General features: G+C 42.2%; 3 protein-coding genes and 1 pseudogene across 10 annotated transcripts; 3 read left to right on the plus strand and 1 right to left on the minus strand.

The window, feature by feature from the left end:
- Positions 1-18,078: 18,078 nt before the first annotated feature.
- On the plus strand, positions 18,079-19,011 carry LOC118640706 (annotated as a pseudogene).
- Positions 19,012-24,850: 5,839 nt separating this feature from the next.
- Positions 24,851-79,409, plus strand: LIN9 (lin-9 DREAM MuvB core complex component). 8 transcript variants are annotated; one of them, XM_036277396.1, is made up of 16 exons: positions 27,273-27,399; positions 31,894-31,926; positions 35,481-35,575; positions 37,497-37,601; positions 39,514-39,561; positions 40,554-40,687; positions 41,899-42,024; positions 54,483-54,640; positions 57,205-57,338; positions 60,073-60,192; positions 60,471-60,572; positions 65,279-65,359; positions 71,335-71,460; positions 76,770-76,949; positions 77,369-77,466; positions 77,954-79,405. In XM_036277396.1, exons 1-16 carry the CDS (start codon positions 27,366-27,368, stop codon positions 78,057-78,059), a joined length of 1,680 nt encoding a protein of 559 aa, XP_036133289.1. In that variant the 5' UTR covers positions 27,273-27,365; the 3' UTR covers positions 78,060-79,405. The 8 variants fall into 8 exon arrangements, with proteins under 8 accessions (XP_036133291.1, XP_036133289.1, XP_036133290.1 ...); XM_036277399.1 differs by lacking the exons at positions 27,273-27,399; positions 31,894-31,926 and adding exons at positions 35,802-35,916; positions 36,782-36,832; XM_036277397.1 differs by lacking the exon at positions 39,514-39,561 and having other exon boundaries at positions 77,954-79,409.
- Positions 79,410-83,977: 4,568 nt separating this feature from the next.
- Positions 83,978-85,738, minus strand: MIXL1 (Mix paired-like homeobox). The gene is made up of 2 exons (XM_036277764.1): positions 85,331-85,738; positions 83,978-84,280 (listed from the first exon to the last, which is right to left on the minus strand). The coding sequence occupies exons 1-2, from the start codon at positions 85,736-85,738 to the stop codon at positions 83,978-83,980; spliced, it is 711 nt and encodes a 236-aa protein (XP_036133657.1).
- Positions 85,739-122,214: 36,476 nt separating this feature from the next.
- Positions 122,215-122,658, plus strand: LOC118640653 (60S ribosomal protein L23-like). Its single transcript, XM_036277632.1, has one exon. It carries the CDS (start codon positions 122,215-122,217, stop codon positions 122,635-122,637), a length of 423 nt encoding a protein of 140 aa, XP_036133525.1. The 3' UTR covers positions 122,638-122,658.
- The last annotated feature ends 4,343 nt before the right edge of the window (positions 122,659-127,001 follow it).

Below are 127,001 nucleotides of genomic sequence, written 5' to 3' on the forward strand. Positions count from 1 at the left end.
CAGAAGGTGCCAGGTGGCAGGCAGGGCATTGCCCCGTCTGAATGACAGAAAACCAAGCACCAAACCCCAGAAAGCATTCTGCTTTAGCTAACCAGACTCATGGTGGTTAAACTCATGTAAGCATGCTGTTCTGTGCAGCAGTATTTTACATACACATACAGCGTTGCCTCATACTGCTGCTGTGTATTTGACAATGACGCTTAAATGTTTACACTTAAATTTCTTGAAAGCCGGGGTGGTACCTAATGGCACTTTTGACCTTTTACAGAAAGAGACTAGGAAGTGTGGGCCTGAAGGTAGTTACGGGCAAAGAGAAGGCAGCAAAGTGAGCCTTTGTGTCAAACCCAAAAGCTGCACTGGGTTGTTTCATTCGAGACAGGAACGAAGAAAAGCACTTACATGTTCTCTGAATTGAGCTACATATAAGTGATTATAATAACAACAGGTGCCATTTCTGAACTTTGGCTCTGTCCTATAGAAGCTGTATTTGTGACTACATGCAGTTAATATGAGGGCCATACAAACCCAAGTGTTAGGTCTCAGGTACAGAAACACAGCAAATCAACTTGATAACAATGGAGTTCTTATCTTTTTTCAGTGTCCTTCATTTTTATGAAAATGTTGAGCACCTGTGACCTGAGAGCTCCTCTCCTGATTAGCCAGCCATTCAGTAAGGCTGCGGCTCCCCAGGTCTCGAATATTCTGTATTCTTTGCCTTTTTTATCAGCAGAGAGGCAGTTACCCTCAAAGTACATGATTAAACTAAGTATTTTTAGGCTGGAGTTATTGCTTAAAGGGTTCCCTGTGATCAAAACTGATTTCTTTTTTAAAGAGAGATTCTCGTTTCTTCATACTTCTAAAAGGGTGAGCCTACCATAATTTGTTTCGGTATTCACGTTTTGGTTTTCTTCACTAAAAAATTTCGACTTTTGTCCCAGGGTGCAGCTGGAATGTGTGCAGTTAATTTTTAAATTAAAGAAACAACGCTGCACAGCAATGGTGTGCTGGATGAGAGACGAGGTACTGCGCTCTGCTTCCTGGCGCTGCCTCCTCATCTGTGCCTAGAAGTGCCCGCAGCTGGCAGGAGCCGCCCCAGGCAGTACGGGGCTCACATTTCACACCATATTTACTGTTCCGCCCAGTGGCCATTCGCTTGGGTTTTTTTGTTCTTTTTAATACTTTTCCATTTATCTTCAGGGAGGGAGGAGGAGGAGAGAGTGAGAAACATCAATCTGAGAGACACACCAGGTGGTTGCCTCCTGCACGACCCTGACCAGGGCTGGGGACTGAACCACAACTGAGATACTTGCCCTTGACCAGAGTTGAACCCATGACTGGTCCTCAGGCCTACGCTCTAACTGCTGAGCTAAACCGGCCAGGGCCATTCGCATGGTTTTAAACACCCTTAAGCATGGTGTTAACATCGGCAGTTCTCTTGCTGCGAGTCTGCTCTGGCCCTTGTGGAGGTAGAAAGCAGCTCCTTCAGCATCCCAGAGCACATCTGTGAAGCCGCGATAGAGAGATGTGTCTGAAACCACCTTGGTTGAACCTCATCACTCACGGGTCTGCCTAGGGCCAGCTGGTAATGTGTGGGTTCTTGGCTTCATGTAGGAAAAATTTCAAAACACAAATCCAGGTGAATTTAAGAGAACTTCTGTTAAAGCTGAGGGCAGTGGACAAGAAAGGGCTGGGGAAATGAGCCGAGGCTGGCTGCTTTGGCTCCCTGAGAAGTCAAAGGAAAGGGGGCCTGCGGACAGGCTCATGAAGCTTGTCTGGGAGGAACTGCTGCCGCCCATTGCTGCCCTGAGCGTAAGCCGCCTTAAGAGTTCAGGAGATGCTTGCCTGTTGGGGAAGAAGCTGTCGGGGAGGCATGGGCGTGCTCCTGGAAAGGAGAGCACGCTGGGTTCCTTGTTTTGAGGCTTTTTACTTCTCTTGCAGGAGGGAATCTTAGGGGAGGGTTTCAGCAGAACATTCACCAATTTTCTAGGTGTGCTCCTTTCTGGGTCATGGTCTCCATTGACTGGTAGTGTCAAGGCAGGGGGTCATCAGCCATTGCAGCTGGTCCTGGTGTTGCCCCTCTGGCTCTGATGCTTTTCTGGGTCTGGAGCTAAAATACAACTGAGGCTTAGGTATTATTTCTAGGGAGGTGACCTTTTGTATGTGCTGTAAATTGCTCTGTCTGTTTAGCTCTCTCTCTCAGTTTCTCTATTTCTCTTGTCCTGGCTTTCTGGCCTGTCTCACTTTTAGGCAGTCTCCTGAATGAAGTCCAATGGCATGTGTAGTATATACATACTCTGTTAAGTATTCACACCGAAAGCCTATGGGTGCCTTGGTCTTTGTTTGGGAGGGGGGGTAATTGATTTCAGAAGGAGAGGAAGGGGCAGGGAGAGAGAAACATCGATCAGTTGCCTCCCATACACACCCCGACCAGGAATTGGACCTGCAGCCTAGCTATGTGCCCTGACTGAAAATCACACCTACAACCTTTTGGCATACAGGACAACACTGCAACCAACTGAACACCTGGCCAGGGTGTGCATTGGGCTGTACATCTTCTCACTGTGGAGATCTGGATATCAGAAATGGTTCTTTTCGACCTGTTAGGCTGGTTTTATTTCACTCTGATGTCACCAGGTACCTTAAGGATTTCCTATTTCCCAAAGTGGTGTCTCTTTCTCTTAAATCCTATGTTTCAACTCCTAAAAGTTTGGGATTTATTACTTTATTTTAAGGAAGGGTGTTTTCACCACTACTTCAGGTAGGGTTTTCACGTTGTGCCTCATTTGGGGCGAATGGCTCGCTCAAGTCTGGTGCCGTGAGCACCCCACGGCCGCCTCCCTGCGGCCATTCAATCTGTCGGAAGACTAGGCAGCAGCCTGTGCCCCTTGTTCTGGCTTAAGAGAGCAGTGCCAGTTTTCTCACTTTTACTAGTCTCTCAAGTAAGTAATCTAGATTGTAAGAAGAGGTTACCCCCTGGGGGATACTGCTGCGTGCCCCCACTCCCCACCCCTCCAGAACCAGTTATGGGCTCAGCTTGGGGGAAGAGAGAACCCTTGTATTCCTGAGGTCATCTGAGCCAGGGTTCCCACTGTCACATTCTTTAGACCAAGCTTCTCTGACTGCAGAAAGATGAATCAAGCCATTCTGAATCCCTGAAATCTTTTGGTACCTTCCTCTGAGTTGTTTTGAGAATGAACAATTATCCCTATAAAGTATTTAACTTGACTCCTGACCTTGATAAGCCCTCAATAATTCTCAGACATTTTTACTAAAACCTAGGGAATGGTTTTGCTAGTGTATGAGTCTCCAGATAAAAATGGAGGGCCCTGGCCAGTTTGCTCAGTGGTTAGAGTGTCCCGGGTCCGGTTCCCGCTAAGGGCACGTACCTCGGTTGCAGTTTGTCCCTGGCCCCGGTTGGAGTCGTGTGGGTGGCAACCACTTGATGTTTCTCTCTCTCCCTCTCTCCCTCCCCCTCTATCTGAAGACAAATGCAAAAATGTCCTCGAGTGAGAATAAAAAAAAAAAAAAGGAGAAACCAGGGACCAGGACAAAGAAACAGAATTTCATGATTAGTACGGATTTGTTGGGCAGTCTTAGGAGGAAGAGCTTATGTTTGGCTATACAGGAGATCTTATGCCCACCTTTTCAACCTGTGAAACCTCACAATGACCCTGGTCTTCCCTCAGTGTGGCTCCATCCTCCTGATCCTCCCTGTCATCCACCTTAACTGAAAGGACCAAACTTTCCAACACTGTCCCATAGGCCCAGTCCCACTTTCCAGGCAGGCCTGCTGGGGCTCAGAATAGCCCAGCTGCTGTCTCAGCAGATGGCCAGGCTAATTTTAGCCATGTGGTACTCATCCAAGGACCGGGCTGGGCTTTTTAGATCTGAATAAGCCAGTGTACAACTTTGATTAGGAGCCAGTAACCAGGCTAAGTTGTTGTGATCTATGTGTCTGCCTAGGACTTTACAGGCATTCCAGAAATACAATTTTTAACAAATTTTGTTTCTCTGAACCAACAAGAGCCCAAACTATAGAGCCAGCAGGCATTCAAGCCTGTGGGGTGCTGATGGAGGGCCATGAGAAGCAGCTGGTGACACCAGCTCCTGCTTTGCTCTCGCTGATAACAGGCAGGTGGCAGGTTTTCGTACCCTGGACACGCTGACCTCTCATTGCTCTCTTTGTCAACATGAAAGAAGAAAGCCAGCCACTTAGCTTCCTGGTCCAGCCTCCGAACCACTTCAGGAGGATGGGCTGCATTTTGATGCTGTGGAAGAACTGTGATCAGGAAGAAATTAATCACAGCTGTCAATAAGAACCTGATGATAATCTTGTATGAAGTAGGCAGATGTGGAAACTGAGGCTCAGAGAAGGAGACTGTCCAAGGTCCCAACACGTGTTGGAATAGAGAGGTTGAGAACCTGTATTTCCTAGAACGATGTTTATTCCTCATCACCCGCCATGTATGAAATTCTCCCAGAAAGTTGGGAGACAGCCCACTGGGGCTTAGAGATCTTTGTTCCGGCTGCCTTTGCCTGTCTCTACACTGATGACCAGTCACTGAAGGAAGTTGAGGACCAGAGAAGACATCAGTGGAATGAGGAGACCAGACTTCAGTTCATAGCTTTCTAAGCTGGGTCATTGAACTCCTAGAAGGTGCTTGATGGTCATCAGGGAATCTCAGCTGCAAGAAAAGGCAAGTCTAACTAACAACAACTCCAACAATAAGGACACTTGATCTCTTGTCAAGAAGTAGACAGTGGCAGAATTGGCTGATCAGCTTGATATTTCTCTCGGTTTTCCCTTCATGGTTGCAAGATGGCAGCTGGGATGCTAGCATCAACTTCCAAAGGCAGGAAAGGAAGATTGAGTTACCCCTTCATCCTTCGATTTGTACCAGAAAGAAAAACTATCTCCATTGCTACCACCGAGTAGACCAGTCTCGGTGGTGAGGGTTGGGACACATGCCAGTGACCCATCTACAAGGGAGCTTGGACATGGAATACCTGGTACTTTCAGCCTCTTTGGGGGAGGTGGGCTCTACCATTAAGGACCAAGAGGGCCAAGAAATGCTAAGTGTATGTCAGTCCCTGGGAAGTTTATATAGTTTAGACACAGGCACACTTCTGGGCAGGGGGTTCATAGAAGCCATCAGGCTCTCAGTGGCCCATGAGTGCAGGGACTTTCAGAAACACAGCTGTAGAGAATCATTAAGGCTCCCTCAGCTGCTCTAACATTCTGTGATTTTTGTGAAGAAAGATCTAAATCATCCCAGAAATAGAAACAGTTGCCCAGAACAGTTTTAATGGTGGTGCTTAGTGCTAATCTCAAAGACAGGCTTCAGTGAGGCTGCTGAGGCCATTGTCAGGCACCCCTGGGACAGCCAAGCTCAGCTGTCTCCTTAGCTTGGTTTTTTACTGTGAACCCCAGTGTCCTTGCCCAGAGGACGATCCTGCCCAGCTTGTCTGGAGTCGAAATCCCTTGCCTGATTCCAATTGTACTGGTGGCGATTCCGTTCCCGCTTGGGGTTGTGCCCAGAACACCGGGAAACAGCTCCAACTAACTGGCTGTGACAATCTCAGATCTCTCAGGGCTGTAGCCAGATCTCAGGCACCTCCCACATTCTCCCCAGTGCAGGGCCCATCTCCAGGCAGGCCCTGTCTTGTGGCAGCAACTGAGGAAACACATCTAATGCCCCTAGCAAACTAATGGACACTTGACAAAACATGTCTTACCTACATTATGTTGAACAAGTACAACTTGGAATCAAAACCGTGGATTTTTCTCCCGCTGCCCTTTTAAGATTGTTCAGTAAGGGAATCTTGCTCCTGTCACTGAAAGAAAATTCTGCAGGCAGGCCCTGTGACTCTTCTCTGTAAAAGACGTGAAGTCTTCTATACCTTTGGTGACTCTAAGATTCAAAGTTTCAACTCAGCCATTGGAATGCCCAGTGCAAGATTACAATCAAGTCTCTGAACATGCTTTAGCATTAGCATGACTCCCTCCTCCCTTGGCTCAGTTGGTCCTGCTTCAGGCTGGAGACCTGCTGTGGGAAAGGGAGGCAGTTACTCTATGTCTCAGCCTCTCACTTTCCTGTCCCAAGTCTCTAGTCAGTTTCAGGGCCCCAGGGAGGTGAAGGGGGCAAAGGCTGGGGGATAGCAAGGGTCTCATCTGCACTGGTGCCTGGCTAGCCTGGCTCTGGCACGTAGGTGATACTGGCTCTTAGGCTGCTCTCATCAGCTTTTCAGGGGCTCCCTAGTGGGCCTCTTGAACATGGCAGGTGCATGTCTATTGTGGTCACTGTGCAGGTATTAACACCCAAGTATTCACCTCAGCTTCCTGCTTCAGGCTCCCCCTCGTCACCCACACCTGATCTGCAAGAGTCACCCCCACACCCTGTGCCCTGACCGTCTCTAGGAGCGTGGCCAATCCCCAGTGCAGTGGCGCGCTCAACCTCAACCTCTCCTGCCAAGCAGTCAGTCCTGTCTTTTCCAGGAGGGAAACCCCCAGTCCCCTATCTGAGGGGTTACAGATAAACCCTCCAAGGAGACAAGCCACCCACTGCCCCTTTGTAGGGGAAGGGGATGACCTCGTGGCACAACCTTTTTTTTTTCTTTATTGATTTTAGAGAGGAAGGGAGAGGGAGAGAGAGATAGAAACATCGATGAGAGAGAACATCAATTGGCCACCTCCTGCATGCCCCTCACTGTGGATCGGGCCCACAACCTGGGCATGTGCCCTGACCGGGAGGGAATCAAACTGGCAACCTCTTGGTGCATGGGTCAATGCTCAACCACTGAGCCTCACCAGCCGGGTGTGGCACAGCTTTCTTCTAGGATAGCCTTCTCACAAAATGCTACCTCCACACACTGACCCCTTTATCCCAACCTGGCTGAGGGTTCTGAGTCCTAGAACTTTCCTCAGACTCTTTCCTTTTCCCTCCTATTATACTGTGAAGTCTCCATCAACTTTCCCCTTGGCAGACCCTGGGTACCCTCACCCCAAGACAGAAGGCACTGTGGCCAGGGCACACGGGCACCTGTGGGCGGCTTTGTGCGGTGCCTCACCAAGGCAGTTCATCCAGCAGCTCCTTAGCCACTCAGCACAGGCAGGGCTGGTCAGCTCCAAGCGGCTGCTGGCCTTTACTCCCAGAATGGGTGCCTGAGCCCGACTGTTCTCTCCACAGCCCTGCTTATTCCCAAGGTGATCAAAGCGACGACAAGAAGTAAAATCAGAATTTCCAGGTCAGGAAAAGCACCGGGACTCTATTAGAAACCCTTCGTTCCATTGGTGTTTTGCCCCAAGTGCTCAGCTGAGACATTTAGAGAGCAGCAAACCAAATACATTATAGAGTTTTCCTCCTTGGATCCATCAAAGCAGAAATGAGAAAGCCGTTTTATCTCCAGAAGACTTTAAATACCTCCCTCTCCAGTTTGAAAATAAAATCATTACCAAGAAAGGACTTTGTAGAAAGTCTTAAGAACCATCCAAGTAAAAAAATTAAATCTGTTCTTTCTTATTCAAAGGAACCCTCTTGGAATTACCATCATGGACATTATTTATATTTAATAGAAAACATTTGTTTTCTATTAAATATGGAAAATAAATTAATGGACAAATTAATTAAGGTGTCAAGGGCCCCAATCCCTGGTGCAGGACATGCAGGAGGTGGCCAATCGATGTTCTTTCTTTTTTTTTTTGAATCCTCACCTGAGGATATTTTTACATTTATCTTCAGACAGAGTGGGAGGGAGAGAGAGAAAAAAAAAATCGATGTGAGAGAGACACATCGATCTGTTGTCACCCTCACAATCCTAACCAGGGCCAGGGACAAACCGCAACCAAGGTATGTGCCCTTGGCCGGAATCGAACCTGGGACTCTTTGGTCTGTAGGCCGACACTCTAACCGCTGAGCCAAACTGGCCAGGGCTTGATGTTCTCTCTCATCAAAGTTTCTATCTCTCTCCCCTCTCCCTTCTTTTCCCTCTAAAATCAATAAAGAAAATAATAATAATAATAATAAGGTGTCAGGGAATCTGAATGAATCTGAGCGCCAGTCCTTCATTTCTCTGACTAGACAGTAAGAACTACCTTTACTGCAACATCAACAGTCCTACTTGTATTGTGTCTCACAGTGAGAGGCCTTGAAACCTCAGCCAATCTTTCTCTTGAAATGGTGTCTCAACTCCCCAGTCTGTAGTGAGTGGTTCAGTACCTCTGTTCTCCTTTAGAATGAAATACTAAGTAACTAAGTGACAAGGTAAGTTGCAGGGACCTCGCATTGAAAACCCAGAAGGAGGAAAGGAAAGGTATAATGTGAATCAAGGACTGGAACTGTAGCAGGCGTAGAATCTGCAGGTTGTTTGGCTAGTTTTTCCCTGTCCTTGCATTTTTCCTAATCATAGGTTATTAGATTATATCTGTTGGAGCTGGAAGGAACCTTAGCAGTATCTAACTTAGGGATCCACAAAGGGGCTCTGGAATCTATGAAACCTCAACTTGGATGTGTAAAATTTTGTTGTATGTGGGTGTGGTGGTTTTAAAATATGTCCACAGCCCTGGCCGGTTTGGCTCAGCGGTTGGAGCGTCGGCCTGAGGACCAGAGAGTCCTAGGTTCGGTTCCCGCTAGGGGCACGTACCAAAAAAATAAAATATGCCCACAATTCTTTGATAATTCTCCCTCAGACAGGAAGCCAATTCACCTCCCCTCAGTGTAGGCTATATTCAGTGGTTTGCTTCTAGCAAATGGGTCGTGAAAAGCATGTGGCTTCCTCCTCGCCCACTCTCAGACCGGGCGCTCTGGGGGAAACCTGCCACCTGTTGCGAGGATGCCCTCTGCCCTCACTAGACAGTGAGTGAGCCATGTTGGGAGAGACCGTCCAAACCCACGCCAGACATTGGATCAGGGTTTCTCAGCCTTGGCACCATTAACATTTGGGGCTGGATAGTTTTTATTTGGGGGGATTCTCCTGTGCACTGTAGAAGGTTTAACAGCATCTCTGGCCTCCAATCACTAGATGCCAGTAGCAGATATACACACACCCTTAGTGACCAACAAAAATGTCTCCAAACATTGCCAAATGACCCCTGGAGGACAGAGTCACCCCAAGTTGAGAGCCACTGTATCAGATGACTGAAGCCTTGGTCAACATCTTGACTTGAACTTCATGAGCCAGAATCACTCAGCTAAACTGCTTCTGAATTTCTGACCCACAGAAACTGTGAGCTAATAAGCCACTAAGTTCTTGGGAATGATTTATTATATAGCAATAGATAATCAATTCAAAGGGCATGTGACTTTTTTAGAAGAAAAGAAGGGTCTTTACCTTTCTTCAGGTTCGCAGGACACCTGACCCTAAAAGGTTTAAGAACCCTGAAACTGGTCCAGCTTCCTAGCAAATGTAAAAATCCTTCACATAGCATCCTTGAGTGTTGGTCAGTTACTAGGAAAATTCAAACAGTGTGGGTTTGACCATTTCCAGCAATCCTACTTCCGGATGTCATTGTTAAACAGAAAAATGTGACATGTATTGAGCCAAAATCTGTTCCCTGAGCTCCACCTGTGTGGCTGGTGACCTGTGTTTATTCAGATTTCCTTCCTAATTCTTCAATCCCTAACCTACTAGAGATCAGAGGCCTGACTTGGCATCTCAGGCCAGCACTTATGAGCCATGCCATTTTATGCCTCTTTTCCTGGGCCTGGAGTGACCTTCCACCTGCGTTGACTAGCTAAATCGACCTTTAAGACTCAACTCAAGCATCATCCCTTCCAGAAGGGATCCCATCCTTTCCTGACCCCGGATACACCCTCCCCCCTGCATTACATCCTACTTGTATCACATTCTGCCTGTTTGCTTATGTCTCCCTGACCAGGTTGAAAAGCTCTAGCAGGCAGGGATGTTTCCATCCTCGGTGCCTTGTACTTAGGAGATGCTCAAAAATGTTCCATGAGTGAAAATGGATGTGATCTTGGGCAAGTTACTAAACCTTTCTGAGCCTCAGTTCCTTCATCTATGAAATGGTGATAATAATGAGGTGATGAATGTAAGTGTGATTAACGTAAAATACAAAATTAGCTCGCGAAATATGAGGACATAGTCCCAGCATCACCTGGATCCAAAATGACTGTCTTCCCCTCAGCAGTGTTTATTGAGGGGGCAGGAGTGTCAGGAAGTTACCTGAAACATGAGACCATAGAGGAGTCTTGTATGTTGAATAATACAATCAGCCACCATTTATACTAGGTATAAGCCCAGGACTACGTGAGATGCCTTCTACTTTTATTAGTCTAATAACGTGGGTTAAAATAGTTAGGATTTAGCATGGGGAAACTGAGGCACATAGAAGTAAAGTCACTTGTCCAAGGTAACTATGGCAGTATGTAACATTGATGGTGTCCAATGAACCCTGCCTCCCAGTTCATATACTCACTTCATCTTGCATCTAAACTGACCCATAGCTCACTTGAATCAGTTAAATGTGGCACAAGTGAACACTGGACCATTTCCAGGCCTGAGCCTCCAGAGACCACATAGCTTCTGTATTTGAGCTCTTGGAAGCCCTGAGGCACCTCATAAGAACTCTGGTTACTCTGCTGGAGAAGCAGAGACCCTAAGCCTACCTGTGGAAAGAGAAAAGTTCTCATAATTTGATAATCAAATGTATTACAATACTGTATAATTTTATTTATTTCTACGAGAAACATCCACTTAAAAGCTTCGACTCTGCCCTGGCCGGTTTTGCTCAGTGGTTAGAGCGTCGGCCCGCAGACCGGAGAGTCCCAGGTTTGGTTCCCGCTAAGGGCACATACTTCGGTTGCAGTTTGTCCCCAGCCCCGGTTTGGGTCGTGTGGGTGGCAACCACTCAATATGTTTCTCTCACATCGATGTTTTTCTCTCTCTCTCTTTCTTCCGTTCTCCCTCCTACTCTGTCTAAAGATAAATGCAAAAATGTCTTCGGGTGAGGATAAAAAAAAAAGCTTTGACTCTGTGTTACAGAGAAGCATAGATAGAAGATCATTATTTTACTGTAAAATAAATATATATATGACTAAGCTTATCTGCTCATTCAAAAGCAGGTGTATCTGTTTACTTTGGCTACAGTGAATAATCGATATGGTCAGTTATTTATTCAAGGATGAATATGATTACCCAAAAGTAAAATAGACACATTTTGGAAAAGGTAATCTCACAGAAAACAAAGTCATGTCTACTTGAGTTGTCTTTTTTGTTTTATTCACTAATCAAGTATTTTAAAAAGATAAGTACTAAAAAGCCAAAGGAAGGAAGGCCAACATCAACAGGGCATGTTAGTACATGAAATGTTCAAATTTTTATTAAGGAGGACTTCTTTTTCCATTCGTGACAGAGTGACAGGTACCATGCATGTTCTCCAGGTGTAAGGAAACTAAGCAAAACATAAGCAACAAATGCTCTTATACATTGTACAATAGGAAACACAAGAACTGTGATCGTTGCCCGGCTGGTGAGGCTCAGTGGTTGAGCATCAACCCATGTACCAAGAAGTCACCAGTTCGATTCCTGGTCAGGGCACATGCCCAGGTTGTGGGCCTGATCCCCAGTGGGGGGCATGCAGGAGGCGGCCAATCAATGTTCTCTCTCATCGAGGTTTCTATCTCTCTCTCTCCTTTTCCCTTCTTCTCTCTCTAAATAAAAAAGAATTTAAAAAATTTTTATTTTAATTAAAAAAAAAAAACCATGATCCTTGAGAAGGGAAATGATTTAAATGAGCCCAAGGATCACCCTAGCTCTCTGCCCGAGGACCAAAGGGTCTCGGGTTTGATTCCCCATCAAGGGCACATTTGGGCTGCAGGTTCAATCCTCGGCACCACTCAGGGTCATTTGGAAGGCAACCAATCAATGTGTCTCTCTCACACTGATGTTTCTCTCTCTCCCTCCCTCCCTTCCACTCTCTCTTAAAAAAAAAATGATCCCTGGCCGGTTTGGCTCAGCGGTTGGAGCATCGGCCTGCGGACCAGAGAATCGCGGGTTTGGTTTCTGCTAGGGGCACGTACCGAGAGAGAGAGAGAGAGAGAGAGAGAGAGAGAGAAAATGAGCCCAAGGGGCACCTAGGCTTTCTACCTGGAGATACTTCCCAGACTACTGTGGTGCAGGAAGCGAGAACCTAAGCAGTTTCACCGGGTTGAAGGACAGAAATTAGTCTCAGGAGGCTAAGGTAGCTGGAATTTGCAAAGCAGAGTGACAGAGAGAAAGCAGCCCAGAGAAAGAACCCAGGAACTCTGTATAGGGATCCCTCTGAGTCATGTGCTGAAGACTAAGCTATGTATATCTAACATGAAACTCTACAAAGACAGGCAAAAAATAACTACGGGAGATGTAAGTTGGACAATTCCCAGAGCTCACACTATGCAGAGAGATGTTTGAGTTCTATCTTAATACATCTGTGTTACTATAACAAAGTATCATAGACTGGGTGGCTTACAGACAACAGAAGTTTAGTTTTCACAGTTCTGGAAGCTGGGAAGTCCAATATCAAGGTGCCAGCAGATTTGGTGTCTGGTGAGGGCCTGCTTTCTGGTTCATAAATTTGTCTTCTCTTGCCCTGGCCATTGTTCTCAGTAGTTAGAGTATTTACCCTCACACCAAAGGGTCACAAGTTTGATTCTCAGTCAAGGGCACGTACCTGGGTAGGGCACGTACCTGGGTTGCAGGTTTGGTCTCTAGCCCCAGTCAGGGCGTATGTGGGAAGGCAACTAGTCAATGTTTCTTTCTTTCTCTCCCTCTTTCCCCCCCTCCCTTCCACTCTCTCTTAAAATCAATGAAAAGAAATAGCCTCAGGTGAGGATTAAGATATAAATATAATATATCTGTCTGTTCTCTGTGTCCTCACGTGGCAGAAGGGGCAAAGGCACTCTCCAGGATTTCCTTACTAGAGCACCAATCCCATTCATGACGGCTCCACCTCGAAATACCACCACACAGTCTGAGGAATGGGGTAGTCCCAGAGACGTGGAAGTGGGGTACAGACTGACAATCCCCAGAAGAGGGGGTGGGGGGGAAGATAAACCACAGAACTTATTTGCATGTGTGCGTGAACAGTGGACACGGACAACAAAGCTGGGAACAGGGCGGGGAGGGAAAGGGAGGGGGGAATCAGTGGGGGAAAAGAAACAACTGTAACAAAAATAAATTAATTAATTTAAAAAGATAAATAAAATTATTAACATAATATATATACATTTTAAAAAGATATCCACAGGTTTGGTTTCCACAGTTTCAGTTACCAGTGGTCAACTGCAGTCTGAACTATTAAATGAAAAATTCCGGAAATAGTTAAAAAGTTTTAAATTGGCCCGGCCAGTATGGCTCAGTAGTTGAGCATTGACCCATGCATCAAAAGGTCGCCAGTTCGATTCCTGGTCAGAGCACATGCCCAGGTTATGGGCCCAATCCCCAGTTGGGGGGTGTGCAGGAGGCAGCTGATCGATGTTCTCTCTCATCGATGTATGTGTGTCTCTCTCTCCCTCTCCCTTCTTCTCTCTCTAAAATCAATAAAGAAAAAATTTTTTTTTTAAGTTTTAAATTGCCCGCCATTCTGAGTAGCATGATGAAATCTCGAACCATCCAGCTCTGACTTGCCTGGGATGTGAATCATCCCTTTGTCTAGCATGTCCTGCTCGTTAGTCAGTAAGCAGCCATCTCAGTTATCAGATCAACTGTTGAGGTATTACAGTGCTGGTTTCAAATAACCCTTATTTTACTTAATAATGGTCCTAAAGCACAAAAGTAGTGATGATGGCAATTTGATATGCCGAGGAGAAGCCAAAAAGTGCTTCCTTTAAGTGAAAATGTATGTATGTAGAGAAAAAACATTTTATATCTAGGATTTGGTACTATCCACACTATCAAGCATCCGTTGGGGGGGAGGGGTCTTGAAATGTATCCCCCATTGATAAGGGGACACTACTGTACTATGCAAACATTAATCATAAGCAGTCTAAATTACTACCAGATAAGATAAACTTCAGAATAAGGAATACTACCAGAGATTTAAACAATTTTTTTTCTTTATTGATTTTAGAGAGAGAGGAAGAAAGAGGGAGAGGGAGATAGAAATACCTATGAGAGAGAACATCGATTAGCCGCCTCCTGCATGCCCACCACTGGGGATTTGGTCCACAACCTGGGCATGTGCCCCGACCAGGAATCGAACCAGCAACCTCTTGGTGTGTGGGTCAATGCTCAACCACTGAACCACAATGGTTGGGCTACCAGAGATTTTTTAAAAATAATGTTATACCCTGGCTGGTTTGGCTCAGTCGTTAGAGCGTCGGCCTGTGGTCCAGTTCCCACTGGACCTGGGTTCGGTTCCCACTAAGGGCACGTACCTTGGTTGTGGTTTGTCCCCGGCCCTGGTTGGGTCGTGCGGGAGACAGCCACTCGATATGTCCCTTTCACATTGATGTTTCTCTCTCTCTCTCTTCCTCTCTCTCCCTCCCACTCTATCTGAACAAAAAATGGAAAAATGTTCTCGGGTGAGGATAAAAAATAAAATAAAAAAATAATTTTATAATGACAAAAGGGGCATTTCATCAAGAAGATAAGAGTCCTAAGTATGTGTTTTCTAATAACAGAAGTTCAAATTACAGGAAGCAAAAATTCACAGGACTGAAGGGAAAAATAGACAAGTTCACCGTTACCAATGCAGATATCAACAATCATCTCTCAGTAATTGATAGAACAAGTAGAGAGAAAATCAATAGGCCACAATTTGAACATTGTCAATCAACTTGACCTAATTGATATAGAGAGATCACTCTACCTAACAACTGCAAAATACACTAATTTCAAGTGCAAATGTAACATTCACCAAGATAGTTCATATCCTGGGCATAAAATAAGTCTCATTGTTAAAAGTATGGAAATATCCCTGGCTGGTTTGGCTCAGTGGTAGAGCATCAGCCCGCGGACCAAAGAGTTGTGGGTTTGATTCTGGTCAAGGGCACGTACCTCGGTTGTGGTTCAGTCCCCGGCCCTGGTAGGGATCATGTGGAAGGCAACCAATCTCTCTCTCTCTCTCTCTCTCTCTCTCTCTCTCTCTTTCCCACTCTATCTGAAGATAAAAATGGAAAAAAGTATTCTCGGGTGAGGATTAAAAAATAATAATAAAATAAAAGTATGGAAACTATAGAGTATGTTCTTTGACTACAAAAGAATCTAGAAATCAATATTACTACACATCTATCAGAATGGCAAAAAAAAAAATTATTTTAATTGTGCCAAAAAACTGATAATACTGCTTGCTGACAAAGACACAGAGCAACTGGAATTCTCAGACATTGTTGATAGGAATGTTAAATGGCACAATCACTTTGGAAAACTAGTAGGTTCTTAGAAAGTTAAACATACAGCTCTGGCTAGTTTGGCTCACTGGTTTAGAGCGTCAGTCTGCGGTTGACCAAAGAGTCGTGGGTTTGATTCCAGTTAAGGGTACGTGTCTCGGTTGTGGTTCAATCCCCAGCCCTGATTGGGGTCATGCAGGAAGCACCTAATCGATGTGTTTTTCTCCCTCCCTCCTCCCACTCTATCTGAAAATCAGTGGAAAAGTATTCTCAAGTGAGGATTAAAAAAATAAATAAAGTTAAACATATACACCCAGACATTTCACTCCTAGGTTTTTTTGTTTTTTTTTAATCCTCATCCGAGGGCATTTTTCCATTTTTTGTACAGACAGAGTGGGAGGGAGAGAGAGGAAGAGAGAGAGAGAGAAACATCGATGTGAAAGGGACACATCGAGTGGTCGCCACCCACACGACCAACCAGGGCCGGGGACAAACTGCAACCGAGGTACATGCCCTTAGCGGGAACCGAACCCAGGTCTCTCTGGACCGCAGGTGGATGCTCTAACCGCTGAGCCAAACCGGCCAGGGCCACTCCTAGGTTTTTACCCAAGAGAAATAAAACACATAACTACAGCCCAGCCATTGTGGCTCAGTGGATTGAGCATCATCCCATGGACTGAGAGGTCCCGATTCCATTCCCAATCAGGGCACATGCCCAGGTTGCAGGCTCCATCCCCAGTAGGGGGCATGCAGGAGGCAGCTGATTGATGTTTCTCTCTCATATCGATGTTTCTATCTCTCTCTCTCCCTTCCTCTCTTTAAAAAAAAAAAATCAATAAAAACATATTTAAAAAAGAAAACACATAACTACAAAAAGACTTGTACACAGATATTATTCATGGCAGCTTTATTCATAACACCCCAAAACTGGAAACAATCCAAATGTGCATCTACAGGCAAATAGATAAGCAAACTGTAGTATGTCCATACGGTGGAATATTACTCCGCAATAAAAAAGAGCAAACTACTAATATATGTGACTGCATGGATAAATTTTTAAAATATTATTGCTGAGCTAAAGAATCTATATCCCAAAAAGTGACAGAAATCAGATTAGTGGTTGCCTAGCACTGGGAAGGGTGAATGGCTGGAGAGGAGAATGAGTGAAACTTTTGGTGATGAAAATATGTGTATCTTATGGTGATGTATGCACAGGTGTCAAAATTCACCAAGCTACACTTAAAAGGGGTGCATTTTATTATGTATAACTTTTACCTCAATAAAGTTGATTTTTTTTAACTGTCAAGATGTTATATATTTAAGACTTGTGTCAGCCTGTATGGCTCAGCAGTTGAGCATCAACCCTGCATCAGGAGGTCTCTGGTTCGATTCCCGGTCAGGGCACAGGCCCAGGTTGTGGACCCAACCCCCAAAGGGGAGCATGCAGGAGGTGGCTAATTGATGTTCTCTCTTATTGATGTTTCTATCTCTCTCTCCCTCTCCCTTCCTCTCTCTAAAACTCAATAAAGAGCCCTGGCCGGTTTTTCTCAGTGGTTAGAGCGTCGGTCCGTGGACCAGAGAGACCCGGGTTTGGTTCCCGCTAAGGGCACATAACTCGGTTGCAGTTTTTCCCCGGCCCTATTGGGGTTGTGTGGGTGGCAGCCAGTTGATGTGTTTCTCTCATGTCAATGTTCGTCTCTCTGTCTCTTCCTTCCTCTCTCCCTCCTGTTCTATCTGAAGATAAAATGCAAAAATGTCCTCAGGTGAGGATAAAACAAAAAAAATCAATAAAGAAAAAAAATTATTTTTTAGTTTAAATTGCAAAAAGAAAAAGATGTGTGCACTGTACTAAATATATGTTATGCTTCAATTTTAAAAATCTTAAAATTGTGGTGCTATTGTAGAAATAAAAAATAAGAGCAACATTCACCCACAAGCCCACCCCCTCAATAAACTAAGCTGTTCTCACTTTTCTTCCTTGCCCTCTACCCTCGGAGCCTATGCAGTTTAGTTTAACTCCAGCACAGAAGTATAGGTAAGGCCTCAGGTTACAATAACGCCAGGGCAGAGGGCAGCCAGGCCTCGGAAGAAATGGGAGCAGGACTGGGAATTCTGCTGGGGTCTCTCCTCCTCTCTCAGCGCCCCTTGTGCGTCTGCCACTTTCTTTTCTCCGGGGACTGGCTTTTTTCCAGCCACAGGGAGGAAAACACAGGCAAAGGAAAGGACAGTTTTCTGCCCTATAGTGTAGCCACTTGGAAAGCGACTAAATTCACTTTTCTGGATCCTAGTCAACAGTCCCCGCAGGAGACACTCACTGATTTAGCTTCCTATCCTTGAACCAGTCAACTGTAGCAAAGTATGAGAAAGCAAACCCTGGGCAGGCCCCAGAAGAGACACATTTCAAGCCCCGCAGTGTTTGCTTGATTCTTGAGGTCTGATGTGACCATGGACCCTCCTCTGCAGACAGATTAAAGACATTGAGGCCCTGGCCGGTTTGGCTCAGCGGTTAGAGCGTCGGCCTGCGGTCCAGAGCGACCCGGGTTTGGTTCCTGCTAAGGGCGCGAACCTCTGTTGCAGTTTGTCCCCAGCCCTGGTTGGTCCTGTGGGTGGCAGCCACTCGATGTGACCCTTTCATGTCGATGTTTCTCTCTCTCTCCCTCCCTCCCACTCTATCTGAACAAAAAATGGATAAATGTCCTCAGGTGAGGATAAAAAAAAAAAAAAGGCATTTAGGACAGAATAGACTCATGTTAACATGCCTGAAATAAATACTGACAACTTTGATGTGCAACAGGTTCCTTTTCTGGCAGCAATGTGTATCCTTATTGATGAAAGTAACAAAATTGGACCTAGAACAAAAACAAATCATCACTTGAATGAAAACATTGAGAAAAGACGATTGTATCAAACTTTAAGCATCATCTTATTCATCACAGAAAGTAAGCTACTACTACATCAGAGGTGAGATGCTAAAATTTTCTTTTCAGGTTTTTTTTGTTTTGTTTTGTTTTTTGTTTTTTTTATCCTCACCCGAGGATATTTTTCCATTTTTTTGTACAGAGTGGGAGGGAGAGAGAGGAAGGGAGAGAGAGACAGAAACATCGATGTAAAGGGACACATCGAGTGGCTGCCACCTGCACGACCAACCAGGGCCGGGGACAAACTGCAACCGAAATACATGCCCTTAGCGGGAACTGAACCCGGGTCTCTCCGGACCGCAGGCCGACGCTCTAACCGCTGAGCCAAACCGGCCAGGGCTCTTTTCAGGTTGTTTTACCAATACTTGTAATTATTCATTAAGTTTTCCAGGAGAATTTGAAGAAAATGCATTTGGACAACTGGAGTAAGAGGGCAGCACAGAGCCCTTTAAAAGCTGAATTAAAAATTCCCAAGGAACAGGTTTCCCCTGAAGTCGTTAATTATTTAACACAGTTTCATTACAAGGCTCATTCTGATGATATTTGGGGTGAGCATGAAATTGACTACCTTATGTTTGGGAGGAAGACTACCTCAGACCCAGGTCCCTGTGAAATTAAGAGCTACTGTTACCTGTCAAAGGAAGAACTAGAACTTCTGAGAAAAGCAACCAGTGGTTAAATGAAGATAATGTCATAGTTTTAAAATGACTGCACAGACTTTTCTCTTTACAGAGACACTTTATTTGAATCAATTCGTTGAACACGAATAAGCATGAAATGTGAAGGCATGGCTGAATGATTTTACAAGTACTGTAAAACTTGTTCACGTTAAACTTAAAAACCAGATATGAGATGTGGCATCCTTCAATGGTGGCACTGATCTCCACCATCCCCACCCCGGGATTTGACTTCGTTTTTTATTTAATATTTTGTGGGGAAAGGCAGAAGGGAGATTCAGAGGCTTCCACCTACACTCTTAACCTTCCCCATTACAATAGCTCTTACCCCAGAGGCCAAGGACTCAATGTATTACCTCCTGCCTCCACCCCATTTTTATTTTTACTTTTTTTTATCCTCACTCGAGGACATTTTTCCATTTTTTTGTTCAGATAGAGTGGGAGGGAGAGAGAGAGAGAAACACTGATGTGAAAGGGACACATTGAGTGGCTGCCACCGTACGACCCAACCAGGGCCGGGGACAAACTACAACCGAGGTACATGCCCTTAGCAGGAACCAAACCCGGATCTCTTGGAACTGCAGGCCGATGCTCTAACCGCTGAGCCAAACCTGCCAGAGCTCCACCCCATCTTTAAATGGGCAGTTTTGATTACTTCAAGCCGATGATCATCGATGTCAATTCAGACTCTGTGTTCAGTAGTCCTTAAAATGTCTGGGCATTACCCTTTCCTTAATGTGCAGTCACCTGAATAGATAGGTCTCTTTGAGGAATGACTGGGACCATTACAGTGTATTTGCCACCATGTTGCAGGGTTCTTCCTCCTAGGAACCTGGCCAGCTCTTTAATCAATGAATACCAAAGTGGTACATTTGTTACAATTGATAAACCTATATTGACTCATTGTTATCACCCAAAGCCCATAGTTTACATTAGGGTCCACTCTCAGCATAGAACAGTTTTTATTAATTAATTAATTTTTTTTTTTTTTATCCTCACCAGAGGATATTTTTCCTTTTTTTTTTTTTGTACAGATAGAGTGGGAGGGAGAGAGGAAGAGAGAGAGAGTGAGAGAAACATCGACGTGAAGGGACATATCAAGTGGCTGCCACCCGCACGACCAACCAGGGCCGGGGACAAACTGCAACCGAAGTACATGCCCTAAGCGGGAACCGAACCCGGGTCTCTCAGGACCGCAGGCCGATGCTCCAACCGCTGAGCCAAACCGGCCAGGGCTATTAATTAATTTATTTATTTAGAGAAGAGAGAGGCAGGGCAAGAGAGAGACATCGACTTATTGTTCCACTTATTTATGCATTCACTGATTGCTTCTTGTATGTGCCCTGACCAGGGATCGAACCCACAACCTTGGTGTATCGGGACAATGCTCTAACCAACTGAGCTACCTAACCAGGGCCAGAACAGTTTTTTTACAGGCAAAGGATACAGTATTGTAATAGCAGGAGAAGTTATGCAATAACAATATCTCCCATGTATGCTCATACTCAGAAGTGAAATTTCTAGATCATATGGTAATTCTATGTTTAATTTTTTTAGGAACTACCATAGTGACTGCACCATTTTACATTCCCTTCAGCTGTGGACAAGAGTTTCAATTTCTCCACAACTTTGCCAACACTGGTTACTATCTGTCTTTCTGATTATAGCCACTCCAGTGGGTGTGAAGTGGTATCTCATTGTGGTTTTTGACTTCCCTAATGACTAATGGTGTTGAGCATCTTTTCATGTGCTTATTGGTTTATTGTATCTTTTTTTTAAAATCCTCATCAGAGGATATTTTTTCATTGATTTTTATTTTATTTTATTTATTTATTTTTTTTACAGGCACTTCTGGAGTACTGGTGGTCAGGGACTGGTTTATGTTGGGGCATAAAAGGCCCAGAAATCGGGCCTAATGAGACAGCTCTGATGAGCTGTTTTAGCCACAGAGGTCCCCCTAGGGTCAGCGGAGGCTGGTACTAGGTGTGCATTGCAGTGTAGCTTCTCCCTCTGTCCTCCGGTATTTCTTTTTTCGTCCTTCAGTGGATGTTGATTCCAAGAACACTCCTTAATAAACACCCTTTCACCACTGCTGTGGGAAATCAAGTTGTGAAGGGAGCACCATCATTCTTGAAAAGCTCTGTGAGGCCTCTTCTCTGTAGGTCAGACCTCAAAATGGGAACTACAGTCAAAATCTCCCCCATCCCAACGATATCACTGAAGACCAATCGAGGTCACCCTTGCTGGCCGGGTTCTGGGTGGAATGTTGGGGTGTCACTAGTCTGGTGTGGGCGGAGGCTCCATGGTGACAGCCTAGTCCCTGTGTGGATGGCCCATAGAGGGGATGCAGTCCTCTGTGGAGCTGGGTTTTGGGCCCATCCTTGGGAAGTTGGGCGAGGTGCTGCCTAATGGCCTTAGTCCATGCCTCATGGTCCATGTGCTCTTGGGCTCCGGTAGAGGGAGGGTGGACTGGACTGGAACTGTGTGGGGACACTCGGGATTTGAGGGCGCTCAGAACTTTTGCTGAGTTGCTGCAGGGCAGGACGGTGGCCATCTTACCCCTTCCCAGGGCTCTGGGGAGAGGCGGCGGCCCCTCCTGCGGAGATCTCATTGATTTTTAGGAAGAGTGGGCGGGAGAGAGAGTAAGATTGATATGAGAGACACATCAATCAGTTACCTCCTGCACCACCCTGACTGGGGCTGGGGATCAAACCTGCAACCCAGTCATGTGCCTTTGATCAGGAATCAAACCCGAGACCCCTTCAGTCCAAGGGCCAATGCTCTAACCGCTGACCCACACCAGCCAGGGCAATTTATTATATCTTTTTTGGAGCCTTTCCTCATTTTTTTTTTTTTGTATCCTCACCCGAGGACATTTTTACATTCATCTTCAGATATAGGGGGAGGGAGAGAGGGAGGAAGAGAGAGAGAAACATCAATGTGAGAGACACATCAACTGGCTGCCACCCACATGACCCTAACCGGGGCCAGGGACAAACTGCAACTGAGGTATGTGCCCTTAGCGGAAACCAAACCTGGGACTCTCTGGTCCACGGGCCGACGCTCTAACCGCTGAGCCAAACCGGCCAGGTCTCCTTCCTCGTTTTTAAATTAGATTGTTTGTTTTTTTTTAAAAAATTATCAAATTGTAAGATTCTTTATATATTTTGGATATAAGTCTCTTATATATTTTAGATACAAATCCCTTATCAGATATATGATTTGCAAGTATTTTCTCCCATTCTGAAGGTTGTCTTTTTGCATTCTTGATAATGTCCATTGAAGCACACAAGTTTACAAAGAAATACTCAGTATTTAATAAATGGGCCATGGGACTGGAAATGATCAAATCTGATATGCCTAAAATGTGGCTGCTTATTTTTCTTATATTGTATTTTTATCTAGATATTTCATGTCTTAGTGTCCTTGTCCAATTTTTTTTCTTAAGCAATGACTTTTATGCAATCATATCACTGTAAATTAGAATACAAAATTTAAAATTTAACAGCCCTGCGATAGATGTTATCTTCACTTCACAGAGGGAAAAAATAAAGGAAGGAAAGTAGGCCAGATTCCTGATTCTATCACCTGGTGCACGTTGTTCTTGAACAAGTTATCAGGTTTTGGGGAAAATCAAGTAAGCCAATGATTTAAAACTCCTCTCATAAATATCCAATAAAGAACCTTGTTTGCAGTCACACAGCTAATACGTAGTAAATCTGCTGCTGGGATACAGCTTCAGGCTTCAGAGTGTGAGAACTCATTTAGGGTTTTTGTTTAAAATGCAGATCACCAGAAGAGGAGCCTAAAAATACTTATTTAAACAGCAGAGCTGCTATTGTGTGTGAAAACTGCCTTAGGATAAAACCTGATTTGCCATGGTCTAATGATACCTTGACCAAGGGTTACATTCAAACTTTTACTTCCACTCCCCTAACCTTTCCTTTGTTTCTGTTCTTTCATTTTCAGAGACTTGACAGTTTCTTGTATTCATCTCCAAATTGGTAGTATCCTACCTCCCCACCACCCGCCCCAGGGGCTGACAACAGGGATCCATTGTTTTTCATATTCTTAGAAGGTAGATCAGAATGTGTTTAGAAGGCACAAGAGGAGGTAAGTTAGCTATCAAGGGTTACTTTGTAAAATTGAATTTTTTTTTTTTAATCCTCACTCGAGGACATTTTTCCATTTTTTGTTCAGATCGAGTGGGAGGGAGAGAGAGAGAAACATCGACGTGAAAGGGACACATCGAGTGGTTGCCACCTGCACAACCCAACCATGGCCGGGGACAAACTGCAACCGAGGTACGCGCCCTTAGCAAGAACCGAACCCGGGTCTCTCTGGACCGCAGGCCGACGCTCTAACCACTGGGCCAAACCGGCCAGGGCTCTAAAATTGAGTTTTTAAACCTCTGCTCTCATCCTGCCCGTCCAGCAAGTAGCAACACCCAGCTCCCCAAGGCACAAAGTTGGCATCACCAATAATACTAGTTGTTCTGAAGTGATAGCAGCAGTAGCTAACATTTGAGCCAGAATGGGTGCTAGAAACTATTATATAAGGTTTTTACATCCACCAACTCATTTAATCCTCAAGACAACCCTGTTATTATCTGCATTTTGCACAAGAGAAACGGAGGCACAGGGAATTAAATCAAGAAATGAACTCGCCTAAGGTTATACAATTAGCAGCCAGAATCCCAACCAGGCCTTGGGACTCCAGGGCCCACTCTCTGAACCTCTAGGGTGGCTAGTGTAGACATCCCGACCTCTCCTTGGCCTGCCTGCCCCAACCTGCTTCCTCTTGACTGGTCTCCAGGGCTCTCAACTCTTGGGCTTGCCGGCCTGTGTACTGCTGTCCTCCTCTCCGGCTACCACCTCTTAACGTTTTAGTCCTTGGCATCCAGCCTTGTTGTATTTTCATGCCCCCACCCCCCATGAATTCCTGGAGAGAAAGAACTGGGACTCAGTAACATTTGTTAAAACGAATTGTTGAAAAGCAATAGGAGTTTATTACTGGTCAGAGCTACAGCCAGGGACGGTGACATCTTTTCCCCGGCTTCTTTCAACCCTGGTTGAATTCTCAGGCAGTGTTCTCGCTCCATTTTGACCAGGGCACCGGGCTTGGTGTAGTGTCACTGCTGACTCTGCCTGTTTCCTCGCCCAGCCTCCAGGACCGGTTTTGCAATTCTTTCCCAGCTCACCACCTGCTCCAGCGCCCAATGCCTGAAAGCACTCGAAACAGTTCTCGAGCTGCCGACCTAGATGACTAACTTCACGACCTCTCAAGGCCTCTCTTCCAGGCTCAGGTTGCGACCCTGGGGAGGAGGGTGCCCCCAACCGGAACCCCGAGTCAGAGACGGGCCAGCTGTGGGGCTGCGGCCTGAGTCCTCCTCCCTGCTGCCTCCCCGACCCTCCGGAGAAACGTGGGTTTGGGGAACCGCGAAAATGGACTTCGAGTAGAGTCCCCTCGGGTAACGCGACCCGGTACCAGGGGCTTCTCTCCCCGCGCCGGGCCCACAGGTGCCGCCCCCCGCCCCGCCTCGGCGCGCCCGGGCCTCCCTCCCACCTGCGCTCCCTTTCCCACTCGGAACAAACAGCCTGCAATTCCCGCAGCTGCAGCGCGAGACGCGAACCGCGCGCCGGGAGCGAGCCCCGGAGGGGCGGGCGGCGCGGGCCGGGAGCGAGCCCCGGAGGGGCGGGCGGCGCGGGCCGGGAGCTCGCGCGGCTCCCCCCGCGCTCCGGCGCCGGGCCCCGCGAGACGGGCCTCTCGGCGCGGCCTCCCTGCCGCCTCCCTCTGGCCGGGCCGGGGGCCGAGGGGCAGGCGCTGCTCCACTGCGCGGCACCCTCCCCCGGCCGGCGCGGGCGGAGCCCGACCCCTCCGCCGCCCCCCTCCGCCGGCCGCGGCGGGAGCGGCGGGAGCGGCGGGAGCGGCGCCGCGGGCAGCGAGCTCCGCATTCGAACCTCCCTCGCAAAGACAGTCTCCGCCCCACAATGCACCGCGGCGGGCAGCCTTTGAAAAAGCGGCGCGGCTCGTTCAAGATGGCGGAGCTCGACCAGTTGCCTGACGAGAGTGAGTAGCACCTCAAAGCACCCCCCCTCTTCCCGCCGGCCGCCTGCCCCCGGGCGGCACCGGCCGGGACGGGTGGCCATGCCCTCCGCCCGGCAAGTGGGCCGACTGCCAGCCCCACCTTGGTCCCCTAGTCTCCCCACCCCGGTGTTGCCGCCGCGTCGCCGCCTTTGTTATGGTGTCTTGTGTGTTGGTTTCTGGGGTTGTGGGAGCGCCAGGGCCGGAAACCGAAAGCCCGGGGGCCTGGCCCGTGCGGGGCGGGGGCGGGGGCTGCTTCTCCGGCCCGACTCGGGCCCCGGGCCGAGGTGGGGGATGCGGGGCCCCTGGCCGCGGGGACTGTCCTCGCCGCCTGCCCCGTCGCCCGGCGCGGAGGGACGCCTGGCGGGTTATGTAACGCGCCCGTCCTGGGGCCGCGGAGGGCTCGGGCGGGGAGGGGTGGGCACAGCCCCTTCTGGCCTCAGCCGCGGATCTTGTCCTGTCACAGTTCCTGCCTCTGCAGGCACTTGTGCTCTTCGCTGCCACCCCCTCCCCCGCCCGGTGTGTCCACCCCTGGAAGTATTTCCGTGTCAGAGGGCTGGCCCCTTCCCCGGGGACCACAGGTGGCTGCGGACCTTTCCCGAGACGATCCAGACTGGGTGCACAAGTGCTCAGGTGGCCCCTGTCCCACCGACTTTCTTCTGTGCGAATGTGGCTCAAGGACCGCGGGCACCTTTATCCACGGACGTGACCCGCGCGGCATGCACTCGCGGTGCTCCTCCTGACACCCACCCGTGTCCGCCGCACCCACCTGCTTCCACCCTGCCTCCCAGACCTGTGTGCTCACTTGTCTTGAGCAAGTAAAAGCACCAGATCCCTAGTTTAAGCACTATGGAACTTGACGTTGTCATCTACAATGTTGTATAAAGTATATAAAAAAGCAAATATTTTAGTTAATGACAAGGAGGTCCTGATCCACCTTCAGTTTATGCATCTATATAATCTCTGAAAGTTTTAGTATAACAAAAACCAGAGGCTCAGTCACTGTTCAGTCTCATCCGTGGAAGAGGCAAAGAGACACTTTCCGAATGAAAGCCAGTCCTGTTTTGTTTGTGACATCCTCTTAATGTGTTATAAAGTTAAAAGTGCAATTGCCAGACTGGTGAAAAGTTGTATTAAACGAGTTTGAGTTTTAAGTGTGCTCTAGACCAGTGCTAAGTTCCAGTGGAACTTTCTCACGGTGATGAAAATGTTGTTTTGCCCCGTCCGATAGGGTAGCCACTGGTCACATGCAGCTGGCTATGGAACTCTTTAGATGTGGCTGGAGTGACTGAGGAGTTGAGTTTTCAATTTTACTTCATTTTCATTCATTTGAATTTAAATAGTCACATGTGGCTAGTGGCTACTGTACTGGATAGGGAACAACTGCGAGCATCCACGAATTTCATTGTTTCTTGTTTGGAGAATACAGTTGATTGTGATTTAGGATGCTCCCAAATAAGGGTGGGACTACTAAGCAAAATGTGCTTGTCATCTGAAAATCCTTGCTACAAGTATCTTTATTTTAAAGATGTCTTATCACCTCTTAGAAGTCACAACCACTAGAGCTGTTATTTGGGTTACTGTAGTCATTCTGTTAAAATGAGAGATGTTTTAAGTTGTTTTCTTACAGTTGTCATTTGGAATATTTGCTCATCAAACGATTATTGAGGACTTACTATGACTTACCATGGATCTTTGTAGAGATTTAGGACTCAGAGTTAAAATTCCGGCTACACTCTCAAACTATATAACATCATTTATATTACTTTGTGACATCTTTGATACATTTTGGGTGGGGTGTGCATGTGTGTTGTATATCTTGTTTAGTTAAACCACAGCTTGTTGAAAGCAGGGATTGTTGTCACACAGTGCCACAAATCAGATATACATAAATACTTGATTTATATGTAATTGAATGTAGGGTAAGAGGCATTATTAAGGAAACCAGAGCTGAGTCTTGAAAAGGGATACAAGAAACAGTGATATGTGTCTTTGCCAGTTTTATTCAAAAGGTACTAGCTAATAAATTAGGCAGTAGCTGGTATAACTTTATCAGTGTTAAAAGCTACCATTTATTCGTACTTAATATAAACCAGCTGCTGTACACAACATATTATATGCATTTGCTCATTTAATCTTCATTTCAATTGAGGTAAGTATTCTTACTAGTTTGATTTTATATATGAGGAAACTGAGGCTATCTTCAGCCCAGATCTTTCCTCTGAGCTCCTGTTCTTGATATCTCTTGCCTGTTTCACATCTCCTCTTAGATGCCTGAGGCCCCTCAAACTTCACGGGTTCAAGATCTACCTCATAATCCCATCCCAGGACAGAGATACTTCCAGTGGTTCCTGTCTTAATGAATGGCTTCACTATGCATTCAGCTGAAACCTAGAGGTTATATTTGGAACTTCCCCCTTTTTTACTTTCCATATTTAAGCCTTTATTTACTAAGTCTTGTAACTTTTACCTTCAAAAAAGAAAAGATCTACCTACTTCTCACCATCACCCTAGCCCAAGCTGTCAGCATCTATTCCTTGCACTAATCACTTCAGCCTCTCATAATCCACCCACCCATCTCTCTACCATCCCACTCCAATCTATACACAGTTAGTGATCCTTTAAAAAAAATTATATATATATATAATATATGTATATATATATGTCATTCTGCTGCTTAAAACACTTTAATAGCTATAAAATCCTTCGTGATCTGGCCACTCCCCACCTCTCTGGCTTTATTTTATAGCACTGTTCCTCTCCTTCTACCATTTGAGCTAAATTGGACCTTCTTCATTCCCTATACTCACTAGGCTTTCTTTTCTTTCTTTGTTTTTTTGGCAGGGCCTTTGTACCTGCTCTTCTCTCTACTTGGAATGTTCTTCCTTCCCCTCACTTCCAGTTAACTTCTGCTTATCCTTTAGATCACATTTTAAGTATCTTCAGAGAGCTATTTTCTGTCCTCCCTGATGAAGGTTACATCTTATTACATCTTTTCATATCACTATGTAACTTCTTAGTGGCAGCTGTCACAGTTGCACCTTTACATTTCTTAATGTGTCGGTTAACTTTGGTTAGAAGCTGCACTGGAGAAAGTACCATTACTGTTTTTCTTCATGCTTGCATTCCAGTCCCATGCATAACACCTGGCTTACTTCTCTGACTTTTTTTCATACCATTTGTCCCTTGCTCTAGCTACTCCCCAAGCTCAGTGGCCTCCCTCCCTCCCTTCCTTGAATATGTTAAACTTTCTACCTTGGGGCTTTCATACCTACTGTGCTGCCCAGACTCATTGGTTTGTCTTCCTGCTCTCTTATGGCTGGTCCTATTCAGATGTTCCATTCTTAGAGAAGCCTTCCCTGACTATCCTGTGTAAAGTAACTCCCCACACTGAGATCACCTTGTTTGTTTCCCTTATAACAACGGCCACAGGTACAGTTATCATTTTATGTGTTTGTTTATTTTACATCTCCTCCTGCTAGAGTGTAAGCTCCCTGAGAGCAGAGTTTTTGTTTATCTTTTCCTTCCTGTAATCCAGCCCTTAGAATAGTGCTGTGTCAAGCACTCAGTGAATATTTGTTGAATGAATGAACATACCCAGTGAGAGCAGGATTCTAACTTAAATTCGCACTCCTGTAAAATTCATTTTCTTAACCTAGTAGTTTTTTATTGATCAAAGTAATACTGATAGCATGATATAAAAATTACCCATGTACTATGTGTATTGTTCTCTAAGCACTTTTACATGTATTAACTCATTTAATACCCATTTACAAATGATGAATCAGCAGCACAGAAAGGTTAAGTAACTTGCTTAAGGTAACATAGCAAGAATGTGGAAGAGCCAAGATTGAAATACAGCTAGTCTCAATCTGCTCTCAACCACTGTGCAGTGCTGTCTCTCAAAAAAGGAAAAAGTTTGAAAGTGGTAGGTCAGAATCCCCAAGATATATAGTTCTTACTTCATGGAGCAGAAATGGATATCCTTGCTATTCACACCTCTTCCTTCAGATCTCTTGATCAGTTTAGATGTCACCTTTCAGAGAAGCTAATCTTGAGTACTTTATAGAAAAAGAGTCTTCCCTCCCCCAGTTCCACTCCACATTCCCTGGTCTTATTATCCTACATTATTTTTTTCAGGTAGAATTTGTTTGTTTGTTTGTTTGTTTCTCCTCACTAGAATGTAAATTCCATGAGAGCCAGGACTTCAGTTATTTTGCATGTTGTCCTATCCCAGGTGCCTATAGCAGGGACTGGGATGCAGTCGGCAGTCTATACATATTCACCGAATGAGTGCATGATTACTGCTTTTTCTCAAATGAACCATATTTCTCATGGTAGCTACATGGATATGTGTCCTGTCCACTACTGCTGCTTCCCGGTTGTGTTGTGTTGTTTGAAGCTTTTTAGCAAGACTCTACAGCATTTTTCCTTGATTTCTACCCCCCCCCCCAACACAACTTTACTGTCTTTGGTTATTAAACTTCAATTTACCATACAGAATCTCTAAATTGTCCTGTTAACCATTCTCTACATCTAGACAAGAGGATAGAGTGAAAGCAACAGTGGCTTTGATGTTGATGGGCTGTCTGTTCTTTAAGCCTCTCATACTGCCCTGTGGAGGAAAAGTCAATTGAGGTTTAAGGATCTGAGATGCATAAAAATGTTTCACAGCCAGAACTGCAATACTTTATCTGTTGCTTCTCATTTAAGATCTTTTGTCCATTTATATGAGTTGTAACTCATTGCTGCTTTTGCTAAGCAACAAGGAGAATCTTTCTTCACTGGTTTTTGTACTAAGTTCATGTTCTTCTTTTCTTTATCCCTTGAGATCATCTTTGATTTATTGATTTTTAAGTGTGTAGTGTCATAATAGACTGGCTCCTTAAAGATGTTTACACACATTTTGAACATGCCATTTAAAAATTTGTCTTTTCTTGCCCTGGCTGGTTTGGCTCAGCGGTTAGAGCATCGGCCTGCGGTCCAGAGAGACCCGGGTTCGGTTCCTGCTAAGGGTACATACCTCGGTTGCAGTTTGTCCCTGGCCCCGGTTTGGGTCATGCGGGAGGCAGCCATTTGATGTGTCTCTTTCACGTCAATGCCTCTCTCTCTCTCCTTTCTCCCTCCCACTTTAGCTGAACAAAAAATGGAAACATGTCCTCGGGTGAGGATAAAAATAAATAAAAATAAAAATTTGTCTTTTCTCAATGCAAGTAACTGACCCCATTTCAAATAACTTTACTACTGCCTGGCTTAGATTATAGCCTTTCAAACATAAATGGATGTCACAGTAACTAAGATGAGAAAGTAACTGGTTATAAAATAAAACAAAATTGAAAACGAGGAATGATATATAATTTGATTATAGTAAAAGAAAAGTGTTCTAAACAGTTTTTTTACATTTAAAAGAGGATTTGCTCATCTATAATTCTATGAATAATTTCTGTTTTGGAGCATTGAAAGGGTTTTTTTCCTGTTAATTTCTTATAAAAATTGAGATATAATTGACATAATATTTTATTGTTTTAGGCATACAACATAATGATTTGATGTATGTGTATATAGTAAAAATTATTACCACAATAAATCTAGCTAACACCCATTACTACAGATCGTTACAATTTTTTTTTCCTTTATTGATTTTTAGAGAGAGAGGGAGAGAGAGGGAGAGAGATAGAAACATCAATGAGAGAGAACATCGATTGGCCCCCTCCTACATGCCCCTGCACTGGGGATTGGGCCCATAACCTGGGCATGTGCCCTGAACAGGAATCAAACCAGCACCCTCTTGGTGCATGCGTCAAGACTCAACCATTGAGCCACACTGGCCAGGCAACAATTTTTTTCTTGTAATGAGAACTTAAGATCTACTGTTTTAGCAATTTTAGATATGTAATACAGTATTGTTAATTATAGTCACCATGCTGTATATTACATCCCTGGATGTATTTGTCTTATAACTAGAAGTTTGTACCTTTTCACCTATTTCCTCCACCCTGGCAAACACCAGTCTGTTCTCTACCTATCTGAGTTTGTTTATTTTTTAGATGCCACATATAAGCGGCATCCTTTATTATTTTTTAAATGACTTGGACTTCTTTGCAACTCACATATCCAATTCAGAGATTCTCAGTTTAGTGTGCTCCCTTTTTCATAAAATTTTTTTTTTTATTCTCTTACTTCCCCTCACCCATAGATTCTATCCTTGATTTACACCAGTATCCCTGTTTGTCAGAGTGAGCCAGAGGGTTACTTGCAACAGAATTCCCTGAGGACCTTTATTAATCATATAGATTCTTTGTGTTTGAGGTGCTTCCTGATTATTCTAATATACACTAAAGTTTGTTTTAGTCAGTGAACCTCTTCAACTTTATGCTAGTTCCTCTTACCTTTTCTGAACTCCTTTTGCAGCTTGGATCTTTAAATGTTGCACATACCTGCATTCTAGACATCAAAGGTACTTACTGCATTCTGTAACAGTGCCAGGATCATTTGTTTTCTCCACTCTATTACCACTTCTGATCTTTGCCTCAATAGGTGTCAGTTCCCTTTCTCTTTTTCTTCTCTAACACCAGCACACTTTTAGATGAGCATCGAAAATTGCGTCTGTCCTTAGTCTTCCTCTTTCCTGTCTTTCTACTTTTTTCTCCCTAGGGAAATTCTTCACTTCTCACAACTTCAGTAAGAATCCCAAGTGTCTCTCTCCATTTCTTCCTTATCTTACGAGTTCTGGTGTATGGCTTGAATTGTCTACTAGTTATTTCTAATTGCACATACCACCATCACTTCAAACTCAACATTGCTCAAACTAAATGGATCACTTTTACCCCCAAACCAAATTCTTTTCTCTCACGTTGATTATGAAATAATATTGATTTGTTTTAATTACAGGCTCTTCAGCAAAAGCACTTGTCAGTTTAAAAGGTAAGGATCATAGCATGATTCTTTAGGTATGGCATAAGCTAGAACTTTAATTAGTTAATTTGGATATAGTATTTCTCTTTTCTAAGTTATGATTCATTATAACTTTTAAATACTGGTTTTCACTGGTAATAACTTTAAATTCATATGCTGTTACATAAGAATCGGTCCTTCATTGTTAGATATTACTAAGAACTTTCTTTTTTTTTAAATTTTTTTTTCTTTATTGCTTTTTAGAGAGAGAGAGAGAGAGAGAGAGAGAAACATAGATTGGCTGCCTCCTGCATGCCCCTCCTACACTGGGAATTGGGCCTACAATGCGGGCATGTGCCCTGACTGGGGAATTGAACCGGCGATCTCTTGGTGCATGGGTCAGTGCTCAACCACTGAGCCACATCAGCCAGGCTAAGAACTTTCTTACTAGATTTAAAACATATATTTTTATTTATTTTATTTTTTCTTTAATCCTCACCTGAGGATATTTTTCTCTTTATCATCAGATAGAGTGGGAGGGAGGGGGGGAGAGAGAGAGAGAGAAAGAAACATAGATGTGAGAGACACATTGACTGGTTGCCTCCCACACAACCGGACCAGGGCCGGGGACAAACCGCAACTAAGGTATGTGCCCTTGACTGGAATCAAACCCCCGACTCATTGGTCCACGGGCCGACACTCTAACCACTGAGCCAAACCAGCCAGTGCAAACATTTTTTAAAAATATTTATCAAACAATTGTTCTAAGCTGTATTTTTGTATAATAATTTATTTTAAAATTTGTTTTTCTTTATTGATTTTACAGAGCGAGGAAGGGAGAGGGAGAGAGAGATAGAAACATCGATGAGAGAGAACATTGATCGACCCCCCCCAACCCCCCCCCCCCAGGATTTGGCTCACAATCTGGGCATGTGCCCTGACTGGGAATCAAACTGGTGACCTCTTGGTGCATGGGTCCACGATCAACCACTAAGCCATACCAGCAGGGCAACATAATAATTTATTTCTTAAAGAAGCTTGCCTTCTAACTAATAATTCAAGTTGCTTAAAAATAAAAGAACAATAGTAACTTTTTTTCTGAGGAAAAAAGCTATGTTCCTTGGTCTTGCTATATCTTTCTGTAAGTAGTACATTAGACCAACCCTGTTAATATAGTTCATTTTGAAGTTTTACCTCTTGAGCAAGATTCTACTGGAACCAGGCTCGATATTCTGAGGTTCATTTTAGTTTTTAAAACTACTATGTTGTGCTTTGAATTGGTGATTTACCAAATTAAATCCCTCTGGCTTGAGAACACTTATCTTCCAGAGGTACCCTAATTTATTTGCCTACCAAGGTCAACCCCACCCCACCTCTTTTCTTTTGTAATAGAATATACATCTGAAAAAGCATTTCATTATTTTTCCTCAGTGCTAAAATTGTTTGTTTTTTTTTTAATGTTTTTATTGAATTTTTTTTTTTTTAGTGTAAGGGGGGGAGATAGAAGTATCCATGTGAGAGAGAAACATCAATTGGCTGCCTCCTGCATGCCCCCTATTGGGGATCAAGCCTGCAACCTGGGCATGTGCCCTGACCAGGAATCGAACCAGGACCTCTCAGTCTATGGGATGATGCTCAATCCAGTGAGCCACCCCAGCAGAGCAAAATTGTTTCTCTTTAAAAAAAAAAAATTTTCCCAGCCAGTGTGGCTCAGTGGTTGAGTGTCAACACGTGCACCAAGAGGTCACCAGTTCAGTTCCCTGTCAGGGCACATGCCCAGGTTGTGGGCCTGATCCCCAGGTGGGTGGCAGGGAGGGTGTGCAGGAGGCAGCCAGTCAATGTTCTCTCTCATCGATGGTTCTATCTCTCTCTCCCTCTCCCTTCCTATCTGTCTAAAAATCAATAAAGAAAACAATGTTTAAAAAAAAACTTATATTACATATATATGAACAAATTTCTTACTCTTCTCTTTTTTTAATTTTTATTCCTCACCAGAGGATACTTTTCTATTTATCAGCAGATAGAGTGGGAGGGAGGGAGAGAGAGAGAGACAGAGAGAAACATTGATGTGATAGAGCCACATCAACTGGTTGCCTCCCACATGACCGGACCAGGGCCGGGGACTAACACAACCGAGGTACATGCCCTTGGCCGGAATCGAACCCATGACTCATTGGTCTGTGGGCCCACGCTCTAAACACTGAGCCAAAACGGCCATGGCAACATACCCTTTTTGTAAAAATTAAACTCGTCCTTCTTTTCATAGTATATCTAATCAGTCACTTGATTGAATCTTTTCTGGTTGCATATAACTGAAGACTTTTCTTTGAATTAAGGAAAACAGAAACACCATACATTTCATTTTTGGATATCAAGGGTTTCATATATTAAAGTAGAAGACATTTAGAAATGTGCTCTAGTCCTGGCCGGTTTGGCTCAGCAGTTAGAGCGTCGGCCCGCAGACCAGGGAGACCCGGGTTCGGTTCCTGATAAGGGTACATTCTTCGGTTGCAGTTTGTCCCTGGCCCCAGTTGGGGTCATGTGAGTGGCAGCCAGTCAATGTGTCTCTCTCACATAGATGTTTGTCTCTCTCTTCCTCCCTCCCTCCCTCCGCTCTATCTGAAGATAAATGGAAAAATATCCTCAGGTGAAGATTAAAAAAAAAAGAAGTATGCTCTAAATTCAAGGTTAGAAGAAGCTTTTTTTTTTTTTTTTAATTGCCCTGCTTTCAATTAGATTGCACTTAAGAGGTGGTTCTTGGAAAATTAGAATAGAGGAATTATTAAAAACTAAAAAGAAAGAAGCCATACTTTTTGTTGTTATTAATCCTCATCCAAGGATATTTTTTCCATTGATTTTTAGAGAGAGTGAAAGGGAGGGAGGGGAAGAGAGAGAAAGAAACATCAGTGTGAGAGAGATACATCGATTGGTTGCCTCCCACATGCCCCCGACTGGGCCAGGGATCAAACCTACAACTCAGGTGCATGCCCTTGACCAGGAATCGAATTGGTAACCCTTTGGTATGCAGGCCAACACTCTAACCACTGAACCACACCAACCAGGGCAAAGCCACATATGTTTTAATAAGAAAATTCAGTATTTTCAAGCTACGTTGCCTTTCCAAATTATTTAGTTTTACAACAACAACAACAAAAATACAAGAGATTTTTCATTTGTAATAAACTAAAATTATTATAATCATTGTATTTTTTAATATTGATAAATATTTGTGCCCTGGCCAGTTTGCTCAGTGGTTAGAGCATCAGCCCACAGACCAAAGAGTCAAGGGTTCGATTCTGGTCAAGGGCACGTACCTCAGTTGTGGTTCGTCCCTGACCCTGAGGGGTTGTGCAGGAGGCAACCAATTGATCTGTCTCTCTCACATAGAAGTTTCTCTCTCTCTCTCTCTCTCTCTCTCTCTCTCTCTCTCATCCTCTCTCTCTCTTCCCCCCTCCCTCTCTTCCCCATCTGAAGATAGATGGAAAAATATCCTCAGGTGAGGATTAAAAAAAAAAAGGCAATGTTCATAGTATGAATCCTTTGAACTAAACTTGAGTCTTATTAGTAATAATTATTTATTACAGAGGGAAGTTTATCTAACACATGGAATGAAAAGTTCAGTTCTTTACAAAAAACACCTGTTTGGAAAGGCAGAAATACAGGCTCTGCTGTGGAAATGGTAAGGAATTAGTTTTTCTCACACTTTAGAATATGATAGCTAAATTGTCTATATTATTATTATGTGCAAGTTCTTATGGCACAGTAAAAGTTTTCCAAGGTTTTCCCCCAATTTCAAGCATTTGAGTTTGTATTTTTTTTATTGATTGATTTTAGAGAGAAACATCAATTTGTTGTTCCACTTATTTATGCATTTATTGGTTGCTTTTTATATGTGCCTTGACCAGTGATTGGACCCGCAGCCTTGGCATATTGGGAAGACACTCAAGCCAACTGAGCTACCCCACCAGGGCAAGCATTTAAGTCTTTAAATGCCATTGAACAGTATATGATCATATATAGGTAAATAATCTGTAGTCTGTGATAACCAGGTCATCATTAAGCATTTGTTAAGTAATTGTAGTTTTTTTTTTAAATAGGCAAAAACAAAACCTACAAAAACCCCAAGTCATACTTTTATTAGATAGTAAATATTTACATGGCTCTGGTCCCTACAAAAAGATATATAAATAAGTGATAAGATTTTATTTTATTTTTTTTAATCCTCACCCGAGGACATTTTTGATATTTTGTTCAGATAGAGTGGGAGGGAGGGAGAGAGGGAGAAACATTGACGTGAAAGGGACACATTGAGTGGCTGCCACCCGCACGACCAACCAGGGCCGGGGACAAACTGCAACCGAGGTACATGCCCTTAGTGGGAACCAAACCCAGGTCTCTCTGGACCGCAGGCCGATGCTCTAACTGCTGAGCCAAACTGGCCAGGGCAAGTGATAAGATTTTAAAATCTTGTGTAGGTCAAGGGTAATTGCATTTAGAGGTTGGAAGTAGAGATGAGCATATAGTTGGCATGACTAGTGATTTGGGGGACTTCTGCTCCTTCCCTACCCAGTTTAGGTAGCCAGGAGGCTTTAGGGATCAATCATAAAACAAGCCTGGAACTGGGATAGACAGCAATAGTCACAATAGTGTGTACAGCTGGCCACAGCGAACATGCAGGACTTTCTACACTTTATCAGTTCTATCACCATCATTCTCGTCTTCCTCTTGGTAGGGGGGAGCAGAGGAGAAGGGACTTCCTGTTAGGGCTATGGTGTGTTGAGATTCTCTGTGGGTTTAATTTCAAGAATCCATACCTCTAGCCTTGATCCAATTGGATGCTGCTCATATGTTGCTGTCCCTCTGTATCTGGCTCCCTTCCAACTAGGTATGACGCTCTGTCTTGAATAGTAGAAAAAGGATTTGAAAAACGATGCAGGTACTATTGGGGTATTATTTCTGTCCTTCTGTATTAATGAGGCCTCTGAACCTAGAATAGACTGTAAAATTTTTATATTATAGGCCCTTAAGTATATGATGTAATTTGGGTACTTAAATTTTTTTTAGTTCTACAGGCATTTGTCAGATATCTGTTATAGGTATCTTGTATTTTTATTTACAAATGGAAATTCAGTTAACAATTTTGACAGCAGATATAGTATAATATTATATACATTTAGATTTACCCTCTAGATTGATCTAGTAACTTTGCCCCAGCCCAGCCCTATACAATAGACATATCATGTGATACACCCAACTGGTGTTAATCTAAACACCATCATAAGAAGAACTAGAATTTCCAGAATTTATTTTGCTATCTTCATTCCAAACTGTCAGTGTACTAAGGAAATTTGGGTTCTAGTTTTAATCATCAGCTTGGTATTTTATTTGTTAACACATTGCATAAATATGTATCTTACTACTTTCTCAGTCTAAGATTATTTGTATTTGACTTTGTGTACTTTGTAATACCCATATTGCATCCTTCTGTACTGCTTGCTGATAATCCAGAGTTAGCTGTATTTTCCAACATAGAATTATCTTTTGGAACAAAAATGGGTAGTGTTCAGTCTCTTCATGAAATAAAACAATTTATATTATAGCCTTTCAGAAATTCAAAACGAAGTCGACTCTTTTCTGATGAAGATGACAGACAAATAAATACAAGATCACCTAAAAGAAACCAGAGAGTTGCAATGGTTCCACAGGTATGTGTGTGCTACAATTTGTTTCACGTGATAGGAAGTGTGAATATTTGCTCAGTGTAATAAGTTTATATTTATTTTGTTACCCTTTTTTTTTAAATCCTCACCCAAGGATATTTTTCCATTTATCTTCAGATAGAGTGGGAGGGAGGGAGAGAGAAACATCGTCGTGAGAGAGACACATTGACTGGCTGCCTCCCGCAGGACCCTGACCAGGGCCGGGGACGAAAGGCAACTGAGGTACATGTCCTTGACTGGAATCAAACCCACAACTCATTGGTCCGTGGGCAGACACTCTAACCACTGAGCAAACCAACCAGGGTTATTCTGTTGCATTTTGAGTAAGAAGTTTTTTAAAATCAGTGCTCCAACTCAGCTCCTATTTTAGTTACCTAGAGAAGGCCATTATTTTATTGATGGACTTGAAACCAGAGTATAAAGCCAGTCCTCAGTTTTACAAATACAAACTTTCTTTTAAGCATGGAGATAGTGGACTATATAGAATCAGTTTGGAGTTTGGCATGGAAATGAGAGGGTATTTTACTTTATCACTGAGGGAAGTATGTTGAAGACTTCCTTTATTCAAAAGAAGAAAATAGCCCTGGCCAGTTTGGCTCAGTGGTTGGAGCATTGGCCTGCGGTCCAGAGTCCCGGGTTTGGTTCCTGCTAGGGGCACGTACCAAAAAAAAAAAAGAGGAGGAAAATATACAACATGAAATCATATCTCTTTTTTCATTTTCGGCATCTTTTAAAAAAGTCATAGTAAACATGTAAGAATCCAAGCAATGAATGAAAATTGGATAAGGAAGTATTAACTTAAAAAATAATGTAATTTTTCTCTTATCAAGTTTATAATTTTTGATGTAATTATTCCCTACTTCCCTGTCATTTTTCTCCAAAAAAGTGTTATGAGATTTTTCAGTAGTATGGGCCATAGCGGAGGTGATTTTCTCAACCAAGGATTGGATAATAAAGGGAATTAAAGGCATGACCAGCAGTATGCTCTACTAGAAAAAAATTTCAAATAGTAAAAATGTTCATGTTCTGTAAAATGAACAAGAAGATATTTTGAAGTTTTTTAAATATTGAGGACAAATGTACATAAACATCTAAAATTCAGTTTAAAAAAAATTGAAACTGTGTCCCTTCACGTTGATGTTTCTCTCTCTCTCTCCCTTCCTCTCTCTCCCTCCCACTCTATCTGTACAAAAAATGGAAAAATATCCTCGGGTGAGGATAAAAAAAAAAATTGAAACTAATATACAATGTGTATAGTTTGACTCTGTAGGTAGGTTGCCTTTTCGTTTTGTTTTTGATTTCCTTTGCTGTGCAAAAGCTTTTTAGTTTGATGTAGTCCCACTTGTTAATTTTTATTTCGATGCCTTTGCTTTTGATGTCAAATCCAAAAAATTGTCACTAAGACCAATGTCAAGGAGCTTATTACTGCCTATGTTTTCTTCTAGGAGTTTTAGGGTTTCAAGTTTTACATGCAATTCTTTAATAGATTTTGAGTTAGTTTTCGTGTGTGGTGTAAGATAGTAATTCAGTTTCATTCTTTTACATGTGTTTTTCCAGTTTTCCCAATAGCGTTTATGGAAGACTGTCCTTTCCCCGTTAAATAGTCTTGGCTCCTTTGAATTACTTTATCATGTGTATGGGTTTATATTTGGGCTTTCTTTTCCATTCCATTGATCTATGTGTCTGTTTTTGTGCCAATATCATACTATTTTGATTACTGTAGCTTTGTAATATAGTTTGAAATCACGGCTGTGATGACTCTAGCTTTGTTCTTCTTTCTCAAGATTGCTTTGGAGATTTGGGGTCTTTGTGGTTCCATACAAATGTTAGGATTGCTTGTTCTATTTCTGTGAAAAGTACCATTGGAATTTTAATAGGCATTGTATTGAATCTCTAGATTGTTTTGGATAATATGGACATTTTAACAACACAAGGTGAAGCAAAAGTAAGTTTACAGTTGTGAGTATGTGAAACACAGAGTTTATTATTTTTTCTTTTTTAATCCTCACCCGAGAATATTTTTCCATTGATTTTTTTTTTTTAAGATAGAGTATGAGGGAGGGAGGAGAGGGGGGGGGGAGGGAGGGAGGGAGAGAGAAACATCAATGTGAGAGAGAGACATTGATAGCTTGCCTCTCAAACAACCCCAACCGGGGCCAAGGATCAAACCTGTGACTCTTTGGTCCGTGGGCCGATGCTCTAACTGCTGAGCCAAACTGGCCAGGGCACAGAGTTTATTCTTGTATTATTATTTATTAATTATTGTATTATTTTCCATATGGACAACTGTAAACCTACTTTTGCCCCACCCTGTATTAATTTTTGCAATCCATGAACACACAATATCTTTCCAAGCATTTTTAAAATTCATAGAAATGAGTGATATTTTCTGAAATTTACTTTTATTATACTTAGGCAGATTTTATCATCTACATTATGTTGTCTTTATAAAAATAGTTTGAAACCTTTTTTTTCTTCTTCAGTGATTTGAAACAATTTAATAGCATTGGAGCTCTGGTTTATATAAGAAATCACTGGAAGTTCCCTGGGCCTAGTGCTTACTGATTGTTTTCTCCCTCATTCTCTCATGAGTAGAGAGTTCTTACTGGTCTTTTCTGGTCCAAGAACTCAGGAATATTTCTCACAAGTATCTTTTTCCTACGTACCTTAATTAAAATTAAATTGTACTGCAGTGCAAACATTGGGGGCAAATATTTCACCTTCCTTGTCAGAATAGGTTATCAAACTGGAAGTTTTAATTAACTTTGTCAGAATTAATTAGAATGTTTATTAAATAATAACACAAATTTCATGTTGAATATTGTTGAATCTTTTTGAGCACTTAACCACAATCTACCTTTTTACAAATGTATTCAATGTTACAGATGCTCATTTTTACTTAATAGAACTATAATTAATGTCTTTTTTTTGGTATAGAAATTTACAGCAACAATGTCAACACCAGATAAGAAAGCCTCACAGAAGATTGGTTTTCGATTACGTAACCTACTCAAGCTTCCCAAAGCACATAAATGGTGCATATATGAATGGTTCTACTCAAATATAGATAAGTATGTATCATGAATTTTATCATGAATATTACTTGAACCAAAAATTTAAGTTTTTCATATGTTATAAGCTATAACCTTTTTTGTAGGCTCATTTTGATCCTATTTTGTCCTAAATTCCTTTTTCTATTCCTCTGGTTTGATCCATTTCCATTTCTTGTAGTTCTCTTCCCCTTTTGCTCTTTTGAGGAAGAAGTTAGGCGTTTTAGTGAAAAATAAAATGAAAGTATATTTCTGTATTATAATTTACAAAGACTATGAAACAAAGCACTATTATTTGCAATGAATGGGACTTATTTTATAAATCTTGAGATTTTTAAGTGCTAGTATGTATAATAGAAATTGTTGATTCAGTAAAATTTTTAGGAGGATAGTCTTTCTCATTTGGTGGTACTTATGTACTCTATTTACACATAAATGTTTAAATAAAACATTAAGAAATTCGGGTGAGATCTATTAAAAAACAGAATTTACTGAGAAAATATTCTGGTTTCTCATCCATCTCAATCTAATCTATACTAGTTACTGGTGGCTACTTATCCCTTCTCTGCTTTCCAAACCAGTTGTGTACCCTGAATCTTGTGAATCTCATGAGTGTTCATATTTAAGCCCAAGACCTTTGTATATCATTGCTGGTGCCTGGTTGCCCATACTCATGAATAGAATTGTTTTATTTTTGTCCACAGATTTTCCATAGGTATATAAGCAAGCTCTGGGGATGTCCTAGTGTGATGTGAATACTTGAATTCCAATCTAACTCTCTGGAGTGCTTTAGTTTTCTAAAACTGATTTAATCTCAAAGAGGACTCCTTGATGATGGTATTACCTTTGGGACAGATAACTTTGTAGCTAACATTGCTTATCCTCACCATATACAATGCCAGGACTCCCTACCCCCACCCCCACCCCCACCCCCACCACCAGAGGATATACTCCTGTAAGAGATTTCACAAAAATGTGTCTTCTGGACATCTCAAGCACAGACAGTATTCCCCGAGTAACTTTTACACATTATTTGTTTAACAAATGTCAAGGATTTAATTTAGGTTTAGCACTTTGAATGTTTTGAATGTTATTTATATGTTTTGGGTAGAAGTGAAAGTTTGGAATTTTGTGAGTAGTTTGATGTTGAAAATTGTAATACATATTTTTGATTTTATGTCTCAAGTAACACATTGTATATTAACCATTAAAACACCACTTCTATTTTATAGACCACTCTTTGAAGGTGATAATGATTTCTGTGTATGTCTAAAGGAATCTTTCCCTAATTTGAAAACAAGAAAATTAACAAGAGTAGAATGGGGAAAAATCAGGCGGCTTATGGGAAAACCACGGAGGTAATAATGTTTTTATTTAAAATAAAATCAATAAGTTGGGAGTATCATTACTACATTGATTTTTTTTTTTTTTAGTCTTCAAGAGGACTAGCACTAAAACTTAAGTTTTCAGAATAATTATATGTTACATATATTGTATTAACCAACTTTAAAGGGCTTTTTATACTTATGCATCTTCTCATTAAATGTGCAGTTCCAGTTTTTCTCACATCACAGGCTTTGAATATAGCTTTGTTGTATATAATTATCTATACCCCACTGTGTTCCAAAAAATATTCAAGAATGTACTAAGAAGTATTTAACAAAGCTATAAGGTTATATATACATTGTTATATTTTGTGAAACTCTTTTTTATCACCTCAAGAGCTTTATTTCACTTTATATAAAAACAAATCAAGTGACTCTAATATATTACTTTCTGAGAATTACTTTTCATGTGAAATGAGTTTTCCTTTTCCAGTGTTACCCTGCTTTCTAACACATCGCAAAACCTTCTATTACTTTGAGTGGAATCTTGAAGTATATTAGAAGAATTAGATCATTAGTTCTCATATTATGTCTAAGTACCTGGTAAAAAGATGTGCAAGATTTTTTTTATTTTAAATGGTGGGAAAAGCCCTGACTGATTTGGCTCAGTGGTTAGAGTGTTGGCCCGTGGACCAGAGAGTCCCAGGTTCAGTTCCCGCTAAGGGCACATGCCTCTTTTGCAGTTTATCCCTGGCCCCGGTTGGGGTCGTGAGGGTGGCAGCCACTCGTTGTGTCTCTCTGACATCAACGTTTCTCTCTCTCTCTTTGCCCCTCTCTCCCTCTTGTTCTATCTGAAGATAAAGGCAAAAATGTCCTTGAGTGAGGATAAAAAAATAATAATACAGTTAAAAAATAAATAAATAAATGGTGGGAAAATTCAGGGAAGGCCTAGAAATAATAAAGTTACTAGTATGAGTAGAAATGGAAATTAGTTTTAATGATTTCTGGAGATAGTGGTGAAATATAAGAATAAATTTATTTAAAGATGATCTTGCTTGAAAAAAAATTTAAAGGCCCTTAAATGAAAAAAAAAAAGATGAACTTGCTGATGATGTTTTTACTATTTTCCTCATTTACAATAACAAAATTAAAATGTGATGTGTTAGTGTGTTTCATACTGCTAATTTGTGGGGTTTTTTTTTAATCTTTATTGTTGGATGTAAAATGTATTACAGATGTTCCACATTTTTCCCCCATTGACCCCCCTCCTCCCCACTCCCGCCTCCCTCCCACCTTTTCCCACACTATTGTCTGTGTCCATTGATTATGCATATAAGTTCTTTGGTTTATTTCTTCCCACCCACCCCCCAACCCCTTTCCCTTTGAGGTTTGTCAGTCTAGTAATGAATTTGTGCTTCTTAATCCCTTCACCTTTTTCACCCATTCCCCCAACCCCCCTCCCAACTGGCAACCAACAAAATGTTCTCTGTATCTGTGAGAATGTTTCTGTTCTACCTGTTCATTTTGTTTGTAGATTCCATTGTTGATAGATATGTATTCATTGCCATTTTGTTTGTTCATACATTTTATCTTTTTCTTCAAAAAGACCCTTCATCATCTCATATAATAACGGTTTGGTAGTGATGAACTCCTTTAACTTTTTCTTGTCTGGGAAAGTTTTTATATGTCCATCGATTCTAAATGACAGCTTTGCAGGATAGAGTAATTTTGGTTGTAGGTTCTTGGTTTTCATCATTCTGAATATTTCTTGCCACTCCCTTCTGGCCTGCAAAGTTTCTTTTGAGAAATCAGCTGACAGCCTAATGGGAACTCCCTTGTAGGTAACTAGCTGCCTTTCTCTTGCTACTTTTAATATTCTCTGTTTGTCTTGAACCTTTTGCATTTTGATGATGATGTGTCTTGGTGTGGGCCTCTTGGGGTTCATCTTGTTTGCGACTCTCTGTGCTTCCTGGACTTGTATGTCTGTTTCCTTCACCAAGTTAGGAAAGTTTTCTGCCATTATTGTTTCAAACAGGTTTTCGATTTCTTGTTCTCGCTCTTCTTCTTCTGGCACCCCCAAGATGCGAATGTTGGCACGCTTGAAGTTGTCCCAGAGGCTCCTTACACTATCCTCATTTTTTTGGATTCTTTTTTCTTTTTGCTGTTCTGATTGGGCATTTGTTGCTTCCTTATATTCCATATTGATGGTTTGCTTCTTGGATTTACGTACTCTATTATTGAAGCTGTGTAAATTATTCTTTATTTCAGTTAATGCCTCCTTCAATTCTGTGTATCCATGATTTCTAACTAGTCCTTTTTTATGCTCTTGAGGCCCTCCCTAAGTTCACCGAGGTTCTCACTAAGTTCGTTGAGCATCCTTATAAGCAGTATTTTGAACTCAGCATCTGTTAGGTTGCTTATCTCCATTTCGCTTAGTTCTTTTCTTGGGGTTTTGTTCTGTTCTTTCATTTGGGACCTGTTTCTTTGTCTCCTCATTATGGCTGCCTCCCTGTGTTTGTTTCAGTGTATTACTTAATGAGAGGTATGGGGCTCGCTGAGATCAGATGCTGCTTGTTTGAAAGAATTTAGGAAAAACCTGAAGCAGGATCCAAGACTGGCCAATCCTATGGTTAAGCAAGTGGCAACAGCTTGGGTGGGCTTGAAAGTTGGGCGGGGCGGGGCCTCAGGGAGACAACAGGGCGGGGCTACCAGTGTGAGCCAGGTTGCTGGAGTCCCAGATATGGCGACTGTCTGCCGCCCCCGGGAAGGGCTTACCAAAGGAACAAAGGCCTCTTACAGCACGTTTGTCCCCGAGAAAGCCCCCTCTCCAGCCCTCGCTCCAATGCTAAACAGCTCAGTTCTTCCCTGTATGACTCTGGTGCCCCTCGAGCTGCCTCCCCTCCAAGCTTAGAGGGAGAGAGTCCGATAAGTCCGTGCGCGGGCCCTTTAGGGAGCTGCCTGGGGCTCCAGCCGCTTCAGCCTCCCTGAGCCTCAGTTTCCGCTGGTTTTTTCAGCCAGAAGTTATGGGGACTTCTCTTCTTGGCACTGGAACCCTGAGCGGGGCACCTGGTGTGGGACAGGGACCCCTCAGTCCTCAGGGAGGACCTTCCCGCCGCGGGAGCCTTCTGATTTTTATCCGCCACCCGTGGGTGTGGGACCAGCCCGTCTGCCTCCGCCCCTCCTACCAGTCTGGATGTGGCTGCTGCTTTAATTTCGTAGTTGTAGGTCTTCCATTCAGCTTGATTTCAGGCGGTTTTGAATGATGGTTGTTTTGTAGTTTAGTTGTAACTTTGATGTGGTTGTGGGAGGACGCGATACCGCGTTTACCTAGGCCGCCATCTTGACTGGAAGTCTGTGGGGTTTTCGTTTGTTTGTTTGTTTTTTTAATCCTCACCTAAGGACATTTTTCCATTTTTTGTTCAGAGAGGGAGGGAGAGAGAGAGAGAAACATTGATGTGAAAGGGACACATTGAGTGGCTGCCACCCGTACGACAACCAGGGCCAGGGACAAACTGCAACCAAGGTACATGCCCTTAGCAGGAACAGAACCCAGGTCTCTCTGGACCGCAGGCTGATGCTCTAACCACTGAACCAAACTGGCCAGGGCTAATTTGTCGTTTTTGATAATTTAGGCAGTTTGGGGTTTTTGCTGTGACTTACATGTTTCAGCAAATTGAGCTACACTATTTCTAATTACTGTCCATCAGAATGGGATATTAGTCACTTTATTTTACTGTTGTTATAATTCTGCAGTTTGTTTAAAAGTGTCATATTTCTCGTTAATTTTTTTTAGATTATCTTTCTATAACATTGCTTAATCTTATAGTTCTTTATTTTATCAAGGCTAATTAATAGTTAAAGTCTTTGTTTTCAACTAAAGTTTGTAGTTTTTCTTTTCTCAGAGGAAGTCTAGGTACAATACACATTATTGATACAATAAACTTTTAAAAATATCCTTAGCCGGACTGGTGTGGCTCAGTGGTTGAGCATTAACCCATGTTCCAAGAGGTCGCTGGTTTGATTCCCTGTCAGGGCACATGCCCAGGTTGTGGGCCCAGTCCCCTGTAGGAGGTGTGCAGGAGGCAGCCAGTTGATGTTCTCTCTCATTGATGTTTCTCTCTCTCTCTCCCTCTCCCTTTCTCTCTCTCTCAAATCAATAAAGAAAAAATATTTTTAAAAACATTCTTAAAAACAAGAGATGAAATACCAGGAAGAAACTTAAGAAATGGGCAGGATACAGATGAGGAAATGCAAAGACATACATGATCATGTATAAGAAGACTCATAATCCTAAATTAATCTGTAAATTAAAATCAATTTTAATAAAAATATCAGGCCTTTTAAAAATTTTTTAACTAGATGAATCAGTTCTAAAATTCACATTTAAAAGAGGAGAAATCAAACAGGAAGATTTAGGAAATGCTGAAGAAGCAAAGTAATGAAGGGTGACTACATTTATCAGATATTAAAATAGATTTTAAAAAATGATCATAATTAAAATAATGTGATAGTATGCATGAATAGAAAGATGAATTTAAAAAGAGAGAAAGTCCAGATAGAATCACAGATGTCTATAGGAATTTAGTACATGATGACCGTTGTTGCATCTCAGATACATAGAGGAGAGGGGTTTAAATTATTTATTTAATGGATATTGAGATCACTGTGTAGCCTTCTAGAGAAAAAACAAGTTGGTTTCATACGTCACACCTATGCCAGGAAAAATGTGAAAAGGACCAGAGTTAAAATTTTTATTTATTTATTTTTTTATCCTCACCCGAGGACATTTTTTTTTTTTTTTTTTTTTTTTGCATTTATCTTCAGATAGAGTGGGAGGGAGAAAGGGAGGAAGAGAGAGAGAGAAACATCAATGTGAGAGGGACACATTGACTGGTTGCTACCCAAACGACCCCAACGGGTGCCAGGGACAAACTGCAACCAAGGTACGTGCTCTTAGTGGAACTGAACCCAGGACTCTGATTCGTGGGCCAGCGCTCTAACCGCTGAGCCAAACTGGCCAAGGCAAAATAATTTCCTCTAAAAAAAAAAAGTCTTGCCTTGCTGGTGTGGCCCAGTGGTTGAGCATCGACCCAGGCACCAAGAGTTAAATTTTTTTTTTTTTAATCCTCACCCGAGGACATTTTTGTGTTTATCTTCAGATAGAGCAGGAGGGAGAGAGGGAGAAAGAGAGAGAGAGAGAGAGACATCGATGTGAGAGAGACACATCGAGTGGTTGCACAACCACACAACCCAACCAGGGCCGGGGACAATCTGCAACCAAGGTATGTGCCTTTAGCGGGAACCGAACCTGGGACTCTCCGGTCCACAGGCCAATGTTCTAACCGCTGAGCCAAACCGGCCAGGGCAAGAGTTAAAATTTTTTAAACGAACCTATGGTGGCATAGGTTAAGGCAGTACTCGCCTCCTCCCACAACCACATCAAAATTACAACTAAACTACAGAACAACCTTCATTCAAAACTGCCTGAAATCAAGCTGAATGGAAGTCCTACAACTTCAAAATTAAAGAAGAAGCCCCATTGAGACTGGTAGGAGGGGTGGAGGCACGGTCAGATTGGTCCCACACCCACGAGTGGCAGACAAAAATCAGGAGGGCTACCTCAGCTGCAAAGGTCCTTTGTGAGGATCAAGGGGTCCCTGTCCCATAGCAGGCACCCCAGCTCAGGTTCAAGTGCCAGAAAGAGAAGTCCCCATAACTTCTGGCTGTAAAAACCAGTAGGAATTTAGGCTGAGGTCCTGGAGCCCCAGGCAGTTTCTTTTAAAGGGCCTGAGCATGGACTTACTCAGACTTCCACCTTCCAGGCTCCAGCATGGGGGAGGCAGGTTGAAGGCACCAGAGACATATGGGGAAGAACTGAGTTGTTTGGCATTGGGGCGAGAGCCGTAAGGCAGCTTTTTCCCCGGACAGACATGCTGGTGGAGGCCTTTGTTCTTTTGGTGAGCCCTTCCCCCATGGGGCTGGCAGATGGCTGCCATATCTAGGACTCCACCATACTGTTTGCCCCATCCTGGTGATTCACTGAGGCCCTGCCCCACCCAATTTTCAGGCCCACCCAAGCTGTTTCTAGTTGCTTTGCTATAGGAATAGCCTGTCTTGGCTCCTGATTCAGATTTTCCTAAATTATCTCAAAAAAGCAGCGTCTGGCCTCAGTGAGCTCCATCCATACCTCTCACTAAGTGGCCCCAGGCCCGGTGCTAGGAGTAGCCAACTTTGGTTCACAACTTGGCTTTGCCTGGGCACCTCCAAGCCCAGCACAAGAAGCAGCCATTTGCAGATCTCTTTGTAGCTTATACCTGGTGGCCCTGGGTAGAACATGGGCAGTGGCTGACCTTGCCCCAGAGCCAGCACACCCAGTGGACAGCTTCAGACCATGTCGAAGCACCACCACCCAACTACCTCCATATGCAACACACTCAAGGAGTGGACTTTGTGGGTACCAGAGCCCTGCTGAAGTAAGTCTTGCTCTGTGTGGTGGGCCTCTGCACAGCTGATCCTCCTAGGTAGTCAGGGTTTCATATGAGGGCACAGCTGGGGTGATCAGGAAGGCTGTGCCACTGGACCCTACAGGACACCTACTACAATGGGCCACCCTAGAAGCCTAGGAGGCATAGCAACTCTACCTAATACATAGAAACAAACACAGGGAGGCAGCCAAAATGAGGAGACAAAGAAACATATCCCAAATGAAAAAACAGAATAAAACTCCAGGAAAAAAACTTAACGAAATGAAGATAAGCAATGTGACAGATGCAGAATTCAAAACACTGGTTATAAGCATGCTCAATGAACTTAGTGAGGGCCTCAAGAGCATTAAAAAGGACCAGTCAGAAATGAAGGATGCACAGTCAGAAATGAAGGATGCTCAGTCAGAAATAAAGGAGGCACTAAATGAAATAAAGAATAATTTACAGGGAATCAATAGTAGAGTAGGTAAAGCCAAGAAGCAAACCATTGATGTGGAATATAAGGAAGCAAAAAATACCCAGTCAGAACAGCAAAAAGAAAAGAGTCCAAAAAAATGAGGATAGCCCTGGCCGGTTTGGCTCAGTGGTTAGAGCGTCGGCCTACGGTCCGGAGAGACCCGGGTTCGGTTCCCGCTAAGGGCACGTACCTTGGTTGCAGTTTGTCCCCAGCCCTGGTTGGGTCATGTGGGTGGCAACCACTCGATGTGTCGCTTTCACGTCGATGTTTCTCTCTCTCTCTCTCTCCCACTCACTCTATCTGAACAAAATATCGAAAAATGTCCTCGGGTGAGGATAAAAAAAAAAAAAAAAAAAGGATAGTTTAAGAAGCCTCTGGGACAACTTCAAGCATACTAACATTCGCATCATGGGGGTGCCAGAAGGAGAAGAGAAAGAGCAAGAAATTGAAAACCTATTTGAAAAAATAATGACAGCCCTGGCTGGTTTGACTCAGAGGTTAGAGCGTCAGCTTGCGGACCAAAGAGTCACAGGTTTGATTCCGGTCAAGGGCACATACCTTGGTTGCGGTTCATCACCGGCCCTGGTTGGGGTCCTGTGGGAGGCAAGCAGTGGATGTTCCTCTCTCACATTGATGTTTCTCACTGTCTCTACCCCTCCCTCTCATTCTATCTGAGGATAAATAGAAAAATATTCTCAGGTAACTTGGTAAAGGAAATAGACATACAAGTCCAGGAAACACAGAGAGTCCCAAACAAGATGAACCCCAAGAGGCCCACACCAAGACACATTATAATCAAAATGCAAAAAGTCAAAGACAAAGAATCTGAAAAGCAGCAAGAGAAAAGCAGTTACCTACAAGGGAGCTCCCATAAGACTGTCATCTGATTTCTCTAAGGAAACTTTGCAGGCCAGAAGGGAGTAGCAAGAAATATTCAAAGTGATGAAAAGCAAGAACCTACAACCAAGATTATCCTGCAAAGCTATCATTTAGAATCGATGGTCATATAAAGGTTTTCCCAGACAAGGAAAAGCTAAAGGAGTTCATCACCATCAAACCAGTATTATATGAAATGTTAAAGGGTCTTCTTGAAGAAAAAGATAAAAAATATGAACACTAGCCCAGTCAGTGTGGCTCAGTGGTTGAGCATAGGCCCATGCACCAAAAGATTGCTGGTTTGATTTCTGGTCAGGGCACCTGCCCAGCTTGTGGGCCCAATCTCCAGTGGGGGGCATGCAGGGGGTGGCCAGTTGATGTTCTCTCTCATTGATGTTTCTCTCTCCCTCTCCCTTTCTCTCTCTCTAAAATAATAAAGAAAAAAATGTTTTTAAAAAAGAACATTAAAATGACAATAAATACATACTTGAATCTACAAACAAATTAAACAGGCAGAACAGAAACAGACTCATAGATCCAGAAGACTTTTTGTTGGTTGACAGATGGGAGGGAGGTTGGAGGAATGGCTGAAAAGGTGAAGGGATTAAGAAGTACAAATCGGTTGTCAAACTGACAAGCCTCGAGGGAAGTGGGGGGTGAGAAGAGATAAACCAAAGAACTTATATGCATATATACATAACCAGTGGACACAGACAGTAGTGTGGAGAAGACAGGAGTGGGGTGGGAGGGGAGAGAAAGATGAGTAGGGGAAAAAGGAGGGACATCTGTAGTACATTCAACAATAAAGATAAGTTAAAAATAAATAGGTAGGCCGGCCAGTGTGGCTCAGTGGTTGAGCGTCGACCCATGTACTAAGAGGTTGCTGGTTCGATTCCTGGTTGGGGCACATGCCCAGGTTGTGGGCCTGAACCTCAGTGGGGGGCATGCAGGAGGTGGCCAGTCGATGTTCTCTCTCATCGATGTTTCTGTCACTCCCTCTCACTTCCTCTCTCTCTCTAAAATCAATAAAGGGAAAAAAAAAAGAAATAAAAAATAGGTAAAAAATAAAAATGAAACTACTAGAGGAACTTATAGGAGAGTTTTGCTTAATCTTGAATTGGAAAAGGTCTTTCTCATAGGCTCCATCATTAGGAACCATAAAAGAAAATAACAGTAAATTTGACTTCATAAAAATAGCATTTTGCTTTGTTCCCCTCAAACATCCATAAACAAGGTTGAAAGAAATATTTGCAACTTCTGTCACAACGAGCTAATTCCCTAATGTGTAAAGAACTCCTTTGAATCAATATGAAAAAGTCAAATAACCCATAATAAAAATGATTACAAAGAGATTATAGGAAAGGAAAAAGAAATGACTCTTCTAAATAAATGAAAGGAATTCAATCTCACTCATAATGAGAAATGCAAAATCAAAGCATGCCGAGATACTGTTTTTTAACTATCAAATTGACAAAGTTCATAAAGCTTTTCTATATTGCATTGGCAATGGTGTGGTGAAATAGTTGCTGGTGAAAATTTAAATTTATATAATCTTTGTGGAGTGCAATTTGGTAACATCTATCAAATTTACTAATTTCCATACCCTTTGACCTAATAATTCTACCAATTTATATCACAGAAATACTTGTACTGGGGTGAAATGACATGTTCAGAGTTATTTATTGCAGTATTGCTTGTAGTAGCAAAAGATTGGCAACAGCATAAATATCCATTAATAGGGGAATGATTCATTAAAATATGGTACCTCAAATAGCTAAAAATTTTAAGACTAAGCATATTAAGTGTTGGTGAGGATGTGGGGTAACATGAACTCTTATACACTGCTGATAGGAATAGAAAATGGTACAACCACTTTGGAAAACTGTTTGGCAGTTTCTTGTTTTTTTTGTTAGGACTTAATTTTTTTAGGGCAGATTGAGATTTACAACAAAATTGAGAGGAAGGTATAGAGATTTCTCATATACCCCTTTGCCTTCACACAGGCATAGCCTTCCAGTTATCAGCATCTTCCCCCACAGTGGTACATTTATGACAAATGATGGACCTGCATGAACATACCATAATCACCCAAAGTCCATAGTTTACATTAGGGTTCGTTCTTGGTGGTGTACATTCTGTGAGTTTGACAAATATATAATGACATATACCCACCATTATCATATCATACAAAGTAGTGTCACTGCCCTAAAAATCCTCTGTGCTGTACCTATTTTTCCTTCCCCCCCTCCATCCAACTCCTGGCAACCACTGATCTTTCTATCATCTCCATAGTTTTGCATTTTCTAATGTCATATATTGGAATCAGACAGTATGTAACCTTTTCAGATTGACTTCTTTCACTTAGTAATATGTATTTAAGATTACTCCATGTCTTTTCATTGCTTGATAGCACATTTTTTTGGCACTGAATAATATTTTGTTATCTGGATGTACCATTGAAGGACATCTTAGTTACTTCCAAGTTTTGATAATTAGAAATAAAGCTGCTATAAACATCCATGTGCAGATTTTAGTGTGGACATAAGTTTTCAGCTCATTTGTGTAAGTAACAAGGAATGTGATTGCTGGGTCATATGATTTAGTTTTATAAGAAACCACTAAACTATCTTCCAGAGTGGCTGTACCATATTGCATTCCCACCAGTAATGAATGAGAGTTCCTGTTGCTCCACATCCTTGTCAGCATTTGGTGGTGTCAGTGTTTCAGATTTTAGCCATTCTAGTAGGTACGTAGTGGTGCCTTGTTTCATTTGCATTTCCCTAATGACATATGTGGAACATCTTTTCATATACTTATTTGCCATCTATATATCTTCTTTGGTGATATTTGGCTTCTTTGGTTTCTTAAAATGTTAAATATACACTGATCATATGACCCAATCATTTCACTCCTTGGTACTGTATTCATTTAAGAGAAGTAAAAGTATATTTTTATACAAAAACCTGTGTACAAATGTTTATATCAACTTTGTTTAATAGCCCCAAACTGGAAACCTGGAAATAACCCAAACATGCACCAACAGGTGAATGGATAAACAAATTATGATGAATCCATAGAATACTGTTTTCCAGTAAAAGGAATGAACCACTGATACATGACAACATGGATGAATCGTAGAATAACTGTGTTGAATGAAAGAAGCCTGGCCCTTGCTGGTGTGGCTCACTTGTTTGAGCATCAGATGATCTGTGCACCAAAAGGTTACTGGTTCAATTCTCAGGGCACATGGAAGAAACCGATCAATGTTTATCTCTCACATCGATGTTTCTCCCTCCCCCTTCCTCTCTTTCTAAAATCAGTAAAAACATATTTTTTAAAAAAAGAAAGAAGCCGTCCGGCCGGTGTGGCTCAATGGTTGAGCATTGACCCATGTATCAAGAGGTCACTGGTTCGATTCCCGGCCAGGACACATGCCCAGATTGTGGGCTCGACCCCCAGTGGGGGGCATGTGGGAGGTGGCCGATCAATGTTCTCTCTCATCAATGTTTCTATCTCTCCCTTTCACTTCCTCTCTCTCTTAAAATCAATAAAGGAAAAAAATTTTTTTTAAAAGAAAGTCTGACGAAAGAATACATACTAGATTATGTCATTTATATAAAATTTTAGAAGATAGAAATGATGAAAGCAACTCAGTGATTGCTTGGGAAGTGGGAGTATAGATGTGGGAGGAATTTATTGTTTTTGTTTTTGTTTTTTTGTGGTATGTGCCCCCTAGTGGGAACCGAACCCAGGACACTCTGGTCCGCAGGCCAACACTCAACCGCTGAGCCAAACTGGCCAGGGCAGATGTAGGAGGAATTTAAAATAGGAATAATAAAGTAGCACAAAAAAACTTTAGGTGTAATCGGTGTCTTCATATTTCATCTCTACTGTGGTGATGGTTTTAGGGGTATATATTTTGTGGCATGAAACCTGCATTTAAATACCTTTGGTTCATCATAGAATTTGAAAATAGAAGTAAGACGGGCCCTAAAGATTAGAGTAAATTCAATATTCATGCTTCAGGGCAGGATGAATAATTAAAAGTTTACACAGGGGCACATCTAATCTTTAATTCCTATATTAGTATGCTCACTGGGTGACCAAGAAAATGTCATGTTCTTCTGAATAGAATATTAAAATTGAACTTTGTCCTTAAGAGAAGACCTGGAATCCAGCTACAATTTTGTCAAAGAATGTGAACAAATCCTTCAGCTTTGTAAGAAGTAATAATCTATACTTGGTTATATGTGTCTGAATCTTGCAAGGCCCTGTTTTTAAAAGATGTAATTTAATAAAAGGAAACAGTTATGTCTATGAACCTGTTTTTATTTTTATTATTTATTTATTTATTTTTTAGAGAGAGGGGAAGGGCGAGGGAGAGAGAGATAGAAACATCTATGATAGAGAACATCGATTCTCTCCCGCATGCCCCCCTCCAGGGATCCAGCTCACAACCTGGGCATGAACCTGACCGGGAATGAAATCGGTGACCTCTTGATACATGGTTTGATGCTCAACCACTGAGCCACACCAGCCGGGCTCTGTGAATCTGTTTTTAAATACAGTACTCAAGAATGAGAGGAAGAAAGAGAACAATGAGATGGATGGTCTGATTTGAAATTTTTGGGGAGGATGTTATCATTTTATATTATTCTTGTAATTTATTCTAGATGTTCTTCTGCATTTTTTGAGGAAGAGAGATCAGCATTAAAACAGAAACGGCAGAAAATCCGGCTCTTACAACAAAGGAAAGTTGCAGATCTTTCACAATTCAAAGATCTCCCAGATGAGATTCCTTTGCCCCTGGTTATTGGCACCAAAGTTACAGGTTAGTGAAGATAAGCTTATTAATATTTTTCTCCAAAATAACCTCTATTAGAGAAATGGCTTTTAAATTTAGAAAGCTTAAACTATAGTTCTATAGCAATATGCTGTAGAGATTGTTTCTTCATCTGTGAACTGATAAAATTTAAAAATTTTAAATTGTTCTATTTTTTTTCCTTTTCTAAACTGTCTTTTTTGTGTAGTCTACAAACCATTGTTGTTATGATCCTTGGATAATTTCTAATGACTCAATAAAACTAAATTATTCAGTTTGCCCCCAAATTTTGTAAGGTTATAAATTTTGTCAATTTATAGATGTGATTCTGTATATTCAGTTATAACATGGAGGGAAAGTATAACCAAAACCAAATTTAAATGAGTCTTCAAGAATTTGGTGAACTAAAATCACAACTTATGTAGTATAAGAAATAGCAAGGTGTTAAGGGAGTAGGTAGGTTAGTAATTGTATTGAATGGGTTTGAGAAATGCTTGGATTAATCAGGGACTGTTTTCTAGAGGAAAGAGAGCCTTAGTTTTTACTTTTTACCAGATTCTCATAGGTATTCCCCACCCATCCACAAAGTTTTCAGTTAGCCCAGGATTTATGGGCAGCTTTCTTCAGCCCTTTTATGGCTTTCTAGTTTCCAGGATCTCCCTGTTAAATCCCTGGCTGTTCTGCTCATCTCAGTCAGGACTGCCCCAAAAGCTATGGGTTTTTCTTAACTCTTTCCTGATTTAGTTCACCATTTTTAACTGCCATAGTCACAGGTTTTTACCCACATCTGATCTACCCCCAATGGCAACAACACTGCTGGTTTTCATGACCAACCATTACTCTAGCTAAACCGTTTTCACCAACCAAGTTGGTGGTGATGGTGGGGTGTAAATGCAAATGACTTCCCCTGACCTTACTTGTAAGCTCGATCAACTCTGAATGTAAACATTAAGTTCTGAATGTTTCTTAATTGTTTTCTGCATTTGATCCATTTCCACACCCTGAAGTGATTGTCATTGACAATCTTGTATAGGTACATACATGCTTTTGCAGAGAAGAATCACGAAGCTCTTTGTGCTGTCATAACTGGAAGTCCTTTTCTATATTTATGCTTGTTTTTCAACTTTCTTTATTATATCTTCTGTATACCTGTTTACTTTTCCCTTCTTTGATTTGTCAAAGACTGAGAATAATTTAAGCTCCTACAATTGTTTTTTAAATCAGTTGATTCTTCTTAAAGTTTTACATTGAACACTTGTATTCTATTAAAATGATATTGTGTATTATACTTTTTTTTTTACATTTTATTTTTATTTTTTTTATCCTCACCCGAGGATATTTTTCCATTTTTTTGTACAGATAGAGAGGGAGGGAGAGAGAGGAAGGGAGAGAGAGAGCGAAACATCGACATGAAGGGACACATCGAGTGGCTGCCACCCTCACGACCAACCAGGGCCGGGGACAAACTGCAACCCAAGTACGTGCCCTTAGCGGGAACCGAACCCAGGTCTCTCCGGACTGCAGGCCGACGCTCTAACCGCTGAGCCAAACCGGCCAGGGCTGTATTATACTTTTTTGTTCATATAAAATGTGTCACTTTGCCTAGTTTAATGCTATTCTTAAATTTTTCACTCATTGCTGGTTATTTGCTTGGATTTTCTTGGTGTTATTTGAAACTAGTTTTAAATAATAGTGACACAAAAATTCATTTGTGTGAGGGGGTCCCCAAGACTACCGCCAAATTCGGTGATTCACTAGAAGGATTCAGAGTGCTCAGCACTCATGGCCTCGGCTTAGTACAGAGAAGGATAAAGCAAAATTAGCAAAGGGAAAAGGTGCATGGGGGAAAGTCCAGAGGAAACAAGTGAAAGCTTCCAAGAATCCACTTCCTGTAGTGTGACACATGACTTGCTTAATACCCCCAACAACAAGTTATAATAACACTTGAGGTGTTGTCTACCAAAATAACTTGTTAGAGATTCAGTACCCAAGGTTTTATTGGGGGCTAGTCACATGGGTACCCTTGCATAGCAAATACCGGAATTCCAGATTCCCAAAGGAAAGCAGGTATACATCATAAAACATCATTTTCACAAACATTCTAGGCATAGGAAACCACCTTGATTAGTATGAGAACACCCTTGAAAGTCAAGTTTCCAGATGCCAACCTTGCAGGCAGGTCTTTCTAAGGATAGCAGTCCCAGGCTTAGTATATTCATTCTTTTCTTCACAGCATTCCTGTCTTTTTTTTTTTTTTTTTAAGTTGAACTGTACCTGTCGTTTCACTCATTAGCATGATGACCAAAGCAATGATTTTAAAATATTTTGGTTTTAGGTTGGTAGATATGTGATTTCATTCATATATCAAAATAGGGATTGTCATTTATAGTTTTTGTTTCAATTTTTTATTTCTCTAAACTGAAAATAAAGTATGTAATTTTTTTTGAAACTATAATAGACAATAATACTGTACTTTCTACGTTTTAAATTACATGTTTGGAGCAATTTTTGGTTTTATATTTGATAGTACTTTGTATCTTACAGATATAATTCCTTTTTTGGTTCTTTCTCAGCACGATTACGTGGTGTTCATGATGGTCTGTTCACTGGACAAATAGAGGCTGTGGATACTTATAATGCTACTTATAGAGTAACTTTTGATAGAGCAGGGCTTGGAACCCATACTATCCCTGACTATGAAGTTCTTGTAAGTATTTCATAAAATATTTATATATTATGGCTATTGAGTATGTTATATCGAATTTTCATAGAGGAGAAGATCCTTAGGTGTTCCAAGTCTGCCAGCTGGACCCGTGGGGCAGATCTATACTTAAATCTGCTACATTTTTGAGACTAGCATTTCTTTATTGTACTCTAACCACATAGCACTTTAGTGTGATAGAACTGATCACTTCTGACTAGATAATCTTGGGGAATAAGATACACAACACTTTCATTCCAGCTGTTCTGTTATAGTTCTCTCGCAAAATAATTTTTTCTTTTTTAATCCTCACCAGAGAATATTTTTCCATTTATTTTCAGACAGAGAGGGAGGGAGGGAAAGAGAGAAAGAGAGAGAAACGTCAGCGTAAGAGAGATATATCGATTGGCTGCCTCCCGCACCACCCCGACCAGAGCCCGGACCGAACTGAAACCGAGGTACATGCCCTTGACTGGAATTGAACCCGTGACTCTTCAGTCCATGGGCTGACACTCTAAGCACTGAGTCAAACTGGCCAGGGCATAAAATAATTTTTAAAGTAACATCTCGCACTTTAAAATTTGTTCTCCTGCTCAGCCAGCGTAGCTCAGAGGATTGAGCATTGTCCCATGGACTGAGAGGTCCTGGTTCAATTTCCAGTCAGGGCTCAGTCCCTAGTAGGGCACGTGCAGGAGGCAGCTGATTGATGTATCTCTCTCACATTGACGTTTCTATCTCTCTCTCCCTTCCTATCAAAAAAAAAAAAAAAAAAAAAATCAATAAAAACATTAAAAAAAAACTTGCTCTCCTGTTTTATCTTCAGAATTATATAGGGTAGGTATTAATTACCTCCACTTTTTATATGATTAAACTGAGACATTGGTAATTACAAATTACTTTAAGTAATTTAGTCAAGATTCTAGAGCTGGTTTTTTGGCAACCTGAGACTAGAATTCAGATCTTTTGAATTTCTGATACAATGCATTAAACTACTGGGTCATTATTTTATGATCATGCTTAATTTAGCAAAGCATGATCATAAAAATTATATACCTTTCTAATAAGTTAAAATAATGTTAAGAATTGCTCTGGCTGATTTTGCTCAGTGGTTAGAGCATTGGCCCACAGACTGAAGGGTCACGGGTTCGATTCCGGTCAAGGGCATATACCTGGTTGCAGGTTCGATTCCCTGCCCCAGTCAGGGTCATGGGGGAGCAGCCAGTCAGTGTGTCTCTCTCACATTGATGTTTCTCTCTCTCTCTCCCCTACCTCCCCTTCTACTCTCTCTGAAAATTAATGGAAAAATTATCCTCGGATGAGGATTAAAAAAGAAAAAGATTTAATAAATTGCTACAATGTGACAAAACTTTTTTTTTAATATGTTTTTATTGATTTTTTTAGAGAGAGAAACATCAATGTGGGAGAGAAACATCAATTGGCTGCTTCCTGCACACCCCCTGAGCCAGTAATCCAGGCATGTTCCCTGACTGGGAATTGAACCAGCGACCTCCTGGTGCATGGGACAATGCTCAACCTGGTGAGCTATACCAGCTGGGCAGGAGAAAGAGGAGAGAAAATCATCAATGTGAGAGAGAAGCATCAATCGGTTGCCTCCTGTATACACCCCTACTGAAGATCAAACCCACAACATAGGTATGTGCCTTCATCAGGAATTGGAACCTGCAGCCTGTTGGTGTATAGAACAATGCTCCAACCAACTGAGCCACCTGGCCAAGGCAATTTTATAACAAAATTTTTGCCTCTTAACATTATTTAAATTAAATTGTTCACCTTTAGCCTCCCTTTTTTCATTTCTTTGTTTAAACTTGATTTTTTTTTTTTATCCCCACCCGAGGACATTTTTCCATTTTTTGTTCAGATAGAGTGGGAGGGAGAGAGAGAAGAGAGAGAGAGAGAAACATCGACGTGAAAGGTACACATCGAGTGGTTGCCACCCGCACGACCCAACCAGGGCCAGGGACAAACTGCAACTGAGGCATGCGCCGTTAGCGGGAACCGAACGAACCTGGGTCTCTCTGGTCCACAGGCCGATGCTCTAACCGCTGAGCCAAACTGGCCAGGGCTAAACTTGATTTTTAAAGTTTATGAACTTACAATTAAAAATCAAAATTTTTTTATCTCCTTTGTACGCATAAATAGAAGAATCTTCATTTTCTGGTGTATACTTTAAAAAGTATGACTCTGTTTATTGTGAGGGTTTTCTTATCAAACATAATTTTTAGAGAGGACAAATAAGAGAGAAAGAAAATTTGAACTAAATATAGAGCAAAGTACACCAAGTTTTTTCATTAAAGGATGAAATCTTTCAACCTCTCGTTTCAAAAAAAGAAATTTGCTTTCTATTTATTCAATGCAATTTCCTTTATGAGAGCAACTAAGTTTTTCTCTCTGGCTAAAGAGTTGACTTTACTGTAATTACAGTAGGTAACATTCGGATAGTCTTTAACACACTATCAATATCTTTGATCCTCTATTTTGATCTTTTATTGGTCTTTTCTCTTTTCTTAATTCTTTTGTTTTGTGGGTTCAATCTTTTGGTAGCAAAGTAGTGTTTTCATACTCTAATTTAAGTTCTAGCCCTTTGATCTTTGTAGAATAATACATTCCCTGAAAAATAAGCACATGAGCTAGTGTATATCATGCAGAAATATAATGTTTATAAGGCTAAAATGACTGGCAAAGTTCTACAAGTCTTGTGGACTTTTCTCTTTTCCCAAAGAGTAATGAGCCTCATGAGACAATGCCAATTGCTGCCTTTGGACAGAAACAGCGGCCTTCTCGATTTTTTATGACTCCACCACGGTTACATTATCCTCCTCTTCTCCCAGCACCGACTACGGTAACATTTTTTAAATGTCATCAGTAATTTAAATGATTATTATCTGTGTGAACTATGTTTTTATGAAATACACATCTATTACAGCAACTTCAGGAAGTGCCCACATTTTCAGTTGTCAGATTTTAAATAAAATAAGTAAATATTTGCTTCAGCTCTAGAAATATTTTTTGTAGGATTTTTAATATAATATTAATTTTAATAGAATTTACTCTTATTGAAATACAAGATACTTCTTTTTGAACAGTTAGTGGTTAAATGATTCCTTTTTATTTCCATAGGATAATGATCCTTTATTAGGACAGTCACCTTGGAGAAGTAAGATTTCAGGCTCCGACACTGAAACATTAGGTGGTTTTCCAGTAGAATTCCTTATTCAAGTGGTAAGAATTTTTCTGAATATCTTGACTGTAAAAAAATCAATGTCTTTTGTGTTATTTAAGTTGAAAGTTTTTTTAGAACCAAATATTTAATTTTTTGTCATCGTATTGGTTTATTATATAGAACAGTTTTCCCAAATAGCCCTATTTTTAAGAATGTAATGAGTCATTTGTTTTTAGGTTAAATAAATTATTTAGTTTGAATCATAGTCTAATAATATTTGATATGTTTTATTTATTTATTTTTTTTTAAAAGAAAACCACTTTGGCTTGGGATAGTCTTTATACATAAAAAATTTGTATATATGTATATTATGTTATATAGTGTAATCCATTAAACTATTTAGTGTTACCTTTTTCAGTTGATGTTATTTCGATGAAAAGTTTTGTCATTTGTGTACATGTGTATAGCATTTTGTATTCCTCAATCACATGTTAAAGTTCCTTGTGATATAAAATTTTATTATGCCTTTTGGCTTCCAAAGGTAGATAAGTTATTTTTATATGGAAAGCAGTTAAGCATCGGCCCATGGACCAATGAGTCGTGGGTTCGATTTGGTCAAGGGGATGTACCTCAGTTGCAGTTTGTTCCCGGCCATGGTGGGGTCATGCGGTTGGCAACCAGTCGATGTGGCTGTGTCACATCAATGTTTCTCTGTCTCTCTCTCTCTCCCACTCTTATCTGATAATAAGTAGGAAAATATCCTCAGGTGACGAATAAAAAAAATAAAAAGAAAAGAGCCAAAGTTTATGCTTTTCACAAATAGGACACTTGTTCACTTGTTTTTTAAAGACATGTTTTCTTTAGTGAAAGTGAAAATAAAGCTAATTCGTATTTGGAGAGACAGAGAGGGAGAGAGAGAAAGGGAGATCGATCCACCAGCAGAGGGAGCCAGACACTAAGTACTACTGTACTGCTTTCAGAGTGTTGATACTTTTGATTTTAGTGCTTAATTTTTTAACTTCAAAATCTGTGTAAAGCCAAGTTAAAAATGCTACTTTCATTAATATTTTAAGCTATATGAGAGGTAAAAATAAGAGTTATTTTATGTGTTTGCCTTTTGTAATATGAAAAGTAATATAAAACTGGTTTATTTTTGTTAATATTAAGTTTTGACTTATGTAGATGGATTTTTAAAATATACTTCTATTGATTTTTTTAGAGAGAGAAGGGAGAGAGAGATTGAAACATCGATGTTAGAAACATCAGTCTGCTGCCTCCTGCACGCCCCCTGCTGGGGATCAAGCTCACAACCTGGGCAAGTGCCCAGACCAAGAATGGAACTGGGACCTCTCAGTCCATGGAACGGTGGTCAATTCACTGAGCCACAGCAGCCAGGCTAGATATGTTCTTTTTTTTCCTGTTTCTAATATTTTTTCTTATGACAAAATAAACAACATTAAAATTTTTTTGCAAGTTTTATAATTCATAGTTTACAATGGATTTTCTTTTTGAGGGACCTTTTTATTCCTGGAATTAGGGATTTGGAGGAGTCTAAATAAGACTGATCCACTTTCTTATTTTTATTTATTTATTTTAAATATTAAATGAATTAAGTTATTTATTTATTTAAGAGAGAAAGGAAGGGAGAGGGGAGAGAGAAACATCTATGTGAGAGAAAAACATCAATTGGTTGCCTTCTGTATATACCCTGACCAGGGATCAAACCTGCAACCCAGGTATGTGCCCTGACCAGGAATCAAACCGGCGACCTCTCAGTGCATGGATTGACACTCAACCACTGAGGCACACTGGCTGGGCTGTCCTATGTCATCTTTTTTTTTTTAATCCTCACCTGAGGACATTTTTGCATTTATCTTTAGACAGAGTGGGGTGGGGACGGGGGAGAGAGAGAGAGAGGGGAACATCGATATGAGAGAGACATACCGAGTGGTTGCCACCTGCACAACCCCAGCTGGGGCTAGGGACAAACTGCAACCGAGGTATGTGCCCTTAGCGGGAACTGAACCTGGGACTCTCTGGTCCGTGGGCCGATGCTCCAACTGCTGAGCCAAACTGGCCAGGGCTGTCCTATTTCATCTTTACTCCCACCTACTTTCTCTCTTTGTGTTATTTGGAAGCAAATACCAGACATCATTTATCTGAAAATATTTTATTATGTATTTCTAAGAGATAAAATCTCTTTTCTAAAAAAGAAACATAGTACCATTGTTACATCTAAAAAGTTAACAAAAATATCTTTTTTAAAAAAATTTGTTTCCCTTTATTGATTTTTAGAGAGAGAGGAAGGGAGAAGGAGAGAGATATAGAAACATCAATGAGAGAGAACATCGATTGGCCGCCTCCTGCATGCCCCCTCCCCCTCTGGGGATTTGGCCCACAACCTGGGCATGTGCCCTGACCGGGAATCAAACTGGCGACCTCTTAGTTCATGGGTCAACACTCAACCACTGAGCCACACCGGCTGGGCTAAAAATATCTTTTTTTTGTTTGTTTGTTTTTTATCCTCACCCGAGGATATTTTCCATTTTTTTGTACAGATAGAGTGGGAGGGAGAGAGAGAGGAAGGGAGAGAGAGAGAAACATCGACGTGAAGGGACACATCGAGTGGCTGCCACCCACACAACCAACCAGGGCCGGGGACAAACTGCAACCGAAGTACGTGCCCTTAGCGGGAACTGAACCCGGGTCTCTCCGGACCGCAGGCCGACGCTCTAACCGCTGAGCCAAACCGGCCAGGGCTGGGCTAAAAATATCTTAATAGTACCAGATACTCAGTCAACGTTTAAATTTTATAGTTGTCTCTTAAATGTTGGATGCTGTGTTTCCCCATACAACCTGTTTGTTGAAGAAACTGGATTATTTGTCCATACCGTCTCCCACAGTCTGGATTTTGCTGACTGAATCCTTGTGGTATTGTCCATGTGTTCTTCTGTCTTTTGCATTTCATGTAAATTTCTCATTGGATATAGAGTTTTGATTAGATTTGGGTTTTTCATTTGGTTGGTTTACTTGGGTTTTTTTTTGTTTTAATTTTTTTTCTTTATTGATTTTTTTTTTTTTTTTTTTTTTTAAGAGAAGAAAGGAGAGGGAGAGATAGAAACATCAAAGAGAAAGAAGAACGATTGGTTGCCTCCAGCATGCCCCCCGACTGTGGATTTGGCCCACAACCTGGGCATGTGCCCTGACCAGGAATTAAACTGGCAACCTCTTGGTACATGGATCATTGCTCAACCACTGAGCCACACCGGCCAGGCTGGTTTACTTGTTTTTGTGTGACTACTTTTATAGGTGGTTTTGTGCTCTAAAAGGAGACATACTATTTTATCTCTTTTTTAATATAATGCTAGCAGGCACTGTTTATCAATACCTAGATCCGTCATTCATTAGGATTGTAAAATGGTGTTATTCTCATTCTATCATTTCTTCTTAATTAGCTGAAAGAATTCTATAAAGAAAAAGTTACCCTCATCTATTATTTGCTTACCTAATGGTATAGTATGTATAGAAAAGGCAGTATAAATGCTCAATTCTTTCTCTTCGTTTTCCATTTTATAAAATAATGAGTGTAGTCACTAGCATTCTCTCTTTTTTTTTTTTTTTTTTTTATCCTCACCCGAGGACATTTTTCCATTTTTTTTGTTCCGATAGAGCAGGAGGAAGAGAGGAAGAGAGAGAGAGAGAAACATCGATGTGAAGGGACACATTGAGTGGCTGCCTCCCGCACGACCAACCAGGGCCGGGGACAAACTGCAACCGAGCTACGTGCCCTTAGTGGGAACCGAACCCGGGTCTCTCTGTACCGCAGGCCGACGCTCCAACCGCTGAGCCAAACCGGCCAGGGCAACTAGCATTCTCTAACAGTAGTTAATTTTTGTTTAAGTATCAATATGAACTCATGAATTTTTTGGTTGTTGTTTGTTTGTTTGTTTGTTTGTTAAATCCTCACCCGAGGATATTTTTCCATTTTATCTTCAGATAGTGTGGGAGAGGGAGAGAGAGAGAAACATTAATGTGGGAGACACATCAATTGGTTGCCTCCCGCAAGACCCCAACCAGGTTTGGGGAAGGACGAACCAAAACTGAGATACGTGCCCTTGCCTGGAATCAAACTCATGACTCCTTGGTCCACAGGCTGACGCTCTAACTGCTGAGCCAAACCAGCCAGGGTTGAACTCATGTATTTTAACATATTTGTGCTTTAATTCATTGCAGTTATTAATCTTACTGGTCCACAAATTGTCCCATTTTGGGCCAGTGAAAGCTTATTCAGGTGGACTCCTTAGTCCTTTTGATATGTCCTAGTTGTAGTGAATTTTATTTATTTATTCATTCATTCATTCATTCATACATAATGTGTGTTTATTGATTTTTTTTTTTCCCGGGGAGAGAGACAGAAACATCCATGTGAAAGAGAAACATCAATTGGCTGCCTTCTGCACACCCCCTACTGGGTGGGGATCTAGCCTGCAACCCCGGCACATGCTCTGATTGGGAATTGAACCAGGATGTCTTCTCAGTCCATGGGGTTGCCCAATCCACTGAGACACACCAGCCAGACTGCAGTGGATTTTAAGTACTGTTTTCCTTTCAGCCAATTTGATTTATAAAATAAAAATCTGTGCTATATTTATATTAAAACAATAAAATCTGCTAAAATATTTTCATGTAAAATTGGAAATTTGATATCTAACTGATATACTTAAATAACTCTGTTTGTTCCAAAATATCTCTTCTTTCTCTATAGACCAGATTATCAAAAATTCTCATGATTAAAAAGGAACATATCAAGAAATTAAGGGAAATGAACACAGAGGCAGAAAAATTGGTAAGGATATTTTTATTTTTTCTTTGCTTTTCTACTTTTAAAATAGTTGGGGCTTCTATATCTAAGGATTTTGAAATACATTGTGGAAGAAAAACCTTGAGATAAATGTTATTTTTAAAATTTATTTACTTATTTTATTAATTTATTTTTGTTACAGATGTTTCTCTTTTTTCCCCCATTGACACCTTCCTCCCAATCCCCACCCCATCCCCAGCATTGTTGTCTATGTCCATGGTTATGCATACATGCATATAAGTTCTGTGGTTTATGTCTTCCCTCCTCCACCCCTCCCCCCTTCTGAAGTTTGTCAGTCTGTACCCTACTTCTCTGTCTCTGGGTCTGTATATTCATCAGTGTGTTTTGTTCGTTATATTCCACAAATAAGTGAGATCATGTGATATTTGTCTTTCTTTGATTGGCTTGTTTGCTTAGGATAATACTCTCCAGGTCCCTCCATGTCCTCTCAAAAGATAAGAGATCTTTCTTTCTTACAGCTGCATAGTATTCCATTGTGTATATGTAACCACAGCTTTTTTATCCACTCATCTATTGATGGACACTTGGGCTGTTTCCAGATCTTAGCTATTGTAAATAGTGCTTCTATGAACATAGGGATACATATATTCTTTCTGAATGGAGTTTCAGGGTTCTTAGAATATATTCCTAGAAGTGGGATCACTGGGTCAAATGGCAGTTCAATTTTTAATTTTTTGAGGTAACACCATATTGTTTTCCATAGTGGCTGCACCAGTCTGCATTCTCACCAACAGTGTACTAGAGTCCCCTTTCCTCCACACCCTCGCCAGCACTTGTTGTTTGGTGATTTGTTGATGGCAGCCATTCTGGCAGGTGTCAGTCAGGTGATACCTCATACATTTAATTTGCATCTCTCTGATGATTAGTGATGCTGAGCATTTTTTTATGTCTCTTGGCCATTTATATGTCCTGTTTGGAGAGTTGTCTATTTAGGTCCTGTCCCATTTTTTTTTTTTTTTAATCCTCACCCGAGGATATTTTTCCATTTTTTGTACAGACAGGGTGGGAGGGAGAGAGAGGAAGAGAGAGAGAGAGAAACATCGACGTGAAGGGACACATCGAGTGGCTGCCACCCGCACGACCAATCAGGGCCGGGGACAAACTGCAACGGAGGTACGTGCCCTTAGCGGGAACCGAACCCGGGTCTCTCCGGACCGCAGGCCGACGCTCTAACCGCTGAGCCAAACCGGCCAGGGCCCTGTCCCATTTTTTAATTGGGGTCTTCCTTTTGTTGAGTTGTATGAGTACTCTATATATTTTGGAAATTAGCCCCTTATCTGACATATCATTGGCAGTTATGCTCTCCCATATAGTGGGTTCCCTTCCCATTTTGATGATTGTTTCTCTTGCTGTGCACAAGCTTTTTAGTTTGATGTGGTCCCATGTGTTCATTTTTTCCTTTCTCTTGCCTCAAGCGTTTTATCAGTGAAAATTCTACTGCATATGATATCTGAAATTTTGTTGCCTACGTTTTCTTCTAGGATTTTTATGGATTCACGAGTCACATTTAAGTCTTTTATCCATTTTGAGTTTATTCTTTTGTATGGTGTAAGTTGGTGATCTAGCTTCACTGTTTTGCATGTAGCTGTCTAATTTTCCCAACACCATTTATTGAAGAAACTGTCTTGACTCCTTTGTCAAAAATTAATTGAGCATATTGTCTTGGATCAATTTCTGGGTTCTCTGTTCTGTTCCATTGATTTATATGCCTATTTATGTGCCTGTTCTTATGCCAGTAACAGGCTGTTTTGATTGCTGTGGCTTTGTAGTATAATCTGATATCTGGTATTGTGAGCCCTCCTACTTTATTCTTCTTTTTCAAGATTGCTGTGGCTATTCGGGGTCTTTTTTTGGTTCCATATAAACTTTTGAGGTATTTGTTCTAGTTCTGTGAAATATGTCATTGGTATTTTGATGGGGATTGCATTGAATCTATAGATTGCTTTGGGTAGTATGGACATTTTAATGATGTTAATTCTTCCAATCCATGAACAAGGTATATGCTTCTACTTTTTTGTATCTTCCTCTATTTCTTTTTTCAATGAGCTATAGTTTTCTGTGAAGAGGTCTTTTATTTCTTTGGTTAAGTTTATTCCTAGGTATCTTAATTTTTTTGCCGTGATGGTAAATGGGATTGTTTTTCTAGTTTCTCTTTCTGTGAGTTCATCATTGGCGTATAAGAATGCCCGTCGAGCCCTGGCCAGTTTGGCTCAGCAGTTACAGCATCGGCCCTTGGACCGGAGAGTTCTGGGTTCGGTTCCCGCTAAGGGCACTTATCTCAGTTGCAGTTTGTCCCTGGCCCTGGTCGAGGTTGTGTGGGTGGCAGCCAGTCAGTGTGTCTCTTGCACATCCATGTTTCTCTCTCTCTCTTCCTCTCTCTCTCTCTCCCACACTATCTGACGATAAATGCAAAAATGTCCTCAGGTGAGGATAAAAAATTTTAAAAAAAGAATGTCATTGATTTTTTTTTTTTTTAATTTAATTTTATTTTATCCTCACCCGAGGATATTTTTCCATTTTTTGTACAGATAGAGTGGGAGGGAGAGAGAGGAAGAGAGAGAGAGAGAAACATCGACGTGAAGGGACACATCAAGTGGCTGCCACCCGCATGACCAACCAGGGCCGGGGACAAACCGCAACTGAGGTACGCGCCCTTAGCGGGAACCGAACCCGGGTCTCTCTGGACTGCAGGCCAATGCTCTAACCGCTGAGCCAAATCAGCCAGGGCATGTCATTGATTTTTTGACGTTAATTTTGTATGCTGCTACTTTGCCAAATTCATTTATTAAATCTAGTAGATTTTTTTTTATCCTCACCAGAGGACATTTTTGCATTTATTTTCAGATAGAGCAGGAGGGAGAGAGAGAGGAAGAGAGAGACAGAAACATCGATGTGAGAGAGACACATGGACTGGTTGCCACCTGCACGACCCCAGCCAGGGCCGGGAACAAACTGCAACCTAGGTACATGCCCTTAGCAGGAACTGAATCCGGGTCTCTCCAGTCCATGTGCCGATGCTCTAACTGCTGAGCCAAACTACTAGGCCAGGGCTCTAGTAGATTTTTGAAGGAGACTTTAGGGTTTTCTGTGTACAGTATCATGTCATCTGCAAATAATGACAGTTTCACTTCCTCCTTTCCAACTTGGATCCCTTTTATTTTTTCATCATATCTAATTGCTGTTGTTAAAACTTCCAGTACTATGTTAAATAAGAGTGGCGTAAGTGGGCATTCCTGTCTTATTCCTCTTCTTAAGGGAAATGCTTTTAGTCTTTGCCCATTGAGTATGATGTTGGCTGTAGGTTTTTCATATATGACCTTTATTATGTTGAGATATGATCCCTCTATTCCCATATTGCTGTGTGTTTTTATCAGTAATGGGTGCTGGATTTTCTCAAATGCTTTTTCAGCATCTGTTGGTAAGATCATATGGTTTTTATCTTTTGTTTTGTTTATGTGGTGTATCACATTTATTGATTTGCGAATATTGTACCATCCTTACATCCCTGGGATGAATCCCACTTGGTCATGATAAATAATTTTTTTGATGTATCCGCTGGATTCAATTTGCTAATATATTGTTAAAGATTTTGGCATCTGTGTTCATTAGGGATATTGGCCTGTAGTTTTCTTTCTTTGTAGTACCCTTATCCAGTTTTGGAATTAGGATTATGCTGGCCTCATAAAATTAATTTGGATGTCTTTCATCTTCTTGGATTTTTTGGAATAGTTTGAGGAGAATGGGTATTAGATCTACTTTGAATGTTCGGTAAAACTCCCCTGTAAAGCCGTCTGGGCCTGGGCTTTTGTTTGCAGGGAGTTTCTTAATTACATCTTTAATTTTCTTAGTTGTTATTGGTCTGTTCAAGTTTTCTATCTTTTCTTGGTTCAGTTTTGGGAGACTGTGTTTCTAGAAATTTGTCCATTTTGCCTAGATTGTCCAATTTGTTGGTGTAGATTGTTCATAGTATGTTTTGATGATCTTTTGTACTTCTGTGGTGTCAGTTGTTACTTTTCCTCTTTCATTTCTGATTTTGTTTATTTGGGACCTCTCTTTGTTTCTTGGTGAGTCTGGCTAAGGGTTCATCAATCTTGTTTATCTTTTCAAAGAACCAGCTCTTTGTTTCATTGATCTTTTGTATTATTTTTTTAGTTTCTATGTCATTTATTTCTGCTCTGATCCCTACTATGTCTTTACTTCTACTTGCTCTGGGTTTTTCTTTTTGTTTACTTTCTAGTTCTTTGAGTTGTAGGGTTAGAAAGTCAATTAGGAATTTTTCTAGTTTCTTGAGGTAGGCCTATAGTGCTATGAACTTCCCTCTCAGGACTACTTTTGCTATGTCCCATAGATTTTGTGTTGTTCTGTGTTGTTTTCATTGGTTTCCAGGAAGTATTTAGTTTCTTGCTTGATCTCCTTGGTAACCCATTCATTGTTTAATAACATGCTATTTAGCCTCCAAGTGTTTGAATGTTTTTGTGTGTTTTTGTTGTAATTGAGTTCTAGTTTCATGCCATTGTAAAGAAGATGCTTGATATGATTTCAGTCTTCTTGAACTTGTAGAGACTTAGTTTGTGTCCTGACATGTAATCTATCTTTGAGAATGTCCTGTGTGCACTTGAGAAGAATGTATATTCTGCAGCTTTGGGGTGAAATGTTTTGTAAATATCAATTCAGTCCAACTGATCTAGTTCATCATTTAAGGACTCTGTGTCCTTGTTAATTTTTTGTCTAGAAGATCTATCCAGTGGTGTCAATGGGGTGTTAAAGTCACCCACTATGATTGTATTGCTATTGATCTCTCCCTTGAAATCCTCCAGAAGTTTTTAAATATATTTTGGTGCTCCTGTATTTGGTGTATATATGTTTAACAGGGTTATATCCTCTTGTTGGATTCATCCTTTTAATATTATGTAGTGACCTTCTTTGTCTCTTATTATGACCCTCGTTTTGAAGTCTATCTTATCAGATATGAGTATTGCTACACCACCTTTTTTTTTCATTTCCATTTGCTTGGAAAATTTTTTCCATCCCTTCACTTTCATCCTGTGTAAGTCTTTTGTTGTGAGGTGGATCTCTTGTAAACAGCATATATATGGATCATGTTTTCTTATTCAATCAGCTACCCTATTTCTTTTGATTGGATCATTTACATTTAAGGTTATTATTGATAGATAACTTATTAGTTGTCATTTTTATTTTATGCCAGTGTTCCTCTTTCTCTCTCTGTTTCTTCTCCTTCTTACAACAGTTCCTTTAGCATTTCTTGCAGTGCTGGTTTGGTGGTGGTAAATTCCTTTAGCTTTTTTTTTTTTTTTTTTGCCTGTGAAGCTCTTTATTTCTCTTTTAATTTTGAATGATAGCCTTGCTGGATAGAGTAGTCTTAGATTTAGTGACCCTTGCCCTTCATTACTTTGTATACTTCATGCCACTCCCTTCGGGCCTGCAGTGTTTCTATTGAGAAATCAGCTGTCACTCTAATAGGAATGCCATTGTAGGTAACTTTCTGTCTCTCTCTTGCTTCCTTTAAGAGTCTTTCTTTGTCTTTAATGTTTGCCATTTTAATTATGATGTGTCTAGCTTTGGGTCTTTTTGGGTTCATCTTGCTTGGGACTCTCTGTGTTTCCTGGACTTGTGTGACTTTTTCCTTCACTAATTTTAAGCTTTTTTTTTTTCTCTCTATATTGACTTTAGAGAGAGAGGTAGGGTGAGGGAGAGAGAGATAGAAACATCGATAAGAGAGAACATTGATTGCCCCCTCTTGCATGCCCCCCACTGGCGATTGGGCCCACAATGTTTGTGACACACAACAATTATGGCATTGAGTATTGACAATTCTGAAAACCTTTAATTTGTATTAGATAAGTCAGAACTCTTATTACATCATTGAAATTTCACTGCTCAAAAAAAACCTTATCAAACTCTGATTCTTTTCTTCTCAGAAATCATATTCCATGCCCATTGGCATTGAATTTCAACGGGGGTATGCAACAATTGTTCTAGAGCTTGAACAGCTGAACAAGGACCTAAACAAAGTTTTGCATAAAGTTCAGCAGTACTGCTATGAGGTAGGTAATTTGTATGAATTTCACTTGAAGGGCCTTGCTCTCTACACTTTTTTAATCCTCACCCAAGGACATTTTTTCATTTATCTTCAGATAGAGCGGGAGGGAGAGAGGGAGGAATAGAGAGAGAGAGAAACATCGATGTGAGAGAGATACATCAAGTGGTTGCCACCCACACGACCCCAACCGGGGCTGGGGACAAATTGCAACCGAGGTACATGCCCTCAGCAGGAACCGAACCCGGGTCTCTCTGGACTGCAGGCCGACGCTCCAACCATTGAGCAAAACTGGCCAGGGCTCTATACTTTTTTTAAATATATATTTTATTGATTTCTTAGAGAGGAAGGGAGCCAGCAACCCAAGCATGTGCCCTGACCAGGAATCAAACTGGGACTTCACAGTCCATGGGACGATGCTCAGTCCACTGAACCATATCAGTTAGGCTGCCTTCTACACTTTTATTTGAATTTTAATACTGTTACCTTCACGTTTTAGAAAGTCCAAACTAAGCCAATTATCTTTATAAAATCTTTTAACAGAACCAAATTTCATGTATATTTTTATTCCTTAAAGCATCAGTGTCTAACAGTGCTTTATATCTAGTGAGCTATCAATTCTGTTGTTTGTTTATTTGTTTGTTTGGATTACAACTGATACAGCTCTCAAAAAAAAATTAGAAAAATAATTACCTTTTTAAAAAATTGTTATTGATTTTAGAGAAAAAGAAGAAGAGGGGAGAGAGAGAAACATCAATTTGTTGTTCTACCTATATTCATTGGTTGATTCCTGCATGTGCCCCTGACCAGAGATCACACCCACAACCTTGGCAACCTGGTGTATTGGGATAATTCTCCAACCAACTGAGCAACCCAGCCATTAATTACTCTTAATTCCACTACCCCAGAGACTATATTTTGAGTTATTTTCCCTTAGTGTTATATTTTTATATATATACATTTTTTTCTCACTAAGTTATGATCATGCTGTGTATACAATTTTGTTTCCTCCTCCTTTAAACTTTACATTAGAACTGTGGATTGTTGAACTACAGACACATGAATCATAGGGTTATTTGTGAATTGTGATTATCATGCACATAAAATTATATATATATATGAATGTGGTTCAACAGTTTCACCTAAAATTTTAATTACATGATTGAGAAATTGAGTTGAGTTTAGAATGCTCTTGAATTTGCATTCTTAGAGGTTTTATGTTTCCAGTAAGTCACCTTTATTTGTGTTATAAGATTGTTAAACAGTTAGCTTTTTAGGATACTAGCCTCATAAATAAATCCCAAAGATCTGCCATAGGTGATGTTGTCAGTGCACTAGAATTGAACTGAGTCAAGTGGACTATGGTTACCTACAACTAACTCTTGAGTATATGTTACTCATTCCTCTAGGCATCAATTATCATTTACTTTTATTTTCCTGGTAATTATCACTTACCTACATAGCAAAATGTGTTGTCCTAGCAAATAGATTTCTCCCTGTGGACTAGCAACTGTCCACAGGAGGTGCAAACCAAGCAAATCAAGCTGATACATAACAAAGTTGATGATACATGCAGAAGTGGATTGCCCATCACTCTTTTTGTATAATTTTATTGTGTACATAAGGCCATTTGTGATAGGCTCATTTTCTAATGAAGTAAAATTACTTAATTTCAGAATATTTTTGTGGAAATATAATATTGATTTAATATAAGAACATATCAGAGAGGACACTATGACTAAGATATATACTCCTAATTATATACCTAATATATGTGTGAATATTTACCAAAAGAGATACACTAGAATGTTTATAGCATAACTGTTCATTATAGCCAAAAATTAGCAATCACCCAAATGCCCATCAATCAATAAACTGTAATAAAATTATACAATGGAATATTACTTAGCAATGAGAATGAATGAACTCAACTACATGTAACACATGGATAAACTCACTTAAAATATAATGTTGAACAGATAAAGTCAGACACAAAAGAATATGTATAATGCATGACTTCATTTATGTAAAGCTCAAAAGCGAGCAAAAGCTAATCTATGATGCTAGAAGTCAAGATGGTGGTTACCCTTGGAGTATTATACTGGAAGATGGCATTAGGAGGGCCTCTGAGGGTCTGGTAATGTTCTGTTTCTTAATCTAGATGTTGATGTCTCAGGAATGTTTGATTTGTGAAAATTCATTTTATAATTTGTGAACTTCTATGTATTGATGTATATACTTCAATTAAAAATTTTTTTAGAAAGTGTTAGAGGACATCCCTGGCCGGTTTGGCTCAGCGGTTAAGAGCGTCGGCCTGCGGTCCAGAGAGACCCGGGTTCGGTTCCCGCTAAGGGTGTGTGCCTCGGTTGCAGTTTGTCCCCGGCCCTGGTCGGTCGTGCGGGTGGCAGCCACTCGATGTGTTCCTTTCACGTCGATGTTTCTCTCTCTCTCTCTGTTCCTCTCTCCCCCTCCCACTCTACCTGAACAAAAAAAAAAAAGGAAAAATGTCCTCGGGTGAGGATAAAAAAAAAAAATTGTTAGAGGACAGCCTGGTCAATGTGGCTCAGTGGTTGAGCATCGACCCATGCACCAAGAGGTCACTGGTTCAATTCCTGGTCAGGGCACATGCCCAAGTTGTGGGCCAAACCCTCAGTGGGGGGCATGTAGAAGGCGGCCAGTTGATGTTCTCTCTCATCATTGTTTCTATCTCTCTCTCCCACTCCCTTCCTCTCTCTCTAAAATTAAATAAAGAAGAAAAAAAATGTTTTTAAAGTGTTAGAAGACAAAGCTAGTCATTGCAAATGCATTACTGGTAATTGCAAAATATTGGATAAAACCTAAATGCCCATACACAGGGGATTGACTAAATAACATATGGTGTATCCACTGTGCTACTATGAGAACGAACCAGGAAACTCTCTATTTACCGATATGGAGTGTTCCAGGATATATTAAGTGAAAAAATAGGGGCAAACCCACTTGGGTCCCCTCCCCACTGCAGGGAGTCTGTCTTTCAAATAAACTTTCTTTGGCTTAATAAAAAGGGAAAAACGTAAAATACATAAAAGTATATATAGTGTGTTACCTTTGTGGTAAACAGAAATAAAATATACATGCATCTGCTTAGTTTTTCAAAAACAAACACAAGAACGATAAACCAGAAACTGATTTGGGAATGGAGTAGGGATGGAGGAGTGAGGAGGGGTGACATTTCTGTAAATGTTTGTTTCCCCAACAAATAAAGATAAGCTCTAAAACAGAATACAAACAAATGAGCCTAATTATATTTCAAAGGAATAGCATAAACACTCTGAAGGGGGCAAAGAGGAATCCAAATAACTATCTATCTATCTATCTATCTATTTATTTATTGGTACATGTCCCTAGAGGGAACCGAACCCAGGATTCTCTGTTCTACAGGCCGATGCTCCAACCTCTGAACCAAACCGGCCAGGGCCCAAATAACTTTAACATAGTGTTTTGACTATATATCCTTAGTCTAAAGGTAAACCAAACTTTAAAGCAATATTGAACTCTAGTTAGTAGGGTTTCTCTCATAGTAATAAAGGATTAGCCATTCTGAAACTCTGTCTTCTAGGATTGTGCAAATGATTAAATAAGTATATTGAGAATAATGGGAGCTAGGTCCCTCCCTGTTGGAGAAAGGACTTATGAAGAAGAGGAAGACTAGAACGCCCCCTGTGGTATTAAACTAGAATAGGAAGAATCGAATGAATTCATGGTTCATTTTATTTTCATAATATGGATATAAGTGAGTGTGGATGTGTACTGAGAGAGCCTAGAGCCATGACACCCTTGTACCACTGAGCACACCTAGCACCCAAATTAGTGTTTTCTAATAAGAGGAAGCAGCACTCCTTGGAAAAGAGACTGAATCCAGAGCTAGGACAGAGAATATAGAAGATGAGCCTGGACCATCTTATTGTGTCAGGGAAGTAAAATGTGCCCCCCAAATTATGGGGACATATCATAAGGAACCAGCTCAACAGGACCCCCACTGGCCAAATCTGGGACAATTTGAACTTCAATATAAGTAGTTATAATAAGAGATTATAGCTCATTGAATAAAATAAGATCCAAGAGTCCACTAATATTAACTATTTTGAAGGAAAAGTTCTTATAGTAAAATAGCAACTAATAAATGTAGAAAGAATGATAAGAATGAGGAAGACACCATTTGTCAACCATCGTAGTAATAATTAGTAAAAACAATCAATAGATGCTAAAACTAATGGGTAAAAATTTGGTGAGGAACAGAATCTTTACATAGCCTCAAAATATCTCTTCAAAAAATATTTATTAATTACCAAGGGGGAAATCCTTTACTGTGGGGAAATCGGGCAGACACTTAACTACCTTAACCAAGTGATCAAAGGTAACATTACAGTAACAGGACAGATCAACATCAAGTGCCCAAACTGCAGAGCCTAAGTGTGACCATGAGGAAACAGACAAACCCACATTAAGGAATATTATACAAAATAATTGGCTGGTACTTTTAAAAAATAGCAAGGTCATGAATGTCTACAGAACTGTTCCAGTTTTATAAAGGAATCTAGAGAGACATGACAACCACATATATCCAGAGGGAAGATAGTTATGTGTAGGACATCATCGAGTCAGTTAAGAAAGTTGAATGTGAACTGTTAGAAAATGGTGTTACATCAATGTTAAATTCCTGAGTGTGATAATTGCACTACTCTTTTTTTTTCAATCCTCACCCGAGGACATTTTTGCATTTATCTTCAGTTAGGGCGAGAGGGAGGAAGAGAGAAAGAGAAATATCGATGTGAGAGAGACAGTCGAGTGGTTGCCACCCACACGACCCCAACCAGGGCCGGGGACAAACTGCAACCAAGGTATGTGCCCTTAGTGGGAACCAAACCCAGGACTCTCTGGTCTGCAGACCGACACTCAAACCGCTGAGACAAACTGGCAGGGCAATTGCACTATTCTAATGTAAGAGAATATCCTTGTACTTAGGAAATAAGAGTATTTAGGGATATAGAGTATAAGGGAAAATAATTATAGATACACAAACAGAAAGAGATCAGATGTTAAGTGAAATGGAATAAGCTATAAAACAGTGAATCTGGGTAAAAGGTTATCTAGAGTGTTTATTCTGTTTTCTTTAGAAAACTGTTATAGGAAAAAAAAGACTTCTAAGGTAACAGTGCACATCTTTTTTGTTATAAATGCTAGTTTTGTAAAAATTTAAATCTGGAAACAGGACACAAGTACACAGATTATATGGCCTTATGAATTTACATCTTGTGTTTCAATCCTCATATTCAGCTTGCTCCAGACCAGGGGCTCCAGCCTGCAGATCAGCCTACAGATATGAGACGAAGGTGTGAGGAAGAAGCACAGGAAATCGTTCGGCACGCAAATTCCTCAACAGGACAGCCCTGTGTTGAAAATAAAAATCTGACAGACCTTATCTCAAGGCTTACAGCTATTTTATTGCAAATTAAGGTAAATTTCAGAGAAAATGTTTTCTTAATTTTGACACCTAAATGACTTATGCTAATTTGTTGCTAAAAAATTATAATACAGCCCTGGCCAGTTTGGCTCAGCAGTTAGAGCGTCGGGCTGCAGACCAATGAGTCCCGGGTTCAGTTCCAGTCGAGGGCATGTACCTTGGTTGCAGTTCGTCCCGGGCCCTGGTCAGGGTCATGCAGGAGGCAACCAGTCGATGTGTCTCTCTCACATAGATGTTTCTCTCTCTCTCCCTGTCTCTCTTCTCTCTCTCCCCCCCCCTCCCTTACTCCCACTCTATGTGATGATAAATGGTAAGGATAAAAAAAATTATAATACATAGATTATCTCCCCTATTTTCTTGTCTGTAGTTGAACTATAATTCAATTAAATTTTGAAATATCTTTTTCCTTTAGTGTCTAGCAGAAGGAGGAGACCTGAATTCCTTCGAATTCAAATCACTTACAGATTCATTGAATGATATCAAGAGTACAATAGATGCTTCTAACATCAGGTAATTCATTAGATATACCCTAATCATTTTTATATCACACTCATAGTGATTTCCAGTACCAGTTTTAAGAAATATGCATATTTGTAAAGTATTATATAATTTGTATTCTTTAAATAAATTGTAAAAAGCTCTTTGGTTATATCTAGTCTATTGATAGAATAGAAACTTTACATGGAGTTTTTATATAAAGAAATCAGAAGACCTGTAATATTTAGGTTATGGTTTAGCTGGAGGTTCAACTTAGAAGTAGAGATTCCCCAATCAAAGAGGTCCATTGTCTTTCCAGCACTCTTTGGCTTCTTGCTTCTTTCACGTATACTTTTAATTAGTTCTGACGTAGAATTAGGGCTAATGTGAAGGGGAGGTTTATTTCTTCCCTGGATCCTCATCTTAGCTATTTCATAACTAACATTTCAGCTCTTCTTTTTTAAAAAAATTGTTTTTAATTTGTGAAATAAAACAGTTAACCATGTTTCTTCTTTCTTAGTTGCTTTCAGAATAATGTAGAAATCCATGTTGCACATATTCAGAGCGGCCTGAGCCAGATGGGAAACTTACATGCCTTTGCAGCAAACAACACCAACAGAGACTGAGTAGAAGATTTAGTTATTCCAGCTGCATAGGACATTATTTTCAAGAAATTCTTTTCCTTTATATAGGCTTCCAACACCAAATAACCTAACTGCTTGGAAACAAGGGAAATTTAAATTTCCAAATAAGGCATTTTAATATACTGTACTGCTTCTTAAACCAGCATTGCTGACCATCATTATATTTATTTTTCTTTTATTATTCAGCTGCAGTATCATTGCTTGTGTTACATGTTTATTAGCAAGTAGTTTTTAAACTAAAGATGTCTGAACATAATTTCATGGAGGAATACATTGACCATTTTTTTAATGTGCATGAATTCAGCCCTACACATGCAGACAACTGTAGTGGAGAACACGAAGACACAGTCTTTTTGTGCACATGCCTGGCAATATGGAAATTCCATCTAGAAAACGACAGCTCCAGTTCATTTAGTTGATCACCATCTCAGTCTTCAAAAAAACACCATGAAATATGGGAAGTCCTAGTTTGAAGGAAGGCACTGGAATATAGATGGGAAATATGGACTGTACAAGTATATATAGTATATACTTGCAATGTGACATGGTTCTGTAGATCATTTTATAATAAATATTTTAATTTATCATAATTTATAAAAGAAACTTTTGTTTGTCTGTTGAAAAAAAATGAAGGAGCAGGAAAAAAAAACTTACTTGCAAAATGCTGAGTTTCAGCGAGTGGATTTGGCTTGTCTTTTCCCGTCAATTCAGGGCAAAAAGTGCTATTGTTATGAGATTTATTAAAAAAGAAAAGACTGATAACACACTATTTTCATATTTTTTTGTTTATTTGCACAACTTGTGAACCAGGTTACTGGTTAAAACTCAACAGTATACCATTTGTAAAGTAAAAAGTTTTTATAAAGAAAACATATAATAACCAGTGCTGTGAAATACAGAAAAAAAGTTTGTATTTGGTTGTGGTTTTGTTTTTCTGTTTTGTTTTTTAAGGAAAATCCTGCCTAAAATATTAATCTTGTAAAAAATGTGTATTTGGAATTCTCTTTGTTTTAATATAGAATATTATAAAGTCAAAATATAATAAATTGTTTTCAGATTTGGAATTTAAGATATAGCTGTAGAAGTGGCTTTAATTCTTTTAGATGTCTCATAAAATGAGACTTTTTATATGTTAATGTATAATAAAACTGAAACAAGATTATTTTCCATTTGAAATTTTTGTATAGTTTAAAAATGCTTCCATATTCTGTGCCCCTGCAGAACTTTAGTGCAGAGTTTATATTTAGCTCAACTGTTATGTTAATTAAGAAAAGCATAAATCTTTTATTCTTAATATTTGTAATTCTAAATAAATTGATCTATGAAAATTAACATTGTCTACATTTTCATTTAATATAAGTTGATAAGTATTCCTTGTATTTAAGAAGTTTTAAAGAATTGTAATTTCTATTAAATTTTATTTTTAGGGGAAACAGTACAGATTAATTACCAACTCATTCTGACTTACAGTACCATCCAATATTGTTTTGAGGAATTTTTTCCATCCCTGAGTAAATCACTGTGGAAAACACTAAGCAAATAAGTTACTTGGCTTACTATAGACCTGTGAAAGGTCAATTTTAATACAGTCTGTCTAGCATTAGATAAGTCTTTTTTAACTTTTTTACATTTTACATTTCTTAAGGCTTACTTGTCACACTTAAATTATACCTCATTTTGCACATGTTTAAGTACTGTCGATGTCTTTCAGTGCCATCATGTGTTGACAGCAGGAATTGTGCCTAAGAATATATTTGAATTTTATTTCTGTTTTGGGAAGAAGAAATCAGTGTAATCCAAAGTAGTCATTTTGGGTCAGTTGTACATTTGAACGGTGCTGCCACTGCTGGACACCTTCTTGGAGCTCTAAAGAAAGCTGTCAAAGCCAGATTGAGCAAACAAGCAAGCACATCATATATTAGGTAGATTTGGTTCTGACTTACTTTAAGTCAGTTCAAAAATCAAATTCAGCCCTGGCCAGTTTGGCTCAGTGGTTAGAGCGTCGGCCTGCGGACCAGAGAGACCGGGTTCGGTTCCTGCTAAGGGCACATACTTCAGTTGCAGTTTGTCCCCGGCCCCGGTTGGTAAATGCAAAAATGTCCTCGAATGAGGATTAAAAAAAAAATCAGGTTCACTTGCTACCATTCAGAATCTAACAAAAGATTTACCTATTAAATATTTTTCCTTGAATTCATGTGCCTTTCTTTATCTGCATTATCACTACAACTCTGCCCAGCTGCCATCATCACTAGCCTGGCACACTGAGGTTGTCTCCTAATTTATCATCTCCCATTGTTCACTTAGCCATTCTCAAGTGCAGCCATCATTAAGTGATATTTTTAAAATGCAAAATTGGTCATATTAGGGCTCTCAGGACATATTAGGGCTCTCAGGACAAATTCAGAACTCTCACAAGACCTACAAAGCTATGCATGGCCTGGCCTGCCCTACCAATTTCTCAGTCCTACTCCTTACTCCACAGGTCCTTTGCACATGCAGTGCCCCCTTTGTTACCTCTCCTCTTGACCTTGGTAACACTCATCATCCTACAACACATCTCTAGGTCCTCATGTACCTTTCCTTCCAGCACATGTCACATTTGCAATTTTATATTTCTTTTGTGTCCATACCGTCGTCTTTGCTCAAGGAGAGGAAAGACTGTTTCTGGTTTTCTCATTTATTTCCATGCCCTGGTAAAGCCTCTATTCATAGGCACCAAATATTTGTGGAATGAATAAACAACAGTTTCAAGAGAGCTTTAAGCAACATTAGTGTCACTGGAATAAAAGTATGGTCTTTCATGATGATTGCTTTGAAAGACAAGACAGTAATCAGTTGGATGTAGAAATTCTGATTAAGGGGTTGCCTTTAAACCTCTGACGTTATCATTAGTCCAGATTAAAAAGGCCAGGCCAATATAGGAGGCATTATAGGGTGGTGTTGATTAATATGGACAGAGTTAGTCTTAGGTTTGAGTCCTGGCTGTCATTTATTAGCTTTGTGGTTGTGAACTACTACTTAAATTAAGTTTTTTGATCTTTAAAATAATAATCCTTATCCTTATTTGGAAATTGTGAGGACTAAACATATAATGCCTGTAACACATTTAGCCATTAGGGTTTCTTAAGCATTTGAAAGAGCCGGAGACTAGATAATCCTACAATTTTTAAAAATTAAAAATGTAGCCCTAGCCATTTTGGCTCAGTGGTTAGAGTGTCAGCCTGAGGACCAATGAGTCGCAGGTTCGATTCCGGTCGAGGGCATGTACCTCAGTTGTAGTTTGTCCCCAGCCCTGGTCGGGTTGTGCGGGAGACAACCAGTCGATGTAGCTCTATCACATGAATGTTTCTCTCTGTCTCTCTCTCTCTCCCTCCCTCCCACTCTATCTGATAATAAGTAGAAAAATATCCTCAGGTGAGGAATAAAAAAAAAAAATTAAAAATGTAACAAAATTCTTTAAATTGTTCCCTAGGGAAAACAACATAATAATATAAATGCAATAATATAATTAATAAGCTAATTACAAGATTTACTTTTAAATGGGATCCTTAGTATACTATAAGTTTAAAGTGTTATGTCTTGCCCAGCTGGTGTGCCTCAGGGGATTGAATGTTGTCTCATGGACTGAGAGGTCCCAGTTCGGTTCCTGATCAGGGCACATGCCTGGGTTATAGGCTTGATCCCTAGTGGGGGACATGCAGGAGGCAGCCAATCGATGTTTCTCTCTCATTCTCACATCCATGTTTCTATCTCTCTCCCTTCCTCTCTCTCTAACAAAATCAATAAAAACATGTAAAAATAAAAAATCAATAAAAACGTATTAAAAAATAAAGTGGTATGTCTTTCAGTGAATGTATCTCATTTGGCCATGTCACCAGTCTAAATGCAAAGGAAGCTTTGTGAGACCTGGCTACCCATTGAGCACAATGTTTGGCATATAGCCAACACTTAAAATAATAACTGCTAATGTTTATAATCTCATTTGTGGTTTCAGATAGTTTTCAAAGTTCAGAAGTCAAGTCTACTAAAGGCTGAATTATGTCCTGGTTGCTTTTAATAGTGGATTTGCTACTGTGGAAAGTGCAAGCCATGTGAATAACACCTCTATGAATATTAGGGCAACTGGCATGTATAATCTCTATGACATTCAACATAGCTCAGACTCTTCTAATAACCATCAAACATGAGTCCTGGCCCTAACCATGGCTTGTCATTAACCTTCTCCGAAGCACAGTTTACAAAGAAACTTCACCTCTGGTTCCCTCATATAGTTTCCTTTGGCCCTCAGGAGTTTGAAAATCCTCTAAATAACAAAACAATAATTTATCTCAGGCTAACTTGGAAACAGTAATTTATATACATTATTAATATGTAAATTATCAAAGAGAAATATCCTAAAACCAAAAGACTCATGCGATTAAACTTTGAACAAGCCAAAGATATGCTTTTAACCAAGTTAAAGTTCTCAGCACAGTGACCTGCTGATATAAGATTACTGGCTATAAACTACATTTGCAGAGACTTTTTTCCTTTTAGAAACGTTTTTCATGGTCACATAATGTATACTGAACTGTGGAACAAAACACTGTCTAAAGGACAGAATTCATTTCAATAGAATTACAATGAAACATTTGTGGGAAACATTTAATAATCCAGTAAAGTTGCATAGAAGTACAGTAACAAGTGCTAAGGGTACTTAATGTTGGAGTGATTGAATTAACAGGTACAAAATTGGGATTAGAGAAAGTTTCAGACTTCAGAAAGAAGGGCGTCTCCAATGTTTTTGCAAGGTATTTGTCTGGTTCCAAAAACTGAAAGGAGGAGCTTTGAGACAGGCATAACTTGTGGATGCGTCACCTTAAGAAGATCTGCATAACTGCTCTGTAGGTTCTAGATGTCACTTATCTGGGAGGGTAATGGAAGGTTTTTATAATTTGGTAGTAATTGGAGATTACTACAGATTTCTAAAGAGACTTTTTTTTTTATTTTTACTTTTGCACATGCGGTTTTATTATCTTTTGGATATGTGGCTTAAATCAATGAATTTTTTTTATAGTTATTTTAATTTGGTCCTGAGAATATTTGGCTCTTTGGCTCTTTATTGCCACTTTTGCATTAATTTGCTTTTTTTCTAATCAACTTTTAGCTTTATTTTTTAAAAAGCTATACATCGGGTTTTTTAAATCAGAGATCTGTTTGTTAAATTATAAAGTATTTGACACTTGTTGTCTTAACAACTTAAAAAACCACACAACTCTGTTTTAATTTAGTAGTTTAAAAATTTACTCCTATTTTGCAATGTACTCATCTGATCTAAAGAGGGTAATTTTTTAGAAGTTGAGAACCTAGAGGCAGAGAGTTCTTGAAATAATCTGGACACAGAATCATTGGAGCTACAACTGAGTGTAAAGATGATAGGCCAAATTAAAAAGTTGTAAATCTTGGTGATAGGATAAAGATTGAAGGAGATGGATTAAGGTTATAAACCTTTGAGGAAGCATGTGAAAAGAGCAGTTGTCAAACACAAGGAGAAACGGAATCAAGTTGAGGCATTCTTGTGAAGAAGATAATGAGTTCTGAAAAACCAGTCAAAAAATTAAGAACAGGACTGGCAAGAAGACGTGGGGACGGAGACCAAGTTGAATGCACAGATTTGGAGATGTACAGAAAATCAGAACTCCTGGGGGGGGGAAGGGGGTGCTACAGAGAAAAAATTGGGCCTAGGCAAAGTTCAGAGGCAAAGGGGAGGAACCTCCACAGGTGACAGATGACTGTCAAAACCATCATCAAGATTAACATGGATACGCCCTTAACATGGAAGCCAGGAAGGACAGTATTCTGATGTGTCTCCCTGGCTGTCAGTCATGGCTCCTCTGAGCTTATCATGAATTCTAGAATCCTCAAGAGTTACCAAAGGCAGAAAAGATGTGTTCATCCCATGAGTCCAGCTTCGAACCAATATCTTCAGGGAGAGAATAGGTTTCACAATTCTGACCTTGGGAGCTAGGGTCAGAGCTGGCCCCTCCAACCCTATTGGGATCTGGCAGGCAGTTCACATCTACCTCAAGAGGCAGCTGGGGCTTCAAACATTTCGCTTCAGTTCCATGAGCAGAGTGGTGGAGGAAGAGCTCGGGCCCCGCTGAGGGCTGAAAGGATTTCCCGCTCTGACGCCGTGACTTGGCACGCCTGTTCTGGAACCACACCTGGGAGAGGGAACAGAAAAACTGCTTTTGATTGGAGTCCTTATGCTACTATTACTTTCATAGTTTATAAATTCCAGATTAATATGCCCTGGCTCCCTGCTCCACAATAGGGTCCAGAAATAGAAGCACTTGGCATTTGAGAGGGAAAAATGCTACTATGCTTCAAGAAGACAAATGTTAAAATAATTTAGAAAATCAAATTTGAAGAGTACATATACTCCCTTGTTAAAGTAATCAAAGAAGTATTGTGCTCAGTCACTTATCTGCTATTTCCCAACAAATACTGAAAGCATCCTGCTTATGAGCCTCTGTGTCAACTTTGAAACTGACAGATGTATTCCACCAGGGATGCAGAAAAACAAGCCCACTCTCTCCCAGTGTTAAAATGAGCACTCCTACTTAAAACTGCACTTGGACCAAGGTGCTACAAACCAGCAGGCAAAAAGACATGCTTCTCATTACCAACACATTCCAGGATTCTGATCTCAATTAAGCAGTAAATGCACCTCGCACTAGATTTTTCTAATTGTGACAAACTCAATTACTTCCAGCTTTACCCCAAGATACCACATCCTTTTGAACCAAACTTCCAGACCCAATACCTGCCAAGAAAGTGGCCTACGGGCCCAGGTGTAACTTGGTGAGTCGGCCCTGCTCTTTCTTAGCTACCATTCTCCTCCCGGAGGAAACCCCAACTGTGCCTCATTGTCTCTTTTTCCAGGAAAAAGTGTGAAAATACTTCCCGTCACCTTGGCGGAGAATTTACTTTCCGACCATTTCAAGGGACCAGCCAGCGTCCTTATTATACTTAACAATTACAGGCTGAAGTCATTGACTGTGCACCTGAGTTATTTCGTTTAAGCCTCACAAAATCCCTGTGCAATAGGTACTGCTATTGTCCCTATTTTACAATCTAACACTGAGGCTCAAGGGAAGTCACCTGCGAAAAACCAGGTGCCTAAGCCGGCCCCGCAGTGCTGCCCTGAGAATCCTGGCTGCTCACCCCAGGGCCTCCACCCAGGGCGCACAGGCGCTCGACCCCCCGCTCACCTGGATCCTGGACTCGGGGAGCAGGGTGAGTGCGGCCACGCGCTCGCGCAGGTGGATGTCGGGGTACATGGTCCGGCGGAAGACCAGCTCCAGCAGCTGCAGCTGCTCGGGGCTGAACGACGTGCGCTTGCGGCGCTGTGACGCCGACGGAGCGGCCGCACCTTTGGGGGGCGCAGGCGGGCCCGAGCCAGCGCGGGGCGGTGCAGTGGGTCCCGGGCCCCTACTCAGGAAGCCGGGGAAGGCGGCAGGGGCACCGCGATCCGGGCCGCTGCCCGAGGGGTTCGCGGGGAGCAGGGCGGTGGCGGGGTTCGGAGGAGGCAGGAGCGTCCCGCCGGCGTACGTGGGCCGGTACGACGGGAACGTGGCGCTGTTCCCGAACTGGAGCTGGCGGGACCCTGCTGCGGCCATCGCTGCCCAGCCCCAGTGTGCCACCGGGAGGGGCACGGGTTACAATTATACGGGCCCCAGGGCCAAGAGAGGGGGCCAGGGTGGCGGACGATCAAAGACGCAGTGAGGCCCGTGGCTCTTTGGGGTGTGAGCCCGCCCATGGCCCCGCCAGACACCGGTGGGGAATAATCGCTTCCGCTGGCCGTGGGATGCAGGCAGGGAGGCGTGAACTTGGGCCCGGAGGCCCCCTCCCGGCCCCTCCCCTGTCCATCCGCCCCGCCAGCCCCTCCAGGGCAATCAACATCCCCAGGGAAGGTTTGCTCTGGGAAGGGCGGCCAGAGGGGCCCAACTGCATGGGCTGGTGCGGGCCGAGAATGTCCCCCTCCCCCAGGGGTCAGGTCACCCACTCAGACGCGACGGGCTTTGGGCCGGCCTATCTCTCGCCCAACTTGGTGGTGAGCCTTGCCCGCTGTCCTGCCTGTCATCATCAAAGGTATTTATTTACCCACCCCTGCTATGTGCTAGACCCTGTACCAGGCTGGTCAAACAGTCCAGCCCCTGACCTCCGCAAGCCTCCCTGACACATCCTGAATCAGAAGGAGGGGGTACAGATAAAGGGACCTCAAAGGGAGCAGTAAGCTCACCCCGGGGAAGTGGAGGAGGGGAGGCGACCATTTTGCCTGGAATGTCGGTGGGGCCTAGGAATAAGGATTTCTTAGACACACAGGGTTGAGAACGTGGTCATATTTAGCAAATGCATGATTCGGCCTTTCTGGAGGCCCCAATTATGCTCAAGATGCTCCTGGCCGGAAGGGATAAAATGAAAAGGGGCTCAGTGAAGTTTCCACTCCCTCTTGTCCCTGCCCTTGGGGCCTTGTTTAAGGGTCCCGTTATATCCTGATGTGTAGTGTGGTTATGATTTATGTTTCTGTGTCCCCTCCTGGATTATCAAGTCTTAGAAAGCAGGAAGCCATTTCTCTCGTTGAAGTCTATGGAGTGTCTATTTTGTACATCTACTGCATCAGGCACCATGCTAGACTCTCCAAGAGCAAGGCCAAATGAGCTCTCACTGAATTCACTTGCTAGAAAGAGAAACACGTGGTCCAGTTCAAGTCCTCAGGAGAGGAACTCAGAAGATCAGGCCTTCCCTGCTCCCCAAACCTGAGCCCTGATTTCACTGGGACCATTCACTGTCCATGACTCAAAGGGGGCTCTGTCCTATTGCCATCCATTCTAGAATGCTACAAGACAACCTTAGGAAGAGCTTGGATGTTTTCACCCCGAGTGAACATCCCATCTGTCAAAGCAGGAAGGATTCTTGGGGCTTCTGGAGGAGTTCTGTGCCTGATTTTCTCCTGGTGGGGTGGGGGTATCAGGGACTGTGTCCCAGACCCCTGCACAGCCCCTGCAGCCGGACAATATTCACAGCCAGTTTGTCCACCCACCCCTACCCTCTACCCCTCTTTCTCTTTCTTTCTCCCTCCATTCTCCCTTCATCCTTATTCCTATGCCTGGTCATTGGGAATTTTCAGGCAGAATGGGTATGGGATGGGAGGGCAGATCCTCTATTTTACTGTGCTCATTTATTCTTTCATTAACTCAAAAGCCATTTCTGAAGTGTCGCTGTGCTAGGCCGTGCTTTACATGTGTTTCTATGAATTAGGTATTTCTGACCCAATTCTATAGATCAGGAAATTATCCACCATCTAGATAAGCCCAATGACTCCAAAATCACTATGCCAAGCTAGCCTCCAGACACAACTCCATGTTCACTGCTGAGTTCCCTGCCACCTCAGGAAGAAGTCCTGGCGGGGGTGGGGGTGGGGAGTCTTTCAGGCACATCAAACACATTAGGTTCCCAGTGGTGATGGAGCCAGATCTAGGCAGACCTGAGTTCTGTTGCTGTAGTGATGGGGACCAGGAAGCCAACCCCCGGAGGAAACCAGAAGTCCGTTGGCTGCTGGCTGCCAGCTGAGGTTTAACAGCCAGATATGGTCCAGCAACTCAGAAACTCTGCCAAGGGTAGAGAGTCATGGGGATTCTCTGGCCTGTGTGGAAATTCCCGAGTCCTCTGGCCAAGCCTCATTCCTGTGCCCACTGGTGAGGTCCCCAGTGGGTCTGTTTGCAGTAGGCCAGGAGAATGGAACAGCAGAGATGAGTGCCATGCCTGGTCATACACGGAAATAGGGGGCAGCTTAACGAAGCAGCCTAACCATGTTTGAACCACAGTCTTTTCTGTGTCTTTTAAACTGGTGATAAGAAATTCCAGCATTCAGTTTGTGGCTCAAGAGTTATCCAAACTAACTAAACAAGCATTATGTTTTTATGGCTTTTCCTGAGAGTTTGTGTGGTATTATAATCTATATTGCAATAAGGTTTCAGCCTTTTTTCTTCTTGTCTTGCTTAAAATTGGGTCAGAAATACCTAACTCATAGAAACACTTGCTTTAATTGTGTATGCTTCTATGTACCTCAAAATAACCTTGGTGAATATACAGTGGAAACCCAGAGTTGAAATTGGGAGGGAAAGGTCTTTATTTTATTCCCTTTGGTGCTACCTTAATATTTTAAAAAATTATGTGCATATATTAGTGTTATAAGTACATTTTTAAAATCTAGTTTTTTGATGACTAAATGTACATTAATGTGGCATTCTAGGTTGGATCCTTAGAAAACAAAAATGAACATTAGTGGGAAAACTGGTAAAATCTGAACTTAAAAAAAAAACTAATTTAAAAAACTGAAGCAGCCCTGGCCAGTTTGGTTCAATAGTTAGAGCATTCGCCCCGGGAACCAATGATTCCGGTCAAGGGTATGTACCTCAGTTGCAGTTTGGTCCCTGGCCCTGGTCAGAGTCATTTGGGAGGCAGCCAGTTGATATATCCCTTTCGCATCAATGTTTCTCTCTCTCTCTCTCTCCCACTCTATCTGAAGATAAATGGGAAAATATCCTCAGTGAGGATTAAAAAAACTGAAGCAGAGGATACAATGTAATGAATCTAGAAAGAGAGATCACTTCACCATGGGACTGGATTTCCCAATGCTCTTGGGTTTTTTGTTTTGTTTTGTTTTGTATTTAAAGTAAAACTTTTGTTTTTTTAATTGATTTTTAGAGAGAGAGGAAGTGAGAGGGAGAGAGAGATAAAAACATCGATGAGAGAGAACATCGATTGGCCACCTCCTACATGCCCCCCACTGGGGATCAGGCCCACAACCTGGGCATGTGCCCTGACCGGGAATTGAACCTGCGACCTTTTGATGCATGGGTCGACACTCAACCACTGAGCCACAGTGGCCGGGCTCTTGGGGTTTTCATTGACTAGGGTTAGGAAGGTGTAAGCCTCTACGGGATCTCTACAGCTCTGATATGTATGCTAACTCAAAATCTAAGTTATTTTCCACTTCTCTTTGGTTTGACAGACGCCTATATAATCCTAAGGGGTTTTCACAAAATACAATTTCTAGATTCCTTAATCAACTACCCTGCCACAAATGTACAATGAATAATTTGTTCATTCTTCTCTAACTGTATCCCAAGTTGGAAAATGGAAAGAGCTCAATCCTTGGCAATATCTTAAAAAGCAATTATTGCAAGTTATTTTCCCCAAAAAGATAATCTGTGAAATTGAAGTACATTTTGAACAGGCTCCATAAGTACTTTCTTCTACCAAAGTAGTTGGTGTACCAGTTTCAGAACAGCCTAGTGAAGTTTGGGGCTAGCTGAAGACCCCTCACCAACACCTGGGCCACTGACTCTCCACTTTTTGGCCATGATTTATATTTGGTCTGTTAGTAATGTATGTTGAAATAGACATGAGGAGACGGCATGGTAAAATAGAAGACAATCCACTTTCTGTATAATGAGGGACAGCTAGTAAATATAAAAGCAGTAAGCTTAAGCCCTGGCTGGTTTGGCTCAGCGGTTGGAGCGTCGGCCTGCGGTCCAGAGAAACCCGGGTTCGGTTCCCGCTAAGGGCACGTACCTCGGTTGCTGTCTGTCCCTGGCCCTGGTTGGGTCATGCGGTGGCAACCACTCGATGTGTCCCTTTCACGTCGATGTTTCTCTCTCTCTCTCTCTCTGCCTCCCAATCTAGCTGAACAAAATATCGAAAAATGTCCTTGGGTGAGGATAAGAGGAAGGAAGGAAGGAAGGAAGGAAGGAAGGAAGGAAGGAAGGAAGGAAGGAAGGAAGGAAGGAAGGAAGGAAGGAAGGAAGGAAGGGAGGAAGGGAGGGAGGGAGGGGAAGAAAGGAAAGAAAGGAAGGAAGAAAGGAAGGAAGGAAGGAAGGAAGGAAGGAAGGAAGGAAGAAAGAAAGAAAGAAAGAAAGAAAGAAAGAAAGAAAGAAAGAAAGAAAGAAAGAAAGAAAGAAAAGCAGTAAGCTTAACAAAAAGTGTTATCTGGAGCAGTCCTGGCTGGGGAGACTGGAGTCCTGTCTGTATCCTCAACATTTCCCACCATGTTCCTGACTCCCCCAAATCTCTCCAAGGCTTGCCTTTCCTCTCTAAGTGCTAAGTACTCTCTTCCCCAGATCTCTTTGTTGTCCATGTGGGTCCCTCCAAGCTGCCCTCAGCCCCGGCTCGGGAGCCCTGGGTGTTTATTGAAGAGAGAACCAGGAAAGGCAGCCCAGGGGAGTCAATGGCTCTGCTTTCACCTGAAGGTCCCAGAGCCGCTTCCCCTTTGATCCTGGCCTCACTTTGATTTATCTTCTCTCCTGCCCAGGTCTCTCCAGTCCCCGAAGTTTATTTCAGACCCAGTGGTTACAAGAGATTGAGAGACAACACCCCCCAAAAGGTATCAATGTGCCAGGAAAGTGATAAATGTTAAGAAGCTTTGTTTGTTGTTTAGTGAATCCCATGTACATTCAGATAACAACCACAAAACAGATTTTGAATCCAACAGGTTGAGTTTCTTAAGATTCCTTTTCTTTTTTCCGCTATTTCTGCCCAAAGCCACTGAGTAGCCTTTGTGTGAGCCTTCCGAGACCCCTGTTCACACAGCAAGCCAATAAAGCGAAGGGAACTTTGCAACTTCAAAGAAAGGCAACCATAAATTTTCCAGGTTTGTGTCTACACCCTTGAAATAAAGAACTAAGACAACTAGCAGAATATTTAGACATGAAACCCAACATTTGTTTGACTTCTTTCTGGAACATGCCTGTTGAGCACTTTAAATGAACTGCTATGACCAAGGAGCAGAATTTTTTATTATATTTCAGTGTAATTGATTTAAACTTAAATAGCCACCTGTGGCCAGTGGCTACCCTATATAACAACACAGCTCTATATGATCATCTGGCAAATTACTATTTTTTTTTTTTTTTATCTTCACCCGAGGACTCTTTTCTATTTTCTACTCAGATAGAGTTGGGAGGGAGAGAGAGGGAGAGAGAGAGAGAAACATTGACACGAAAGAGAGACATCGAGTGGCTGCCACCCGCACAACCAACCAGGGCCGGGGACAAACTGCAACTGAGGTGCATGCCCTTAGCAGGAACCAAACCCGGGTCCCTCTGGACTGCAGGCCGATGCTCTAACCACTGAGCCAAACTGGCCAGGGCCAAAGTAATCATCTTGATGATCCAGAGTTCTGTTTAAACAATAAAAATTAGAGTCTAGAATTAAAATCTAGTGTATGATTTTATGCCAACTAAATATCTCTTCGCATCTACATACAAAAAATTATTAAAAATGCCCTGGCTGGTTTGCTCAGTGGTTAGAGCGTCGGCCTGCGGTCCAGGGAGACCCGGGTTCGGTTCCCGCTAAGGGCACGTACCTCGGTTGCAGTTTGTCCCCGGCCCTGGTTGGGTTGTGCGGGTGGCAGCCAGTCAATGTGTCCCTTTCACGTCGATGTTACTCTCTCTCTCCCTCCCACTCTATCTGAACAAAAAAATTGAAAAATGTTCTCGGGTGAGGATAAAAAAAAAAAGGTGATTACTTCTTTTTCATACCAGTCTTGTATAGATTTGTGTGTTAAATATTACTATAGCATTTATAAGTGGTCTTTGTTCAAAAGCCGCAGTGTGAGAGCACTTGCTAGTGAAAGGTTATGATGCTACAAGTGTCTCTAACATTGTCATTTGATTTAAACCCCATTTCACTTGATCATCTTGTTCTCTTCTAACCAAATAATGAAACTTTGCTTTGGAAGTTCTCTGACTTTCGCCGCGGGATGTGGTGTTGTACTGAATTAGTCTATAGCACATATCTTACATGAGATCTCACTGAACAAGGAAATAAAGAGAGAGGTGTCAGGAGAACACAGCATCTGCCAATACCTGTCTTTTCTGCCCCCCAGATAATCTATTAAAGTGTTAGCAGATACCCAGAGTAACCTAAGATCAATTCTGGACTCTGTGTCCCAGCCAGCATGTATTGGGTGGGTACTTCCAAAATATTGCCTTTTGCTGGATATCCTAAGCCTACAATAGGTGAGAGACGGCTGTGCAGGTAAAATACCACCTTAAATTGGTCCAAGCAAACACAAATTCTTGGTAGACATAGGCTATAATAAGGCACTTTCAAATAGATTCGAATCCATCTTAGTGTGCAGTAAGATAGGTGGCTTTATTTATTTTTTCTTTATTGATTTTAGAGAGAGATGAAGGGAGAGGGAGAGAGAGATAGAAACTTCAGTGAGAGAGAACATCAATTGGCCTCTTCCTTCATGCCCCCCACTAGGGATTTGGCCCACAACCTGGTCGTGTGCCCTGACTGGGAATCGAACCGGTGACCTCTTGGTGCATGGGTCGACGCTCAACCACTGAGCCACACCGGCTGGGGAAGATGGGTATTTTTAAATAAATGGTTCCAGTCTCTCAAGCAAGTGTGCATTTAGCTTTCACACTAACCTGAACTTCCAGACCCCTCTGGACAGAAGAGAAAGTAACACTGAATGCTAGCTCCTAGCAGGCACTGTGCCTGGTCCGGAACACTCAGTCATATCTGAAAATGACAAAACTTTTAAATGCTACTGAGGTTAAATGTTACTTCCAAGAAATAATTTGAAGAGGCTCCCACTGGCCAAACAGGACAATTTGAGGATCAATAAGAATAATAAAAACAATAGATTAGAACACATCAAATATGTTAAAACCTATTATGTCATAATGATCATTAAAAAACAAAAAGGCCCTGGCCGGTTTGGCTCAGGGGTTAGAGCGTCAGCCTGCAGACCAGAGTCCCGGGTTTGGTTCCTGCTGAGGGCACATACCTCGGTTGCAGCTTGTCCCCAGCTCTGGCTGGGGTTGTGTAGGTGGCAGCCAGTCGATGTGTCTCTCTCACGTCGCAACCTCTACTGGAAGCAGAACCTAAGCAGTGAGCATTACTGCCTTGTAGAAGTGCACACCACCCATGGGTCATTTTTGCCAAAATGTAGAATCAGAATCGAATCCAGCAAACAATCCTTCACCCGGGAGGCCCCTGTCTTCTCCCCCACTGTCCTGTGCAAGTTTCCAGGGGCTCTGAGGTGAGTTCTGGAGCACCTCCAAGAGCCGTCTTATCTGTTGTTAAGTCTCCCCCAGATGAAGGTGCTAGAAGTCCTGTCAGCCCAGGTAGCAAGGAGCCCAGCAGTCAGAGGGTCAGTTTAGAAGAAACTGCAAGTTGCAACCTCAGGGGACACATCCCCTGGGTCTGCCCTATCGGGGATGTTTTGGAGTACACTGGCTGGGGGAGCCCACCCCAGGCTCCTGTGCTCTTGGTCTTGGGCCCTGGAAGAGGGGGTGGAGTCCCAGGGGTCCCCTCCCAGTGGTGCAGAGCTGAGCCCATCCCAGGAACTTTCTGGAGTAGGAAGACCGCCTTTGGTTCACAGCGGCGTGAAAGCCCGCAGCCAGTTCTCCTTGCGCAGGCCTAATGGAGGACTTCCCAGGCCGGCTCAGCCTGGAGGTCCCTGTGTGGCCCTCGGAGGCACTGTGGCCGCAGGCATGCGGCTCCAAGGAGCCTTCCTCCCTGGCTCCGTGGGGGGAGAGGTGACCAGAGAAGGAAATGGGCCCAGGAGGCTCAGGATCTTTGGAATCAGAGCCCTTGGACATCAAAGCTGGGGCTTGCGCCTCCCTTTGGCCATCCCTTCTCACTGCTCGAATCCCACCGGGCACTGCTGCTCCTGCTTGAGGGTGACTCGGTCCCTCCCCTGATACTCCGGCCAAATCCCATCCACCTTGCAAGGCCCGGTTCAAATCCTCCTTCCCCGGCAAACCACAGGCTTCTCTCTCAGGGCTGCCCTCTGCTGTCCTAGTTTCTGTAGAAATCAATCATAAACCACACAAAAAAGAAAGACCCATAAATAAATCTGAGGACGGCCCCGGCCGGTTTGACTCAGTGGTAGAGCATCAGCCTGAGGACCAAAGAGTTGCGGGTTCGATCCTGGGCAGGGACAAGTACCTCAGTTGCAGTTCGTCCCCAGCCCTGGTCGGGGTCATGTGGGAGGCAACCAACCGATGTGTCTCTCTCCCATCGATCTCTCTCTCTCTTTCTCCTTCCCACTGTACCTGAAGATAAAAATGGAAAGAAAAGTACCCTTGGGTGAGGATTAAAAAAAATAAAAATAAAAATAAATAAATCTGAGGACAGTTGCTATCAACCCTTTCATGTAAAACTTTTTCTATATGTATATATGTATGTATGCATGCATGGGTCCACACATACATGTACATGTGTGGGTGAAATTCTATATATGTGTGTGTGTGTGTATGTGTATATAATATATATAAATATAAAATTCATGTATATGAAACTAATCTTGTTCCCCTAACCTGAATATAACGTCTTTGTGGGCCTGCATGTGTAATATTAGCGTGTCTCCTGTAACCGGCTCTCAGTGTGCATTAGCCCGACTCACTGGACGGAGCCTCACAGCTGGCCACCCGAATCTGTATGTGTGCCCATCTGTGGGGAAGGGGTGGCCGAAGGGGAGAGGGACTTTCACACTTTCCCTTTCATGCTTTTAAAGTGTCTGTATTTATTGTACAGCGGTCACTCTTAAACCCTTGGACTCTGCCAGGATGCGCCCAGGACGCCCCAGGGCTCTGCTTTGCTCAGCCCCGCTCAGAAAGCAGCTGGAGCTGGCTTGGGGTAGGAGGAGAAAGCAAGCGATGGATTTCACCCCAGAAGGCCTGAGTGAGACCTGGTCTGAGCTGGGGCACTGGGGACAGCCTTTGTCTTGACCAGAGGTTTGAAAGCCTTCAGATCAGGGGAAGATCAGAAGCCTGAGCAGGCCTCTGCCCCGGAAGGAAGGAGTTGAGTGGAGAGCATGGTTGGAGGATGAGGTGCATCTCATACTTGGGGGTCCGTGAGGCAGCTTGAGTCTGAGGGCTGAAAGGGTGGGATCTTCCAGGGCCAGCTGAAGAGGGGCCGGCTGAGGCTGTTTGGGGAGCATCCATCTCAGACTCTAAAAGGTTTCTCTCTGTTGTAGCCCCACAGCGTTTCCTACAATAGGCGTCTATTCAGGTATAATACTGACCTGTGCCTGGGTGTCAGTCCACAGCCTGGCGCCAGACAGGGCAACACACACAGCCCCATCCAAGTGACTCTCCCTTCCTCCCACACAGTCACCAAAGTTTCTGACCTGAGCTAGATGGCTTGGGGTTCTGTCCCACAGAGCAGTGTGGGTGAGAACACCCAAAAGGAGCCCTGAGCCCAAGACCAGGTCAGGGTCACCCCAGCCCTCCTGTCTACATGCCCACCGCACTGGACTGGACCCTGTGTCACTGTCTCTTTCCCTGGGGAACTGTCAGAAGCTGAATCTGACTTGTTCTCCCCTCCCCCAGCACCAGCCCGGGATCTGGCACCTAACACAGGTGCTCAGTGAACATTTCACTGTGAAGGAGCACGTAGGGCTCTGGATGCTTCTGTTGCCGGCACGAGCTCAGGCAATTCCGGCTCCCTCTGGGTCAAGTCTCCAACACAGGCAGGGTGCACATTCTTGGCTTTGTCTTCACTTTAGTTCCTTATCAGTTTTTGGACCTTGGACAAATTCTGAGCTCTGGTTTTCTCATCTGCAGAAGGTGGCTTTGAGGAGTAGAGGACCCCACTTACGAGAGGGCTTTTTTTATTTTTTTATTTTTCTTTATTGATTTGAGAGAGAGAAGAAGGGAGGCGAGAGAGAGATAGAAACATCGATGAGAGAGAACATCGATTGGCCACCTCCTGCATGCCCCTCACTGGGGATTTGGCCCACAACCTGGGCATGGGCCCTGACCAGGATTTGAACCGGTGACCTCTTGGTGCGTGGCTCAATGCTCGACCACTGAGCCACACCGGCTGAGCATGAGAGGGCTTTTAAAGCTGGCTAGCCCAGGCCAAGTGCGACACGAGTGTGGTGATGAACATGCCACAGAACACTGCCCATGGAGCTCTCCTTGATTCTCACTGCATTCTTGGTGGCTGAGTGAGGTGGAGGGAACTCCGTGCTCACTGTGGCTCTGTCCACACTCCCTCACCCTCTGTGGCCTCCACCTGGCCGGGCTCCTGGCAGGCGCCCATGCTGCAGTCTGTCACATCTCACACTCCGCTTTGCTAAGTCAGTGTTTTTTCAGGTGTGTTCATCTTGGCTCCCATCTGGCCTGTGAGCTCCCGGTGGGCAAGGCCCCAGGTGTGTGCTGAACTCTGGGACCAGCTCAAATGGTGCGGCACAGGCCGTGGTTGTCTAAGAAGCCAGGTGTGAGCTCCTGAGAGTGCAAAGGGGCGGAGCACAGTCCCTGTGTAAGATGCTGAGACACAAGAGATTACAGGCTGGCATCCGTGCAAGGGCAACTGTCTGGTTCAGCATGACTTTCTAGAAGACTCTCAGTGGGGTTTCTTTCAGCCCCTGCAGGTTTCTGTCAACTGGTTTATCTCAAGAGGAACTGGAGGGCTCAGCTGGGGCACCTGACAGCTTCTCCCAGAAGCCTCAGTTTTGCCAGCAGTGAAATGGGGAAAGTGGTACCTGCCTCCCACCTTCTTCCTGGGGTCCTTTGATAGTTGAAACTTTTCACAGCTCTTTAAAAGGCTCAGATGAAAGGCACTGATGGGATGAAAGGGTCTTGGGGCCATATTAAGTTTCTCAAGTTTTTGAAGCCTTGCAGAAGGGGCTGGAGGAAGTGGTCAGCTGACAGGTACTTGTGAAGCCGCCCCAAGGTGATGCGCTGGGGAATTAGCATGCCAATGAACCACACCTAGGAGGTGAGGGCCCTCATCTCAAGGGGACAAAAATCTGTCATTTCCCTGAGGAGGGGGGTTTGGGGTAACGTCCTGAGGAAACTGAGCCCAAGGGATGGAGGCCAGAACGGCAAAGCCTGGAGCAAGGCCTGTCCTTCTCTGGGCCTCAGTTTCCTGGTGCGGAGAGGAGGAAGCTGAGCAGGAGGGGTCCCCCAACCTGGTGCGTATCACAATGGCCTGGGGAGATTTTAAATCCCGACTCCGAGCTGCACCTCAGATGGAATGAATCTGAGCTCCAGGCCGGGCCCCTGGTGATTCCGGAGCGCAGCCTTCCTTTGAGGACTTCCCTCGCTAATCAGAACCCACGTTCCCACCAGCTGAGGAGTCTCTGGGGCATCAGCTGGGGGATTCAGCAACCTGTCCTGCATATCTGGGTCTTTTGAAGCACGTTCTGTGTGCAGAACTGTTATTAACATATTTGCAAACACTGCTCAATTGGACATTAGAAGGCAGAATATGGCAGAGCTGAAATTCATGCAAAATCTTTCCAGTGCTCTGTTTAGTCCAGTGTTAGTCTCCTCTTTGACCAATGTTTTTTTTTTGTTTTTTTGGTTTTTTTTATCCTCACCCGAGGACATTTTTCGATATTTTGTTCAGATAGAGTGAGAGGGGGAGAGAGAGAGAGAAACATCGACGTGAAAGTGACACATCGAGTGGTTGCCACCCACACGACCCAACCAGGGCTGGGGACAAACTGCAACCAAGGTACGTGCCCTTAGTGGGAACCGAACCCGGGTCTCTCCGGACCACAGGCCGACGCTCTAACCGCTGAGCCAAACCGGCCAGGGCAGACCAATGTTTTTTTGTTTTTTAAACAGAATTGCCAGTAGAGGCTAACTGGAGTTTTTGATGTCTTTACTTGTACTGTCCCTCTTTGGCGGAAACCTCCCTGAACAGCCAGCAGCCAGGAGAGAGGAGGGGCAGGGAGGAGCCACCAAGTCTCAATCATCAGAGCTGGGAGGGGTTTAAGCCTCCTGTCTAGCTCCTCTGCCTCAGAGACTCCAAATCAACACTTGTACCACCCTGGATAGACCTGGGGGGGCACTGGTTTCAGATTTTCACCAAGTCCCATGATGGGGCTCTGGCCCTGCCCCGGGACCTTGGGTGTACAGAAGGAAACTAACTAGTCCCTGAGGGTGACGCGGATTCTCTGCTTGACCAAACTTTAGTCAGACTCCTGAACCTTCTCCCATCCCTGTACTTCCTTGTAAAATCCAGTTTTAGTAAACCCCACCCCCTCAATAACTGATCAGCCCTTACCACCCCCACCCCCAGTGCTGTCCGATCACTCTGGCCTGTCTTCAGAAAGAATCCTATTAGGTCACTTTAGCCAGAATCCTCCCTTATCCCAATGTAGTTTCAGTAATTTTTTGTTGTTGTTAATCTTCACCTGGGGATATTTTTCCGTTGATTTTTTTTAGATAGAGTGGAAAGGAGGGAGGGGGAGAGAGAGAGAGAGAGAGAGAGAGAGAGAGAGAGAGAGAGAGAGAGAAAGAAAGATTGATGTGAGAGAAACACATCAATTGGTTGCCTCCTTCACAACCCCAACGGGGGAAATCAAACCTGCAACCCAGGTGCATGCCCTTGACCAGGAGTTGAACCTGAGACCCTTCAGTCTGCTGGTTGATGCTCTAACAGCTGAGCCTAACGGGCCAGGGCTAATTTTAGTAATTTTAGTAATTACCTCTTAGTAATTTTCCATCCACTGCCCCCCACTCTGCTCCTTGGCTATAAAATCTCACTTGCCCATGCTGTACTTGGAGTTGAAACCAATCTCTCTCCCTCCCCTAAGAATTCTATGGTGGTGGTCCCTATCTCCATCAAGATGGTCCTAAACAAAATCTCGCCATCTTTAAGAAGTGTCGTGAATAATTGCTTCTTTAACACCGAGGCCACTTCAGAGGGGAGGCCGTCAGGGGTCTGACCACTTCCCACACACTGTGCGGGGGCCTCCTGACTCAGAGTGGCCCGCAGGCCATGTGCCCCAGACAGCCAAGGGAGGTGGAGAACGACAGTGCTGTGTAGGAACAGAAGTGACAGGCAGAGGTGGCCACATGCCCAGTGTGTGTTTCATTTGTACCAAATTCTTTGATACTTGCCCTTCATGCTTGCTCCCCTTGCTGATCCAGAACCCCCCACTCCCACGTCTGAGACTCTGGAGCAGGCCCTGAGTTCTACCTTGTTGAACGTCACAGCATATGACGAGGCCTGGCAGACAGAAGATGGCCCTCGACTGCCCAGGCAGCACCCCTCATTTCTACCTCTCTGTTGGGAGGTGTGGCCATGTTTTCATCTGGCTGCTAATAAAAACCCTTTAGCCCTGGCCGATTTGTCTCAGCGGTTAGAGCGTCGACCTGCGGTCCTGAGAGACCCGGGTTCGGTTCCCGCTAGGGGCGCGCACCTCGGTTGCAGTTTGTCCCCGGGCCCTGGTCGGTCGTGCGGGTGGCAGCCACTCGATGTGTTCCTTTCACATCGATGTTTCTCTCTCTCTCTCTGTTCCTCTCTCTCCCTCCCACTCTACCTGAACAAAAAAATGGGAAAATGTCCTCCGGTGAGGATAAAAACAAAACAAACAAACAAACAAACAAAAAACCCTTTAGATGCAAAACATTGGACTTCTATTACAAAATCTTTCCATGGCCTGGCTGGTGTGGCTCAGTGGTTGAGCGTCGACCCTGCACCAAGAGGTCGCTGGTTTGATTCCCGGTCAGGGCACATGCCCAGGTTGTGGGTCTGATCCCCAGTGGGGGGCATGCAGGAGGCGGCCAGTCAATGTTCTCTCTCATCGATGTTTCTATCTGTCTCTCTCCCTCTCCTTTCCCTTCTCTCTAAAATCAATAAAGAAAAAAAATTTTTTTTAATATTTTTATGGACTTGGCCAACTGAACTTCATGTACATCTGTGTTACAAACCTTCCTATGAGACTTTGTATCTCCTGAGAAATGAATGGCGACTCCGTGCAATGCAGCTAACCCTCTTCAGCCCCCTGAAGGAGAAGGAAGGAGTGTCCGTGTTGGGCCAGACAGTTTTCTAGATGCTCTGCACATATTACCTTGATTAATTTCCCAGTAATCTATTCTTCATGAATCTTTTCTTCCATTTTACAGGTGGGGAAACTGAGACTCTGAGAATGTAGATGACCAGCCAAAGATTCCGAAGCTTGTGTGTGGCAGGGATGGGTCTGTCCACACCTTCCGACCCCACACACTTCCGACCTCCGCCCTGCAGGCTCCCAGCACTCCACTGGACAAGCCAGGGCCTCCTTCCTCGGCACGCTCCCTGTCGTCAGGAGCACCCAGGGATCAAGCTGTTCCCTCCACATGAACCCCAAAGCGACTGAGTCTTGAGACGACAACCCTGTGCTTAGACAACCAACTTGGGGACAAAATAGATGTTCCCTGGCTCTGCTGTAGCATGCCATCTGGTAAGTGTGCCTTCCCTCCTGTCCTTTCTTAGTGTCCTTGCCCCAGAAGTGTAGGGTTTCTGAGTCCCCAACGTCTCTCAGTGAGCCTCCAACACCCTGTTTGGTCTTAGGGCCCTCCATTATTGAATCTCATGGAAAAGTCCAGGCCTCCTGAGCTGACTCATTCAGCAGTATTCTTGGAGTATCTACCATGAGTCCAGCACTGTCCTAGGTACTGGGAACATGGTGGTGACCCAAACAGCAAAGTCCTGGCCAGCCTGGCCAGTATAGCTCACTAGGTTGAGCGTCGTGCCATGCACCAGGAGGTCGCTGGTTCAATTCCCAGTCAGGGCACATGCCCGGGTTGCAGTCTCGATCCCTAGTAGAGGGTGAGCAGGAGGCAGACGATTGATATTTCTCTCTCTCTGTCTCTCTCTCTGTGTGTCTCTCTCTCTGTCTGTCTCTCTCTCTCCTTCTCCCCTTCTCCTCTGAAGTCAATAAAAACATATATATTTTTTAAAGTCCTGCCCTGGCTGGTTTTGCTTAGTGGTTAGAGTGTCAGCCCTCAGACCAAAGAGTCGTGGGTTTGATTCCAGTCAAGGGCACGTGCCTTGGTTGCAGTTCGGTCCCCATCCCTGGTCGGGGTTGTGCAGGAGGCAACCGATCGGTGTGTGTCTCTCACATCAGTGTATCTCTCTCTCTCTCTCTCTCTCTCTCTCTCTTCTCTTTCTTTCCCTCCTACTCTATCTGAAGATAAATGAAAAAATATCCTTGGGTGAGGATTAAAAAAATAGTCCTGGCCACCATGGGGATCATATTTTGATAGAGAGGAGACAGTCAATAAACAAAATTAGTGATTGAAGATATAGAAATTCAGTATTGTATAATTATATAACTTGGTAGAAGGGGTCTAAAGAAAAAGTAGGGAGCCCTGGCCGGTTTTGCTCAGTGGTTAGAGTGTTGGCCCGCAGACCAGAGAGACCTGGGCTCGGTTCCTGCTAAGGGCACATACCTCAGTTACAGTTTGTCCCTGGCCCCAGTTGGGGTCGTGTGGGTGGCAACTGGTCGGTGTGTCTCTCTCACTTCGATGTTTCTCTCTCTCTCTCTTCCTCCCTCTCTCCCTCCTGCTCTATCTGAAGATGCATGCAAAAAAATATCCTCAGGTGAGGATAAAACAATATAAATAAATAAATAAATAAATAAATAAATAAATAAATAAATAAATAGAAAGAAAGAAAGAAAAAAAAAGTGGGGAAGGAGGAGAGGGACAGGGGTGGAGATGACACTTTTCAGAAGGATGACCAGGGAGGGAGGCCTCCCTGAGAAGGTGCTATTGGAACAAATACTTGACGGTCATGGCTGTGGGTACCTAGTGTAAGGTAGCCTGGGTACACTCCAGGCGGGTTCACAGACTCCGGGGGTCGAGTCCGAGAAGCCGCGCCCGATGCTGGGGTTTGTGATTTTTATATCTGCGCCTGTGGCAGCGGGAATTTGTTGTTAGGGTTAGGTCCCGAGGGGCTACGCATGGGGGCCCCTGGAATGTGACTCTATTGTCCTGGAGCAAACAGTTCCTGGACTAGGACAGGAGAATGGGACAGGAGTTGATCTATGAGTTCGGGGCAAACAGTTCCTGAAACAGGTGGGAGTCTAGGTTGGGTAAGCGAGGTGATGGCTGGACAGATTGCCTGGCGCCAGTTCCCAGGCTATCGGACACCTAGGAAGGGAAAAGCTCATGCAAAGGCCCTGGGGTAAGGGGTGTCCCTGACGTGTTGTAGGACCAGCTAGTCCAGTGTGTGAGGCAGGGGAGAACAGTTAGAACATAGGCCAAGGAGGTAATGCACCCAGACATGGGTGGGGCCCTGTAGATGGTGTTCTGACTTTGGCTTCTCCTGCGAGATGGAACCCTGGAAGCTCTGCTCAGAGGAGGGTCTGTCACAGGAGCTGGCAGTGACTGAGTTCTTCCTCTGGGCTGAGTTCTAGAGTCAATGCATTCTCCGCTTCCTCTCGTTTAACCCTTACAGCAGCCCCGTGTGGTCAGTAGTTATTGTCATCATTTGTTTTATGGAGGTAAAACTCACATACCATAAAATTAACCGTTTCAGTGTACAGTACAGTGACATTTAGCACGTTCACAGTGTTGTGAAACTATGGCCTCTATCTGATTGCAAACAAACTTATCATCCCCAAGGCAGACCCTGGGCCATTAAGCAGTGCCGCCTCCTTTCCCCTCCCCAAGCCTCTAGCAACCACCAACCTGTTTTGTTTTTCTATGGATTTGCCTATTCTTGATATTTCATAAAAATAGAATCATCCAGTATGTGACCTCTTGTGCCTGGCTTCTTTTGCCTAGTGTAATATTTTTGAGATTCATCCATGTTGTGGCAGGTATCAGTACTTCGTTCCTTTTTCTTTAATTTTTTTTTAATTGATTTTCAGAGAGAAAGGAAGGGAGAGGGAGAGAGATAGAAACATGAATGAGAGAACATCAATTGGTCACCTCCCGCATGCCCCCCACTGGGGATCAGGCCCACAACCTGGGCATGTGCCCTGACCGGAAATCGAACCAGCAACCTCTTGGTGCATGGGTCAATGCTCAACCACTGAGCCATATCAGCCAGGCTCCTTTTTATGACTGGGTAATATCCCATTGTATGGTTATCAGCATGTACGTTACAGATGAAGAAACTGAGGCTTTGGACACAGGACCAAGCAACTTACTCAAGACTCTTACCCAAGCTGCTTAGTGGCTGAGTCTGGACTTGAACCCTGGCCTGCCTGACACCACAGTCTAACCTCCACCCCATAACAACGCTCCAACACTCCCTTCTCTCAACTCTAACACATTTATAATCTCCCAGTATGGCAACAGGCAGGCTCCCATCATTCTTGGTCTGTGTTTGCAGATGGTTGGCTTCCTGAGAACAGGAGCCGAGGCCCACACACTGCCCTCCCCCTCAGAACATGCTGGACACAGAACAGGTGTAAGGAAATACGTGCTGGTTGTAACCTAACTTCTCCACAGCTGATCTGATTATAAACCGCAGCATGAGTAGAGAATTGGTTGGGTAGATTATGGTACATTCATAAGATAGAATATTATGTAGCCATTAAAAATTGTGTTGTGGCCCTGGCTGGTTTAGCTCAGCAGTTAGAGCGTTGGCCTGCGGACCAAAGAGTCCTGGGTTCGATTCTGGCCTAGGGCATGTACCTTGATTGTTGTTCATCCCCGGCCCTGGTGGAGGTCATGTGGGAGGCAACCAATCGATGTGTCTCTCTCACATCAATATTTCTCTCTCTTCCTTCCTCCCTCCCTCCTGCTCTATCTGAAGATAAAAATGGAAAAATAACCTTCTGGTGAGGATTAAAAAAAAATTGCATTGTGGCCTGGCTGGTGTGGCTCAATGGATTGAGCATCGTCCCATGGACTGAAAAGTCCCAGTTTGATTCCTGGTCAGAGCACTTGTCCGGGTTGTGGGCTCAATCCCCAATGTGGGGTATGCAGGAGGCAGCTGATTGATGTTTCTATCTCTCTCCCCCAAAAAAATCAATAAAAATTTATTATTATTTTTTTAAAGTGTGTTGTGCCAACGGGGTAAACAAGGTGAAATATCTGTAACAAAAAAATAAATAAAAAATAAAAAAATAAAAATAAATAAAAATAAAAAGTGTGTTGTGCAACTGGCCAGTATGGCTCAGTTGGTTGAGCGTTGACCCATGCACTAGGAGGCTGCCAGTTCACTTCTGGTCAGGGCACACGCCAGGGGTGTGTGTGTGTGTGTGTGTGTGTGTGTGTTTGGGCTCAGTCCCCAGCAGGGGGCATGCAGGAGGCAGCCAATGGATGTTTTCTCTCTCCCTCTCCTTTACCCTCTCTAAAAATCAAGAAAAAAATATTTTAAAAATATGAACTCTGCTTAGCTTTAGATAATACAATTATATGTTGTATTCACTTATTTACTCCCCAAAGAAACTACCTCAAAAGCCACTTGCTGCCCTGATCCCCAATTCTCCATGAGGTACAAGAAGAGAAAGAGGAGGCCCCCCTCAGTGACCAGGAGACTCCCCCAGAAGTCCAAGATGGTGGGACACGAGGTGGGGAGGGACTGATACCATAGGGAGGGCTAGTGGGTCAGCTGGGTTGAGGGGACTTTGGGTCAAGTATGGGTTCTTCCACAAGGGGGCAGTGTCTTGAGCCAACCCTTAACTGCTCAGGTTTCTCATCCATACAGTATGAGCACTGAACTTCCTGGTCCCTTCCAGTTGGATGACTCAAACCCTTGCCTAGCTAGCATTGGGAGGAGGGAGAATTACACTGCACAACCACCTTCCGGAACATGGTCCGTCTGCCCTTCCCTGGGTATGCCTGAGAGACTCCTGCAATGGTGAGTTCATATGATGGGTTTGCTGTACCTTCTACCCCACAAGGTTCCAGAGGGTGCCTACTTTCTGATTAACTAAACTGGGGTACATCAGTTCAAAGGAAACCTAGACCCAACTAACAAGAACTTGGAGCTCTCAACGTACTATTGTGGGAAGAGGTCCCCCAAGATACTGTGAAATGAACAAAGCAAATTGCCAAGCAAGATATATGCTAAAGCACATTTGTATGTTTTTCTACAGTCTCTATACTGTATATACATATATATTTGCATATTCATAGAAACATTTTCAGGAAAGGATAGATGAGAAACTTACCTTGGGAAGTAGGACTGGGGAGTTTAGGTTTGGGGGAGGGGAATGTTACTTCTCCCCTTATACCCTTTAGTGCTGCGTGAATATTTTTTTTACCACAAATGTGTGTTATTTTGCAATTAACTAAAAAGTAAATATATTAGAAAGAATTTAATAAGGAATAAAGGATATTTCTTTGTCAAAGATTAATATTAATTATTATTGATATTTATATAATTATATTGAGTAAACTATAGTTATATATTTCTTTTTTTTTTTTTTTTTTGGTACGTGCCCCTAGCGGGAACCGAACCCGGGACTCTCTGGTCCACAGACCAAAGCTCCAACCGCTGAGCCATACCGGCCAGGGCTATATTTCTATCTTATATTTATTAAAATGCATCTTACATGAAAATACATTCACTATAATTACTATTAATAAGGATTCATCAGTGAAGTTTACAAGAAAAGGAAAGGAGAAGAAGAAACATCGCCTGCTCCCACCGCCTGGCCTGTGGCCAAGGGCATGGTCTCTGGGGTGCTCGCCCCGGTCCACATCCTGGCACGAGAATAGCTATCGCTGTGCTGCCCAAGCAGGTTAAAAATGGCTGGTTTTTTACAAATAAAATAGATGGAGCCTGGCACAGAGCCCTGTGCCATGGGGGAGGACACAGCTGGCACAGTCGTGCTACTTATTTTAAGGTCCTTTATAATGAGGGTTTTATTTGATTATCACCTTTCTATCTGCCTCAGCCGGAATCCTGCTGTCTGTCACCTGGAAAACCAACACCCTAGTCCCTGCTCTGGGGTCTGCACACCACATTTTTCCTGGGTGTCAGGACTCCCTGCTGTGTGAAGATATGCAGTGTGACCGGCCTGGTTGCTGCCTCTGAGGCCTCACGTGTTGGCCCCTGGACCTAGTGTTCTCATGGGGCGGTGTCCCCCCTTGAGAAATTCCTGCTTTGCTCAGCCTTGGGGACAAGAACCTAGTGACCTGTGGGTGGGACCAGGGTGTCCTATAATGCCCCAGTCAGTTCACCCAACTGCCCATGTCCCACTGGCTGGTCACGGAGACCAAAGGCAGCCTGTAATTATCGTTTTAACACACCCTGAAATTGTTCACAATTCAAAAATCACCTCATCGACAGCAATCCCATTAGCCGTCCGCATTTGTAGCAGATGTTTTCACGGTGGTTCCGTGCAGAAGTGCAAGCATCCAACTGCTTCATTACTGCCCTAGAAGTCATGCCCAAGCGCCCACAGTTCTGTTATGAGTCACTTTCCCTGCATTTCTACCTTATGTTACACAGAAGACATTAAAGAAAAGAGTGTGTAGATAAGCTATTTTATCTATGGATTTCTTTCGGATAATAAAAGGGATACTAAAAATGATTTGTTTTATGAAGAGGCTTTGAGTCTGAGATCCATGGTGCTTGGACCTCCAGGTCTATCAGAGCAGGGACCATGTCTGCTTGGCACATCCCACTGGCCGCTGCACCCGGAGTGTATGGTAGGTGCTCAACAAATACGTTGAAGGAGAAACTCAACTCCGAAAACAATTGGAAGAAGTTAACACCGGCCCCTTGCTCTGTCCTGTGCGCATAGTAAGTGACAAATAAAACATTTCATAAAGCATGTGTGAAAACGGCTGAGCTTGTGGGTAGAAGAGGAAGGCTGCAAGGGTCACCTTTACAATGACCTTGTCACTTACCCTGCTCTTCGGGGATTGTGGGAGGGTTTGGGGAGCTGAGCTCTACTGGTGCAGTGAATTTAATTCAGGATCCGTTATCTGAAGAGAAATAAAGATCAGTAAGAAATGCTTACAACATACCCTGGCAGGTTTGGCTCAGCAGTTGGAGCGTTGGCCTGCAGACCAGAGAGTCCCAGGTTTGGTTCCCACTAGGGGCATATACCAAAAGAAATTAAAAAAAAAAGAAAAAGAAAAGAAAAAAATGCTTACAACCTATTCACAAAACTTGGTCATTGAATAAATGTTTATTTAGTATCTACTATGTGCCAGATGCTAGGAGGGGTAGCAGTCACAGTAGCAGTAGCAGCTACCATCTCAAAAATTCCTACAGTAGGCTTTGGAAAAAGAGTAACTGTTTAAATATAAGAATAGTAGACTGTTTTTATATAAGAATAGAAGATTTGTGTATTTTTAATGCAAGAATACACAATAGAAAACATTTAAAAACTAGCCATAATCTTCCTTTCCCAATAATCCTCAGTGACATTTTAAAGACAATGCCTGTATCAAATTAGAAAATTCCAAAAGTACAGAAAGATAGAAAATGAAAGTTAAAGCCTCCCTCGTTTATCTCATGTATATTGATTTCTTTATCTATACAAACATTTTAACCCAAAAGATTCATACCATAAACGTGACTCTAAACTTTGCTTTTGTAACATCGTAACATATTTTTGAGATCTCCCATATTGAGGCATCTTTATTAACAGCTCCTAGGACTCCACAGAATGGATACACCATTGTGTGTGTTGCTTGTCCCTTATGGCTGGGCACTTTGGTTGCTACTAATGTTTTTTCTATTATAAGTACTGGTGTAATAAACATTCCTGTGTCTGTATCTTGGTACCCTTTTGAGGGACTCTGTAGTTCTTGCCAAAAGACTGGATTCAAATCTCATCTGTCCTTGCCTGGCCAGTGCAGGCAAAGCCAGGGGCATAGGGAGGTGATTTTGTCTCTCAAAGAGCAACCTCTGCTGGGCTGGGCCAAGAGGGCACACCACGAAGGAAACAATGCTAAGACCCTTTGTAGAATCTGGGTTCATCGTGGCTCTCTGGGTGGTAGAGTTCTGCGTGATTATTTTTTTTTCATATGAATTCATGTTGACAAAATTTTCTACAACCAACGTGTATTTTTACAGGTTTTGTTTTTTTTTTTAAAAAGCAACCTAGACTTCATCTTAAATAGTTTTAGGGCACGTCCTAGAGGGAAGAAGGGAGTAAGGCCCTTGCTCTGGCACAGGGTTCCCTGAAGCGGCTTTGACCTGCAGCAGCCGGATGTGGACGAGGAGCTGGGCTTTGTCACCGTGTTTTGGAGATCTGGTGACAGGATCTTTCTTACCCCCTTGTTGACTCAGGACTCTGGAAGGCTTCTATAAAAACTATTTAAAAACAACAATAAAACAGTTGACATTTATGGAGATTTTTTATTTTTTTATTTCACAGACAAAGAGTTCCCTTTATATTATTTTAAAAGGGAGATGGGAATTTTGTTTCACTAGAGTCTGCATATTTGGAAGCTGGACAGGCCCCCGTTACCACTGCATATGCAGAGATGCTAATTCGAAAGTAAAAATAATCTGGTTCTCTTTTATTGTAACAAGTAAAATAAAAGGATGATGTGGTCTACTGCATTGGTTTCGTCTCTGTGGGGGGTCCTGATCATCTGGAGCATTTACCCCCAGGAATTTTTTCAATGACAACATGGTGTTCAGGGTAAAATTGTTGCTCAGAATCTAGTTCCAAGCAAAACATATTCTATTCACTTGTATATACATAGCTTGACCCTATTGATCTTGCTCCAACCTTGTAACTGCATTTCTGTTGACACTAGTCATTTATTATCACCCATCCCCCAAGTTGTATTTGCAGTTAAGAATTGGTACGTGGCACAAATCAACTCAGGTATTAGTGCACAGAAGTCACACTGTGACTTATTAGTGCTATGCTGAAATATTTCTCCAGCTTTGGGGAAATAAATAGATATTAACTTAAACAGACACGGAGGATGTGCCTGATCCTCTGATAAGGTAAGTTACTTTATATCTCTTAGCATAGTAAAATATATCACTGGGAACTGAGAAGAATCAAAGACTATTTATTTTTTATCCTCACCAGAGGACATTTTTGCATTTATCTTTAGACAGAGCGAGAGGGAGAGAGGGGGGAAGAGAGAGAGAGAAACATCGATGTGAGAGAGACACATCGACTGCTTGCCACCCACACGACCCCAACCGAGGCCAGGGACAAACTGCAACTGAGGTATGTGCCCTTAGCAGGAACCTAACCCGGGACTCTCTGGTCCGCAGACCGACACTCTAACCGCTGAGTCAAACTGACCAGGGCAAAATCAAAGACTACTTAAAACAAAAACAGAACATCACACATACTAACCACACAATAGATCAACTGATATGTTGAAATTCTGTCAAAACAGATTTTCAGTGAGGCTTGTTGTTTCAAACAGGCCAGGAAAAAAATCCTAAAAGGTGTATTTTATACACATGGCTCTAAAGGTTGTTGTCTCATGCTATAACCTGCTCACATTGCTGTGAAATCTGCAAGCTCTCAGCAATCAGCAAACATGGATTGGGTACTTCCTATGTGCCAGGAACTGGGCAGGCCTGTGAGCACAACTGAGATTTAGACTGAGTCCCTGTTTATGGGAGTAGTACCCCTCCTTGGAACAAGAGAGTCGTTGGAATATGTAAGGAGAGCCATCACGGGTTCCTTGACAGACCTCTTCCCCAGGCTCAACCTCCCTCTCCCTATCCATTGAGCTGCACTTCTTGCTCTTGTTGCTTTTTTATTTTAATTAAGGCTCAAAAATATCCCTCCTCCAGGAAGTCTTCCCAAACTGTATCCAAGCAACTGTATCCCCCTTTCTAGTCATCCTCTCAGCACCATGCTTCCTATTTGTTTGCATGTGCCAATTTTCAGGTGTGCTCTCACTTTCTTAGAGAGCAATTCAAGGCTCCCAGGTACTCTAAGGAAATGGAAGACAGCACTCCCAAGCCACAGCCGAGATCCTCTGGGAAACTTGGGTCTGTCTTCCACTTGGCCACCAGGGAGCTCAAGCACATGTGTAAGTTTAGGAAAACTGTGCTGTATGAGTGACAGTGTGGAAGGAAGCATAAGCTGGCTCTGAGTCACAGCACCAGTGAGTGACAGAGCCTTCCCAGAAGTTGGGTCTCTGGCTTTAGTTCTGTGCTCTTTCAAGAGCAGCCCTCAAGTGTACCCAAGTGAGGCCACATGCAGAATTTGTGGGGCCTGAAGTTTATTGAATTATGGGGTTGGGGCAGGGGGTAAGGGCAGCTATTTAAGAAAAAAATACAGAGACTTAGAGGTGGGGTACAGATTGACAAGCCTCAGAGGAGGAGGGGTTTGTGGGGGAAGAGATAAACCACAGAACTTACATACATGTATGCATGACCAATGAACATAGACAACAAAACTGGGGATGGGGCGGGGGAAGGGGAGGAGGGTGTCAATGGAGGGAAAATGAGAAACATCTGTAACAAAAACAAATTAATAAATGAAAAATAGAAAATTAGATACAAAAATAAAAATTTATTCAGAGCAAAGAATAAAACTATGATGGATCGCAAATGTTAAAAAAACTGACCAGTATTACAAAATTCAAAAGGCAGTAATAATAATAACTATTATTATCTGACTTACATGTTTCTTTTTTTTTTTTTTAATTTTTTATTTATTTTTTTGTTACAGATATTTCACCTTTTTTACCCCATTGGCACCCCCCTCCCCACCCCACCCCCACCCCATCCCCGGCTTAGTTGTCCATGTCCATTGGTCATGCATACATGCATATAAGTTCTGTGGTTTCTCTCTTCCCACCCCCCACACCCCCTCTTCTGAGGGATGTCAGTCTGTGCCCTACTTCCATATTTCTGGGTCTACCGGATTCCTCAGACTGTTATGTTCATTATATTCCGTATATAAGTGAGATCATGTGGTATTTGTCTTTTTCTGCTTGGCTTATTTCACTTAGGATAATACTTTCCAGGTCCCTCCATGTCGTCTCAAAGGATAAGAGATCTTTCTTTCTTACCGCTGCATAGTACTCCATTGTGTATATGTACCACTGCTTTTTTATCCATTCGGCTATGGACACTTAGGCTGTTTTCAGATCTGAGCTATTGTAAATAGTGCTGCTACGAACATGGGGGTACATATATTCTTCCTGATTGGTGTTTCAGGCTTCTTAGGGTATATTCCTAGAAGTGGGATCACTGGGTCAAATGGAAGTTCAATTTTTAATTTTTGAGGTAACACCATATTGTTTTCCATAGTGGCTGCACCAGTCTGCATTCCCACCAGCAGTGTATTAGAGTCCCCTTTTCTCCACACCCTCGCCAACACTTGTTGTTTGATGATGTGTTGATGGCAGCCATTCTGACAGGTGTGAGGTGATACCTCATTGTTGTTTTAATTTGCATCGCTCTGATGATTAGTGATGTTGAGCATTTCTTCATAAGTCTCTTGGCCATTTGTATGTTCTGTTTGGAGAGGTGTCTATTCAGCTCCTCTGCCCATTTTTTAATTGGGTTCTTTGTCTTCCTTTTGTTGAGTTGTATGAGCACTCTATATATATTGGAAATTAACCCCTTATCTGATACATCATTGGCAATGATATTCTCCCATACAGTGGGTTGCCTTTCCATTTTGATGATTGTATCTTTTGCTGTGCAGAAGCTTTTTAGTTTGATGTAGTCCCATGTGTTCACTTTTTCCTTTGTTTCTGTTGCCTTAGGTGATGTATCAGTGAAAATTCTGCTCCGTATGATGTCCAAAATTTTGTTGCCTACATTTTCTTCTAGAATTTTTATGGATTCACGGGTCACATTTAAGTCTTTTATCCATTTTGAGTTTATTTTTGTGTATGATGTAAGTTGATGGTCTAGTTTCATTTTTTTGCATGTAGCTGTCCAATTTTCCCAACACCATTTATTAAAGAGGCTGTCTTTACTCCACTGTATGCTCTTGCCACCTTTGTCAAATATCAATTGAGCGTATTGCCTTGGGTCCATTTCTGGGTTTTCAGTTCTGTTCCACTGGTCTATATCCCTGTTCTTGTGCCAGTACCATGCTGTTTTGATTATAGTCACTTTGTAGTATAACCTGATATCTGGTATTGTGATCCCACCTACTTTGTCCTTCTTTTTCAAGATTGCTGTGGCTATTCGGGGTCTTTTTTGGTTCCATATGAACTTTTGAAGTATTTGTTGTAGTTCTATGAAATATGTTGTTGGTATTTTGATGGGGATTGCATTGAATCTATAGATTGCTTTGGGTAGTATGGACATTTTAATGATGTTAATTCTTCCAATCCATGAACAGGGTATGTGCTTCCACTTTTTTATATCTTCCTCTATTTCTTTTTTCAATGACCTGTAGTTTTCTGCAAATAGGTCCTTTACTTCTTTGGTTAAGTTATTCCTAGGTATCTTAATTTTTTGGGCGCGATGGTAAATGGGATTGTTTTTTCAGTTTCTCTTTCTGTGAGTTCATCATTGGTGTACAAGAATGCCGTCGATTTCTTGATGTTAATTTTGTATCCTGCTACTTTGCCAAATTCATTTATTAAGTCTAGTAGATTTTTGATGGAGTCTTTAGGGTTTTCTATGTATAATATCATGTCATCTGCATATAATGACAGTTTCACTTCCTCCTTTCCAATTTGGATCCCTTTTATTTTTTCTTCATGTCTGATTGCTGTGGCTAAGACTTCCGGTACAATGTTAAATAAGAGTGGCGAAAGTGGACATCCCTGTCTTGTTCCTATTCTTAATGGAAATGTTTTTAGTTTCTGTCCATTGAGTATGATGTTGGCTGTAGGTCTTTCATATATGGCCTTTATTATGTCGAGATATGATCCTTCTATTCCCACCTTGCTGAGCGTTTTTATCAGAAATGGATGCTGGATTTTGTCGAATGCTTTTTCAGCATCTATTGATATGATCATGTGGTTTTTATTCTTCATCTTATTTATGTGGTGTATCACATTCATTGATTTGCGAATATTGTACCAGCCTTGCATCCCTGGAATGAATCCCACTTGGTCATGGTGAATAATTTTTTTGATGTGTTTCTGGATCCGATTTGCTAATATTTTGTTCAGGATTTTGGCGTCTATGTTCATCAGGGATATTGGCCTGTAGTCTTCTTTCTTTGTAGTGTCTTTTTCTGGTTTTGGAATTAGAATTATGCTGGCCTCATAGAACGTGTTTGGAAGTCTTCCTTCTTCTTGTATTTTTTGAAATAATTTGAGGAGAATGGGTGTTAGTTCTTTTTTGAATGTTCGGTAAAACTACCCTATGAAGCCATCTGGGCCAGGGCTGTTGTTTGCTGGGAGAGTCTTGATTACCTCCTCAATTTCCTTAGTTGTTATTGGTCTGTTCAACTTTTCTATCTCTTCCCGGTCCAGTTTTGGGAGACTGTGTGTTTCTAGAAATTTGTCCATTTCGCTTAGATTGTCGAATTTGTTGCCATATAGTTGTTCATAGTAGTTGTTAACAATCATTTGTATTTCTGTGGTGTTGGTTGTTACTTCTCCTCTTTCATTTCTGATTTTGTGTATTTGGGTTCTCTCTCTTGTTTCTTGGTGAGTCTAGCTAAGGGTCCATCAATCTTGTTTATCCTTTCGAAAAACCAGCTCTTTGTTTCATCGATCCTTTGAATTGTTTTTTTGGTCTCTATGTCATTTATTTCTGCTCTGATCTTTACTATTTCCTTCCTTCTACTTGCTCTGGGGTTTTCTTTTTGTTTGCTTTCTAATTCTTTAAGTTGTGAGGTTAGACAGTCAATTAGAAATTTTTCTTGTTTTTTGAGGTAGGCCTGTAGTGCTATGAACTTCCCTCTCAGTACTGCTTTCGCTGCATCCCATAGATTTTGTGTTGTTGTGTGTTCATTTTCATTGGTTTCCAGGAAGTTTTTAATTTCTTCCTTGATCTCCTCAGTCACCCATTCATCGTTTAATAACATGTTATTTAGCCTCCATGTGTTGAAATGTCTTTGCATGTTCTTGTTGCAATTGATTTCTAGTTTCATGCCATTGTGATCTGAGAAGATGCTTGATATGATTTCAATCTTCTTGAACTTGTAGAGATTTAGTTTGTGTCCTATCATGTGGTCTATCTTTGAGAATGTCCCATGTGCACTTGAGAAGAATGTGTATTCTGAAGTTTTGGGGTGTAATTCTCTGTAGATATCTATTAAATCCATTTGGTCTAGTGCTTCATTTAGAGTCTCTGTTTCCTTGCTAATTTTTTGCCTAGAGGATCTATCCAGTGCCGTCAACGGGGTGTTGAAGTCCCCTGCTATGATTGTATTGTTGTCAATTTCTCCTTGGAAGTCCTCCAGAAGATTTTTAATATATTTTGGTGCTCCTATATTGGGTGCATATATGTTTATCAAGGTTATATCTTCCTGTTGGATAGATCCTTTCAATATTATGTAGTGGCCGTCTTTGTCTCTAGTTATGATCTTCATTTTGAAATCTATTTTATCAGATATGAGAATTGCTACCCCAGCTTTTTTTTGCTTTCCATTTGCTTGGAAAAGTTTTTTCCATCCCTTCACTTTCAACCTATGTGAGTCTTTTGTTGTGAGGTGGGTCTCTTGGAAACAACATATAGATGAGTCATGCTTTCTTATCCAATCAGCTACTCTGTGTCTTTTTATGGGAGCATTCAATCTATTTACATTTAAGGTGATTATTGATATGCACTTATTTATTGCCATTTTTGTTTAGTGTGGTTCTATTTTTCTTCCCATTTCTACTGCTTATTACAGCAGTCCTTTTAACATTTCTTGCAGTGCTGGTTTGGTGCTAATGTATTATTCCCTTAGCCTTTTTTTGGTCTGGGAAGCTCTTTATTTGACCTTCTATTTTGAATGATAGCCTTGCTGGGTAGAGTAGTCTTGGATTCAGATTCATGTTTTTCATGACTTTATTACTTCATGCCATTCCCTTCTGGCCTGTAGTGTTTCTTGTGAGAAGTCAGCTGAGAGCCTTATGGGGTTTCCTTTGTAGGTAACCTGTTGCTTATCTCTTGCTGCTTTTAGGATTCTCTCTCTGTCTTTAATTTGTGGCATTTTAATTACTACGTGTCTTGGTGTGGGCCTGTTTGGGCTCTTCTTACTTGGGACTCTCTGTGCTTCTTGAACTTGAATGCCTTCTTCCTTCACCAAATTAGGGAAGTTTTCTGTCACTATTTTTTGGAATATATTCTCTATCCCTTGCTCATTTTCTTCTTCTTCGGGGACTCCTATGATGCGAATATTATTACATTTCCAGTTGTCCCACAGTTCTCTTAAGCTGTCTTCCTGTTTTGTAATAGTTTTTTCCTTTTGTTTTTCTGATTGGTTGATTTTTTCTACCCTGTCTTCTAATTCACTGATCTGGTGCTCAGCTTCCTCTACTCTGCTTTTTAAACCTTCCAATGTGTTTTTCATTTCTGATATGTCATTTTGTATCCCTTCTTGATGGATTTTAATTTCCAGTTGGCTTATTTTCAGTGTCTCTATGTCCTTACTCATGCTGTTCAGCTTCCTCAAGATCATGGCTCTGAATTCTAGCTCTGTTAACATACCTAATTGCTCCATATTGATCTCATATTCGGTGGAGGTCTCTTGCTCTTTCATTTGGCTTCTGTTTCTGTGTTTCACCATTTTGGCTATCACTGTGGGCTTTGGAACCTGTCAAGTTTTCCCTTGGGTGTTGGTGTTCTGCTGCTTGTGGCTCCCTCTCCTGTGTTTAGAGGAGCGAGGGAGGACCCACGTTAAACACCACTGTCAAGTCTAACTTTCCTGGTTAAAGTTGCTAGCCCAGGAAAGGTACTGTTATCCTCCAGCTTTTTATCTGAAGGGTAGCAGTGGAGGTTACTTGATGAGTTTTGGGTTGTCAGTTGATTGAAAAACTCCCTCAGGTGCTCAGCACAAGGGGTTTTCACAAGGGTGGGACAGATGCTGGTTGTTAATGAGCCTCAATTAGCACTTCAATGGCCCACAGGGTGGGGTTGGATCTCCAAGGGAAGGGCTGCTGCCTCTCCCCGGAGCCCTGGGAAGGAGCAAGATGGTCACAGTCCTGCGTGGCTGCACTCAGCAAAAGCTCTGAGCGCCCTCCAAATCCCGAGTGTCCCCACACAGTTCCAGTCCAGTCTGCCCCCCTCTGCCGGAGCCCAAGGTGAGTGGCTGTGGCTGTTTCAGCCTCTGTCCCGGCTGCGCTGTGGAGCCACCTGGGAGTGTAGCGGGCACTGCTCCCAGCTGAGGCCGCTGCCGAGCTGCCGACCGTGGGCTCCCAGCCCCCGTCTTGCGCCTTCGCAAGCCTACCGGGATGGAGTCAGTGTCCCTGGTTATATGGTCCTCGCAAGCTGCTTTTCTGTTGCTTTTTCCCGTCAATTTGTCTGTGTTATAGTTGTAATTCCAGTTTGGTTCTGGGAGACGGTCTGTGTAGCTCCGTTCACTCCGCTGCCATTTTTCTCTCCCTACATGTTTCTATGTTTATTTTTTTCCTATATTTTTTGGGCTGCATACTCCTTGGTCTCTATATAATACCAATTTCATAATTTAATTTTCTATTGAGAGAATGGAAAGATAATCCAGTCTTTCCTCTAGCACAGTTAATTGAATTTCGGTTTTAATACCCATCATTTAGAAACATTTCATCAGCCCCAGTGTCTTGCCTGGGGCAGACCTACCCAGAGTTCCAGCCTTTGTCCCAGCTTTGTCCCAGGCAGATGCCTCATTCCTCTTCCTCCATCCAGGAGGTGGCCACAGAGCCTCTGCTGGGAGTCTGGCAGTCCCAGGAGCACCTGGGGGCTTGAGTGAGCCCATCTGGGGAAGCGCTACCACCTCCGGCCAGTAGGTGGGGATAGAGGCCCTGAAGCTTAAGCACTGGTCTGGGAGCTTCTTTTCTTTTGTATTTTTATTTTCTTTCAGAGCTTCTTTTGGAATCAGGTGCCTCCTTTCCCAAACCTTTCACCTCGTCTTACTGTAAGTGGAGGATAACAATAATTATCAGTATTATTATTTTCAGTATTAACAATAATTATTAGTATTGTGAATATTAGCATTTGCAAGACACATAGAAGAATGTACCCCACGTTGCCAACATTGGTGAGATCTTAGTAATGGGATTATGGGTTTGTTTGTTTTTTTAATCCTCACTCGAGGACATTTTTGCATTTATCTTCAGATAGAGCTAGAAGGAGAAAGGAAGGAAGAGAGAGAAAAACATCGATGGGAGAGAGACACACCGACTGGCTGCCACTCACACAACCCCATGGGGCCGGGGACAAACTGCAACTGAGGTACGCGCCCCTAGTGGGAACCAAACCCTGGTGTCTCTGGTCCGTGGGCCAATACTCCAACTGCTGAGCCAAACCAGCCAGGGCTATGGGGGATTTTTAAAAATAATACATTGGATTTTATTGAAATCAAAATGTTTATGTCTTTAAAAAACACTGAGACTTTTTTTTTAAAGAAAGATTTTTTTCTTTCTTTATTGATGTTAGAGAGAGAAGAAAGGAGAGGAAGAGAGAGAGAAACATCAATGAGAGAGAAGATTGATTGGCCGCCTCCTGCATGCCCCTCACTGGGGATCTGGCCACAACCTGAGCACGTACCCTGACTGGGAATCGAACCAGCTACCTCTTGGTGCATGGGTCGACGCTCAACAACTGAGCCACACTGGCCAGGCAAGACTTTTTTTTTAAATACACATTTTTATGTCTTTGATTTCTTTTATTAGACTCATTTTTACTTTTGAATCTGAAAGAAATACATATGTTTTCATAATGGACAATGGTCCTTAAGAGTGTTTTGGATATGAAGGCCAGAGAGGAATGTTAATAGTAGCTATAAGAATCATATCTTACCTGTTCAGATATTTTATAGTTTCTAAAGCACTTTCATAGATGTAAGTTAATTTAAGCTGATCAACATCTTGTGATGGAACTGAGGCAGAAACAGTTCCTACTTTCTACAGATAAAGAGACAGAGGTCCGGAAAGTGGGCCTAAGGTCACACAAGCTAAACAGTGACGGATTCAGCCCCTTTCCCTGACCTGCTCGGGCTGATTCCATAGGCTCTGTTGTATGTCTTTCTGGAATCCACCTCTTCCTGTCATCTCCCTGTGCTGCTCCCCTCCAGGATCTCATCATCTTTACCTGGGCTAACAGCAGCTCCCTACTGAACTCCCTACCAGCCTCCCCTCCACATTCTCCTGCCACCGATGACGTCTGAGTTATTCATGATACTCTCATGCTTACCTTCAGTGGCCCCCCACCACCCTCAGGATGCTCTCTGACCTGTGTTATAGGCCCTGCACAGCTGGCCCCTGCCTACCTCTTCATGTTCATCTCCTGTCATTTCTCCCCTAACAGAACCTGCTTTGGTCAAGGCTAACCAAACCTGCCAGGGTCTCTTAACCTTCAGGGTGATAGCAAATGGTATTCCTTCTGCCTAGAATGAGTTTCCACATTATTCAATGTAAAGATGCACAGTGATCAATCAGAATTATCTCCTCTCTGAGGCCATTCCCAAACCTTTTGAGCAGTATACCATTTTCCTTCTATATTAGGGAATTAGGAACATCAATACTTACAATGGCCAGGCAGGTAACAATATAAATAGAGTCTATGTAAGCAGATCAATAGCACCAGATACAGGCCCATGAGAAATAGCAAGGACTCGGGGGACTGTTGTAAACTTGAGAGTGCATGTCCCTCCTCAAGGAGGCCTCTGCATGGCTCCAGCTCACTGTGTCTAAAATCAACGCCTGGCCCAGCGACATCAAATTTCTTAATTTTTTAAAAGTAAGTCAGAAATCTGGATGGTTTTACACTAAAGCTCCAGCTTTTAAAATGCTAGCACAACTAATTCAGATTTTTTTAAAATACATTTTTATTGATTTTAGTGCTTTTTTAAAAAAATATTTTCTTTTATTGATTTTAGAGGGGGGGGGGAGAGAGAAACATCAATGAGAGAGAACATCGACTGGCTGCCTCCTGCACGCCCCACACTGGGGATCAGGCCCAGAACCCAGGCATGTGCCCTGATCAGGAATCAAATCAATGACCTCTTAGTGCATGGGTCGACGCTCAACCACTGGACCACACTGGCCAGGCCATTTTTATTGATTTTAGAGAAAGAGGAAGGGAGAGGGAGAGAGAGAGACAGAGACAGAAAAACATTGATATGAGAGTGAAACATTAATTGGCTGCCTCCTACATGCCCCTTAAGGGAAATTAAGCCCACAACCTGGGCATGTGCCCTGACCGGAATAGAACCCGTGACCTTCTGGTGCATGGGAGGATACTCAAATCAACTGAGCCACACCTGCCAGGGCCAATTCAGATTTAAAGCACTGTAGAGGCCAACTCTTTTTTATTTTTTTCCATTTGCATATACTTAGGTAAGAGATAATAAAATGCATTTTTATAATATACATAAGAAAAACATTTAAATAAATTTAAAAAACATTTGAATAAAAGATAAATGACAGGATATGAGACCTGGCTAGCCAGGTGGCTCAGTTGGTTAGAGCATCGTCTTGATACACAAAGATTTCAGGTTTGATTCCCAGCCAGGAAACATATAAGAATCAACCAATGAATGCATAAATAAGTGGAACAACAAATCAATATTTCTCTCTCTCTCTCTCTCTCCCTCTCAAATCAATCAATAAATAAAAATTTTCAAAATGACAGGTGGTGACAGAATTTACTGTTTATAAACGAGATCATCAATAACTTTAACAATTCAAAGAAGAAATGAAAAGTGTACTTAAAAGTTTGAGACCATGCTTTACAATATTTTCTAACAAAAAGTATTAGGCTTTTAAAGAAATACATTACTTAATAGTTTTTCAAATGATTTCATAACGCATTTTTAGACTCCATCATATATGGACATGAAAAGTAAAAATGTCAAGATCTTCGGCAAGCAAATTATTGGTCCACAGCAGCTTGTAAAGTTTACTTTTTTATATAAAGATTCTTTAATTTACACTTGACTTGTTCTTGTTACAGGAGCAGAAAGAAACTAACATGCCAAATCTATTTGAGGAGTCTGTAAGCTATATAGCAAAAATAATTACTTTTAAAAGCCTAGATTCTATGAAAATGTGCACCACACAGCATCTATAGTAAATGAGCAAATGTAAACCACGTGATTAGTAAGTCTTCTAAATAAAACATTTAACCTAGGGGCCAACTCTTGTAAGCCAAATAAAAGACATTGCTGGGCAGACTTTATCCTGTGAGCCTCCAGTGTGTAAACTCTCTTCTACTTAGGGGAGGGGGGAGAGAGAGAGAAACATCAATGTGAGTGAAAAACATCAGTGGGTTGCCTCCCACACATGCCCTGACCAGGAATTAAACCCACCATCTTTTGGTGTATGGGATGTTGCTCCAACCAACTGAGCCACACCAGATAGGGCTTTTCTACATTTTAGTGGAACATTGTACATAACAATGGCCAAAGTTTATTAAAAGCTCACTATGTGCCAGGCAGGTTCTTTTCTATGTGCTTTACATGATTCACACAACCAGTCTTTTCAACAGCCCAAGAAGTGGGTACTATTATTATCCCCATTTCTCAAGGGAGGAAGTAGAAGTTAAGTAACCTGCTCAAGGTCAATGAGTTGGTAAATACATTCCAGTACTGGCAGCCCAACCCTGACGTAGGACTTCTCACATGGTCTCATTCCTGTGTTTTAGACACCACAGCCTCCCACCTTTGGATTTCCTACCGTGTCTGGTATATAAAGCACTCTTTAAATGTAGATTGAGTTGAATTGATATTGCATGTAGTAGATGTAATTATACCTTCATTGATTCACTCAACAAAACATTCAGAGTGCCTACCATGTTTCCTGTCCTGTGTTAGGGACTGTGGAATTCCAGGGATATGGCCTTTGTCCTCCACATAGGTACACTCAAGGAGCACAAAATAATTATCACTCCTAAATTGTACTGCATTACTAAATAAGACTAACTTCAGCCCTGGTAGTATAGCTCAATTGGTTAGAGTATCATCCCAATAGGCCAAGGTTTTGGGTTCCATCCCATCAGGGCACATACAAGAATCAACCAATGGCCCGGCTGGTGTGGATCAGTGGATTGAGTGCTGTCCCATGGACTGAGAGGTCCTAGTTCAATTCCCAGTCAGGGCACATTCCCAGGTTGCAGGCACAATCCCCAGTAGGGGGCGCTCAGGAGGCAGTCAATTGATGTTTCTCTCTCACATCCATGTTTCTCTCTCTCTCTCCCTTCCTCTCGCTTTCTAAAAAATCAATAAAGCCCTGGCCAGTTTGGCTCAGCAGTTGAACATCGGCCTGTGGACCAGAGAGTCCCGGGTTCGGTTCCTGCTAGAGGCACGTACCACAAAAAAAAGAAAAGAAAAAATCAATAAAAACATTTAAAAAACAAAAGAATCAACCAATGAATGCATAAATAAGTGGAACAAATCAATGTTTCTCTCTTCCCCCCTTTCTCTCTAAAATAAATTTAAGAAAAAGAGACTAACTGCAAAATTTTACCAAGTACCAATTATTAATTCACCAGATAAAGCAGGAAACATAATTAACCACAGTCTCTGTCTGGTAATCTAACAATATTTCCCAGAGCAGATGAAAACCTGTGAAGAGCCCTGGCCGGTTTGGCTCAGCGGTTAGAGCATCGGCCTGCAGTCTGGAGAGACCCAGGTTCGGTTCCCACTAAGGGCACGTACCTCGGTTGCAGTTTGTCCCTGGCCCTGGTTGGGTCGTGTGGGTGGCGACCACTCGATGTGTCCCTTTCACGTCGATGTTTCTCTCTCTCTCTCTCCCTCCCACTCTATCTGACCAAAAAATAGAAAAATGTCCTCAGGTGAGGATAAAAAAATAAAATTAAAAAAAAAGAAAACCTGTGAAGAGAACAAAGGGAAAGATTGATTTTAAGGAAGAAACTTCAGAATGCATTTAAGAAATGGTAATACTTCTTCTGACAGATGATTGAATGGAATGAAGCTTAACTGAAATTTACACAACAAAGATGGTTGGTCAAAAAGTTTTCTCTTTTGTATAGGAACAAATTTGGGGAACACATTTGAAAGGTTTTCAGAAAATAAACCTTTTTTCTAACTCTGTGTGCTTCCTCCCAGAGAAAAGACAGAAGTATGGACATACAGGCAGTTTCTCTGAACTGTTTATAGAAGTCAGATTCTGTTGTGACAAGTACATTATAACAAATGTCTACCAAAAGTCTTGGGGGAGAAAGAGGATTACAGAAGGGATGATGGATTATATTTGTTATCTTGATTGTGATAATGGTTTTACAGGTATATGCATATGTCAAAACTCATCAAATTGTAAACTTTGAGAATTTTCAGTTTATTGGATATCAATTACATCTCAATAAAGCTGTCAAAAAAGTTTCATAGACTCTTGCTATTAAAAATGTAGTCTGGCCCTTTCCGGCGTCCAAGATGTCGAAGCGAGAACGTGGTGGGTCCTCTGGGGCGAAATTCCGGATTTCCCTTGGTCTTTCAGTAGGAGCTGTGATCAACTGTGCTGACAACACAGGAGCCAAAAATCTGTATATCATCTCTGTGAAGGGGATCAAGGGACGACTGAACAGACTTCCTGCTGCTGGTGTGGGTGACATGGTGATGGCTACAGTCAAAAAAGGCAAACCAGAGCTCAGAAAGAAGGTACATCCAGCGGTGGTCATTCAACAACGAAAGTCATACTGGAGAAAAGATGGTATGTTTCTTTATTTTGAAGGTAATGCAGGGGTCATAGTAAACAATAAAGGCGAGATGAAAGGTTCTGCCATCACAGGACCAGTTGCAAAGGAGTGTGCAGATTTGTGGCCCAGGATTGCATCAAATGCTGGCAGTATTGCATGATTTTCCAGTGCACTTGTAAAGAAAAAAAACCATTCAAAATTATCCCCCCCCCCCAATGTAGTCTGGGCCTTGGCCGGTTTGGCTGAGTGGTTAGAGCATCAGCCTGGGCCCAATGAGTCGCCGGTTCAATTCTGGTCAATGGCACGTATCTCAGTTGTGGTTCATCCCCATCCCTGGTTGGGTTGTGTGTCACAGAGGTAACCAGTCAGTCGATGTGGCTCTATCACATTGATGTTTCTCTCTGTTTCTCTCTCTCCCTCCCTCCCTCCCACTCTATCTAATGATAAATAGAAAAATATCCTCGGGTGAGAAATAAAAAATAAAAAAAAAATGTAGTCTGGTCCGGCCGGTGTGGCTCAGTGGTCGCCAGTTCGATTCCCGGTCAGGACACATGCCCAGGTTGTGGGCCTGAAACCCAGTGGGGGGCATGTAAGAAGTGGCCAGTCGATGTTCTCTCTCATGGATGTTTCTCTCTTTCTCTCCCTCTCCCTTCCTCTCTCTCTAAAATCAATAAAGAAATCAGTGGGGGGAAAAGGAGAAACATCTGTAACAAAAATTAATTAATAAAAAAAGAAGTTAAAAAAATAAATAAAATCAATAAAGGAAAAAAAATAAAAAAAGTAGTCTGGCCCTGGCCAGTTTTCTCAGTGGTTAGAGCATCGGCCTGCGGACCAGAGTGTCCCAGGTTCAGTTCCTGCTAAGGGCATGTACCTCAGTAGCAGTTTGTCCCTGACCCTGATTGGGATCGTGTTGATGGCAACCAGTCAATGTGTTTCTCTCACATCAGTGTTTCTCCCTCTCTCTCATCCCCCCTCTCTCCCTCCCGCTCTATCTGAAGATAAATGCAAAAATGACCTCGGGTGAGGATAAAAAAAAAAAATGTATAGTCTAGCCCTGGCCAGCTCACTCAGTTGGTTAGAACATTGTCCTGATAGGCCAAGGTTTCAGGTTCTATCTCCAAGAATCAACCAATGAATGCATAAATAAGTGAAACAACAAATCTCAATCTCTCGCTCTCAAATCAATAAAAAAAAATTCTTAGAAAGTAGTCTGTGGACAGCAGCAGAAACCCAGAAAGCTTATCAGAAATGCAGACTTTTAGGCCTCCCGCCTGACACTCTCCTGAGTCAGAATCTGCAGTTTAACAAGACCCTCAGGTAATTTTCATGCACATTAGTTTGATCTTTTACTATAGTGAATGTTTGAAATTAATTTCCCACACTGAGTTGTTAAAGGGAAGTTACATTTCCTAATCTTTTTTAGGTCACTAAGAGCAACTACCTATAGGACATTCCCTGATGGTTCTAGTAGGAAGAGGTTTAAATGTTTGATATAGAGGATGATCAGATTTTTATTATTTCATTTATTTATTTATTTTTATTGATTTTAGAGAGACAGGAAGGAAGAGGGAGCGGGAGATGGAAACATTGATGAGACAGAACATCAATTGGTGCCTCCTGCATGCCTCCCATTGGGGGTTTGGCCCATAACCTGGGCATGTGCCCTGACCAGAAATCGAACAGGCAACCTCTTGGTCCATGGGTCGATGCTCAACCACTGAGCCACACTAGCTGGGCTTATTTTATTTTTTTTAAATCCTCACCAGAGGATATTTTTTTCCATTTATTTTCAGATAGAGTGGGAGGGAGGGAAGAAGGGAGAGAGAGAGACATTGAGTGGTTGCTTCCTGCATGACCCCAACCACAGCCAGGAACCGAACCACAACAGAGGTACGTGATCTTGACAGATTTTTAAAGAATATTCAATATATCCTGGCTGGGTAGCTGAGTTGGTTAGGTTGGTGTCCTGATATGCCAAGGTTGGGGGTTCGATCCCTGGTCAGGGCACGTTCAACCAATTAATACATAACTAAGTGGAACAACAAATTAGTGTTTCTCTCTTCTTTCCTCTCTCTCTCAAAAAAATCAATCAATAAAATTTTTTTTTTTTTTATCCTCACCCGAGGACATTTTTCCATTTTTTGTTCAGGTAGAGTGGGAGGGAGAGAGAGGAACAGAGAGAGAGAAACATCGATGTGAAAGGGACACATCGAGTGGCTGCCACCCGCACGACCAACCAGGGCCGGGAACAAACTGCAACCGAGGTACATGCCCTTAGCGGGAACCGAACCCGGGTCTCTCCAGACCGCAGGCCGACGCTCTAACCGCTGAGCCAAACCGGCCAGGGCCAATCAATAAAATTTTTAATTAAAAAAAGGATATTCAGCCCTGGCCCATTTTGCTCAGTGGTTAGAGCGTTGGCCTGTGGACCAGAGTCCCAGGTTCGGTTCCCGCTAAGGGCACATAACTTGGTTGCAGTTTGTCCCGGGCCCTGGGCACGAAATTTGGTTGCAGTTTGTCCCTAGCCCCAGTTGGGGTTGTATGCGTGGCAACCAGTCGATGTGTCTCTTTCACATCAATGTTTCTCTCTCTCTCTCTCTTCCCCCCTCTCTCCCTCCTGCTCTATCTGAAGATAAATGCAAAAATGTCCTTGGATGAGGATAAAAATAAATAAAAAATAAAAAATAAATAAAAAGAATATTCAATATGTTACATTCCAAATCAATAAAAAATGCCAATAATGATTAATCATATTTTACATGTCCATCTTCCCTGATGTATTCTATAGGTTTTAATATTTATATATTTTTTAAAATGTCTTTTTCTGGCTACAAAATAAATGCTTATTATAGGAAACTTGAAAAATAGAATGTATACTTCCATGAAGTATTGTATTTTCCCATCTCATTATCACTCTCAAAAGTTATTGAATACTAAAGGTAGAATACTGAGCTAGACACAGTAAGGTAATATATTTATGACTTCTTGGAGGTTAGGCCTTGTAATATGCATAATTTTTAAGCAATTAAAGCTCCAAGCTATATGGGAAAAAGTCATTTGGCTTGGAATAGCAGAATTAGTTTTCTACACCCTTAGAAATGGGATACCATAAATTAATGAAGCTTAAGCTTCAGTGGTCTTTACTTACATAGGCCCTTGGAGAAGCCCTAGCAGTGTATTCACTAGCCAAATGTTTCTGTAAAACTTTTAAAAATAAGATATTTAAGACTTCCTTCCATCGCCCCCAGCCTTGCATTAGGTGATATAGGAATGGCCGTGGGATTTTTTGGGATCTGGCTAAGGGATCAGTGACTGAATTAGGGATACATTTAATTTGGTTTAGTGAAATGCATTTATGTAGTTTGCAGTCATTTCTGCTTACTGTTAAATTATTGCTCACTGTGGGTGTGGGAACGATTTTCTGCAATACATCTACTGCCCATTATGCCCACTCAGCCAGCATCATGTCACAAAGGTGCAGGGCCAGAGGGCAAAGGAGCTTTGTGATGCCTGGCACAGGAAATACATGGGTAGTAGAGGGAAGACAGTACTTGAAAGAAAGGGAGAAATTAGTCCATAAAAAATTCTTCCTATCATCAGAAGTAAAAAGTTATAAGTGGAAAGATCAGTTTCTTCAATGCCCAATCTAAAAAGCTTAACCTAAAAAGTAAATAAATAAATAAACAAATAAACCTTAAAATAGAGGCTCTCACTCATTAGGAATCTACCTAGTAATGTCATGTATACACTTCTAAATGCACCATACTTATTTTTGTTTTTATGTTAATCATGCTAAATGGAATATATTAAAATTCCTGTGTTTATGGAACACAAACTTGTACGTCTATGAAGTCAGTTTTCTTCATTTTACTGGATCAGAACTCCTCTTAATGTAGCAGACATATCTCGTCCCAATAAACACTGGGGATCCAGTAAAAACCATACACAAAATAGCCATTGAAACAGTGATGAGTTGTGAAGCTGAAACTTGTAAACAATTAAAAAAAAAAACACTAATATTTTAGCACCATGCTATAAAATATTACAAAACAATTGCCATAGGAAACAGTAATCAAAAGTATGTAACTGCCCTGGCCAGGTGGCTTAGTTCATTGGAGCTTTGTCCTCTACAACAGAAGGTTGTAGGTTCTATTCCATTGGGGCATGTAAGGTAGGCAACCGATCCATGTTTCTCTACCTTCCTCTCTAAAAATTCATACAAACATATCCTTGGGTGAGGATTTAAAAAAAGTATGCAACTGAAAAATGTGGGGAAAATGATCATAAATGGTGTCCATAAAGTCTAGAAACACAGGTGAATATGCATAATGTTGTCAAGGGCATTTTCAATCTTTAAAAAAGTAAAATGAAATAATGATGTTTCTGGATTTGTGGTTGCCCCGTAGAAGTGTGCCAGGCAGTTGATAAAGATGTTAATGGTCATTTGTGTGATGTTTGTGGGTTCTGTTAACTTTTCAAAATGTCATTCGTGATTTCTTTCTCATTCTAAATATTCATTTTCCT

This window comes from Molossus molossus, unplaced genomic scaffold (genome assembly GCF_014108415.1).
Source record: "Molossus molossus isolate mMolMol1 unplaced genomic scaffold, mMolMol1.p scaffold_m16_p_23, whole genome shotgun sequence".
NCBI classification, from domain to species: domain Eukaryota; kingdom Metazoa; phylum Chordata; class Mammalia; order Chiroptera; family Molossidae; genus Molossus; species Molossus molossus.

What these genes read in the sequence shown, in the direction of transcription:
- LIN9 (XM_036277396.1), top strand. Translation starts at nt 27,366, where the DNA reads ATGGCTTCACTATGCATTCAGCTGAAACCTAGAG. An exon ending in CAGGCTCTGCTGTGGAAATG is followed by an intron (nt 35,576 to 37,496) that starts GTAAGGAATTAG and finishes TTTATATTATAG; the next exon opens with CCTTTCAGAAATTCAAAACG. An exon ending in GAGTTGCAATGGTTCCACAG is followed by an intron (nt 37,602 to 39,513) that starts GTATGTGTGTGC and finishes TTGAATCTCTAG; the next exon opens with ATTGTTTTGGATAATATGGA.
- MIXL1 (XM_036277764.1), bottom strand. Translation starts at nt 85,738, where the DNA reads ATGGCCGCAGCAGGGTCCCGCCAGCTCCAGTTCGGGAACAGCGCCACG. An exon ending in TCCCCGAGTCCAGGATCCAG is followed by an intron (nt 84,281 to 85,330) that starts GTGAGCGGGGGG and finishes TCCCTCTCCCAG; the next exon opens with GTGTGGTTCCAGAACAGGCG.
- LOC118640653 (XM_036277632.1), top strand. Translation starts at nt 122,215, where the DNA reads ATGTCGAAGCGAGAACGTGGTGGGTCCTCTGGGGCGAAATTCCGGATT.